Source organism: Gorilla gorilla, chromosome 17 (assembly GCF_029281585.2).
Source record: "Gorilla gorilla gorilla isolate KB3781 chromosome 17, NHGRI_mGorGor1-v2.1_pri, whole genome shotgun sequence".
Taxonomy (NCBI): Eukaryota; Metazoa; Chordata; class Mammalia; order Primates; family Hominidae; genus Gorilla; species Gorilla gorilla.
In genome coordinates this window covers 40,624,991-40,769,169 of record NC_073241.2, presented here as the reverse complement: position 1 = coordinate 40,769,169, position 144,179 = coordinate 40,624,991, and the positions used below count along the sequence as shown (strand labels likewise).

The window sequence follows — 144,179 nt, the reverse complement described above, 5'->3', positions numbered from 1 at the left end:
CCAATTTCTCTACATCTTTGCCAATACTTGCCATTTGCTTTTTTAAATTTTAGCTATCTTGGTGTGAAGTGGTATCATGTTGAGGGTTAGATTTTCATTTCCCTGGTGGCTAAGATGTTGAACATCTTTTCATGTGCTCATTGGCCGTTTGTATATTCTCTTTGTGGAAATATCTACTGAAATCCTTTGTCCATTTTTGAATTGTATTGTTGGTTATTGAAAGAGTTCTTTGTATGTTTGGTTACTAAATGTTTATCAGATACATGATTTACAAATACTTCTGTTTTCTGGGTTGTCTTTTCACTTTCTTGATAATATACTTTTGATGCATTAAAAGTTTAAATTTTACAGTATAATTTATCTGTTTTTTTTGTTTGTTTGTTTCTTACACAGGCTTTTGGTGTCATGTCTACATTGCCAAATCCAAGGAATGAAGATTTATTCCATACTTTCTTCTAAGAGTTCTGTGGTTTTAGTTCTTATATTCAGTTGTTGGTCCACATTTTTATGTGGTGTGAGACAGGGGTCCATGTTTTTTTGTTTTGTTTTGTTTTGTTTTGTTTTTGAGACAGAGTCTCACTCTGTCGCTCAGGCTGGAATGCAGTGGCACAATCTCAGGTTACTGCAATCTCTGCCTCCCAGGTTCAAGCGATTCTCATGCTTTGGCCTCCCGAGTAGCTGGGATTACAGGCGAGCGCTACCACACCCAGCCAATTTTTGTATTTTTACTAGAGATGGGGTTTCACCACATTGGCCAGGCTGGTCTCGAACTCCTGGCCTCAAGTGATCCGCCCACCTTGGCCTCCCAAAGTGCTGGGATTACAGGCGTGAGCCACTGCGCCCTGCCAGAGGGAGTCCACTTTTTTGCATGTGGTAATCTAGTTGTCCCATCCTCATGTGTTGAAGAGACCATTATTTCCTGATTGAGTGGTCCTGATATCCTTGTTGAAAAATCAGTTGACCACAAATGTCTGGGTTTTTTTCGCCTGGACTCTTTGTTTGATTCTCATGGTTGATATAGCTATCCTTATGCCAGGTACCATGTGCTGTTTTGATTACTGTAGCTTTGTAGTACATTTTGAAATTGAGATGTGTGAATTCTTCGACTTTGCTGTTTCCAGTATTTGTTGGCTCTTCAGGGTCCCTTGCAATTCCATATGAAACTGAGGATCCATTTCTGTAAAAAAGGCCATTGGAATTTTAATAGAGATTGCATTGAATTTGTAAAACATTTTGGGTAGTATTTCTGTTTTAAAAATATTAAGTCTTCCAATCCATTAACAATAGGATGTCTTTTCACTTATTTAGTTTGTCTTTAATTTCTTGCACAATATTTGTAGTTATCAGTGTCAAGTCTTTCACTTCCCTGGTTAAATTTATTTCTATTTATTTTTTTAGGTGCTGTTGCAAATGAAATTGTTTTTTAAATTTGTTTTTAAATTTGTTTTTCACAATTGTTTTTCACAATTGCCTAGTGTTTAGATATACAACTTATTTTCTGTCACCTTATATTGTGTGACTTTGCTGAACTGCTTATTAGTTCCCATAGTTTTCTAGTGTATTCTTTTGAGTTTTGTATATAAGATCACGCTGTCTGTAAACAGAGATAGTTTTACCTCTTCTTTTCCTATATGGGTATCTTTTATTTATTTATTTTTCATTCCTAATTGCCCAGGCTAGAACTTCCCATACAATGCTAAATGAAAGTGGCAATAACAGACTTCCCTGTCTTGTTCCTTATCTTAGGAGGAAAGCTTCCAGTCTTTTACCATTTAGTATAATGTTAACTGTGGGTTTTTCTTTCTTTTCTTTTTTTTTTTTTTTCTTTTTTTTTTGAGACATGGTCTCGTTCTGTCACCCAGACTGGAGTGCAGTGGTGCAATCATGGCTCACTGCAGCCTTGACCTCCCAGGCTCATGTGATACTCCCACTTTAGCCTCCTGAGTAGCTGGGTCTACAGGCATGAGCCACTATGCCTGGCTAATTTTTGTATACTTTGTAGAGACAGGGTCTCCCTGTGTTGCCCAGGCTGGTCTGGAGCTCCTGGGCTCAAGCTTCTGCTTCAGCCTCTCAAAATGCTGGGATTATGGGCATGAGCCACCATGCCTGGCAACTGTGGGTTTTTCATTGATACACTGTATCAGTTTAAGGATGTTCCTTATGTTCCCAGTTTGTTGAGTACTTTGTTGAGTGTTTGTCAAGTGTGTTGCTTAATTATCTACATATTTTTGAAGTTTTCAACATTTTGTCTGTTATTCATTTTCAGTTTCATTTCATTGTGATCAGAGAACATACTTTGTATGATTTTAGTCTTTTAAAGTTTATTGAGGCATCTTTTATTGCCTAACATATGATCTGTCCTGAGACTGTTCCATGTGCACTTGAGATGGATTCGTATTACATTGTCTTTGGGTGGGGTGTTCTATAGATGTCTGATAGATCTAGTTGCTTTATAGTGTTGTTCAAGTCTTCTTTTTCATTGTTGATCTTTTCTCTAGTCTATCCATTATTGAAAGGGAAGTATTGGGAGTCTCCGTTTATCATTGAACTGCCTCTTCGCCTGTCACTTCTGTCAGTTTTTGTTTTGTATCTTTTGGAGGCTCTGTTGTTATGTGCAGTGTATGTTTACAATTGTTATATCTTGTTGATGGATTTACCCATTTATCATTATATAATATTTAAGAGATAGTCTTCATTGTTTGATATTAGCATAGACTTTCTTTTATTTTTATTTTTTTTGAGACAGAGTCTCTCTCTGTTGCCCAGGCTGGAGTGCAGTGGCACAATCTCGGCTCACTGCAGCCTCTGTCTCCCAGGTTCAAGCGATCCTCCAGCTTCAGCCCCCGTAGTAGCTGGGACTACAGGCATGCACCACCATGCCCGGCTGATTTTTGTATTTTTAGTAGAGAGAGTTTTGCCGTGTTGGCCAGGCTGGTCTCCAACTCCTGAACTCAGGTGATCCACCCGCCTCAGTCTCCCAAAGTGCTGGGATTACAGACATGAGCCACCGCACCTGGCCTAACATAGACTTTCTAGTTCCCTTTTGGTTACTGTTTGCATGAAATCTCTTTTTCTTTCTTTCTCTTCCTTCCTTCCTTCCTCCCTCCCTCCCTCCCTTCCTCCCTTCCTCCCTTCCTCCCTTCCTCCCTTCCTCGTCTCGCTCTGTCGCCAGGCTGGAGTGCAGTAGTAGCACGATCTTGGCTCACTGCAATCTCCGCCTCCCGGGTGCAAGCAATTTTCCTGCCTCAGTCTCCTGAATAGCTGGGACTACAGGCTCGCGCCACCACGCCTGGCTAATTTTTGTATTTTTAGTAGAGACAGGGTTTCACCATGTTGGCCAGGGTGGTCTCCATCTCTTGACCTTGTAATCCACCCACCTTGGCCTCCCAAAGTGCTGGGATTACAGGTGTGAGCTACTGTGCCCAGCCTGGAATATCTTTTTCTATCTTTTTACTTTCAGCTTATTTCTGTCTTTGAATCTAAAGTGAGTCTCTATAGACAGGCTACAATTGCATCTTGTTGTTTTTTGAATCTGTCTGCCAATAACTATCTTTTAATTGAGGAGTTTGATTTATTTACATATTACTGATAAGAAAGAACTTCTGCCATATTGCTATTTGTTTTTGATACATCTTTTTCGTTCTTCAGTTCTTCCATTGCTGCCTCCTTTTGTGTTAAATACATACTTTTCATTGTACCATTTTAATTCCTTTATGTTTCATTTGTTACATATTTTCGTAGTAGTTGACCTGGGATTACAATTAACATCTTAATTTGTAACAATCTAGTTCAGATTAATATCAACTTAATTTTAATAGTGTAGAAAACTTTACTCCTATGTAGTCCTACCCCCTTTATGCTGTTATTGTCACAATTACATCTTTATACATTGTATGCTCATCAACACTGATTTACAATGATTGCTTTATGCAGTTATTTAACTCAGGTAGGAGAAAGAAGAAATACAAACAAAAATACATTTATACTCTTTTTAATATTTACCTACATACTTTCTTTTTTTTTTTTTTTTGAGACAAGGTCTTGCTCTCTTGCCCACACTGGAATGCAGTGGCATGATCATGGCTCCCAGCAGCCTTGACCTTCTGGGCTCAAGTGATCCACCTTGGCCTCCGAAACTGTTGGGATTATAGGCATGAGCCATCATGCCTGACTGTAATTACCTTTACCAGTGTTCTTTATTCATGTGGATTTGAGTATCGTCTAGTTAGTGTTTTTTCATATCAGCATGATGGACTCCCTTTAGCATATTTTTTTAACAGGATAGGTCTACTAGCAGTGAGTTCTCTTAGTTTTTCTTAATCTAGGAATATCTTAATTTTTCTTTTTCTTTTTTTTTTTTTTTTGAGACAGAGTCTCATCGCTCTGTTGCCCAGGCTGGAGTGCAGTGGCGTGATCTCAGCTCACTGCAACCTCCACTTCATGGGCTTAAGTGATCTTCCCACTTCATCCTTCTGAGTAGCTGGGACCACAGGTGTGCACCACCACACCCAGCTAATTTTTTTTTTCTTTTTTTGTATTTTTTGTAGAGATGGGATTTCGCCATGTTGCTGAGGCTGGTCTCGAACTTCTGGGCTCAAGTGATCTGCCTGCCTCAGCCTCCCATATATCTCTTACGTTCTGTTTTAAGGGATTCTGTATTCTTTCTTTTTTTTCCTGATCCTCAGACTGACCTATTTCAATTAACCTATCTTCATGTTCACTGTTTCTTTGTTCTGCCTGCCCAAATAAGCTGTTGAGCCCTTCTAGTGAACTTTTCATCTAAGTTATTATACTTTTCAATTCTATAATTTCTATTAGATTTTTAAAAAAATTCTCTTTATCAATATTCTCTTTTTGGTGAAACAGAGTTCTCTTGCTTTCCTTCAGTTTTTAAGACATGGTTTCCTTTAGCTTTAGAACATACTTAAAATAGCTGATTTAAAGTTCTTATGTAGTCAGTCCAGTCAGTGTCTGGGCATCCTTAGGGACAGTTTCTTTTTTCTTTTTTTGTGAGGCAGAGTCTTGCTCTGTAGCCCAGGCTGGAATCCAGTGGCGCAATCTTGGCTCACTGCAACCTCCGCCTCCTGGGTTCAAGCAATTTTCTTTCCCATCTTGGCCTCCCAAAGTACTGGGATTACAGGCGTGAGCCACCGTGCCTGGCCTGGAACAGTTTCTGTGATTGCTTTTTTTTTTTTAATGGATCATTCCTTCTTGTTTCTTTGCATATGTGTAACTTTTTGATGAAATTGGACGTTTTGACTCCATCGCTATATTTCCTAGTTTCTTTACAGATGGATAGGCGGCTGGATGAGATATAAATAATAATGATTGTCTTTTTAGTTAAAAACATGTAAAATTTAGTTTATTTTGAAAAAGATAATACCCATGGCACATAAAGGTTAAACTATCTTTCCCCCTTTACCCTTTTCTCAGCCGAGATCTCTTTGAAGAGATAAAAACTTAATATTTCCTTGTATATTCTTCCAGAGATGTTTTATGTACATGCAAGTAGTATGTGTGAACATGTAAATACTCTATTGTAAACAGTCATGAGGAAGTAATATGTACAGGAAGGGAATCAGTATTTGTTGACACCTACTGTGTAACAGGCACTGAGCCTGTTTCTTTATATTTGAGGGAAGTGTTTCAAACTGATCACCTTGAACGTTTATACAATTATTTTATGAAGCTTTTATATAAAATGTTATTGAAAACAAAAATACTGGCAGAAGTCATTTGGAATTGCTTCTAGAGCTGGCACCATGTATTGAAGCATGGCAGTCCCTCAACAAGTGAAGGTTAAGTTAGCTCAGAAGCACTAAAAATTGAGAACCAGGTATTGTGATAGGTTGAAAATAAAACTTTATACCATTGCCGATGTTTAAAAATGAGGTATACTTGTCATTTATAAAACTGTTATTGTGTGACTAGAACTTTCTTTGTAAGCTTTTTTATATGTATTGACTTTTCACAATCTGCCATTGATAGGTGCCATCAGATAAATACATAATAAGGAACTATTATTGAGAAATAAGGAAGATTGAGGGGGAGATGAGAGAAGAAAGATTTTTAAGGAAAATGCAGAAATTGAAGTAGAACATTGGCAATTTTCAATGTTTCCTTCCAAAGTAGAAATATGATTTGTTTTGTTTTTGTTTTTTTGTTTTGTTTTGTTTGAGCTGGAGTCTTGCTCTGTCGTGCAGGCTGGAATGCAGTGGTGTGATCGTGGCTCACTGCAACCTCTGCCTCCTGGATTGAAGCAATTCTCCTGCCTCAGCCTCCCGAGTAGCTGGGACTACAGGCATGCACCACCACACCTGGCTAATTTTTGTATTTTTAGCAGAGACAGGGTTTCACCATGTTAGCCAGGCTGGTCTTGAACTCCTGACCTCAGGCAATCTGCCTGCCTCGGCCTCCCAAAGTGCTGGGATTACAGGCGTGAGCCACTGTGCCTGGCTTCAAAATAGGAATATGAATCAAGAACTTAGACTTTCTGCTTGAGAAAATTATGAGAAAAGAAATTGCAGATATAAAGCTGAAGAGAAGCTTACTTAAGTCCATTTTCTTACCACTACTGAGGTAACAAACAATTGAAAAGCAGTGGGTAAAATTCTAAGTTTTTCAACAAAGCTTAGCATTTTAAGGAAAAAAAAAAACTGTATTACAACATTAGAGTTTGCTTCTTCAGATATTCCTCAGGTTACTTTTCAAATTAATGTCTTAGAAGCGTTATGATTGTATAAAATTTTTTTGTAGTCAACTGAAGCCATAAAAGCATCATTTCCTTCCTTTAGGTCTAAATGATGGAATAGTTTTACATGATGATAACAAGTTATAGAATATAAGTTACAAGACAGGAACAATCTGCTAATGTGTGTGTGTGGTGTGTGTGTGTATGTGTGTGTAACAAGTTTTTTTAAACAAATAATGATTGTTACTTTTAACAACTTAATTTGAACTTTTATTATCATAGTTTAGTAAATAGTGCTTTTACTTTCTGCTTTTCTTTAATCAAAATAATTCACTATGTAGGTAAAGAGTTTAGTTACTATGTAACATTTTAATTCCAAATCTTGACTTTTGGCCTATTTTGCCTGTGTAAGATTAGTATTTTTACTTCTGTCTCCAGATTTTATTTAATTCCAGGAAATAATGCAGCAGCTGTTATTTATTTATTTATTTATTTTTTAGGCAGAGTCTCACTCTGTCACCCAGGCTGGAATGCAGCGGCATGATCTTGGCTTACTGCAACCTCAGCCTCATGGGTTCAAGTGATTCTCATGCCCCAGCCTCTTGAGTCGCTGCAATTACAGGTGTGCACCATCATGCCCAGCAAATTTTTTCTATTTTTAGTAGAGATGGGGTTTCACCATGTTGGCTAGGCTGGTCTCCATCTTCTGGCCTCAAGTGATCCTCCCACCCCGGCCTCCCAAAGTGCTGGGATTACAAATGTGAGCTGCTGTTAATTCTTACGCAGTACCTTTATATCCTAGACAGTAATTTTATTCCTATTTTCCATTTCTTTCCTCTAAAATGTTACCTTGTGATAGGGCTTGGCTGTGTCCCCACCCAAATCTCAACTTGAATTGTGTCTCCCAGAATTCCATGTTTTGGGAGTGACCCAGAGGGAGGTAACTGAATCATGGGAGCCAGTCTTTCCCATGCTATTCTCCTGATAGTGAATAAGTCTCATGAGATCTGATGGGTTTATCAGGGATTTCCACTTTGGCTTCTTCCTCATTTTCTCTTGCCACTACCATGTAAAAAGAGCCTTTAGCCTCCCGCCATAACTCTGAGGCTTCCCCAGCCATGTGGAGCCATAAGTTCAATTAAACCTTTTTTTGTTCCCAACTTCTGGTATGTCTTTATCAGCAGCATAAAAACGAACCAATACACCTTAACTGAAATCTTCATGGGGTGGTGGTTCTTACTTACCCAACCAAGATAATTGACCACTTTATAACTTTTGAGCAGCTCTCTACATTTAAATGTTTACAGATCACCTATTAAGGAAACTTCTACTTAGAATTGTCAGCTGAGGATTTTCTCTAACTATCGTGGGTGATATTAGACCTACTTGTTATTCTATATCAGTAGTTAATAATTTAAGGTAATTTTTCCCTCAATCTCATTTTTAGGAAATTTTTTTGAAGAAAATTATAAAAATTAATATATATATTTGCTTTCAAAAATTTAAGTAGGACCCAAATGGAGCCCTTTGTCTCCCCAAGTCCTCTGGTACCACATCCCATACATTAACCCAGATGTCATATCATTTCATCCAGGTATATTTTAGTGTGTATCTCTAACCACAACACAGTGATCACACTAACAAAAATTAACAATTGTTTCTTAATATAAAATATTGAATTAATATTCAGATTTCTCTGATTTTCATAACTTTTTTTCCTAACAATTTTTTTCACTTCTTTTCTTTTTTGAGACAGAGTTTGTCTCTGTCACCCAGGCTGGAGTGCAGTGGTACGATCTTGGCTCACTGCAGCCTCTGCCTCCTGTGTTCAGGCGATTCTCCTGCCTCAGCCTCCTGAGTAGCTGGGATTACAGGTGCACGCCATCATGCCCAGCTAGTTTTTGTATTTTTAGTAGAGATGAGGTTTTGCTGTGTTGGCCAGGCTGGTCTCAAACTCCTGACCTCAGGTAATCTGCCTGCTTTGGCCTTCCAAAGTGGTGGGATTACAGGTGTGAGCCACCATGACCGGCCCCTAACAATTTTTTCAAATCAAAATCCAAATAAGCTCTATACATGGCAATTGGTTGATGTCTTTTAAGTCTTTCTTTTTTTTCAAGGTAATGTGTCATTTTTTTGTAGTATTTTTGTGTTTCTTAACCTTTTACAAAAATAGACTTTATTTTTTTAGAGCTCCGTTTGTGTTAGAGTTCACTCCTGGTATGCTGTACATTCCGTGTGTTTAGACAAATGAATAATGAACATGTGTCCACCACTAAAGTACCAATACAGAATAGCTTCACTGCCCCAACAATCCTCTGTGTTCCACCTATTCATTTCTTCCTCCTCCCTAAACCCTGGCTACTACTAATCCTTCTACTGTCTCTATAGTTTTGCTTTTTGCAGGATGTCATATGGCCTTTTTAATTAACGTCTTTTTTTTTTGAGACAAGGTCTTGCTTTGTCGTGCAGGTTGGGGTGAAGCGCTGGGATCTCAGCTCACTGCTGAGCCTCTACCTGCTAGGCTCAGGTGATCCTCCCATCTCAGCCTCCCAAGTAGCTGGGACTACAGGTGTGCACCACCACACCCAGCTAATTTTTTCTTTTTTTTTTTTTGGGTAGAGATGAGGTTTTGCCATGTTGCCCAGGCTGTTCTCTGACTGCTGTGCTTAAGCAGTCCGCCCACCTTGGTCTCCAAAAGTGCTGGGATCGCAGTTGTCAGCCACTGTGCTCAACTTCTTTTACTTAGTAATATGCATTTACATTTCCTCTGTATCTTTTCATGACTTGATAGCTCATCTCTTTTTAGCACTAAATAATATTCCATTATCTGGATGTACCACAGTTTATCCATTGCTGCCTTTTTTGGGGGGATTTATAATATACCTCCTATAAACATCTATGTGCAGGTTTTTGCATGTACATAAGTTCTCAGTTCATTTGGGTAAATACCAAGGAGTGCGATTGATGGATCATATAGGAAGAGTATGTTTAGTTTTGTAAGAAACTGCCAAGCTTTCTTCCAAAGTGGCTGTGCCATATTGCATTCCTATCAGCCATGGATAAGAGTTCCTGTTGCTCCATATCCTTGCCAGCATTTTTTGGTGGTGGCATTTTGGATTTTGCCATAATAATGGTATGTGGTAGTATCACATTGTTTTAATTTGTAGTTCTCCAATGATACAGTATGCTGAGCATCTTCTCATGTGCTTATTTTCCATTTACATATCTTTGGTGAGGTGTCTGTTCAGGTCTTTTGCCCATTTAAACAAAATGAATTGTTTTCTTACTGTTTAGTTTAAAGAGTTTTTTTTTGTTGTTTTTTTTTTTGTTTTTTTTTTTGAGACAAAAGTCCCCCAGGCTGGAGTGCAATGGCACTATCTTGGCTCACTGCAACCTCTGCCTCCCAGGTTCAAGCGATTCTCCTGCCTCAGCCTCCCGATTAGCTGGGATTACAGGCGCCTGCCACCATTCTCGGCTAATTTTTGTATTTTTAGTAGAGACGGGATTTTCATGTTGGCCAGGCTGGTCTCGAACTCCTGACTTCAGGTGATCCGCCTGCCTTGGCCTCCCAAAGTACTGGGATTACAGGCATGAGCCACCGCACCTGGCCTAAAGAGTTCTGTGTATATTTTTGGGTAATAGTACTTTATTGGATATATTTTCTATAAGTATTTTATTTCAATGTGGCTTGTCTTTTCATTCTGTCAGTCTTAAGACTCTTAATTTTTATGTTCACCCTCCCTCTCTTTTTTTTTCCAGAGCATTAACTAAAGAAACTAAATTGTATATCCTATAGATTTTGCAGCTTGATCTGTGTGATATGAGGTATATAGATCTGTTTATCTATCTGTCCATATATGTTTTCATCCAGAATTCCTGGCTCATAACTCCCATAGCCCATGTTATTTCTTAAGTGACTTAAACAATAAGCATATCTTTTGTTAAAGTATTTTGCCTTTTGTCTTTGGTTCCTGAAGAAGCTTTGAAACAGCTTCTGAGCAATAAAGGTGAAAGACAGTCTTTTGTTATAATGTTGGAGTACTTTAGATCTCAGAAGTAGGCCTCAGAAGACAGATCTCTCTCTCTCTGGCCTTCTCCTGGTCTTTGTTCACTTGCTCATTTTTCTCCCCAAGGCAGGCCATAGAAACTAAAAACATGCTCTAATCTTCCCCCGGCTTTCTGTCCACAAGCTGGCCATAAAGAAATTCTCTGACTTACATTGCCTGATTTTAGGTCATAAGACCCCCATTTCAAAATGGATCTTGTCCCATGCCATGGAGGAAGCAATGCTTCACAGAGAGGCCAAGAAGAATCTGAACAAAACAGGCCTTACTGGGTTTCCCCACTCAATCTATTAGTATTAGATTATACCCTTTTTGTTCAGTCGCATTTCTGCATGTTTGTCCATACTTCAACATGCCTATCCAATGAAGTCTCCATCAAAAATTTAAGAAGATGGGGTTCCGAGAGCTTTTTGATTGCAGAACAGGTAGAAGTTCCCGGAGGTTAGTGTAGCCAGAGAGGGCACGGAAGCTCTACACTCCTTCCTACATGCCTTGCCCTGTGCATCTCTTCATCTATACCCTTTGTGTATCCTTTATAATAAACTGAACATAAGTGTAAACCTAAGTGTTTCCCCAGGTTCTGTGAGCTGCTCTAGGAAATTAATCAAACCCAAGGCAGGGGTCATGGGAACCGTGATTTATAGCTGGTCCCATCAGGAGTGTTACTGGAAAGATGTCCTGATCAGAACCCAGGATAGGGTTCTTAGACCTTACCCAAGAAGGAATTTGAGGAGAGTCCTTAAAGTGAAAGCATTAGTTTATTAAGAAAGTAAAGAAAGAAATGAATCGCTACTCCATAGGCAGAGCAGCAGCATGGGCTGCTTGACTGAATATACTTATAGTTATTTCCTGATTATGTGCTAAATAAGGGTTAGATTATTCATGAATTTTCCAGAAAAGGGATGGGTAATTCCTGGAACTGAGGGTTCATCCCCTTTTTCGACCATATAGGGTAACTTCCTGATGTTGCCATGGCATTTGTAAACTGTCATGGTGCTGGTGGGAGTGTCTTTTAGCATGCTAATGCATTACAGTTAGCCTATAGTGAGCAGTGAGGATGAGCAGAGGTCACTTTCATAACCATCTTAGTTTCGGTGGGATCTGGCCGGCTTCTTAACCACATCCTGTTTTATCAGCAAGGTCTTTGTGACCCATATCTTGTGTTGACCTCCAATCTCATCCTGTGATTAAGGATGCCTAACCTCCTGAGAATGCAGCCCAGTTAATCTCAGCCTTATTTTACCCAGCCCCTATTCAAGATGGAGTTGCTCTGGTTCAAATATCTCTGAGGGAAGCACAGGTAAAACAGCCTAGGGCTTGCAATTGGCGTCAGAAGTTGGAGGCGGGCAGCCTTGGGGACTGAGCCGTCAACCTGTGGAATCTGATGCTATGGATGGTGTCAGAATTAAATTGGAGAACACCCAGCTGGTGTCCACTGCAAAGTTGATTGCTTGCTTGGTGGAGTAAACCCCTATATATCATGGTATAAGAGCAGAGAAAAAACTGATTTTCTACATAATCAGATTGTTTTGTTTGTTTATTTTTCAGGGATAGTGTGTGCATCCATCAAGGAGCTCTTCTCTTTCTATCTCTTGCTCTCTTTTTTTGGTGTTATTAACAGCCGTTGATGATCATTGCCAGTATCCATTTTTATTTATCTATAAAGTGGTGTAAACAAAAAATAAAATTCTAAGCCCCCCAACTGACTGATGGACCCCCCTCTAGGTTAAGGGAGTTTCAAACTAAACCTGAAAAACTAGTTCAGGCCATGAAGGGAATGGGAGGTTGGGCATGCATCATTATACCTTCCTCCCCTTGGAATTCAGACATAACTGACCAGCATTAACATTAAAACAGAGATCTTAAGACTGACAAAACAGACTTTGTAGCAATAAGATACCAAATTCCAATCTGACTCTAGTATAACATCACATGACAGATGGCAGGCCCTGAAAGAAATCAAGGTATTTCACCTCAAAATATATTTATTGGGCATATTTTGAAATAGCCCTGCAAAGCTGTCTCTTGTGGGGAAAATCTGCATTTTCTAGGGAATCCCCTTCCCTTTCCAGATCTTTTTCCCGATCTAGGAGCAAATTAACTAGAGTCTGGCATCTTTTTATGTCTGATAAGAGCTCTGAAACCGGCTACCTGGAGGTTTCATCTGCATGATAAAAATCTTGGTCTCCACAACCCCTTATCTGAACCCAGATGCTCCTTTCTATTGAGTCTAGATCTTTAGATAATAACAACTCTTTCAACCAGTTGCCAATCAGATAATCTCTGAATCCACCTGTGACCTGGTAACCCTGGCTTCAAGTTGTGCTTTATTTCCAGCCGAACCAGGATACACTTTACATGTATTGATTGATGTCTGCCTTTAACTTCTGTCCCCCTGAAATACATAAACTCAAGCTGTAGAACAACCACCTTGGGCACATTTCTCAGGACCTCCTGGGGCTATGTCATGAGTCAGTGTCAGAGGTGTTTGAACCAGAACGTCTCTGTCTTGAATAGGGGCTAGGTAAAATGAGGCTGAGACCTACTGGATTACATTCCCAGGAGGTTAGGCATTCTAAGTCACAGGATGAGATAGGAGGTCGGCACAAGATACAGGTTATAAAAACTGGTCGTGGTAAAGAAGTCGGCCATATCACACCAAAACCAAGATGGCAACGAAAGTAACCCCTGGTCGTCCTGGCTACTCATATATGCTAATTATGATACATTAGCATGCTAAAAGACACTCCCACCAGTGCTATGACAGTTTACAAATGCCATGCCAATGTCAGGAAGTTACCCCATATGGTCTAAAAGGGGGAGGAATCCTCAGTTCTGGGAAATGGCCACCTCTTTCCTGGAAAACTCATAAATAATCCACCCTTATTTAGCATATAATCAAGAAATAAGTATCCTTAGTACAGCAGTCCAGGCTGCTGCTCTGCCTGTGGAGTAGCCATTCTTTATTCCTTTACTTTCTTTTTTTTGAGACTGAGTTTCGTTCTTGTTGCCCAGGCTGGAGTGCAATGGCGCGATCTCGGCTCACTGCAACCTCAGTCTCCCGGGTTCAAGCGATTCTCCTGCCTCAGCCTCCCAAGTAGCTGAGACCACAGGCATGCGCCACCACGCCTGGCTAATTTTGTATTTTTAGTAGAGACGGGGTTTCTCCATGTTGGTCAGCCTGGTCTCGAACTCCCAACCTCAGGTGATCTGCCCACCTCAGCCTCCCAAAGTGCTGGGATTATAGGCATGAGCCACCGCACCCGGCCTATTCCTTTTCTTTCTTAATAAACTTGCTTTCATTTTGCACTGTGGACTCACCCTGAATTCATTTTTGTGCGAGATCCAAGAACCTTCTCTTGGGATCTGGTTTGGGACCCCTTTCGAGTAGCAGTGGTCCTCACATCTGGCTCAGAATAAATCTCTTAAAGTATTTTATAGAGTTTAACTCCTTGTTGATATTCATAATATTCTTTTTTTTTTTTTCTGAGACAGGGTCTGTCGTGCAGGCTGGAATACAGTGGTATGATCTCAGTTCACTGCAGTCTTGACCTTCTGGGCTCAAGTGATCTGCCCACCTCAGCCTCCGGAGTAGCGGGGATCACAGGTTCACACCACCATGTCCGGTTAATTTTTTGCATTTTTGATCGAGACAGGGCTTTGCCATGTTGCCCAGACTGGTCCCGAACTCCTGGGCTCAAGCAGTCCGCCTGCTTTGACCTCCCAAAGTGTTGGGATTACAGGCGTGAGCCACTGCGCTTGGCCTCCGATATTCTTTCATTTCTTCTTTACTTACTTGCCGTAAGATAAACTTGGCAGCATTAATACGTCACTTAGGAAATTCAGGATAAATGCTCGATTTCTTCCCAACTTTATTAATCAGCTATTCAAAAACTGAGGTGTTCCTCTAGATCCTCCAAAGGTGACCAATGAATTTTTATTTTTTAGTATAATTGTGCACTCATGGATTTAAATATAATTGATGCAATTTAGCTTATTGCAGTTGTTTAATTTTATCGATACTCATATTGTCCCATCTTTGGCCAGTGGGAGTTTATTCAACTTGACTTCTGAGTCCTTTTAATTCCAAGCATCATTCATGACTTACTACTTTCTTTTGTGACTGATGTTTCTGCCTTCTTGTACGTATTCTGCTCTTAGACCTGAAATTTACTTAACAGGAACACTTAAAAGTTCCCTTTATTATGTTGTTAGGTTCACACAGCTTAATATGTATTTACATCTCAACAACTAACAAGGGAAAAAGAGTTTTTCTGTACTCTCTCACAGCACTTTTGACGCCGGAAGTGTGTAGGGATTTCCCATATCAAACAATGATCCAATTCTTGGCAGGCACTAGGTGTTCTACAACTTAATCTAATGCTGGCAGTGCACTAACCTGAAGTTAATGCAGACCCCACAGGTTAAGGGCTCAGTCTTACAAGACTGTCCGCCACTTTAGATACCAATCACAAGTAGTGGGGTCCCCAGGTTACCCACAACCCTATCCCATTTGGCTCCAAATTGGACATTCCCAAGACCCCCTCTTCAGGTTTGAGAACTTGCATGAATGGCTCATAGAACCATGTAAACACTTTACTTACTATTACTGGTTTATTACAAAGCATTTTTCAATTTTTTAATTTTTAAGATTTTTTAAAATAAATAGAGACGCGGTTTTGCTGTGTTGCCCAGGCTGGCCTCAAAACTCCTGGCCTCAAGCAATCCGCCCATACGGGATTACAGGCGTGAGCTAGCGTGCCCGTATTTCTTATTATATCACAGTATCATAAGAAGTTAATAGCTGTTTGAAAAAATAATACACGTAAGTTGAAAGAGGAAATAATATTTTTATTTCACTCTTACATAACTAAAATTACTAATGGTTTGTGTGTGCCTGTAGGGCAGTGTACAGCTTGTAATACCTTGCAGTCAGATTGGACATCACTACCCTCATTTCTTGTTCCATGTTGATTTTTACATGGCACTTTTCTTTTTTTGTCACATGACCCCAGAAAACTCAGCTTGACAATATATATTGTCAAGAGGAATGCAGTGCTATCTAATGTTGAAACTGAACTACTTTTAGCTAGTATTTTGTGCTGTTTCTGAAAGATGTCCAGTATTGCTGTTTCCCTCAAATTTAAGATGTCCCAAAACTCCCCTCTGAGTTTGCTTGCGGTGCCCCTGGGTGCTTCAGTGCACTCTTTGGGAATCTTGACTAAATACTATTATCCAGGTCTTATTATAACCAATGTGTGAATTTTATTTTTATTAAATAAATGTGTTGGTCCCCCCATCACCTCAGTTGAGTTCTAATTTAAGATTTACTTCAGGCCAGGCATGGTGGCTCATGCCTATAATCCCAGCAATTTGGGAGGCTGAGGTGGGCGGATCACCTGAGGTCAGGAGTTTGAGACCAGCCTGGCCAACATGGTGAAACCCCATCTCTACTAAAAATACAACCATTAGCCAGGTATGGTGGTGGGCACCTGTAATCCCAGCTACTCGGGAGGCTGAGGCAGGAGAATCGCTTGAACCTGGGAGGCGGAGATTGCCCTGAGCTGATACCACGCCACTGCTCTCCAGCCTGCTGACATAGTGAGACTCCGTCTCAAAAAATAATAATAATAAAGGCAAGAGTCCAAAGTGGATTTTTCCTTCTGATACTTAATATATGTATAGTTGTGTGTTACATAATGTTTCAGTCAGGGATAGACTGCATATACAGAGGTGGTTGCCTAAGATTATAATACCATAACTGTACTTTTTTCTGTGTGGAGGTATGTTTAGATACCAGTGTGTTACAGTTACTGACAGTATTCAGTACAGTAACATGCTGTACAGGTTTGTAGCCTAGGAGCAATAGGCCATACCATATAGCCTAGGTGTATAGTAGGCTCTACCATCCGGGTGAAAATAATTTGTTAATTTTCCTACTTTCTTGTCATTAATCGTTTTTAAAAACTTTTTTTTTTTTTTTTTTTTTTTTAGACAGGGTCTTGTGCTGTTGCCCAGGCTGGTGCCATCATAACTCACTATGGCCTCGACCTCCTGGGCTCAAGTAATTCTTCTGCCTCAGCCCTCCCGAGTAGCTGGGACTATAGACACATGCCACCACACTCAGCCAATTTTTTTTTTTTTTTTGAAATGGAGTCTCGCTCTGTCACCAGGCTGGATTGCAGTGGCGTGATCTCATCTCCCTGCAACCTCTGCCTCCCAGGTTCAAGTGATTCTCCTGCCTCAGCCTCCCGGGTGTCTGGGACTGCAGGCGCCCACCACCACGCCCGGCTAATTTTTGTATTTTTAGTAGAGATGGGGTTTCACCATGTTGGCCAAGATGGTCTCGATCTCTTGACCTTGTGATCTGCCCGTCTCGGCCTTCCAAAGTGATGGGATTACCACCATGCCTGGCCCACGTTTGGCTAATTTTTTATTTTCTGTAGACAGGGTCTTATGATGTTGCCAAGGCTGATCTTGAATTCCTGGGCTCAAGCAGTTCTTCCACCTTGGCCTCCCAAAGTGTTAGGATTATAGGCACTAGCCACTCCACCCGGTCGATTAATCCTTTAATAGTTGTCGTCAGCATGAAAAGGGCATTCATACATTCATATTCATTATAATGGATTTGAGAATTTCACATTTTCTAAACTGATTATACCGGCATATCTTGTCTGAAGCATGTGAGTAGGGCAGAAGCTAAAATAAAGATTAAGTCTCACGGTATAGAAGAAGGGTACAGAAAATAACCCAAATAAAGAGTAAAATCTTGATTAGAGTACAAGCCTAAACAAAGTTAATAGATATGAAAGGATTAATTATACAGCTACTAAATTGGATAATAATTGCTCTGTGGAATGTATATGAGAAATTATTTTTGAGTCTGTATATGTGAGTAGTTTGCATTTAATGGGTCCTGGTCATAAACCTCAAACATATTATCATGAGAAGAATTTCACTGTTGATATGAAATCTTTTAAACTTTATCTGCTCAGTCTGAAGGATTATTTCTGTCCCATTTCAGCTTATAAATGTAAAAAAAGAGAATGTGCTCCTCATATCTAATGAGCTGCTGGTAGACCACACTTCACACATGTTAACTGTTGATGGAGAGATTGAACCTGTCCAGCTTTACACACTGGGAGAGGACCCTAGGAAGCTGGAGAGGACCTAGGAAGCTGGTGTCTGATTTCCTCTGGACTTCACCCTATGTGCTTCTTCCTTTGCTTTTTTTTGTTTTGTATTCTTTCTCTATGGTAGATCTTAGCTGTGAGTACAAACTATATGCTGAGTTATGTGAATCCTTCTAGCAAATCACCAGTCCTGGGGGGTACAGCCCCCAACACAGTAATAAATGACTTAAAAAGGAAAACACTATTCCCTGCCTCATCCTTGCACCTCTCTCAGTCTTAGGTTTTTTTTTTTCTTTTAGGTGTTTCTTTTGCTATTTGTTTCCTTTTTTCTAATAATAAACTGCTATTTCTTGAGATACCAGTTTTTGACGTTGTCTATTAACTAGGTATTACGATAGATGAAGGTTTAGGTTTCTTATACCCTTGCCCTAGTTTCCTGTGTTCAGTCCTCCAATATGACCATTTCACAGTGTTTAGGTCAGTATTCATGTTATCATTATGATAACTAGATAAATATTGTATAATACTGAACACGGGACTACAGATTCTTTTTCCCATCTAACTTTTCTTTCTCCTAGAGTTGATAGTTGTTTCTTATTTTCATTTGCTTTGTTTACTGTTTTGTTTGTTTGCTTGTTTTCAGATAGGGTCTTGCTCTGTTGCCCAGGATGGAGCATAGTGGTGAGGTCATGGCTCACTGCAGCCTCAATCTCCTGGATTCAAGCAGTCCTCCCACCTCAGCCTCCCAAGTTGCTGGGACCACAGGCAGGTGCCACCATGCCCAGCTAATTAAATTTTTTGTAGAGATAGGGGTCTCGCTATGTTGCTCAGGCTGGTCTCAAACTCCTGGGCTCAAGCAATCCGTTCTCTTCAGCCTCCCAAAGTGCTGGGATTAGCAGTGTGAGCCACCGTCGCAGCCTATATGAAAAATTTATCCCCAAAGCTCCAGTGGCTCTTTAACATGTCTTATTGTTGCTTTCCACGTGGTCAGATGTATCTAATTTCCATCATTCCTTGGAGCTCTTCTTCCTCATGCTTCACTGTGGATTAGTTGGTCACAGATTTGCTTTTATGGGGACTTCCCTTTGCTGCACTCTAGGGTTGAATCTCAATCAAGTCTTCCTACTGTTTGTTTACTGCCTTGTTTTTGTAGGGATTATTGAGAAAGTATATTATTGGGATTGTAAATTATTGGGAAAGTAAATTTCTTGAGACTATTAGTCTGAAAGTGACCTTATTTGTTGCGGGAAGTCAGGGACCCTGAACAGAGGGACCACCTGGAGCCATGGCAGAGGAACATAAATTGTGAAGATTTCATGGACATTTGTTAGTTCCCAAATAATACTTTTATAATTTCTTAATGCCTGTCTTACTTTAATCTCTTAATCCTGTTATCTTTGTAAGCTGAGGATGTACGTCACCTCAGGACCACTGTGATAATTGTGTTAACTGTACAAGTTGATTGTAAAATGTGTGTTTGAACAATATGAAATCAGTGCACCTTGAAAAAGAACAGAATAGGCCAGACACGGTGGCTCACGCCTGTAATCCCAGCACTTTGGAAGGCCGAGGCGGGTGGATCATGAGGTCAGGAGATTGAGACCATCCTGGCCAACATGGTGAAACCCCGTCTCTACTAAAAAAAAATACAAAAAACTAGCCGGGCGTGGTGGCGGGCGCCTGTAGTCCCAGCTACTCAGGAGGCTGAGGCAGGAGAATGGCATGAACCCTGGGGGACGGAGCTTGCAGTGAGCTGAGATCGCGCCACTGCACTCCAGCCTGGGTGACAGAGCGAGACTCTGTCTCAGAAAACAACCAAACAAACCAAAAAAAACAGAGTAACAGTGCTTTTTAGGGAACAAGGGAAGACAACCATAAGGTCTGACTGCCTGTGGGGTTGGGCAAAAGGAGCCATATTTTTCTTCTTGCAGAGAGCCTATAAACGGATGTGCAAGTAGGGAAGATATCACTAAATTCATTTCCTAGCAAGGAATATTGACATTAATACTCTGGGAAAGGAATTCATTCCTGGGGGGAGGTCTATAAACAGCTGCTCTGGGAATGTCTGTCCTGTGTGGTTGAGATAAGGACTGACATACGCCCTGGTATCCTGCAGTACACTCAGGCTTACTAGGATTGGGAAACTCCATCCTGGTAAATTTTTGGTCAGACCGGTTCTCTGCTCTCAAACCCTGTTTTCTGTTAAGATGTTTATCAAGACAATATGTGCACCACTGAACACAGACCCTTATCAGGAGTTCTGATTTTGCCCTTGTCCTGTTTCCTCAGAAGCATGTGATCTTTGTTCTGCCTTTTGCCCTTTGAAGCATGTGATCTTTGTGACCTACTCCCTGTTTGTACACTCCCTCCGCTTTTGAAATCCTTAATAAAAACTTGCTGGTTTGGAGGCTCAGGTGGGTATCACGGTCCTACTGATATGTGATGTCACCCCTGGCGGCCCAGCTGTAAAATTCCTCTCTTTGTACTCTTTATTTTGCGGCCAGCCAACACTTATGGAAAATAGAAAGAACCTACGTTGAAATATTGGGAGCGGGTTCCCCTGATACTTAACTTATACACTTGAATGATTGTTGGAACTAATTTTCTTTCAGCGTTTGAAGATACTTTAATGTCTTTAAGCTTCCAGTGTTTCTGTTGGCATATTGGTCCTGATCCTGTGAATATAAGCTGCTTCCCCAGCTCCCTCACCCACAGGACACTTTTAGGTATCATCTTTTTACCCCCACTGCTCTGAAATTTCATGAGATGCATTGTCACAGTTCTCTTCATTTATCATGAGGGGTGCTCAGTGGTCCTCTCAAAGGACACTCTTGTACTTAAATTCTGGGACAAATTTATTTCCTTATTGTGGGAAGAACAAGAATGTATTGTGCCTGCAAACAATGCTTACAAAATATAACATTTCCAAATAATCTGTTAATACTGGTTAGTGTTCAGTGTATAAGGTATTCATAAGTCAATATTTGGATTCCCTTATACAATTCTAGATTAGAGAATTTTAATTTACAGATTATTTTTTAAAACTATAAAAGTGAGGAAAGGTTGCTTTTAGTGAACTTAAGCCTGATATTTATTGCTAAAGAACGTTTACAAAATATTGAATCTGTTTAACTCGTAAACTAGTTAAGCAAGTTATTGTTTTTCTGGAATAGGCCTTTTTATGTTTAGATAGTATCAAGTTTAATAAACTAGTAGGTTTATTCTTGAAAGCTAATTTCAGGAGACATTAATTTACTTAATTTCTTTCTTCTCTATTTATATTGCTTTGTCCTCTTGCATGCGTAACTGATTCTTACTGTGTGTGCTGATTAATATTGGCATAGGAGCAGAAAATACTACTTTAAGAACAATGTATAACCTAGTCCTTCAGAGAAGTGAATGTTTTTAAACTATTGTTTAGTTAAGTTTGAGTCTAGTTTTGTGAACTTTTTGTCTGTTTCATCTCAGTTGTAACTGTCATAACTGTACTTCTTACTTGAAATATTCATTTTCAAATGTATGAATTGTTTTTGGTTCTAAAGTAAAATTCTGGATATGTGGTTTTTGCTTTATACTTTTAATACTTTTTGCTATTGCAGAAGTAATTTTTTTAATCTTCAGTTCTCTCTAGAGAGATATTGTTCTTTTACACAGGAACCAGCCACATGCTTTCATTTTGGAATGATTGGAAATAGTGATATTGGATGTGAATGTAAGCTGATTCCCCAGCTCCCTCACCCACGGGACACTTTTGGTGTCATCTTTTTATCCCCTGTGCTCTGAAATTTCATGAGGTCAGGTCCATATTTGAAAAGGAAGGTCCTTTTTCTTTTTTGTTTGTTTTTTGAGACAGGGTCTCTCTCTGTCAGCCAGGCTGGAGTGCAGTGGCACCATCTTGGCTTGCTGCAACCTCCGCCTCCCGGGTTCAACTGATTCTTGTGCCTTGGCCTTCCAAGAAGCTGGGATTACAGGCATGCATCACCACGCCTGGCTAATTTTTGTGTTTTTAGTAGAGAAGTGGTTTCACCATGTTGTCCAGGCTGGTCTTGAACTCCTGGCCTCAAGCAGTCCACCTGCCTTTGCTTTCCAAAGCACTAGGATTACAGGCGTGAGCCACTGTGTCTGGCCAACATCCATATTTTTTAATGGCTTATGATCACATCTCTGTAAGGCATTCATGGCCCTTTATTTTCCTTCTCAGAGTTTTTATTGAAATATAATTTATATTTAGTGAAATGTACACTTTGATAAGTCTTAACAAATGTATACATACTTATAGCCTGCATGCCTGTTACAATGTAGATAGGAACATGGCCATCAACACAGAATGTTCTCTCTTACTACTTCATATTCAACCCCTGCCTCTTCTCCACACCCTAGTAACCACAGTTCTAAATTCTTTTGACACCTAGGTGACTACCTGTTCTAGAACTTACTATAAATACAGTCATATATTATGTACTCTATTGTGTTCTTATGCTGTTTTATGAAATTATGTTTTGTTGTATATATGGATTATTTGTTTCTTATTAAAATGCTGAATAGTATTCCCTTATATGAATCCAATCTTCTGTTTGTTGGCAATGTGGGTGCTTCTAGTTTCTAGTTTTAGCTATTACAAATAAAGTTACTCTGATGATAAGTGGGGTTTTTTTTGTGTGAATATTTGTTTTCATTTCTCTTGGGTAAATAACGAGTGGAATTGCTAGGTCATATAGAAGGATATGCTTAAGTGAAGATACTGCCAGTTTTCCAAGTCTCAATGTGTGAGACTTCTGGGTGCTCCATATCCTTGCCAGTGTTAGGGATTGTTGTTGTTTTTAAATTTTAGCCATTCTAGATGATGTCTATTGATAGCTCATTTTAATTTTAATTTGCATTTATTTGATTTTTTTCCTTGGGCTTACTAACCATCAGTATGTCAAAATGAAATAAAATATAGAGATAAATCTCTAAGTTTAAAACATTTTATTTGGGAAGCAAGAATTGCAATTCAGGGCATACTCACACAGACCTGATGGTCTTTGCTGTGTCCCAAGAACAAAGAGAAGGTTAGGGGTTTTATTTTTAAAAAGAGAAATGTTATATATTGCTCTGTGAGAAAGTTCATCGCACTAGTAAGGTTTGGGGGACTGACAGTCTCTGAGTGGTGAGTGACCAGATGGGTAAAGCCAGTCTTAGAGTGGCAGCAGGTTGTTTCGGCAGTGATTAGATAAAACTAGTTTCAGGTTACAGCAGGCAGTTTCAGCGGCCAGGCTGGCAGAAAATTACATTCTTGGAGCAATGGTGTGTGCCCAGAGTGCTTTTTCCTCTTGGCTTCTTGACTCAGTTTTATTTGGGTATGACAAGTGACCCAATTCATATGATCAATTTTCATATTATATTTTCCTTTGTAAACTGTTTGTTCAACTCTGCCCATTTTTTTATGGGTTTTTTATCTTTTTATTATTCTAAATAAAATCCTTTGTCAGATACACACACACACAACATACACACACACACACACACACACACACAAATGTAGTCTTCAAGTCTTTGGCTTGACTGTTCATTTTCTCTTTTTTTCTTTCTCTTTCCCTACAAGACAAGGCCTCCCGCTGTCACCCAGGCTGAAGTGCACTGTGGTCATGGCTCACTGCAGCTTACCTCCCGGGCTCAAGTGATCCTCTTGCGTTGGCCTCCCAAAGTGCTGGCATGAGTGACTGTGGTTGGCCTGTTTATTTTCTTAATAGTGTCTTTTGATGAGCAGAAGTCCAATTTGTCAGTTTTTAATTTTATAGTTAGTGCTTTCTGGTAATGTCTGGGAAGTTTTTACCCTCTCAAAGCCCTCAAAAATATGTTTTTAGAAGTTGTATAGTTTTTAGCTATTAAGTTTTAGGTCTGTAATTTATGATGAATTATATTTTGTACATGATATGACATGGAGAGTTGAGCTTCATTTTTTTTTCATATGCTTATCTAGCACTATTTGTTGAAAAAGATTGTCCCCTCATTGTATTCCTCTGGAACCTTTGTTGAAAATCAATTAACTATACACATGTGCATTTCTTTTTGGAATTTCTATTTGTTCCTCCAATCTATTATCTGTTCTTACTGCAACACCTTACTGTCCTGATTACTGTAGCTGTTTTTCTTCTGTTTTTGTCTATGCTTGTTGGCGTTTCTGGGTTTCCCAGCTTCTATCATTCCAAGTCTATGGTGTGAGATAGAAGAAAACTCTGAGAACTCACCACCATATTCCTCCTATCCTGAGGTACTGAACCGGTCTGCCTCCTTCTGTCTACCTTTCAGAGTCTTTTTTTGTTTCTTCTTCTTCTTCTTTTTTTTTTTTTAATCTGATCTGGGAATTTTAGTTGTACGTACCAGGAAGAATAGGGATAAATAATCTTTATTCAAGTTTTCAATAATTTACACCAGGTATCCTCTTTCCTCAGAAATAAGAATTTCTGATTTTTGTTGTTTGTTTTCTTGCCTTTGAATATTTATACTTAAATTTTATTATGGACCATTTGAAACCTCTCTCTTCTGCCCTTTTCTTCAGTGAAGTTTAGGCTTGCTATAGCTCCCCAGTGGTCAAACAATGTGTCCTAATGCAAACATGTTGTTCTTCCTTTCTTACTAAACCGTCATGCACTCAGACTCTCACTCCTTCATGTCTGCCTTTAGTGGCTCCACTTATCTTCAGCTCTAGATGAATTAACTTCTCTTAGTTTGTTTAGACTTCTATAACAAAATACCATAACATGGGTAGCTTATAAACAACAGAAATTTATTGCTTTTCATTGCAGACTGGAATGTCCAAGATCAAGATGCTGAGAGATTTAGTGTCTGCTTAGGGCCCACTTTCTGGTTCATAGACCTGGCCTTCTTGCTGTGTTCTCACGTGGTGGGTGGAGGTGGTGAATTCGTATGAGGAGGAGGGAGTGTCCTCATAAGAGGACACTAATCCCATTAATGAGAACTCCACCCTCACGACCTAGTCATCTCCCAAAGGCCCCCCCTCCTAATACCATCACCTTGGGGATTAAGTTTCAATATATGAATTTTGAGGGGACACATTCAGTCCATAGCACAAGTCAATAAATATTTCTTTAGAGTAGCTTTTGTGAGATAATCTATTAAATACTTTATGAACAAAACTGTCTAATTGTCTTTATCAGTCTAGTATGGAAACAAAAATAATTGTGTACCAGGAGAACATGGAAACGTAGTATAGTATAACTTACAAATGTTGTAGGGGTGAATGATCAAAAGCCACCTGGCATTTTGCTGCTGGTATTCCTGCCCTTACTCCTCTCTTAGCCCCAGTTTTGTCACTTTCTGGCTTTGGAATTGGTAATGACTCCCACACCAGGTCTGAACTCAACATGGCATTTAGTTGTCTGAGCCCACCTTATCTTTTAATGTCTTTTCCATTACTTCTTAGCAAGAACTGCCCAGGTCAGGCTGGTCTTCACCCCATTCTCATAGTAAGTCCCAAATGTTCCTGTGTGTCTTTAACCACACTGTTCCTCCTGGCATAAATGTATTTATTCCCTTTCTTTGTGTGTATACGTGAAGGGTGGTTCAGTGAAAAAAAAGTGTTTTGAGTCAAACAGATCCCAGTTTTATCTCTTACTTGCTATGTGATTTAGGGAAAGTTATTTAAGCTCTCTGAGCCTTACTTTCTCTGTTTATAAACATGGAAAAATACTGCTTTTCTCACAGGGTTAGCTAAATTAAAGTATGTGAAAGTTCCAGAAGCCATAGGAACTCAAATAAATTGTTGATTCCGTTTATTTCCTGAATTAGAACTTAAGGCTTAGGGCAAGATTCATTTCTTCTAATATTTGTCTCATCAACAGTAAATATGTTGAGAACAGAAAAGATACCAATTAGTTTATTAAATAAACATTTAACTACTTACTGTGTGCCATAGGTAGTGTTAAATTTTGGAGCTCACCATTAGCAAGGTGAACACATGCATATGTAATTGAAATACAGTATGGTAAGTGCTGTGAAGAGGTATGTTCAGGATGTTCTAGGACACAGAAAAGGAGTATTTGTGGCTTATACTGGATGGGGTGGGTCACCAGGGAGGATTCTTGGAGAAGTGTTGCTAGTGCTTGATTTTTTTAAACAGCTTTATTGAGGTAGAACTCATATAAGATCCACTCACTCGAAGTGTATAATTTAATGATTTTTAGCCAGTTTATGGGTTTCTGCAACCATCACCATAATCCAAATTTAGAATGTTTCCATCATCTACAAAATCATGCCCAATTGTAGGCCTAGTGTTAAAGGATGAGTATGAATTAGCCACGCAAAAATATTGAGAGGAAGGCTGGATTCCTGGGAGAGAATGAGCAAAGACAGAGAAGCATACAATAACATGGTATCCGTGTGGGTGATATGTCTATAAGCAATTTTTTTTTTCTGGAGTGTAAACCTGTGTGCCTGCCCCACAAGTTGTGTTTTAGCTTCCATGGACTTGAGCTCAGTTTCCTCATCTCTAATGTATAATTCCTGTTACCTTGTTGAACTCTAGGTCCTTTTAAACTCTCAACTCTTAGATTGTCAAAACTTCAATTAATGGGAAAAGGGAATGCACTTTAAAAAACTATAGCCAAGGCCGGGCCTGGTGGCTCACGCCTGTAATCGTAGCACTTTGGGAGGCCAAGGCGGGTGGATCACAAGGTCAGGAGATCCAGACCATCCTGGCTAACATGGTGAAATCCTGTCTCTACTAAAAATACAAAAAAAAAAAAAATTAGCCTGGTGTGGTGGCGGACGCCTATAGTCCCAGCTAGTCGGGAGGCTGAGGCAGGAGAATGGCTTGAACCCAGGAGATGGAGCTTGCAGTGAGCCGAGATCGCGCCACTGCACTCCAGCCTGGGCGACAGAGTGAGTCTCAAAAAAAAAAACAACAACAACGATAGCCAAGGCCGGGCATGGTGGCTCACACCTGTAAGCCCAGTACTTTGGGAGGCCAAGGCTGGTGGATCACCCGAGGTCAGGAGTTTGAGACCAGTCTGGCCAACATGGTGAAACACCATCTCTACTAAAAATACAAAAATTAGCCAGGTGTGGTGGTGTGCACCTGTAATCCCAGCTACTCGGGAGGCTGAGGCAGGAGAATCACATGAACCCAGGAGGCAGAGGTTTAGTAACCAAGAGCATGCCACTGCACTCCTGCCTGGGCAACAAGAACGAGACTCCATCTCAAAAAAACAAAAACAAAAAACCAAATGATAGCCGAAAGTCAGGGCCCATTAAGAAAAACAGAATTATACTGATGCTTATTGATCCTTCAGTGAAAACTTTTTTGTTTTTAATAATTTTTTTTCTGGTTATGTAAGCAATAGTACATATTGGGTAGAAAATTTATAAAATGAAGAAAAACAAAAAAAGTTTAGATCAGTCATAATCTTAAATCCAGAGATAATTGTTATTAATATCCTGTTATTTTATGCATATATTTATATATTTAAATTGATATGCTGTAAATAAAATTGCTTTTTCCTCACATCATTAAATATTGTCAACATGATTTTTAATGTTGCATAATTTTTACAGGATCAAAAAACAGCTTGTTTTTTTTTTTTTTTTTTTAATTTGAGACAGGGTCTCACTCTGCCACCCAGGCTGGAGTGCAGTGGTGCGATCTCAGCTCACTGTAACCTCCATCTCCTGAACTCAAGTGATCCTCCCACCTCAGCCTCCCAAGTGGCTAGGACTATAGGCATGTATCACTACACCCAGCTAATTTTTTTTTAATTATACTTTAAGTTCTAGGGTACATGTGCATAACGTGCAGGTTTGTTACATATGTATACATGTGCCATGTTGGTGTGCTGCATCCATTAACTCATCATTTACATTAGGTATACTCCTAATGCTATCCCTCCCCCCTTCCCCCACCCCACCACAGGTCCCAGTGTGTGGTGTTCCCCATCCTGTGTCCAAGTGTTCTCATTGTTCAGTTCCCACCTATGAGTGAGAACATGCATGCGCCCAGCTAATTTTTTGTATTGTTTTTTTAGAGACAGAGTTTCGCCGTGTTGCCCAGGCTGGTCTCAAACTCCTAGGCTTGAGTGATCCACCCACCTTGGCCTTCCAGAGCGCTGGGATTAAAGGCATGAGCCACCATGCCAGGCCCCTTTTCATTTTTTTAAGTGTTAGAATAAAGTCTACCCTTCTGTCGCTTCCAAGAGTTAACAGTAATTAACCGTTTCTTACATGTTTTCAGAAACTGTGTGTGTGTGTGTGACTTTATAGCCTATTATTTGGATAAACCATAATTTAATCAGTATTCTATTGATAGCATTTTAGATTATCTTGTTTTTTGTTTTTACAGTACTGCAGTGAATATTTTCTTGCATATATCTTTGCATTTTTGTGAAAGTATATCTGAAGAATAATTTCCTAAAAGCAGAATTCCTGGATCAAAGAGAATAGATTTAAAATTTTAATAGCTACGATAAGATTGCTTTTCAAAAAGGATCATGTTATACTTCTACCATTAGTAGGTGTTCTCGTGAGTCTTGTTTCCTCTATCCTTACCATCATAATGGATCTTATATGTGCCATTTTGTACTTTGCCACTCTTATATTAGAAAAGTGATAGCTCATTGTTTAAAAGATTATAATTGAAGTTGAACATTGTTTCCACTCATTTTTTAGCCACTTTTCTGTGAACTGCCTGTTCACATCCTTTGTCTGGTTCTCTTAATTTGTTGCTATTTTCATTAATTTGTTAATAACTCTTTGCTTTTTAAAGAAATTACCTCTCCCAATTTGCAACTTTTTTTTTTCTTCCACATTTGCTTGTCCTTTGACTTTATTTATGGTCTCAGAATTGTCACTTATGGCTTGTGGATTTTTTAAATTGTAAAGTTAACATTTAAAGTGAGTGCAAAGAGAGGCCGGGCACGATGGCTCACACCTGTAATTCCAGCACTTTGGGAGGCCGAGGCGGGTGACTCACCTGAGGCCAGGAGTTCAAGACCAGCCTAACCAATATGGTGAAACCCTGTCTCTACTGAAAACACAAAAAATTAGCCAGGTGTGGTGGCAGGCACCTGTAATCCCAGCTACTCAGGAGGCTGAGGCGGGAGAATCACTTGAACCTGGGAGGCGGAGGTTGCAGTGAGCCGAGATTGCGCCATTGCATTCCAGCCTGGGCAACAAGAGCGAAATTCCATCTCAAAAAAAATAAAAAAAATAAATGAGCGCAAAGAGAAAAAGTGATTCTGATAGTATTTCAAATGAATATCATAATGACATTAAAGAGGAATAAGAATTAATCCAAGTAACTTTCAAACGCAGTACTTTGACTGTGTACCTGCCATCCTAAAGAAGGGAGAAAATGCAAACAAATTTTGAACTCCTCTTACATTTGTCCTTTGTAGCATCTGTTGTAGTAAAACTATTTTGCATGTATTTTAGGATTGATTAAATGAGGGTTCATTTCTTTTAGCATAACTGCAGTACAAAAATATAGTTATTATCAATACATGAGCTGTATATAAAATTGCATGCATCGTAGAATCAGTGGTCTGTAATTATATGAATCATTAAATATATCATTTTAATTATAAAATTTAATTACGATGTGAACTGTTCATGTGTAGTTATAAAGTCGTCTTTGTAACTTATTTATAGTTGTTTAGTCATAAAGCAAAATAGTAAGATTTTATGTTGGGGAGCAGTCAAATGAAGCACTTTAGAATGATGAGTGGTTTTTTTTTTTTTTTTTAAGGAATTCCATATTCTACTTTGAGAACTCTACCTCTGATTTTCATTTGATTTATTTTTTGAATACTCGAAGATCCCAGTGCTTTCAACCCTGAGAACTGAAATGTGTGATGCATGGAATATATCTTGAGACAATAAAATGAAAGAGTTTTTTACAAGGGGGATTGTGGAGAAAATATTTTTGATTTGTAAATGCTGTGGTTGTTTTTGTTCCTTGGTGTTAGGTGACTCTGCTAATGTTTTTTCTCTTGGTGCAGGTGTAATGGATAGGTAACAGAGAAGACCTCGTCCCTTCCTAGTCAGGGCATCAGCATGACTGAGTGCTTCCTGCCCCCCACCAGCAGCCCCAGTGAACACCGCAGGGTGGAGCATGGCAGCGGGCTTACCCGGACCCCCAGCTCTGAAGAGATCAGCCCTACTAAGTTTCCTGGATTGTACCGCACTGGCGAGCCCTCACCTCCCCATGACATCCTCCATGAGCCTCCTGATATAGTGTCTGATGATGAGAAAGATCATGGGAAGAAAAAAGGGAAATTTAAGAAAAAGGAAAAGAGGAGTAAGTGCCATTTTTTCCTATGCCTGGATATTTTTATTTTATTTTATTTTATTTTACTTTATTTTATTATTATTTTTTTGGGACAGAGTCTTGCTCTGTTGCCCAGGTTGGAGTGCAGTGGCACAATCTCAGCTCACTGCAACCTCCGCCTCGAGGTTCAAGCAATTCTCATGTCTTAGTCTCCCAAATAGCTGGGACTACAGGCGTGCGCCACCATGCCCAGCTAATTTTTGTGTTTTTAGTAGAGACAGGGTTTTGCCATGTTGGCCAGGCTGGTCTTGAACTCCTGACCTTAAGTGATCTACCCACCTCGGCCTCCCACAGTGCTGGGATTACAGGCGTGAGCCACTATGCCTGTCCTAGATATATTTTAAATAAACTTCCACTCTAATTACATGTACCAGCTGTCTTCTGGAAACATGTCAAGGCAGAGACTCTTGTTTGATTTTTCTGTTCTTTATTTTTCAGGGTCTCAGTTTTTGTATATTAGAGTTGTATTTTGGGATCTTAATCTCACAAATAAAAATACTGAGTTTCCAGAAATGGAAAAGTTTTCTAGTGGATATTTCCTGAAGTAATAACTCAAAATGATGTCTAGAAAGATATTAAGCTGGCCACAGTGGCTTACGCCTATAATCCCAGCACTTTGGGAGGCTGAGATGGGAGGATTGCTTGAAGTCAGAAGTTCAAGAGCCTGAGAAACAAAAACTTAAACCATTAGCTGAGCATGGTGATGTGTGCCTGTAGTCACAGCTGCTTAGGAGGCTAGGAGATTGAGGCTGCAGTGAGCTATGCTTGCACCACTGTAGTCCAGCCTGGGTGACAGAGTGAGACTCTGTCCTCTCCTCCGCTGATGCCCCACCCAAAAAAAGGTAGATACTGGAATTTTCCCCTTAAAGCATCTTACTTTTCTTGGGTAGGTCGTGTTCGCTATTTGGGATACACTTTTTTGGAACCTTCAATAAAGTAGCTATTTATCTTAAGCAAATACCATGATACATTCCATTTGAGGTCCTGTTCAGTAGGGAGGATGAATCATTTGAGCGTGGCTTTTTAGTATGTTAAAAGCAAATAAAGCGAGTTATGTTAAGTATTCCTTATTTTGAACTTCATGATATTTTAAATTGATTTGTTTTTGAAGAATTACACAGAGTACACAAATTGTATATGACTTGATGAGTGGGTATGCCTGTGTAACCACTACAAGGATCTGGAAATAGAGCATTATCAGTTTTCTTTTGGTGCCTCTTTAAAGGGAATCACCTACCCCTCCCATAAGTAAACTTCTTTTATTGTCGATTGATGCTGCCTGATTTTAAACTTATGCGTACTTCTATTTGTGTCTAGTTTCTTTTACCCAATATTATATGTTAAAAGTAAAACTTTTAGACAAACTAAATTTAATGGGATTTTTTTTCTTTTATGTTTTTGTTTTGAGACAGAGTCTTGCTCTGTTGCTCAGGCTGTAGTGCAATAGTGCGATCACGGGTCACTGCAACCTCTGCCTCCCAGGTTCAAGTGATTCTCCTGCCTCAGCCTCCCAAGTAGCTGGGATTACAGGCACCCGCCACCATGCCTGGCTAATTTTTGTTTTTTTAGTAGAGACAGGATTTCACCATGTTGGTGAGGCTGGTCTCAAACTCTTGACCTCAAGTGATCCGCCCACCTCAGCCTCCCAAAGTGCTGGGATTACAGGCGTGAGCCACCCTGCCTTGCCAGTTTAACAGAGTTTAATTGAGCAAAGAACGATTAGGGAATCCAGTAGCCCCTAAACCAGAATAGATTTAGAGCGACTCTGGGGCTGCCACATGGTCACATAATATTTATGGACGGAAAATGTAAAGTGACACACAGAAAACAGAAGTGAGGTACATAAACAGCTGGATTGGTTATAGCATGGCATTAGCCTTATTTGAGCAGTTTGAACAGTCGCTCCCCTGTGATTGGCTGAAACTCTGTAATTGGTACAAGAGTAGATTACGGTCTGTGTACACATCCAGTTAGGTTATAGTTCCCTATGTTCAGAGAAACCTTTAGGCCAAACTTAAAATACATGAGGAGGCAGCTTTAACCTAACATGTTTGTTAGATTGATTCATGTTATTCCATGTGACAGTAATTTGTTCATCTTTGCACTAGATATTGTTTCATTGCATTATATGTTAGAGTTTATTAATCTGTTCTACTTTTGTTGCTTGTTTGGGTGGTTTTCAGTTTTTGACTGTTACGAATAGTGCTTCTGTGGTGTACATGTTTTTGTATTTCTGTTATGTTTATGCCTGGGAGTGGAATTGCTCATTTGTAGGCCATGTGTATTTCAGCTTCAGTAGATCCCTGCAAAACAGTCTTCCAGAATGCTTGTACCAGTTTACCTTCTCACCAGCAATGTATGAATATTCCACTTGCTAAAGCATCATGGTATTTTGTCCTTAAGATTCTTGCCATTCTGGTTGGTGTGGGGTACATGGTATTTTAGTTAGAGGGTAACTTAGGAAATAGCTGTTATCTTTTATATAATAGCTTGCAAGGTAGCTAGCTAAGGAAAAGAATTAGGAGAGTTACAGATATTTAAAAAAACAACAACAAAACCAAACTATGACAACTCTGACATGGTTGGTAAAGCAATTGGGCACATTTGTCAGTGTGTGAAAAACCAGAGGTTTCTGATGCAGGGAAGTGGGCCCAGTGGTTTTGGCCACCATCTAAAGATGAGGGAATTTCCCAGTTCAATCCTCTACTTAAAAGAGTCTGCAGTTCCTGCTGCAGTCTCCATAAAGAACTTAGCAGCTGGTGACAGGAGAGTGAAGTGTCATAGGAGAATAACTGAAACACATAAACAGTAGTGCAGTTCGTCATTCTCTGAGATTGCCTAAAGTTATAGGCTAGGCAGCACTTAGCTGGAAAAGCTAGGGTAGGTAAAGTGAACACAGGTTGAGTATCCTTATTCCGAAAATCCAAAATGCTACAAAATCTGAATCTTTTTGAGCACTGGCATGAAACTCGGAGGAAATGCTCATTGGAGCATTTTGGATTTCAGATTTTTTGGGTTGGAGATGTTGAACTGGTATAATGCAAATATCCAGAAAAATCTGAAATTTGAAACACTTCTGGTCTCAAGTATTTCAGATAAGGGATACTCAACCCGTAGTATGTTAGAGGACACGAGTCACATGATGAAAGGATGCTCGGTCTACTTTAGAAAAGGATTCATTCCATTAGCCCTCTATGTAGAGCCTTTCAGGTGTATCTCTAATGTTTGGTTTGCCTGAATTCCACTTACACACATATGTAATATAAACCCTGTTTCCGCTCCTAATATTGTAAGGATGGTAACTGCTATCTATTTGTCCCCCTCTTGTGGTCAAGAGATGTCACTGCAACATCTCTTTTTGAAAAGAAACCCATTTCTTTGCTGGGAGTGCCCAGGAGGAATTGGCCAAGAAGTGAAAAGCTAGATTAGCTGGTGCCAGGCGGCACCGTTTTTTGGTTCTGTTTTTAGAAAGCATATGGACAGTTTGACATTAAACAAACAAATAACTTATACTGTCTCTGTTTCTTTGGCAGCTGAAGGCTATGCAGCCTTTCAGGAAGATAGCTCTGGAGATGAGGCAGAAAGTCCTTCTAAAATGAAGAGGTCCAAGGGAATCCATGTTTTCAAGAAGCCCAGCTTTTCTAAAAAGAAGGAAAAGGATTTTAAAATAAAAGAGAAACCCAAAGAAGAAAAGCATAAAGAAGAAAAGCACAAAGAAGAAAAACATAAAGAGAAGAAGTCAAAAGACTTGACAGCAGCTGATGTTGTTAAACAGTGGAAGGAAAAGAAGAAAAAGAAAAAGCCAATTCAGGAGCCAGAGGTGCCTCAGATTGATGTTCCAAATCTCAAACCCATTTTTGGAATTCCTTTGGCTGATGCAGTAGAGAGGACCATGATGTATGATGGCATTCGGCTGCCAGCCGTTTTCCGTGAATGTATAGATTACGTAGAGAAGTATGGCATGAAGTGTGAAGGCATCTACAGAGTATCAGGTACTGGGAATGTGCACTTCACTTGATGGTTTTTAATAATAACTTCACTTTCATTTTTCGAAGGAAGAAAAAATATTGTGAGGAAAATTTGGCCTGGATCCTAAGCCTTATTCATTTCCTTGATCCTCCCAGTTGCACAAAAACCCACCCCTCTCCCCAGCCTTTCTTTGGTGTTCTGGCATTTGTTTTTTTTATATTTCCTTCCATTAGGAGGATTTCACGTTAGTTGTTCATAGCTTGCAGCAGCCAGGACTAAAACAAAGTGAAGTATACTGGCAGCATTGCTTAACAGGGCTGCATTCAGACCCTGCTTTTTTTTTTCTTTTGTTTGTTTGTTTTTTTGAGACAGAGTCTCGCTCTGTTGCCCAGGCTGGAGTGCAGTGGCGTGATGTTGGCTTACTGCAACCTCTGCCTCCTGGGTTCAAGCGATTCTCCTGCCTCAGGCTTCTGAGTAGCTGGGATTACAGGTGCCTGCCGCCACACCCAGCTAATTTTTGTATTTTTAGTAGAGGCAGGGTTTCACCATGTTGGTCAGGCTAGTCTCGAACCCCTGACCTCAGATGATCTGCCCTCCTCGGCCTCCCAAAGTGCTGGGATTACAGGAGTGAGCCACCACTCCCAGGCGCCTGCTTTTTTTTTTTTTTTTCTTTCCTCTCTAAGCAGAGGCTCAGTGGTATGAGGGCCATCAGCAAGAAAAGAAAGGTTAACTGTGTGAAGGAAGCTTCTTGGCCAAGAGACACGTTTATGGACACAGTCATATAATGCACTTCCTTAGCTCAGCTAAGAGGCATGACATGGTTTTGGTTTTTGTTTTCTTGGTGCACAGTTCTTAGAGTTAGTGCAATACCCGGTCAATACATGGAGTGGTCCAAGCAAGCTTCTGTTCCATCTCCCTGCTCCAGAAATCCTAGAACAGATACTACACCCAACTTTAGCCAAAAGACCAAGAAGCAGTAAATGTTTAGGCCCCACATGTGAATGCTTTGGTCAGCTACATGCAACTATTACATATATTAGCAAAATGGATTTTGTATTTATCTTTATTCCATATGTATACAAATTAAATTTCATACTTGGCAAGAATGTGTTTTGATTGGGTATCTAAATCAAGCAATATGTATATTATTTAAAAGTAAAAAGATTTCTTAGAAAGTGGTATGACTTTTATACCAGGATAGGATGAAAGCCCTGACCTGTAGCAGCATCTGTGTTCCAAATTATTACATTCCCATTATTCAGTGTCTTGGTACCTCATCAGTTTCTGTTTAGAGATTTGTTTTATAAAGTTAATTGTTGGCTGAGGCAGGAGGATCACTTGAACCCAGGAGTTTGAGGCTGCAGTGAGCCATGATCGTACCACTGCACTCCAGCCAGGGCGAGATTGAGACCTTGTCTCAAAAATAATAATAATAATACTTGTTGGTCACAAGTACTTTCATGATGAGTTGTTAAGTCATACACATGTGGAATATATAGAGAGATAGACTTAGTTTTTTCATTTAGTTGGTTCATACGCAATTCTAGAAGGTAGATTTGATACTTAAGTTTTGCTGAGAAAGGGCAGATATTTTTGATAATTGGGAAAACCGTTACATAATCCACTAGATTACATGCCATTATTTAAGAGTATTTTTGCTAAAATGTTACTTTTTTATAGAAAATTAAATAAATTAGGCATTGAATTTGAGTTTATACTCCTTATTATTATATAAATATATTTAAAGAAATATTTGATTTTTATGAATAATTGGCTAGGCATGGTAGCTCACGCCTGTAATCCCGGCACTTTGGGAAGCCGAGGTGGGCAGATCACGAGGTCAGGAGATTGAGACCATCCTGGCCAACATGGCGAAACGCTGTCTGTACTAAAATACAAAAAATTAGCCAGGAGTGGTGGCGCACGCCTGTAGTCCCAGCTGCTTGGGAGGCTGAGGCAGGAGAATAGCTTGAACCCGGGAGGTGGGGGTTGCAGTGAGCAAAGATCGCGCCATTGCACTCCAGCCTGGTAACAGAGCAAGATTCTGTCTCAAAAAATAAATTAAATAAATAATAATAATAATATACTGAATTGATTTTTAAACATTTAAACATTAATAACATAAGTTGCTTCTCTCACATGGTCTTAATAGCCATGAATTAGTTTTGTTTTAGGTAAAAGTTTTTCTGAAAATTTTCCACAGCTTTGTTCAAAGGATTCTTTTTGTCTCTGACCTACTTTTAATGTCTGCATTTTTTTTGGAAATTCAGAGTCATAGAACTCTTCTCTGTGTGTAAAAGCATTCAGACAGAGCTGCTGCCCATTCTTGCAACAGCTAGGGGCTGAGCTCCTGCTCTGCTGAGTTTTGGGTTTATTCTCTAACCTGTGGCAGTGTGCTGTAGTCAGCCCGACTTATGCTACTGTCATGGACAGTGCTAATAATAATACTGCCTTTTGCTGGAGATGTTAGTTCTCACTTATTCATTTTAAGACCTTTTGCTGGAAGTGTTAGTTCTTGCTTATCTAATTTTAAACGAATATGAAAGACAATTTAAGTGATTTTGTACATTTTAATTTACTAATCTACATTTTCTTGTATTTTTTGGATTAAAGTGTACCTGTATGCTCTTTCTCTCTTTCTGTGGAACACTTCATTTGTAGTGTCCAATTTTTAAAAAGAAAACATTTTGATAACAGTTTCAGAGTAATGACAAACCAAACACACATTCTAATTGTCTACTTGTACAATTTGTTGGGTAGATACTGTAGGGGGAAGAATTAAATATACATGAGGAAGAGAAAAAATCTTTGCCAAGAATTTCAGTTATTATCACTTATGGTTTACCCATATTGTCATAAAAGTAAGAAAATGGGAATTATTTTCTAATTTTCTGTCACAAAATAAAGATTATATAAAAATAATAGTGTTATTTTTGTGTTTTGTTATTGATTTTATTTTGTCAATACTGGATAAGTTACAGATTTATCATAATGCCATTAAAAGATTTTCACGAAGGATAAGGAATGCCAAAGTCCAGATGTAAGGAACCACTGTGAAGTGCTGTTCAGCTTAGACTGCATTTACCCGCAGAAATTATCAGCGTTAATTTGTAGCTTGTTTCACATAATTGGCTGAAAGTGTTAAGTATTAAAAACAGCAAAAAACTACTTTGTGTTCTTCTGAGCAATCGTCACTAAATTACGTCACTTAATGCAGATTGTACTAAAGACTTAAAATCTTATGTAATGTTTGCAAATCATTTGCTTTAGTTTCCTTTTGTTCAATAAGCAAAACAATTTGATTTTAGAAACCCATACTTTATTTTTTTTGTTCCAGCTCTGTTCAGATTAAGGTTATACTTAAAAGAATCCAAACTTTAAAATAGAAATTAGATGGGGATGATTTAATGGAGAATAATTTTCAAAGTGTTTGTTTGGGTAGCTAATTCACCCTTTGCAATTACAGTACAATATTTACACATAAAAAAGTAATTTACCCACAACTTTTTGGAACATACTTAGGTACACCAAGCCACATTTTTTTGTGGTCAGTCTTGTGACTTGTTAGAAAAAGCAGCTGGCTGCCTGTGTAGAGCCAGACTTACACTTGGATTGTAGTTTAATTTTTGTCTTTTTACCTTTTTTTTATATTTTTTTGAGACAGAGTCTTACTTTTCACCCAGGCTGGAATACAGTAGTGTGACCTCGGCTCACTGCAACCTCCACCTCCTGGGTTCAAGCGATTCTCCTGCCTCAGCCTCCTGAGTAGCTGGGAGTACAGGCACCCGCCACAATGCCCGGCTAATTTTTGTATTTTTAGTAGAGACAGGGTTTCACCATGTTGGCCAGGCTGGTCTTGAACTCCCTACCTCAGGTGATCCACCTACCTCGGCCTCCCAAAGTTCTGGGATTACAGATGTGCACCACCGTGTAATGTTTTTACATTAAAAACAAATTCCTGAATTAATGGGCATATTTGCTTAATATATTCATGGTTGCTTTGACTTCTGTTCTGACTGTTGAGCTTTTCAATTATCATTTAACTTTTGGTTAAATTCACTTTTGAAGTTAGTTTTTTGGGTTTTGTTTTTTGTTTTGTTTTTTGTTTTTAGATGGAGTCTTGCTCTGTCACCCAAGCTGGAGTGCAGTGGTGTGATCTCGGCTCACTGCAACCTCTGCCTCCCAGGTTCAAGTGATTCTCCTGCCTCCGCCTCCCAAGTAGCTGGGATTACAGGCACACACCACCACGCCTGGCTAATTTTTGTATTTTTAGTAGAGACAGGTTTTCGCCATGTTAGCCAGGCTGGTGTTGGACTCCTGACCTCAAATAATCCTCCTGCCTTGGCCTCCCAAAGTGCTGGGATTACAGGTGTGATCCATGGTGCCTGGCCTGTTTTTAATTATTATTTTTTTTTTTGAGACAGTGTCTTACTCTGTTGCCCAGGCTGGAGTACAGTGGTGCAATTATGGCTCACTGCAGACTCAACCTCCCAGGATCAAGTGATCCTCCCAACTCAGCCTCCCAAAGAACTTGGACCACAGGCGCACGCCACCATGCCCAGCTAATTTTTGTATTTTTTGTAGAGATAGATTTTGACCATGTTGTCCAGCTAGTCTCGAATTCCTGGGCTCAAGCTATCTGCCTGCCTCAGCCTTCCAAAGTGCTGGGATTACGGGTGTGAGCCACTGCGCCCAGCCAAGTGTAGTCTTATATGTTAGTGTTTACAGAGGAACTGTACGACCTTTGTGCAGATAAATATTTCATAACAAGAGGTTTGTTATTGGTCAGGTTGCTGTTCTCATCTCCTTAGCAAGGGTGGGGATAATGGTAAAGAAAACTTGTGTGTTTGATTTTCTTTTCTCAGTATCTTCTCTCTTCTGAATTTGAATGTTTTAAGGAATTAAATCAAAGGTGGATGAGCTAAAAGCAGCCTATGACCGGGAGGAGTCTACAAACTTGGAAGACTATGAGCCTAACACTGTAGCCAGTTTGCTGAAGCAGTATTTGCGAGACCTTCCAGAGAATTTGCTTACCAAAGAGCTTATGCCCAGATTTGAAGAGGCTTGTGGGAGGACCACGGAGACTGAGAAAGTGCAGGAATTCCAGCGTTTACTCAAAGAACTGCCAGAATGTAACTATCTTCTGATTTCTTGGCTCATTGTGCACATGGACCATGTCATTGCAAAGGAACTGGAAACAAAAATGAATATACAGAACATTTCTATAGTGCTCAGCCCAACTGTGCAGGTACATGGTCTTCTCTACACATATACCCTTTGGTACTGACATTGGGGAACTGGGGTAATTTTCTGTTGCTGAATCACATGTAAAGCAGTGAACTTGAGAAGATAGGTAATGGATTAGCTTGAATACGGGTCTTTTCCTTTCATAATTTGGACAGTGTCAATGTATAAGATAACATACTTGCCCTTTAGCTTGTAGTGAGGTAATTTGAATGCGGTACAGTCTTTGATGTGGGTTTATAAACAAGACCTGATGACAAGGATCCTTCATTAGGGGAGGAGGAGCCCATGGCATCTACAGTTACAGAGTTCGTGTGTAGAATTTTAGAGATCCCAGTTATTTAATCAATAGCATTATTGCTTCATTAGATCACAGACACACATCAAACTCAGGCACAAAGGGACCTGTCATTAATTGTTTGGTCAAAGATTTAGCCTGAGGATTTCATTCATAAGGATGGATCCTAGAGAGACATGTTATAGGCTCTGAATCTGAGAAGGAACTTCAGGGAATTGCGTAGTGTGTTAATTGGTATCTTTTTACGACATACATACTTGGCTTTCCTTTATTGCTGCTCAGTTGGTGCTGTCATAGAGTATATGTTTTCTTTTAATTACAGTTAATGATATTTTACTCAGGCCAATAAAAAGGGAGATGATAGGTTATATTTATTATCTTAAGCCCTCTTTTTGGCCAGTATTCTGAGTCACCATAAATCACTGTCACTGTTATTAGAGAGTGTTTTCATTTACTAAAGAGCATTTCAGTCAGGCGCGGTGGCTCACACCTTTAATGCGAGCACTTTAGGAGGCTATGGCAGGAGGATAGCTAGAGGCCAGGAGTTCAGCCTAGGCAACATAGCAAGACCCTGTCTCTACAAAAAAATTAAAAATTAGCTGGGTGTGGTAGCATGTATGTGTAGTCCCAGTTACTTGGGAGGCTGAGGTAGGAGGATTGCTTGAGCCCAGCAGTGAGCTATGATCATGCCACTGTACTCCTCTCTGGGTGACAGAGCAAGATTTTATCTCTAAAAAATAAAGATTCTTCTGTTACTCATTGATTACACTTTGAAAGCAAAATGTTTCTCAGATTTTAGTTTGATCATTAGGATTTCAGGATCTGGTAAATATTACATTGATACTTAATATTCCTTAATATAATAGAGATGGTTGTATCATAGAAGAGTCAAGTGTGTTGTAAGAGTAAGTTTTAGGTAGGAAATAATTTCTTGTAGTAGCTTTTCAGCCAACCTAATGCCCTGGCCTCCTAGCATATGAACATCCATACTTAAATGCTGGCTGTGTCCAGGTATTTGTTTCTGGAGTGAGGGCTTTCAACCTCAACCCAGCTTTACTACTGTGGTGCTCCCATTTCCCTCATGGTCCTCATTCAGTCCATTGCGTCTGTTAAAATATGTCAAAGTAAGTTGAAAATAAAGAATATAAGATGTTTTAGCCGGGCATGGTGGCTCACGCCTGTAATCGCAGCACTTTGGGAGGCTGAGGTGGGTAGATCATTTGAGGTCAGCAGTTTGAGACCAGCCTGGCCAACATGGTGAAACTCCGTCTCTACTGAAAATACAAAAAAATCAGCCAGGCGTGGTGGCACACGCCTGTAATCCCAGCTTACCAGGGAGGCTGAGGCAGGAAAATCGCTTGAACCCGTGAGGTGGAGGTTGCAGTGAGCTGAGATTGTGCCACTGCACTCTAGCCTGGGCTACAGAGCGAGGCTCCATCTCAAAAAACCACCACCACCACCAACAACAACAAAAAACACACAAAAAATAAGATGTTTTAATCAGTTAATATTGTAGTGATAGAAAAAATAAACAAATGGATGGCATCAACTTCTCTATCCTTTTCTTTTTTTCCCTTCAGATCTTTCTGGTGCTTGAATACATGATTTAACTCATATTTTACCATTTTCTTCTTAAATTGGCTATTAACTAGCAAAGACTGTGTTGTCATTACTGGGTAGAATTTTCTTTATGTGTCCAGGATTAAAGGATATATTATGTAATAGACACAAATAAGTGAAATACAATGATAGTTTTAATGGTTTTCTTGTAAATCTTTTTTTCTTAGATCAGCAATCGAGTCCTGTATGTGTTTTTCACACATGTGCAAGAACTCTTTGGAAATGTGGTACTAAAGCAAGTGATGAAACCTCTGCGATGGTCTAACATGGCCACGATGCCCACGCTGCCAGAGACCCAGGCGGGCATCAAGGAGGAGATCAGGAGACAGGTGTGTGCACCCTGCCTGCCACAGCCTGCCTCTGCATTGGCCGTTGTGGAGTCCAGTGGTGATGGGCTCTTGTTTCCTGAACACTTTCTGTGTGTCTGGAGCTATGTTAGGCACACTGAAGTCAGAAATTCCCATCTGGTACTGTTTCATGCCAAATAAGTCGGAATACCATGGTGGAAAGAGCATAGTTTTTGGAATCAAAACACCTGGCTTTAAATTCTTGCTCTGATCTAGTTAACTGATTTCAGGCGAATTCTTAACCACCTTAAGCACTGGTGTTCTTGCTTTAAAATGGATCCTCTTATAGGATTGATGTGAAGATTACCCCAAATGAGATAATACATGAAACATGCCAGGCATGTTGTAAATAGTCTAAAGATGTTTGCTTTTTCTGGACAAGGTTGCTGTCATCAGCCATATTTTATAGATAAGAATATTAAAATTCAGGGAAGTTAAGTAACTTACCCTGTGTGACATGATTACTAATTACAGACCCAAGATTTGAGCCCAAATCCTGGGATTTTTTACTGTGCTATTTTGATGGAAGTAACAATGCCGTGTGTGTGTGTGTGTGTGTGTGTGTGTGTGTGTGTGTGTGTAATAAATTCAAGACTAAATAAGAAAGTTAATTACATTTGATTATTTATTTGCATGCAATTTGTCAAACCCCTGCTTGCTTTTCTTCCCTTGTATCTGCCCTGAGCTCCCAATGCTTACTAGTTAATGATGATGACACTGGAGATGGGGATGTGGATTAAGTATTATTGAACCAATACAAATTAGTGAATAATTAATAGGCAAAACAATAAGAATGATTTTTCAATCATATCTTCAAAAAAATAATTAGTGCCATTATTTTACTCTAATGAAATAAAGGATAATTGAAAAATAGTTGATTCTTCATGTTTAGAAATTGCACGTGTTGTTAGTTTAAGATAAGAGGATATGAAATGCAACTAGGTGTGTGGCATTTGCTTTCTAGGAGTTTCTTTTGAATTGTTTACATCGAGATCTGCAGGGTGGGATAAAGGATTTGTCTAAAGAAGAAAGATTATGGGAAGTACAAAGAATTTTGACAGCCCTCAAAAGAAAACTGAGAGAAGCTAAAAGACAGGTGAGTTATTATTTTGATACCTAATGTTTATAATAGAATGTGTTTGAGTCTTTTATGTACTTTATGTACTCTTTTTCTTTCTTTCTTTCTTTCTTTTTTCTTTTGATGTTGACCAGGGTGGTCTCAAACTCTTGGCCTCAAGTAATCCTCCCACCTCGGCCTCCCCCAGAGTGCTGGGATTACAGACATGAGCCACCACCCCCAGCCCAAGTTCTTTCTGTTAAGAATATTATAATGTCACTTGAAGTGAACTTCTCTGGTGGGACATTTATTCACTAAAATGTTTCTAGTCCTATATTATTGATATTGCAGCCTGGTGTCAGTCACATGTGTCAGTGCAATCTAGAAAGTTTTTTGTTTTTTGTTTTTTTTTTTTGAGACAGGATCTTGCTCTGTCACCCAGGCTGGAGTGCAGTGGCACGATAATGGCTCACTGTAGCCTCGACCTCCTGGGCTCAAGGGATCCTCCTACCTCAGCCTCCTGAGTAGCTGGGACTACAGGTGTGCGCCACCATGCTCGGCTCATTTTTTATTGTTTGTAGAAATAGGGTCTTGTTATGCTGCCCAGACTGGTCTCAAACTTCTGGGCTCAGGCAGTCCTCCCACCTCCCAAAGTACTAGGATTATAGGCATAAGCCACCATGCCTGGCCTAGAAAGTTTTGTTTTAATTAAAAATGATTTTACTAAAAAATTTGTCATTTCCTGCTTGGTTATACCTGTAAACAGGGCTTTCTATGGATGAAAAGCAGGCTGGATGGTGACACACCTTTGGGGACTGCTGGGGAATTTAAGGCATTTAGAATTAGTCAGCTCTTTGGAAATGTAGTGATGAGGGTCACCTGGAAGGCCTTGAAGATCAGGAGAGATTCTATTTATGTAATAATAATAAGAGTGGCCTGCAATACCTGATGAGTTTAGGGTATGCCAGTCAGACTTTTGAGTTCCCTCTTGTTTAGTGTGTGTTGCTTGGTTCTGGGACTGTGAGTGTACCAGCCACAGCAACGGTAAAATCCCAGATCTCTGGATCACCTTAAAATCCACATTGCAGATCAACTGCAGCATCTAAACAGCACATCCAAGGAACATTAGTTAGCCCTTGCCTGAATTGGGGAACATGATAGTAGGTCTCTGTTGTGGTTGTGTTAAAGAGACAAAGACAACCTGAATAATTCTGTTTCTTTGAGGTTAGAGATTTGTATTAATGTGGAGGATAGCTTTGTCACACGGGGCACATTCATGGGACTTTTACACGTGTGCTCCAGGATACGTAATCTAGCAGAAGCCCTCTGCATATTTTTCTTCCTTCTTTCTCCTAGCTCACTAGGTTATCTATCTCTTGCTTCCTTTACGTGTTTTTTGTTGTTGGTGTTGGTGTTGCTGTTAAAATTTTCCCTTCATGTCTCAGCCTAGAATCAGGTATTAGAGATGGACCACTCAGGCTTCAGGGGCAAATTGTAATTGTTAATCATATGGCATTGCCAGTCAGCCTTTAAAGGAAGAGTCCCCTGACTGACCTCGGACAGGGCTGATGGAGGTTTGGCTTTTGTTTCTCTTGCTTCTGCAGCTTGCCTAAATAAAGGAATCATGGTATAGCAGCCAGAACCAATATAAGAAGGGATGGATTAACTTTGCTTTACTGATTTTCCTGATGCTATGTTTTCACGCCAGCTCATTAATTCACAAAATGCACAAAAGATTCTACAAAAGTCTAATGTATTTTTATGTATTAGCAATGCACAATTGGATATTGAACCTAAAAAAAAAAGAGACCTAAGTAAATGGAGAGATAAATCATTCATGTGGTACAGAAGATTCAATATTGTTAAGATGTTAGATTTTCACAAATTTCAACTTTGAGGAATAAATGACTTTTAAAGACAGAAGTAATGTAACTTATCATATTAACAGACTAAAAATAAGAAAAACCCACAACATCGTATCAGTAGATGCAGAAAAAGATTTAGTAGAATTCAATACTTATTCATGATAAAACTCCCAGCAGATAACTTTCTCAGCCTGATAAAGGACATCTACAAAGAATCTACAATTATCATACTTAATAGTGAAAGACTAAATGCTTACCCTAAGATTGGTGTACACTGCAGGGATTTCTGCTGTTACCACCTCTATTCAGCATTGTACTGGACGTTCTAGCCAGTGCAATAAAGCAAGAAAAAAGACACGCATATTGGAGAGAAATAAGTTTTTATTCTTGGATAACATGATTATCTGCTGAGACCAGCTTGGTCGGGGAGACCCTAACCCAGTGGCACTAGAGGAATTAAAAGACACACATACAGAAATATAGAGGTGTGGAGTGGGAAATCAGGGGTCTCACAGCCTTCAGAGCTGAGAGCCACACACAGAAATATAGAGGTGTGGAGTCAGCCTTCAGAGCTGAGAGCCTCTTATTGATAGCAAGCCAGTGATAAGCATTGTTCCCATAGATTATAGATTAACTAAAAGTATTCCTTATGGGAAATAAAGGGATGGGCCGAAGTAAAGGGATGTGTTCTGGCTAGTTATCTGCAGCAGGAGCATGTCCTTAAGGCACAGATCGCTCTTGCTATTGTTTGTGGCTTAGGAACGCCTTTAAGCAGTTTTCCGCCCTGGGTAGGCCACATGTTCCTTGCTTTCATTCCGGTAAACCCACAACCTTCCAGCGTGGGCATCGTGGCCATCACGAACATGTCACAGTGCTGCAGAGATTTTGTTTATGGCCAGTTCTGGGGCCAGTTTATGGCCAGATTCTGGGGGGCCTATTCCCGACAATTATCTACATATAAAATCCTAAGGAATCTACAAAAAAAGAGCTAATCAGTGAGTTTAGCAAGGTTGTAGGATACAAGACCAGATATACAAATGTCTAGTGTATTTCTTTATATTAGCAATGCACAATTGGATATTGAACCTAAAAAAAAAAATAAAAAGAGAGAGACCTAAATAAATGGAGAGAGAAATCATGCATGTGGAACTGAAGATTCAATATTGTTAAGATGTTAGATTTCCCCAGATTGATCTGTGGGTCCAACCCCAATCAAAATCCAGACAGATGGTATTTGTGAAAATGAATAAGCTCTTCTAAAATTTGTGTGGAAATACAAATGACCTAGAATAGGTAAACAGTTTTGAAAAAGAACATAGCCGGAAGATTGGAGGACTCATACTAACCGATTTCAAGACTTACTACAAAGCTGCAGTTCATCAAGACAGTATGTATTGAATAGGGATAACATACAGAATAGAAAGTTCAGAAGTTGACCTACACATATATGGGCAATTACTTTTTTTTTTTTTTTTTTTTGAGACAGAGTCTCGCCCTGTTGCCCAGGCTGGAGTGCAGTGGTGCAATCTCAGCTCACTGCAAGCTCCGCCCGCTGGGTTCACACCATTCTCCTGCCTCAGCCTCCCGAGTAGCTGGGAATACAGGCGTCCTCCACTACGCCCGGCTAATTTTTTGTATATTTAGTAGAGACAGGGTTTCACCATGTTAGCCAGGATGGTCTCGATCTCCTGACCTCATGATCCACCCGCCTCGGCCTCCCAAAGTGCTGGGATTACAGGCGTGAGCCACTGCACCTGGTGGGCAATTACTTTTTAATGAAGATACTAAAATAATTCAGTGGGGAAGGGATATTCTTTTCAACAAATAGCGCTGGAACAGATGCAAAGAAAAAAAACTTTATCTGTACAACATATGCAAAAAATAGCTTGAAATGAATCATAAACTAAGACTAAAAAAGCTTCCAGAAGAAAAAAAAAACAGGAAAATATCTTACTGACCTTGGCTTAGGCAGTAATTTCCTAAATAGGATACAAAACCTATTATAAACTATAAAAGAAAAATTTGATAAATTGAATTTCATCAAAAATTTTAAAATATGCTCTTCAACAGATATTAAGAAAATAAATATCCAAGCCAGAAGCTGCGACAAAATATTTGCAAAAGCTTGTATCTGATAAAGGACTTGATTTTTTTTTTTAAAGTTTACAGTTTAATAAGAAAACAACCAATTTTTAAAAGGCAAAAATTTGAACAAATACTTTACCAAAGATCATATATAGATGGCAAGCACATGCAGAGACTCTCACCATCATTAGTCATTAAGGAAATACAGATTAAAAGTACTCTGAGATAACAGTATACATCAACTAGAATAGGTTGCTCTTGGTAATGCAAAATGGTGTAGCCATTTTGAAAAACAGCTTGGCGGTTTCTTATAAAGCTAAACATGCGGTTACTTACCATAGCACCCAGCCTTCCCACTCCTAGGTGTTTATCTAAGAGAAGAAAGCATTTGCCCTCACAAAGCATGTGCGAAATGTTCCTAACAGCTCTAGTTGTAATAGCTTACAACTAGAAGGAACCCCAATGTCTATCAGTTGGTGAATGGATAAACAAATTGGGGTACATTTATTCCATGGCATGTTGCTCAGCAACTACTGATACAGACAACCAAGTAGATGAATCTTAAAAGCATTGTGCTAAGTGGAAGAAGCCAGATAATCACACTACTTACTGATTGATTCAGTTATGAAACTCAAGGAAAGGAAAAACTGCAGCGATGGAGACCAGGACAGGGGTTGCTAGATGCCGGCAGATGGTGGAGGAGCCCAAGGGCACTTTGTGTGGCAATGGAAACGTTCTAGAGCATGATGGTGGTGCTGGTTACTTGACTTTATGTTTGTGAACACTAAATTCTGTGCTCAAGATTTACACTCCTGACCACACCCTCCCTAAGTATTACAATAGGTAATTTCTGTGGAAGGGTACCAGAAATGGCAAGTACATTCACCAGAACTGAGTATTTTTCACAGTGCAGACACAGACTCAGATCTCCATGTTATATTCCAAGCCCAGTTACCAAATGCCCATCCAGCTAGATGGTTCATCTGACTGTTATTGTTTCAATTCTAGGAAATGAGAAGGAAACGTGTAGATTGGTAGTGGTGTGATTTGTTGAATATGTGTTACATGTAGGCTGACTAGTTCTTTTTTATTTGTCTTATTTGACAGGAGTGTGAAACCAAGATTGCACAAGAGATAGCCAGTCTTTCAAAAGAGGATGTTTCCAAAGAAGAGATGAATGAAAATGAAGAAGTTATAAATATTCTCCTTGCTCAGGTAACCTAAAATCTTTTTCTCTCTTTTGCAAGACTCGTTTTTGTTTTTGAGACAAAGTCTCGCTCTTGTTCCCCAGGCTGGAGTACGTCGAAGCGATCTCTGCTCACTGCAACCTGCAACCTCCGCCTCCCAGGCTAAAGCGATTCTCCTGCCTCGGCCCCCCGAGTAGCTGGGATTACAGGCACCTGCCACCACGCCCAGCTAATTTTTGTGTTTTTAATAGAGACGGGGTTTCACCATGTTGGCCAGGCTGGTCTAGAACTCCTGACCTCAGGTGATCCGCCTGCCTCAGCCTCCCAAAGTGCTGGGATTAACAGGCGTGAGCCACCGCACCCGGCCTGCAAGGCTCTTAATGGTCATTTAAAAATAGTAACTTGAGAAGCTCTACTACAGATGTGAATATTTTAACCAAAATTATAAAGTGATTTTGAGGGCCTGTGTCTGTTTTATTTGTCCCTTCCTTTATGTTGTGTTTGTTAAAATGTTCAGTTATGGCGAAAGAAACTACCTTATATTCAGTAATGACTCTTTACTGGGCGTTGTTCTAGACGTTTAATCTCATTTAGTGTGCACACAGGTCCGAATTATAGGTCTTTTCCCTAATTTACAAATTAGTGGTACTTGTTCCATATTAATGAGATCAGACTTTTAAAAATATTTTAAAAACCATTGTACCTGACATTACAAAGTCTGGAATCCTTGAAATGTAAGATACAGATTTTATCTAATAGTTGTTGCTAATAACACCTTTTAGATATTTTGATTTTATTCTTTACAGGTGAAAGTCAATTGTTGGATGCAAATTGTCTTATTAGTCCTTCATTGATTTAACAGCTATCCCTTTCGTGCCTACTGTATTCCAGGCATAGAGCTGAAGATGAGCTCATTTCTTTCTGAAGTTCTCAAGTCAGCCTCACTTTGTTCTGGAAATTGCCAGAGTTTAACCAGAAAGGAATGAAGTTCTAGGCTCTGACCACAGTGTGTCTAGGGTTCCAGAAACTCGTGTGGTTTCCCTGAAGCCCAATAGGTTTCAGTCCTTCTGTGTCACCTCTGAAACATGCGTTGTTTTGCCTCTCAGGAGCAACATAGTTTTCCTTGAGGAGAGGATGAGTCCCAGATTATATCTTTGTTTCAGGGTTTTTCAGTCTGGTGTTTGTTGGAATGTCAGCTTTAGTAGGTATGCAGAGGTACAGGAAAGACAGCTGTGTTCAAAAATATTTGGGCAGTACTGTGTCCTTCATCTCCTGGAGAGTGGTTCTCAGCGCTGTTGGTGTTTGTGGGTAGTTCATTTTGGCATGTGACCATGGTAAATAATTACCTTCTCAGTACCTTCTCATTTGGAAAGAACGTCTGCACCCAGCTCCTCATCCCCACAGCCACCTTCTGTTACTCTCTTAAGCTTTGTCTGCCTTGCTTCTTTTCTCTAGGTCAGAGGGGCTCTCTAGATCTTGGGCAGATAGGGATTTTTTCCCCATTCTTTTAATAAGACTGATGATCTTATCAATCTTAGAAATGCATATTGTGGTAAAGCAGAATATTGACTATTTAAATACCTTTGGGCCAGGCATGGTGGCTCACGTCTGTAATCCCAGCACTTTGGGAGGCTGAGGCGGGCGGATCACCTGAGGTCAGGAGTTTGAGACCAGCCTGGCCAACATAGTGAAACCCTGTCTCTACTAAAAATACAAAAATTAGCCAGGCGTGATGGCAGGCGCCTGTAATCCCAGCTACTCAGCGGCTGAGGCAGGAGAATCACTTGCACCCAGGAGGCGGAAGTTGGAGTGAGCGAGATTGTGCCACTGCACTCCAGCCTGGGTGACAGAGTGAGACTCTGTCTCAAAAAAAAAAAAAAAACAACCCTGAGGACTTTAAAGAGGACGGTGGCTTATGGAAAGGTGAAAAAATTTCTGTAATGATCTTTCCTTCCCACTGATCTGCCTTAAAGGTGACGCTGACACCAGCCAGACATCTCTTGGATCCTTCTTTTCCTGGTGACCCCATCAAAGGTCACCATGGCCCTATATATGCCTACTTTCCTGAGAGATGGGGAGGCATTAAGAGTGGGAAGCCAAAGCCAGTTTCATCCCCTCAAGTCCTGGCTTTTCCCTGTGGGGGCCTCACAGGGGCCTTTGCAGTAGGAGGATATGGGGTTCCTGTGTGGCATTTTGTTATTGAGAAAAATCTAGTCATTCCCCCAAAATAACTTTACCTTTTCTCAAAGAAGCCTTTTCTTGACCTTAATGAAATAGGATGTTTTTGGTTGTGCAGTACGTAACTCGTGTTCAGCACTCAATGGGGCTCAAGAATTCAGGGCAACATGGGAGACCCCAAACAAGTGACATTTCCTGGACTAAAACTCTCAGAGGTGTTCACCAGTGATCATTATTTCAGGAGAATGAGATCCTGACTGAACAGGAGGAGCTCCTGGCCATGGAGCAGTTTCTGCGCCGGCAGATTGCCTCAGAAAAAGAAGAGATTGAACGCCTCAGAGCTGAGATTGCTGAAATTCAGAGGTAAAGGAAAGCCGAGGGTTTTGAAGCTTCTGAGAATGTTTCTTTAAATATAACCATAATTGTTTTAGCTCTCAGACTTTCCTACAAAAGAATTAGGCATGTGAAATTCATCATCTTTAAGTTTCTTATTTATCAGGTCCTAAGAATGGTGTTGTATTGAGTAGAGTCATGAAAACGTGGTAAATATAAAAGGAGGTCACAGACAAGCACATCCAGTAGCGTCTTCCTTTGTCTCTCATCTTGCAGTCGCCAGCAGCACGGCCGAAGTGAGACTGAGGAGTACTCCTCTGAGAGCGAGAGCGAGAGTGAGGATGAGGAGGAGCTGCAGATCATTCTGGAAGACTTACAGAGACAGAACGAAGAGCTGGAAGTGAGTTTTGGGGGGAAATAGCCAAAATGCATACTAACTTTTAGAAAGTTGTAGAGACCACATATTTCCCCTCAGAATTGTCCTTCTTTTTCTTGGTCACCAGCTGGGAGGCTGAGTAGAGAGGAATTTAGGGGGACATCGCACCGAGAGTCTGTGGGACTTGAGCTAAGTGCCGGCCAAGCAGATGGCACCTGTGTGTCTTCCTCAGGCTGTGAACTGGCATTCTGTGACTTTAGTGTGACACGTAGACCTTTCTCCACCCAATGTAAAGGCAAGCCTCACCTGACTGTGTCAGCTTGAGCAGCTTTGAATGACCTAGTCTCTGTTCCCAGAGAAGGTGAACAGAAAAATCAGCGCTAGTGATGGAAGAACAGTCTCCCAAGTCTCCCTGTGGGTGAAGCAAGAGACGGAGTTTCTCTTGGCCTCAGCCCGAGAAGCAGCAGGTGAGAGGGAATCGGCGCTAAGAAACTAGGAGAGGCTGCACAGTGAAGAGAAGGCGGCAGAGATAAAGGTCTAGATCACAGTTTCCCTTCTTACCCCAAATAAAATATTGTGTCCAGATACTTTGCCTAAGGATTGAGTGAGAGAAGATACCCTCTTCACAGAAAGGAATCTAAGGATAGAGGGACAGCTCTGCATCCCTCATTTGGGTTCGCTCAGTGGCTGGTGCGAACCAGAACTACACCCTGCATAGAAAAGCAGAATTCCACACACAGCCACCCTGCACAGGAGTCCTCTCTGCCGAGCCTGTGGGCAGAGCTCAGAGGCAACCACGAAGGTTCAAGGCAGAGACCCTTGCTGCAGCAGGAATGTGCTGTGGGAGGAAGCCCTGCAGGTGCTGAGACCAGGGTTGCTGGAGCTCCTGTTCAGAAAGGCCTCACGTTGGCACCTGATGTTCTTTTCTTAACATTTTAAGATCGTATTAAAACTCTGAGTAGGAAAACAGAATCCAGAAGTATTGTACTTGGGGTGTAGGCTGAATTGCTGTAATAAAGAGAATAACATAGTGGTTTAAACAAGATGGTGTCTCTTGTGTGGCAGGCGGTCCAGCCCATCATCCTCCACACCACTTTTTCCCATGTAGGGTCCAATGTGGCTGCTCTGTCTTGCCACTCTTAGCAGGACTAAGTTAGCAGGGAAGGGATCAAGGCATGCCCAGTCGCCAAGGGCAGGGTGCATGCGTGGCACTCGGCGCTTGCGCTTACACCTATGCCCCCTTCGCAGAGCCTAGTCCATGCCACACCCACGCAGGGGAGGCTGGCACCTGCCACAGAGTGGAGGCCATGGCAGCAGGGCCGCTGCTATTCCTCAGGACCTAAACTTTGCCGAGTACGTCCAGATGATTTAGAATTGATAGTAATTTTCTGTAGTTTGATTGAGTAGGACATTTCAGAATTACCGTAATACTATTCACAAAAGACAAAGGATATTCACCTTTGAAACAAATCTAGTTTTTAATCTGATCTCTAACTCCCCTTTCTAATTGCTGCTAAAATTACTTTTATTTTCTCCTTGTTTAAGGGCTGTTGAGAAGCCAGTTCAAAGTTATAAGTTGTCTATTTTAAACACTAGGATACTGAATTATTAAAATAACGGTTTTCTGTTGGCACATGGATGTGTTTCTCTCTAGTAACCAGGAGCAGGGTTTCCAGCCTCACATTCTCAGGAGTCACGTGGCTCACTGTGCACTGTGCATTCCTGCTGTGTTTGTCTTCTGTTTCACAACCCATTGACTTAAACAAAACCAGATTCCTCTGTAGGATGCCCTTGCTAACCGCGCTCTGCTCCTGAGAAATTGTCCTCTGACTTCCTTAAGTGATAACTGCCCTTTCTGTCATTCCCCAAGATAAAGAACAATCATTTGAATCAAGCAATTCATGAGGAGCGCGAGGCCATCATCGAGCTGCGCGTGCAGCTGCGGCTGCTCCAGATGCAGCGAGCCAAGGCCGAGCAGCAGGCGCAGGAGGACGAGGAGCCTGAGTGGCGCGGGGGTGCCGTCCAGCCGCCCAGAGACGGTGTCCTTGAGCCAAAAGCAGCTAAAGAGCAGCCAAAGGCAGGCAAGGAGCCGGCAAAGCCATCGCCCAGCAGGGATAGGAAGGAGACGTCCATCTGAGCAGCCTGCGTGGCCGTCTGGAGTCCGTGAGACTGAAAGGACCCGTGCATCTTACTGTAACCCGGGGGCCAGGCCGGCTCTCTCGCTGTACATTCTGTAAAGGTGTCTTCTCTTCTCAGACTCTTCCTCTGTCACACGTCTGACTCCTTCGCGTCAGGCTCAGGTTCCATGGGAGGACGAAGCAGTGGACGCATTGTGGGCTTTAGGGACAGATGAGTTTTCCAGATAGTGTCAGCTTATTTGAAGATTAATTTTCTTTGTTAACTTAAAATAACTATTTTAACCCTTGAGTGGCTTCTTTTTAAACCAAAAATCGTCTTTCTTTGCTTTTTTATCACAGCAGAATCAGGATCTCTTTCTCATTCAAGGGGGGAACCACACCAGGTCAGCGCTGCGCCTGCTGTGGCCGCCGCGAGCCACGCCCTCTGGGATCTCTGGTACCGTCACTCTTGCTTGTGCCTTCCAGACCTTCTCGGTGCAGATCCCTATGGGGGAGCTGCCTCACGTTCTCTGACTGGTCAGAGCAGCGCCTGGTGGGTGTTCCCTGGCCCACTCTCCTCTCTCCTTCTGCAGTTCTAAACCACAGTCCATAAGCCCGAGTCACCAGGACGGCCTATCTGGCCACAGACAGGGGCTGCCCGTGGGGGCTGCCCGTGGAGCCTGCCCACCGGCCCCCGGCAGTGCAGGCCAGCGGGGAGGAGGCTGCCCGTTCCTGCCAGTTCCTCACTGCGGGGACCAGCAAAGGCCTTCTCACTGGGTTGGTCAAAGGTAGTCACCTTGGCCTGGTGCATCCACAGAGGATGTTGTTCAAACCAGAAATCTTTTAAACGACTGACCTTCCTTAAAAACAGAATGACTCCGATTGCTTGCTTGGGCTAGAATGTACACGTCTCCTTGCCTGAATAAGCCATATATATGCTCTTAAACAAAAGTTTGAAATTATCCATATCATCTCAGTGAACCTACTGGTGGACTCCCAATTGACAAGATTGAGCAATAGAAAAAAATTCCTTTCCTTTGAATGATAGCTGTGATTCACCCCACCCCATTTTCTCGTTTCTGGTCCATCTGATGAGATGGATGCTCTGATGCTCTGAGGCTTCTGGGAGGCTGGGCCCTGGAGGCAACGTGCTGCAGGCACACTCTTGTCAGAGTGAACAGCACCGCGAGACAGGCCAGGCTCGTGGCTCGGAAGACAAACCCCACACACACTCAAGGGGTCGAAAACAAACCCCACACGAGGGCTCTCACCTCCTTCTCCTAGGTAGTATTTATTTTCAGCACCTGTTTGATGCAGTTTTTAATCCTCTGCCTATTGCACTGTTGTGACTCGTTGGCCATTATTTGATTTTTGTACGAAAAAAAGCTTTGTTATAGAAATCAGCATACTATTTTTTTAAATCTGGAGAGAAGATATTCTGGTGACTGAAAGTATGGTCGGGTGTCAGATATAAATGTGCAAATGCCTTCTTGCTGTCCTGTCGGTCTCAGTACATTCACTTTATAGCTGCTGGCAATATCGAAGGTTCCTTTTTTGTTTGTGTAAACTCTAATTTCTATCAAGGTGTCATGGATTTTTAAAATTAGTATTTCATTACAAATGTCTCAGCATTGGTTAACTAATTTTTGCCAGGACCATTATTGATCAAGCAAATAAATTCAACAGCCATTTGGGAAAAAGAAAAGCTTCTAGATTTTTTGTACACATTCTTTCTGTGAGGAGATTGAGTACTCTGCAGCTGGCGAGGAGTTGGTTGAGGCACTTCTTCAAGGCCAAGGGGGAACACAGTGTTTTGTTTCCAGCTCACTTTGTACCCCTCACCTCTGCAGACACGGGGAGAACCCCGGACCCCTGACATGCATGCTGGCAGCGGCATGCCTCCCTTCCACAAGCCCATGCTGCTGCAGAGGGAGCCTGTGTTTGCAAATCCAGTGGACTGGGCTGGGTCTGCTGTCTGAGCAGCTCCTGGCTCCGGTGGGAACTGCACACAAGTCCACTGGCCTGGCTTGGCCCCAGGCATTGCAATTTACAGACATTTGCATTTCATACGGTAAATGAGGACTCAGCACAGCCAACCATAATTAGCATGTCTGGGATAGACTGGTCTAGAATAAAAATGAAGTTTCCATTGCTTTTTTTGCTTTAAAAATTCCACAATTAAAATATCTGTCATTGAAAGCTTAGACAAACAGCTGACTTCTCTGTTTTGTGTAGTTAAATCTATGATGTTAAATTTATATAGCTAAATTCTCCTTGATGGAAAGTCTCAGACGCCCTGATGGGGTACATTTAGCATTGGGGATCTGGAGATATTGAGGTGTGAGACCTGAGGTCACCTCCCAAGATGGGCTCTAGTGCTGTGTGATCTTTTTTTTTTTCACTGCAGCTGTTTCTGTGAAGAGCACATTGCTTGTTATGTATTAGGACATCTTAAGAACAAACACACCTTCTGCGTCCAGCCAGGCTGAGCAAGATGCAGCCTGGGCTTTCTGGAGCTCTCCACGGGGACGCGTGCCCAATTCCATGTTTTCAGCCTCAGCCCTGGCCCATGGTTCTCACGAGGGATAGAAGGAAAAGCCGGAGTCAATTAGCAGGCAGAGGCTTCAGCGTAAGATCCCACAGCTTTTAGGGAAGGTGGGCAGTGCCCCTGGAATGTTCTAGACTAGATCCCAGGAGACCCAGGAGACGTGATAGCAAGCCTGGGCAGAGAAGGGGGCAGAAAGCCCTTAAATGCCACATGTAGGGGCTCTTTTGCAGAGCAGGAGGAGTACTGCTGCCCGTCACATGCCGGGTCCTCCGAACCTGCAAAGTGATGGATGCTCATTCTCTGCATTCTGGTGACTTTGCTGTTACTAGACAAGCATGATTAACAGGTGTTCAGTTCAGCCCCAGCAAATCTCGGACATCCGACCTCTGCTCCCACCGCCTAGCTCAAGTGTCTGGAGTGCTGTGACCGGACATCGTGCTGAGCTGTTCCCAGGTCTCGTGCTAGAAACTGGCTTCTAGACAAACAGTGCGGGTACTGGAAGGAACGTGGACTTTAGGCAGGAAAGCTTTTTTTATTTGTTTGTTTTTGGAGACAGTCTCACTCTGTTGCCCAGGTTGGAGTGCAGTGGTGTGATCTCAGCTCACTGCAACCTCTGCCTCCCAGTTCAAGCAATTCTCCTGCCTCAGCCTCCCAAGTAGCTGGGACTACAGGTGCACACCACTACCATGCCTGGCTAATTTTTTGTATTTTAGTAGAGACGGGGTTTTACCGTATTGCTCAGGCTGGTCTTGAACTCCTGAGCTCAGGCAATCCACCCACCTCGGCCTCCCAAAGTGCTGGGATTATAGGCGTGAGCCACCGCACCCAGTGTAGGCAGGAAAGTCTTAAGTCTGGGTTTTCTTCATAACCTTCAAAAGCAGTCTTGTTGAACTTCAGTTTTTTCATTGGCAAAATGGTGGAGATAATCTTGATTTCCAAAGGCTGCTTAGATAAATAATGGCTAGTAAGTACCTGGCATAGGGCTTTTGGCGTCATACTCCAATTCATTTTCCCTACAGGACATGATCTGTGACTTAGTCATCATGTTATTAACATTAAACTTTATAGTGCAGAGATGAGTCGGGAAAGAAAGAACATAGCATTCTTTAAGCTGCAGGTTTCATTTCTCAGCCTCAAGGCTCAGCTACAGAATAAGCTGTGGCCCGACTGCCTGCCTACCATTTTACAGACGGGAGACTGAGGCTCAGAGCAGTGACATGGCCTGCATGGGTCACTATTGCCCCCACTGTCGCGCACATCCCTGAGACTGAGGGAATGAAGCATTTGTGGGGGTACCCTGGGCTCAGAGGTTCCTGCGGGATCAAAATTGCTGCATCTGGGAGGGAAAGCAGGCGTGATCTGTGTCTGATATGGAGGTACCAGCGGGGCCCCTGCCTGTGGGGCCAGAGCCTGGGTACCAGAAGGCGATGCTGAACGCTGCAGCTACAATTAGAACAAGAAGCTCCCCTTTGGAAGGGCAGCTCTAGCCTTCTGAAAAGGGTCACACCAGCAGTTCTTGAGTTTCTCATGTAGGGATAAAAACCCTCCTATCTCATTACTACTGTTAAGACTGTTCCAATGACAGAGAGCAGTCGGAGAGAAGGAATGGGAAGTTCTCTCGAATGAGGAGGGTTGAGTTCTGCCTCACGCATACTGCACCACAGGCTGGCGAGGCCAGGAAGGAACTCCCTGAAGAGGGAGCCATGGTGGAGAGCTCGGCAGGCTCACACCTGCCCACTTAGGCTGACCTTGCTGTAGGGAGGCCATGGAAGGTACAGGACTCTCCCTTACATCAGAATTTCAGATCAATGATGGATGTTTTCTTAGTGTAACTGTAAGTATGTCCCACGCAACTGCAGTTGAATTGAGTGTCCTGTATTTTGACTCGCTAACTCTGTCCACGCTGTGAAAGGTGACTGTGATCTTGAGTGCTGCACAGATAAGGAGTCCTTGTTATTTGAGGGAAACGGAACACCCAAAGCGGGTGAATGTAGGGCAGAATCCAAGAAACTGAAGGGATCGAGTAGGTCCAGCTGGGGAGGGGAAGGAAGGACTCAGCATTGACAAGGTTTGGCTCTTTGCCTCAAATTAAAATTGTGGGGAGATTCACCAAGCAAGTGTATAGCCTGATACTGATCCCTGCAGGCCGCCTACCACTCTCAAAGGGACACAGCTTGCGAGTAAAAGACTGAGCCAAGCGGATGGGTCTGGGGCAGCTGTGCCCTGTCCATGACTGACCCTGGCTGCCCCCAGGGTGGCAGTGATGCCGCAGCAGCCACTACAGCCACAAGCTGTGACCCCCACAAGCCGTGACCACCACAAGCCGTGACCACCACAAGCCATGACGACCACTAGTGGTCATGTGGGCTTTGATATGTAGAGTTTGAAAGTGCTGATTTGCAGCCAAGGAAGTAAAATATAAATATTAAATGTTTAAAATCTCTGATCATTGTGGGTTAAGATATCAAAATTATGCAAAGAGTTTAACGTGGCAAAGATAAAATCCTACACCAACAGATTGCATTATGGCTTCAGTCTCAGGAAGGCCAGGTCTCTTGGCCCCACCCCAGAACTATGGAATCTGAATCTGCATTTGAACAAAGTCCCCAGGTGACTTAGCCGCATGTTAACTTTTGGAAAACAGGCACCAGGCCGGGTGCGGTGGCTCATGCCTGTAATCCCAGCACTTATGGGAGGCTGAGGCGTGTGGATCACGAGGTCCATAGATCAAGACCAACCTGGCCAACATGGTGAAACCCTGTCTCTACTGAAAATACAAAAATTAGCCAGGCGCGGCACCGTGCACCTCTAATCCTAGCTACTCAGGAGGCTGAGGCAGGAGAATTGCTTGAAACCGGGAGGCAGAGGTTGCAGTGAGCCGAGATTGTGCGTCTGCACTCCCACCTGGGCAACAGAGTGAGACTCCATCTCAAAAAAAAAAGAAAAAAAGGAAACTTTCTAAATGTCCAACATTTCACTAGATACTTAAAAGCTACAACAGAAAAACCAGGAAAATCTCAGTAAATGACCATCCAGGAAAGTCGGCCAGCAGTCTTACAGTGTCCATCCCTGTTATCCCTTGGCCTTTTGCCCAGCCAGTGGGACAAGCCCCTATTCTAGCGTGAGCTTGCTAGGGCTCCCCTTTCCTTGTGGATGCCCTCCTGGCTCCCTCTCCCTCCCCTCAGCATCTGCCTGTGGGATGTTCCCTGCGGAACTTCCTCTTGTCCACGCTGAATTCCTCAGGGTGCTGGAGGACCAGCTTGCACTCTCCTGTCCACGGCCGGGCATCTCCTGGGGATCGGGAACATCAGGACAATGTGGGCCCGCACCCAAACGCGGCTCAGGAGCCTCTGGCGAGGTGGTGGCTCTTCCCATGGAACTACTGAAAATACTACTCAGTAGCTGTCTTGTATCCAACTAGCAACAATTATTGGTAATATTAACACCAAAAAGCAGATGGGGTGAAATAATCATGGTAAAATTACTAAAAACTGCAAGTAATCTTGTCAACTCTAAATCAGCAAAATTTGCCCTAAAAGAAAGACATGGTAGAAATTAAACTCATAGCCATGCTGCAAAACATCACATGGACTGAAAGTGGATTATTGATCATTTGTCAAGTTTTCTAGGAAAAGAATTAAAGAATTATTTTTTTGAGACGGAGTCTCGCTCTGTCGCCCAGGCTGGAGTGCAGTGGCGCGATCTCAGCTCACTGCAAGCTCCGCCTCCCGGGTTCACGCCATTCTCCTGCCACAGCCTCCAGCGTAGCTGGGACTACAGGTGCCTGCCACCACGCCCGGCTAATTGTTTTTGTATTTTTTAGTAGAGACGGGGTTTCACCGTGTTAGCCAGGATGATCTCAATCTCCTGACCTCGTGATCCGCCCGCCTCGGCCTCACAAAGTGCTAGGATTACAGGCGTGAGCCACTGCGCACGGCCAGAAAAAGAATTCTTAACGAAAATAATTTCTATAAGATAAAACTAAAACTGTTGGCCGGCTGTGGTGTCTCACCCCTGTAATCCCAGCACTTTGGGACACCAAGGCAGGCGGATCACCTAAGGTCAGAAACCCTGTCTCTACTAAAAAAAAAAAAAAAAAATTATATATATATATATATATATATATATATATATATATATATATATATATACATACACACACACACACACACACACACACACAAATTAGCCAGGCGTAGTGGCAGGCACCTGTAATCCCAGCTACTCAGGAGGCTGAGGCAGGAGTCGCATGAACCCAGGCGGCAGAGGTCGCAATGAGCCGAGATCGCACTACTGCACTCCAGCCTGGGCAACAGAGTGAGACTATATGTCTCAAAACGCACACACACACAGAGTTAGTTATTAAATCCCTATAGAAAATGGATAAAGAATTAAACTGGCTTAGTGGAGCTCACTGCACAAAATACCTTTCATAAAAATTTATGGTTGGAATTTTTGTTTAGTCAAAATATTCTCAAGGTCAAAACTGCCATATTCAGATCACAAAATTACCTCCATTTTGGAATTTCTGGTAGAGGAAAGTGAGAGCTGGGCTTCCCTCCCACCCTCACCTACACCAGGAACTGGTTTTCTAGTGAGAAAAAGACACATTCACTCCCTAGGCCCTGAGCCCTCCAGGTCACTTAAAAACCACCCCCAAACACACACCACACACTCTACACACAGGCACTCCACACATAACACACCACCCCCCCCACACTGCACACGAACACACTCCACACACATACACTCCACACCACGCCCACCATACATGAACACGTGTGCACACTACACACATGCACCCCACATGCACACACGTGCAAAGGCCTGCACCCTCCCTGGACCCTGCCATCCTCCCCTGGGGCCCTGTTTTTGCAGGTCCACATCCAGCTTGGAAAGGCTCGAGGCAGGAATCAGAAAACACAGCAACATACACCACATTGTGCTTTTACACATTTATTTCCAGACTCAGTTTCTTCTATCGTTTGAGTCAGAGGATTAAAGATGCCATTTGCGGCCGGGCACGGTGGCTCACGCCTGTAATCCCAGCACTTTGGGAGGCCGAGGTGGGCGGATCACAAAGTCAGGAGATCGAGACCATCCTGGCTAACACGGTGAAACCCTGTCTCTACTAAAAAAAAATACAGAAAATTAGCCTGGCGTGGTGGCGGGTGCCTGTAGTCCCAGCTACTCGGGAGGCTGAGGCAGGAGAATGGCGTGAACCCGGGACGCGGAGCTTGCAGTGAGCCGAGATCTCGCCACTGCACTCTAGCCTGGGCGACAGAGCGAGACTGTCTCAGAAAAAAAAAAAAAAAAAAAAAAAAAAAGCCATTTGCTTGGCTTTGAGTTGCTGGGACTTTCCCTCTTGCTGGCTCATTGCTTTTCATCTCCTTCTGGAACCCTCCACAGAAACATGTCCCAGTTCCTGAAGGCAGTTTACAGCCTTGCTGCCCTCCCCGAAGCCCCTGCCTGCCCTGTGCTGCCCACCGAGCACCTGCCTGGCCCTTCCTCCCCACACTAAGCACAGCTGGTGTTTTGGCACCAGCTCCCCCAGAAATAAGTCACTCCTATAATAACAAACATGGGACCTGAACAAACCAGGTATGACAGCGAAGGAGTTCAGGAAATGCCACCTCAATCTATGCTGCACTGAACTGAACTGAACTGAGGGGAGTTGTGGAACAGCAAATGCTGGGAGGGGCTTTCTCTGGACATCTTCATATGCCCAAAGACAGATCCTCCAGAAGGACCTCAACTGCCATGAACCCCTCCCCAGGGAACCTCATCCACCAGGGAACCGAAGGCTCACACGTCACACCTGGATACTCTGTTGCAGTGTCACCTGTTCTTCCGAGGGCTAAGTTCATTCACCCTCCCCTAAGTTGCCCCCATCCCCTTCCCTGTCCCCTGTGAGGGAGTACAGAAGCTTCTCCATCTCACTGGGTTTGGAGGTATCGGCTCTTCAGTGTGATGCTCCCATGCACGTGAAAAATTCATGTAAGCTCTTCTGTTAACCTGCCTACTGTCAGTTTATTTCAGACTCAATTACTGAACCCCAGGGGGTGGAGAGAACACCTTCCTTCCCCTCTGAGAAGAACCGATGCCACGCCCACCCCGAGGCTGAAGAATCACCCAGGCAGCTGTATCACAAGAGGGTCTCAGGACGCTGGCATGGCAGCTTTCTCAGTGACTCAACACTTGCCAACTTGGAGTTAAGAGAGTTCTAGAAAGCATCACAGAACTATCTCCAAGACCAAAAATGTAGCTACTCCTCGAGCCAGCCCTCCAACAGCCCAGCAGCAAGTCTGTTCCCTGGAGATTGGGAGAAATCAGGGAAGGATGGAGGAACTCACTACTGAGCTTCCATCTGTCACAAGCTCACAAGCACACTTCTCCCAAGAGGAGAGGGACAGCAGAGCTCATGAGTGCTGTGACCCCAGATCAAGCCAGGCCGGGCAGAAAGTGGGGCCCCATGTCAACTACACCCCCATGTGGAAGGGCCTGCTGGGGAGATTGGGGGCGAGCAGAGAATGAACTTTAGGCAGTGACTAAGAAGCTATTCTACAAAGTAAGGCTTTCCTCTTCATCCTTCGTCACTCAGAAGTCCTATGACATCAAAGAATATCGTCTAAGATTAGCCACCCAATATTAAATACCCTCAAAGACAGCTTACCATCTTACTCATTTTTATATTATGAAAGGAGAAGTTGGGAACACTAGTTGGTTTGCTGTTTCCGCTTTCATCTCGTGGGGGACTGTCCACATGTGCTTGGCTTTATACTGCCTTTGGAATCCCAGCTTCCTCCCTTAGATCCTGTGTAAGTGGAGGCCACACGTGAGACAGGACCCAGGACACCTGTCGCATACAGGTTGGCTCCTGCTGCCAAGAACATGCCCACCTCACCTCGCCTTCTTCAGAGCCGCTACAGAAGGCATCATGGCAACTACTAAGAGTTGAAATGAAATGGGTAACACTCCAATCTTATTCTGAATTCCATTAGAAAGTCTTCACACTAGGAGTGCCTTGATGGTAGGATGTGAAAGCTGTCAATGCAGGTGTCTTTTGTATTCATTGCCATTGAGGTATTTTACAGTGCTGTGTAGTCTTGGTAGGACAGGCTGTGCGAAGGCTGGAGTGGCAATTGGCTTGCGCATTTTTAACTTTACAAGTGCTATAGCACAACTTAAATTCAAGTTCTTTTATTTATTTATTTATTTTTTGAGACGGACTCTCGCTCTGTCGCCCAGGCTGGAGTGCAGTGATGCCATCATCTCGGCTCACTGCAAGCTCCACCTCCCGGGTTCACACCATTCTCCTGCCTCAGCCTCCGAGTAGCTAGGACTACAGGTGCCCGCCACCACGCCTGGCTAATTTCTTTGTATTTTTTCAGTAGAGATGGGGTTTCACCGTGTTAGCCAGGATGGTCTCGATCTCCTGATCTCGTGATCCACCCGCCTCGGCCTCCCAAAGTGCTGGGATTACAGGCGTGAGCCACTGCGCCCAGCCAAATTCAAGTTCTTTACCCCCAAACATACCATGTTAGCATAGCCACTGCTTTAAAAAAATGCTACTAGTGTATGATTCTAATGCAATTTTCAGAACTGAAATACTGGGGGCCAAAAATATATGATAATAGCAGACAATCTGCAGCTCACACACGAGGCTAAATCAGCGGGCCAGGTCCTCCTCCGATCTCTGCTCTGATGCTGCTTTCAGAGGCCTTTGGAGACCACCCCACACCCTCCACGGCTACTCCCCAGCCCTACTCCCATTACCCACTTCACATATTACCTATGCATTTATCTATTCATTTGAACATCGTTCCCAGTGGAATCCGTTTACACTTATATTTGCAGTGTGTAAATATCTGGGTTATAATGTGAGAAGCAGCAGCCAAAGGCTTATTTCTAATAGTGTAGACAGGAAGCAGCCCACATATTCTCAAATCCCACACTGAAGTTCAAAGGAACTTATTTTGACTTACTGAGGAGTCCCTGCTGGCTAACTAAATAAAACCAAAACTCACAGAAGCACCAGGGGACTCAGATAGGCCAAGGTTTTCAAACCAGGCTTACAGGAACATCGAACATTTATACACACAGCACTTTACAAAAGCACCTTCACACAGGAACTCATTTGCCTGCAAAACAACCCTGTGAGAAACAGGGCAGGTTTTACTAATTCCCATTTTACTGACAAAGAAATCGAGGCTCAGAGATGCTTGACTGTGTCTCAGGAGCTTCAAGACAATCCCCCTCTGCTGTCTTCAGTGGGGGGCATCCAAGCTGTGCCAGACACTCGGCACCCACCTGCTCTTAGGGCTGCAGGCAGGAGCACGAGGAGCACCCAAGAGGCACCTGCTGCTGCCAAGAGCAAAACCCAAACCCGCGGACACAGGCAGATTCCAGAGAAACTAATAAACTAGTTAAAAGACAAATATTTTAATCTAGTTTCCCCACTTTAAACTAAATCATTAATACAGGTCACAAATTGCATTTATTGGTAGACATCTAGAAAACAATCAAAAGTGTATATATCTCTCTCTATAGATCTTATTAATAAATTTTATTTGGACAAGAGAACTTGTGCCACAACAGTTTAAACAGCATGATTAAAGACTGCAGCACTCCCAAGAGTGGTCACAGGTATGTACAGTATGTGAAGAAGTTGCACCTCAGAGCTGATCATGATCAAGTTAAAAACACCAGACATACATTATACGTCTAATAAATTTCCTTCAGGTCATGACCAGCATGAAAAAATCAGACACAGACACTCAGCAACCATTCTGTAAATGTGTACAGCAATATGCTGCGCTTAAGAGTTAAAGTCAATCCTACTTGTGTTAGCATCAGGCCCTTTAGGAGATGTAAAAAACCCCTCCTTTCCCATTTGCACACGTCAGAAACGATTCACACACAGGGCTCGGCTGGACAGCTGGCCACAGAGCCCAGCAAGTCCTTCCTGGGAGAGAAGAGTTAGGGCTGATACTGAAGGTCTCTTTCACATCTGGGCACACGTCTGCCTTCAGGCTGTAAGAATTTCATTTGTCGATTGTTAAATAAAACCAGGAGAAAGCAATGCAGGTCTCTGGGAATCTCATCCCTTCCATAAGGAAAATGCTCTGCCAATTCAAGTTTCATTCAGTCAGGAAGACAGAAGGATTTAAGGCTTCGGTGACAATTATAATCCTCTGAGAAATTATTTCCCCTTAAAGTCAAGATAAGATAATAGTGTTTACTGTACTTTCTCTTGACTCTTAAAATCCCTGGTATTGGGTGTAGGCAACTTGCACCTGCAATGAAGTCCGCAGGAGAGGAAGGTCTCTCCCCCCCTGAAAGCTATCCCAGGTCACATGCGTGGGGAATGCCCACTGAACCTCGGCTCTCATGGAAGCAGGAAAGACACCGAGATTCAAGCCTTCTAGTAGGTTGAGGACGCTGTGCTCATGGCATCTTCGGAGATTTTGGTACTAGCAGGGTGGATGCTTGCAAAATACTTGACATCGCTGTCACGGTCCATCTGAAGAGCCATGATGGTCTGCTCCACAGCCTCCTGGTGGCAGCTGGCAGAGGCCAAGAAATAGTCTGGAAATGACACGTGCATAGGACAGATGAAACCAGTCCAACGGAACATTTCAGAGTCCGTCAAGTACGAGTGTAACCAGTTAAACTGGGTATTTCTACAAGTACAAACAAGCCACACTGAAACATAAACAGTAATCCAAACTGATTTGTTATAGGAAGAAAAAGTGCCAGAATAAAAAGAGTTATGAGATTTATCTTGTTTTTATAAGAGTAAATCTCATAATGTTCAATGACAGCTAAGGAATATTAAATTAATAAATAGATGAAAACATCACACTTCTTAGCTATTAAGTAGCAGTGAAAGAAAAACGCTTCCAAACACCAACTACAAAAAAAAAAAAAGGAGAAAAAAAAATTCATTTATCCTTATTCTTTGACATCTACTACAAACTTCTTTCTGTGCTTCATTCATCCGTGCAACTATATTTATGAGGTGTTTTGGGCGGCAGGCGGCGGGGGGTCGATTAAAATAAATAAACCACCTTTAATCTTGAAGAGATTATAATTTCCAACAAAACAAATACTATGGGGCATCTGTCTCTTGCCTAATGAAGAGAAAGCAGGAGGGAGAGCAAACATAGGTACCAGCCCCCATACTGCAGATTGCAAGTGGCACGCTGCCAGGCAATGGTTTGCACATAAAAACAACACCCAAGTTTAAAAACCATGTTTTAGGTCAGGGACGGTGGGTCATGCCTGTAATCCCAGCACTTTGGGAGGCTGAGGCAGGCAGATCACATGAGGTCAGGAGTTCGAGACCGGCCTGGCCAACATGGTGAAACCCCGTCTCTACTAAAAATACAAAAAATTAGCTGGGCGTGGTGGCGGGCACCTGTAATCCCAGCTACTGGGGAGGGTGAGGCAGAAGAATTGCTTGAACCCGGGAGGCAGAGGTTACAGTGAGCTGAGATCGCACCATTGCACTCCAGCCTGGGTGACAGGGCGAGACTCTGTCTCAAAATATCAAGCAAACAAAAAACCTAAGTTTTAAATGATAAAAATGATACATGCTTACGATAAATAAACTCCAACTAGAATAGTAGAGGGCTAATTAAAAAATCCCTTTCATCTTCCATGTCTTCTTGGGAGAATCACCGGAACAACTAAAGTATTTCCTTCCACCAGATTATTTTCTCTGAGCAGACAATACTTCTGCTTTGGTATCTGTTGATCCAGCACAGTCCACAGACCTCCTTCTCTACTCACACGCTTCTTCTAGTAGAGTCACTACCTACCTTTTTCTAGTAGAGTCTGTCTTAATGTCTTTGCAAGCAGCACTCGCACATTAGGAACCCTGTCGTTTGCTAAGGTTAGCAGATGCGGCATCAGATGCACAGCAAACTGGTCCATGGGAAGGCAGTCATCCTCGATGACAGTCTGGGGAAAACAAACAGCTGCTCTAGGCTTCTCTGTCAACAGAGCCAAAAACTCGACTACTGGCTAACAAAATCTCTGAGTGACCACAGGTACAAATTTTAGTTATTGCTTTTTAACCAAAATTCCACGTACTTGGGAATTCAAATCAAAAATTACATAACTAACTGCCCACATGGACAGACACAGTTTTTAAACTGCTCTACGGAGACCTAGAGTGTTCATTCACAGGTGTTTCATTTTCACACCTGCGCTCTGGGTCCCAGACATGAGCACCCTCTAGTGGGAACCGTGGTATGGTATATGTGTGCACAGTATGTGTGTGGTGTGGTACATGTATGTATGCCTGTATAATACGCAGTGAGGAACATGCACAGTGTGCATGTATGTGCACAGTGAAATGTACATATACACACGTCTGAATGTGTGCAGAGCAGAACACGCACATACCAGGCACGTGGTGTGGAACAAGCACATACAGCAGGCACGTGGGGTGTGTGTGGTGCATGCCAGTAGAGGAGGGGCTTGGCTAGCTGGGAGAGAAGGGCCACCAGATGCCCAACAATGGGGGCAGATGATCCTATAAACAGCCAGGCTACTATAAGGTTCTGTTCCTTAAGAATAAGGAAGAGGGTGAGAGAGAGGTAGCAAGTTAAAGAAGACATTCTTCTAGGAGAAAAACTCACAAACAGGTAAGCCCAGGGCCTCGCTTACCTGGCAGACAAAGACAAAGGCTTGCCGACCAGACCACTTGGGACATCTGCCAAAGTTCTCCACAAGCTCATTGATGAGGTCCACTCCGAACGTTGGTGGTGTTGCCGCGTGCAGCTTCTTCACCATCTCGCTGACCTGGGAGGGTGAGCATGGAGAAGTGAGGAACAGCTTCCATTCTAGGATCTTAGAGTTTGCTGATATAAAATTTTAAAAGTTCAATACATACCAACTTGTAGGAAATCCAACGAACAGAAGAAACTTTGTCTGCACACAGATTCAGAGCAATGGGACGTAAATAGTCATAAACATCTCTGGGACTATATAACTCTAGAAGTAAAATCAGCTGTCTACAAAAAGGAATTACAAAAAGACAATGTTTAAAAATCAGCGAGACAAATGAAAATAGGTTACCCATTTAAATCATCTGTAATACTGGATTACTGAGCACCTGTCTCAAACATATGCAAAGAGGAGCGACTAAGCAGACCTCTCCTGTACAGTTACCTCCGGTCTCTGCGTATTTGGAAATGCACTTACATGCTATTCAAGTTCCTTAGAGTGTAAGGAAAACAAAAGCTGTAGAGTTCTGCATCCATGGGGACTGAGACAGAGCAAAGCACTTCCTAGTATGTTCAACTGGAACATGGCCCACACTGATCCATGGTCGTAGTTTGGAATGTGCTGAGAAGCTTCCATCTACAATCAGGTTTCTCAGTAAGAAGTCCTCGCAGAGGGAGGGAGTCCACTGTGTACCTGTCGAGGCTCTGAGGAGCCTTCCTGGAAAGGATTTGCTAGGGATAATGGAGGGTGTCCTCCAGCAACCTTCCCATCACACCTGAGGGGCCCTGAGACTTTCATGACATCTACCAAGCTAACCTGAAAGCTTCAATGATGGCCTTGAAGAAATACCTTGGATGTGAGACTTTTGCCTTTCAGATTTTATGTTCAAGAGGATTTACATTTCTAATAAGCAGGAAGTCAACTGTAACATGAATATAGATTATGCAGCAATGATAAATGCACCTGTGTATACAAATATGCATCCTCAAAGAGACACACTTATTTTCTGACAAAATTCAAAATAAAAATTCCAAATAGGACCAGTTTCTGCTTAGAATACAGAAAACTGCAAAGAACGTCACTGACCCTACAGTAGAAAAAGCTACATAAACTTCAAGATCTTTTCTTGAGCCCATCAGAGAGCTGGGGTTGCAAAGCACACAAATAACTTAACTTCCCAAGATGGGAAAGAGAACTGCCCCTCAGCAGAGCCCGGATGGACAGGACACCTGCTAGCACATAACACGGCAGGGAGAAATCAGCTCGAATTGCAGTCAGCTGCCCAGGGCCAGATGGTGGCTGGCACGAGCATGGGGTGGCTCAAACAAAGCCAGATGTGCCTGACACAGGGAGCTCACATTCCCAGACAACCTTCTGACTTCCACAGGGTACCTGCCTCCCATGGGTGCTTCAAGAAAGATGGTCAGGAAAAACAGGAGAGTCTCCTGTTTCATAGCAGGCAGAAGCAACTGACGGACAGCCATGAATCATCAAGCACTCTGCTGGGCCCTTTTCTGGTGCAAAGCAAAAGGCTTAACCTGCTGGTGGAGGGGCCCCAAAGCCTGTCCACCCTGTGGGCCCAGCAAAAATACTGCAACTGTGGGAGAGGAGAACTAATGCTCCTTATTCCAGGAGGAGCTGTAGGAAGTCCTGCCCGAGACCAAGCACAGATAGGAGGTCCCACCCATTACACAGGGGTGCAGGTACCGCTAAACGCCGGGTGGAATACTCACACTAGAAGACCACTGGTACCCCAGCTCCCACCCTCAGCAAACGGCAATGGTAGTGGCAGCCCACAGAGAGAAAAACTGAAGCCCCAAGTACACTGAAGGTAACCACAGCAATGACAAAACGCAAACCCAGCTTGACCCTGACTAGATGGACTCACACCCCGGCACTACATGGCAGAAGAGGAGGCGTGTATTTTGAGTCAGAAGTGGGCAAGCCAGAACTCAATGGAGTGGCATCTTTAATATACTGAAAGACAAACTGTCAGCCCCGTATTCCATACTCAGCAAAGACATCATTTGAAAATGCAGGTGAGGTCTATAATCCAGAATATATAAAGAACTCTTATAACTCAACAACACAACTTAAGATAAACAACCCAATTTAAAAATGTGCAACAGACTTGGATAGACATTTCTCCACAAAATATATACAAATGGTTGACAGGCTTATGCAAAAGTGTTCAACATCATTAGTCATTAGGGAAATGCAAATCATACCACAATGAAGTGCTGTTCCAAGCCCATCAGAACAGCTGTAAATGATAAGCGAGTGATGGATATGCTAACTGCCCTTATCTGACCACTATCCGATATGTATTGCAACATCATTACATACCTCGTAAATATGCACAATTATTATTTGGCCAATTTAGAAATATTTTTAAAATTTAGTAGAAAAATAGGTGTTAGTGAGGACACAGAGAAACTGGAACTCCCATACATTGCTGATGGGAATGTAAAATGGTATAGCTGTTGTGGAAAAGTTTTGGCAGTTCCTCAAGAAATTAAACACAGAATTACCATATGGCCTTGCAAATTCACCTCAAAAGAACTGAAAACAGATTTCAAATATTAAATCTTGTACATAAACGTTCCTAGCAGCACTATTCACAAAAGACCACACACCCAACCCAAATGTTCCTCAACAGATGAACGCACTAAACGAATGTGGTATATCCATACAATGGAATATAACTCAACCACAAAAAGGCAGGTTCAACTAGAGGATACAATATGGAGGACAACTGAAAACATTGTTAAATGAAGAAACCAAACACAAAAGGCCATGTGTTATATGACTCCACTTGCATGAAATGTCCACAACAGGCAAATCCATAGATAGTAGATGCTTATTGGGCATGGGTTTTTCTTTTCGGGAGGTTAACATTTTAGAACTAGATAGAGGGAATGGTTCCACAACACTGTGAATGTACTAAATGTCATCAACAGCAAATTTGGCTATGTGTATTTCACCATGATAAAAATAATACAAAGATGAACTAAAGACATTTTCAAGAAAAAATAAAAAAGCTGAGGAAATTCACTGACAGTAAGACACGTATTACAGGAAGCGTTAAAGGGCTAGAATACCACATAGAAACTTGGATCTACACAAAGTAATGAAGAAACTGAGAAAATGTAAAAATGAAGTAAATATATACCCCTCCAAAACATAATCTAATAAACTGTTAGAACTTACTCAGCCAGTTCAGCTCGAAACCGCCAATTTCTACTATTATCTGTCACCAAAAACTCCTGAAGTTGATAAAGATATTCTCTTCTTTTGTCAATATGAAGAAGCTAAAGTAACAAAATAAAAATATTTACCAGGACAAGGTACAGACATTATTTCTTTTACTAGAGTGCTTAAAAACAGACTGTAAGCAATATGGTTAATTCTTCTGAAGAGGAAATGTAGTAGCTGTATTTAAGTGTTTTAAAATTTGGTATTAAGTTTATTTTTCCCTGAATAATTCCATTTGCCTTCAGGAATCACCATCTTGTCTGGAAATCTTTGTTCCTTGTGCCTATCAATGAGCCACACTAAACCCCACAGTACCCCGGGCACAGCCTGATTACAGGGCCTGCCCCCTTTATTCATATGACATCCTTGTTGCCACGGCCCCACTTAAGGCAGTAATTATGCTCTTAACCACGTGTGTAAGCCCTGCATGTGGTGCTGTGACAGCACAGAGTAGGCATTCAGTATTTGTTGAGAGAAAAAAAATAAATGTATCCCAATAGCTGCTCTATAAATATTTAAAGGTAAGTTTACAAACGGAAGCAAACCAACCTAACTGTGCATCAGATGGAAAACAATCACACAGGGAAAAAAGCCAAAGTGTGAACTGACTACTTTGACCATACATCTTCAAGGGACGTTCTAAGGACAGAATGTGCTAGGAAGTCCTGAATATTATGTAGTTGATCTGATGTGGGAATTATTATTGGTGGAGTAATTCTGAAACTATTTCATTTATGTTGTGGAACTCAGCATACAACTATTTTTTTTTTTTTTTTTTTTTGAGACAGTGTCTCACTCTGTGGTCCAGGCTGGGGTGCAGTGGCGGGATCTCGGCTCACTGCAACCTCCGCCTCCCAGGTTCAAGCGATTCTCCTGCCTCAGCCTCCCGAGTAGCTAGGACTACAGGCGCATGCCACCACGCCCGCCCATTTTTTTGTATCTTTAGTAGAGACAGGGGTTCACCGTGTTAGCCAGGATGGTCTCGATCTCCTGACCTCAAGTGATCCGCTCGCCTTGGCCTCCCAAAGTGCTGGGATTACACGTGTGAGCCACCGTGCCCAGCCGCAACTAAATATTATACATTAATGTTACTAAGAACAGACTTTTTACCAGGAGTAAAAAGAAAAAAATATATAAAGAGAGAAAACGGTATTGAATTGGAAGTAGTTCATAACAATATGAAGTTAGTAATTTAATTAAAAAAAAAAAGCAACACACCTCCTAGCTACTATCTACACCTCCTAGCTACTATCTCCTGAAAAGACCTAAAAGAAATGACAGGCCAGGAGCAATGAGCACTTCCAGTGCCTGGATCTCAGTTTCTAAGGACCATTCTCCACTAAAAAGGACCACAGTTCCTTGGAGAAATAGCTGACTCCAGGCTGGGACAGGGAAAGGGAAAGTTGAAACTGAAAGTATTGATGCACTTAAAAATCAAAGGACACAAGAGGCAGCTTTAAGGGGTCTCCACTAGTCAAATTTGATGCTCAAAACAAATGACAGAAATGGATTCCATTATGTTGAATTTTTAAAATCCTAGAGTCCACACTAATACTAAAATAACTTTCGAAACTGGGGAAGGAGAGAAGGCACAGGTTATTTTTATATGGGAATGTTACTTAATAAAAACAGAAGGAATGGCCGAGCGTAGTGGCTCCCATCTGTAATCCCAGAACTTTGGGAGGCTAAGGCGGGGCAGATCACTTGAGCCCAGGAGTTCAAGACCACCGTGGGCAACACAGTGAAACCCTATCCCTACAAAAAATACAAAACTCAGTTGGGCGTGGTGGTGCGCCTGTGGCCCCAGCTACTCAGGAGGCAGAGGTGGGAGGATCATCTGAGCTGGGAGAGGTGGAGGCTGCAGTGAGCCATGATTGCATCATTACACTCCAGCCTGGGCAACAGAGTGAGACCCTGTCTCAAAATAAGTAAGTTAATTAATTAAAAAAAAACAGAAAGAATTATGAAAATAGAAAATCACTCTTTCACAACCAACACAGTTAACTGATTCAGGTAAGAACCATGTATAGATGCCTGGATATGAGAGCACTGGTGAAGGACTCTAGAGAAAAAGATATTCAGAGTTCTAAAGTATCACCTCACCAATTCTCTATTAACCACAAAAGGTAAACGGTCATTTTACAATGGAGTTGTCAGCCTTCTCGTCACCAATGATGGGAAGAGCCAACACCACATTAGCCCTGATGTGGCACATTCAGCAAAATACATGACAACCTACACAGGTTAACATGTCTGCAAAAAAACCCCGCTTACCCAGAATCAAATTGTGTAAATTCAAATTGAGGGTAATTCTGTATAACAACTGGTTTAGACTCCTCAAAAATGCCAGTGACACCTAGATTTAAGAGGACTAAAGAAAGATAACATTTAAATTTAATATGCACTTTAAGGGATTCAAAATTGAGCGGAGAAAAACTATAAAGGACAATACTGGGACAATCAGAAAAATTTTAGGCCAGGCATGGTGGCTCACGCCTGTAATCCCAGCACTTTGGGAGGCCAAGGTGGGCGGATCACAAGATCAGGAGATCAAGACCATCCTGGCTAACACGGTGAAACCCCATCTCTACTAAAACAAACAAACAAAAAAACACAAAAAATCAGCCGGGCGTAGTGGCACGCACCTGTAGTCCCAGCTACTCAGGAGGCTGAGGCAGGAGAATTGCTTGAACCTGGGAGGCGGAGGTTGCAGTGAGCCAAGATCGTACCACTGCACTCCAGCCTTGTGACAGAGCGAGACTCCGAATATGATCTACATAAAATATAAAATGGTCTCAATGTTTTTGTTTTTTACTTTTTTGAGATGGAGTCTTGCTCTGTCCCCCAGGCTGGAGTGCAGTGGCATGATCTTGGCTCACTGCAAAGTCCACCTCCTGGGCTCAAGCGATTCTCCTGCCTCAGTCTCCTGAGTGGCTGAGACTACAGGTGCCTACCACCACGCCCAGCTAATTTTTTGTATTTTAGTAAAGACAAGGTTTCACCATGTTGGCCAGGCTGGTCTCGACCTCCTGACCTCAAGTGATCTGCCCGCCTCAGCCTCCCAAAGTGCTGGGATTACAGGCGTGAGCCACTGGGCCCAGCCTCAATGTTTTTTAAAAGGGAGGACTACAATTACTTCTATCACTCAAGCCTTAGAATTATCAGAGTCAATTTCAAGGCTAAAGTCTAAAAACAACAACAGTACTCCAGGAGTAAACAATTTGTAAAAAATCAGGGCTATTCACTTTGGAGACCACAGCTCCTATATCAAAGTAGTGAGGGCTAAACGTAAATTCTCAAGACACCTGAAATACCACACAAAGCCTCCAAACTTAATACACAGTTGACTTTCAACAACAGGGGTTTGAACTGCATGGGTCCACTTATACTTGAATTGTTTGTCCCAACCAAATGAGGATTGAAAATACAGTATTCCTGGATGTGAAACCGGAATACACGGAGGGCAGACTTTTCCTATATGTGAGTTCCACAGGACTGGAGTACTACATGGATTTGGGTGTGCATGGGGGACCTGGAACCAATCCTCCTGCATGTACTGAGGGATGACTGCAGCTAATGATTTTTTTTTAACATACATTTCATTCAATGATTTTGAAAAAGAAAAAGATACAAATGTCTGTAAACTATCATCTAATACTGTTTTAAAAGTGAGAGTATAATTATGGGACCATTTCTTTTTTAAGTCGCATCTTAACATCAACTTATGGCTGTGTTTTCTTACACAGAAACACAAAGAAACCTCTCTTGGTGATAGCAGAAGATAAAGATTTAGATTACAGCAGAATTTTGTTGTGTTTTTATGCAAAAGAATTTAAAAGTTACCTTCAGAAAATCATGCAAGTGTTTAAGGACACCTATCCTGACTTCATCGAGGTCTTTTAAAAATCCATTAAAAATTGGAACCAGATCTGCAGCTGTCAACTGATCTCCAAGAATAACTGCAAGCTCGTGGATGGAGAATGCTAGAGTTCGTCGAACTTTCCACTGCAGAAATGAAAACACATTAGTAAGCTAACCACAAAGTACGCAGTACTTTAACCATTAGGCAATATACAAAGGCTAATTTATATATGAATGTTACTAACCTCAAAAAATTAAATCAGAATAACAGATACTAACTTTAAATGCCTAAATTATGCATCGAAAAGTATAATAGAAAAATTTTAAATCCCTGCCTAGTACGTATTATCTTCCTTTCATTTACGAAGAAAAAATGCTTAGAAATCATTAAGTTTTTGTAGCTCTCTGAACATCGGACCCTGACTCTGACAGTGCAAAAAGAACATGCTCTGTTATTACTCTTAAGCTCTTCCATACATAATTTCCTATAACACTAAGAACATGCTAGAACATGAACAGAAATTCTTTAAGTTACAAAAAGCAAAGCACTGTGCCTTCCACATGCACATTCTGCTAATTCTTTAACTGCTTTACTCACCTGCATGTCTGAGGCCAGAGTCTCATACGTCTCTCTCAGGCAGTGCCAATTCTGTCTTCCGAGTGTCAAGGCCACACCAGGGAGGCTATATGCACAGTGCTTAGCAATTTCAGTGTCAACCGTCTGTGCACGAGAAGGGTCAGTCATAGATAAATACTGATCTAACAACGCCTGAGGTACAACATCCTAATGGAGAAAGAGAAACCACAGTGACTGAGCAGCTGAGATGCATTTTGAGCAGTTTAGACATAAATTGGGCAAAATTATTTTTAAATATATAGATTTTAACATAGCATTTCAAATAGTTGAGAAAAACCAATGTCAAATTTTCAGGTATCTAATAACTAAGAGATACGAAAAACATGCTAAGGGAAACATATATGAACAAATAAAAGCAACTCTAGGAGAACAATGAATAACATCTCAGCTCAAAGGAAAATTAGAATTAATTACTAAATTGAAAAGACATATTAAAATAACACCAGCACCTTTTAAATGTAGGCAGAGATGACAATGTTTGTTATAACCCAGCAAATGCAGAATAACAGGTGCTCTGCGTGATTTGCAACATGTTCATTAAAAAAACAAAAACCAGCCAGGCACAGTGGTTCACACCTGTAGTCCCAGCACTTTGAGAAGCCAAGGAGGACGGATCACTTGAGCCCAGCCTGGGCAACATGGTGAAACCCCGTCTCTACAAAAAATTAAAAAATCAGCCAGGTATGGTGGCTCACACCTGTAGTTCCAGATACTCGGGAGGCTGAGGTGGGATGATCACTTGAGCCCAGGGAGGTGGAAGCTGCAGTGAGCCGGGATAGCACCACTGTACTCCAGCCTGGGCGATAGAGTGAGACTCTGTCTCAAAACAAAAATAAAAACTTGTCTTCTTTAGATGAAAATTTAAGCAATTATTTATACAAAATTGAAGTGCACATGTCTAATTATTTGTATATATGTGAGGAAAAGAAGAACATATTTGCAATCTTGCTTAGGTGTGTATAATATAGCTGTGGAAGGATATAAAAGAAAGGTAAAACTGGTTGTATCTCAGGAAGCAAAATGGATGAGTGGAGAAGAAAAACTGACAAGGGAACGTCACTGAATGCCTTTTAAGTATCTTGAATTTTGAGCTACATAAACGAATTATCCATATACACAAAATGAAAATGGAAATAAACTCATTAAAATGAGATTTGAAATACTGAAAATGTCTGTAAGTGGGGAAAAGCATGTTTCAAAACACTATTGTTTTGAATACTGATTTCATTTTTAATAAATAAAATAAAAATTGGCTAGATGTGGCGGTGCGCATCTGTAGTCCCAGCTACTTGGGGGGCTGAGGCAGAAGGATCGATTGCTGGAGCCCAGGAGTTCGAGGCTGCAGTGAGCTGTGATCTCACCACTGCACTCCAGCCTGGGAGACAGAGCGGAGACCCCATCTCTAACAACAACAACAAAATAAATATACCATTTGATCTGGGAAATCTACTTCTAACAATAATAATACAGTCCTAAGGCTGGGCGCGGTGGCTCATGCCTGTAATCACAGCATTTTGGGAGGCCAAGGTGGGCGGATCACTTGAGGTCAGGAGTTCGTGACCAGCCTGGCCAACACGGCGAAACACTGTCTCTACTAAAAACACAAAAAATTAGCTGGGCATGGTGGCTTGCAACTGTAGTCCCAGCTACTTGGGAGGCTGAGGCAGGAGAACTGCTTGAACCCAGGAGGCAGAGGCTGCAGTAAGCTGAGATGGTGCCACTGCACTCTAGCCTGGGTGACAGAGTGAGACTCCATCTCTAATAATAATAATAATAATAATAATAAAGTCATAGAAGCAAACAACACGTACAGACAGTCATGGTGAATGTAGCACTGCTTACAGCATCAAAGTGAAACTACAACGAGTAGCATCTCCCACAGTGCCTTCTTACGATGGAGACCACGGGTGTGGCATGGACACTGTGCTGTGCTGCTGTGAAGGTGAAGGAGTCCTGATGTGCTCACAGGAGAGGTCACCAGGTCAGATTGTTAGAAGAGAAAACAAAAGAGCAAGGCAAGGCCCAGCTACCACATTTCAATGATTCCGTGAGCACAGTTTCCCTGCAGCTTGTTACTGACGGCACTTTAAAATTTTCGTATTTTTGCATATTTTCATCTCTGAAATTGAGCTGTATTTTATAATTATTGGCAATGTGAACAAGAGGAAATACATAGGTAGGATGGGATGACCACAGCTGTCTTCAATGATAAAAAGAGGCACATGTGTATGTTTATGTGCCCATGAAAATACATGAAGGAAGATAACAAGGTGTGTGATCGTGGTCACTCTGAATGAAGAATGGGATCACAGAGGTAGAAAAGGGAAGATTTGTGCTTCCATGTTCCTGTCTCTACTATTTCGATTTCCTTATGGAAAATATGACACACTAGTCATAATTTTTAGAACGCTCATCATAAAGAAGGGGCAAATTAGGTCAAAATGGGCTCTAAAAGAGGAATTAGGAACACACCCACAAAAGAACACATTTTTTGGTCACTTACTTGTACTTTAGTTCTCCTTTCCTCATCAGGGCTAAAACTGCTATTGTTGCTCAAGTCTGAATCGTTGTGAATATAGTGAAGAGTGGAGTCCATATTCTGTTAGGAAAAAATAACTACTTAAAGAGCTGTCCTGTCCGCACATCTTCATTTAAGCTATCTTACTAAGTTACTTACCTTTCAAGACTGCCAAAAGTAATAAACATATAAATTCCTCATGTTTTTAAAAGCTTATAAACATACCTAAGAACCTTCCCTACTTTAAATCTAACTTGCTGAATAGGTTGTCAAATGTACGAAAACCAATTCCAGAAAAATTAGAGTAATTAAAAACAATATTTGAAAGTAATTTTGAAATGGTCCAAACAGCTCAAATTAGCTTATTTATGAAATAGTACTGAGAGGATTCTTTTGGTCCATTGTTTTAGAGAACATGGAGTGTCATATGCAGTTTTTCTTCTATTTCTATTCTTGGCTGTTAATATCTAATTTCACAAATTATATATATGTTAACAGCCAAAAACAGTAACAACAACAACAACAACATAAACACCTTCTAAAATGCAGATATATTAATACTGTTCAAATCTCCAATAAATAGTCAGGGCTTCAATCCAAAGCAGTGGTATTATACAGATTTCTAACTATACCACATGCCATCTAACAGAAATCAAAACAGAAATGCACTGAAGCTCTAAGAACCCTCTTGCCATCCCCAGTGTGTGCAGGTACTCTTTCCTGAGCTTCTCATTCAAGCCACTATGATCTGTGACCATGCGATTCTGGCAATCGGTGGTGCATTCCTTCTCCCCATTTGTATAAACAATGGCTAAGCAGCACTGATACCAAATAATGCTGGCTTGATGGAGATGCAGCAGGAAATTAGGGAAGGATCATAGAGAACAGCTACAAGTACACAGTGAAGATGATGCTAGGATCAGTACCCACCCTCACACTCCAGAGTCCAGATAATGTCACTGGCCCTCCGCAACATGGCCTCAAGTCCCGATCTTCTGCTCAGAATACTGTGTTGCTTGCTGCAGTGAAATGGTCCGATCAGAAACAAAGCACCTCTCCAAAAAGAAAAGGGAAGAGTTAATTATTCTTGATAAAGGGCTTTGTTTCCAGTAAGACTATTTCACTGCAGTGAGCTACATTAACATTGAGTCTACTAAATGGTCATATAGACAGAAGTGGGATTTACTTTTCCAGGCATTTCATATGACACTAATGTCACGAGGACAGGATGTGATGAAAACAATTACTTTATGCAAAACGAAGAGCTAAAAAATCAGCAACAAACAGAACATACAAACTAAAAGTGATTAGCTACAACTATTCCCCAATGAAAGACTTCTGATTCAAACTACTCTCATTTGGTAAACACTTTACTGAGTTTGTTACCTCAACAGCATCGCTGATTAAAGGCACAGAATCTTCTTGATTTATTTTACAATTTGGTAGCTCATTTATATCCAGTTCATCTTGCAAATCACTTCTCTTTTCTATACTGATGGTCTCTTCATGCGCATCCAGGCTGGAAGCACGTAGTGCAGCGGACAGCACTTCCACTTGTGCTACAGGCAAAATAAGGAAATGGACAAAGTGAGAAACACAATTGCAATATTCTTACAAGGCTGTTCTCCATTTGCACTGTACGTTATCAATGAAATATATACTTTTTTGACACTGCAATCAAAAAGCTGGAAAAAAATTTCTACTGTGGTAAATCATTAGTCCTTCAAGAGAAAAAGTAGAAAACTAATATGCTTTCATGAGATTAAAAATGTTTATCTGCTACTGTACATTATTCTGCGTTAGTATGAAAAGAGAAATGCTATCTAGTTGCTGGAGCTGCCTCCGGCTTATTAAAAGGAGTCAATTTCAGTAAACGTTAACTATGTTTTGGTAGTGCATGAATCAAACTGGCAAGTCTTACTTACTAAGCTATTTTAGCAGAAGAGCAGTCACACAAACCCTGCCAACATAAAACAATGGCAATTACAAAGATTCTTGTCACAGTTACATTTAAACATCTCATATCTTATTACTGCTTATTTTTCTCTAATTCTTTTTGAAAATGAGAATTGCATCTTCTCCCAAACAAAACAATCCCAAATGAGCACTGTATTGCTTGCAGCAAACCAAAAGGACAACTTACCAGGCAGTGGTTCAAAAATCTGGCAACTAGCATTGCCTATGTTTTGGGTTGCACCTTACTTACAAAGGTGATTCAAAATTAAGATAAGGCATTCTTCCTGCTCCCCAAATAAATCAGAAATTTAGCAAAAAATATTGCTTAGCATTTATTCCAAGTAACAATCCACTTGGATGTTCAAAATGTGAACATTTTAAATTCAAACATTTTAAACAAAACAATCAGTAACTATTTTAAGATAATCTATTATGCTGCAGCATTTATAAAATTTCTCATCTAAGTATATTAAGTGCCTGACAACAGACACACAAGCAACATACAGGATGAGGTTCTAGTCTATTAGGTCATTACTTGCTAACTTAAGAAAATTGAACATATTCACTCACAAAAAGTTGTAGTGGAATATTTTCATTACCTTCAGAATTTCGGCTGCAATTTTCACCAACCCTTTTAATCACTTCAGCCACTCCCTTTTGGGATCACTCCCAAGCCAAACCAAAACAGTACTCAAAATAGACTGTACAAGAAAGAGAGGTTAAAATGTTTTGTCCCATATAAAGTGCATGGTGTGTGTGTGTGTGTGTGTGTGTGTGTGTGTGTGTGTATCATCCCCCGTCCATTCTGTTCCCTGGAAAGTGCAGGCATACTTTGTTTTATTGCACTTTGTAGATACTACACTTTGGCTTTTTTTTTTTTTTTTCTTTAAAGAGGTGAGGTCCCACTATTTTGCCCAAGTTGGAGTTACTTGCAGAAAGCTATTCACAAGGCATGATCATAGCTCACTGAAGCACTGAACCCCTGGGCTCAAGCAATCCTTCTGCCTCAGCCTCCTGAGTGGCTGGGACTACAGGCACACACCACCATGCTGGGCGTGATAACTGTACTTTTTCTAAACTAAAGGTCTGTGGCAAGCTTACATTTAGCATGTCTATTGGTGCTATTTTTCCAATAGCATGTCTTTACGCTGTGCCTCTGTATTGCATGTTGGTAATTCTTGTACTAGTTCAATCTTTTTCATTATTGCTATATCCGCTATGGTGATCTGTGATCAGTGATCTTTGATATTACTATTGTAATTGTTTTGGGAGCTGCTAACTAGCCATACAAGACGGCAAACTTAAATGATAAATGTGTGTGTTCTTACAGCTCTACCGACTTTCTTTACCCATCTCTCTCCTGTCTCCCTATTCCTTGAGACTCAACAATATTAAAATTGGGCCAATCAATAACCCAACAGTAGCCCCTAAGAGTTCAAGTGAAAGGAAGAATAACATGTCTCTCACTTTAAATCCAAAGCTAGAAATGATTAAGCTTAGTGGGGAAGGCATGTCAAAAGCCAAGAAAGCCCAAAAGCTAGGACACTTGTGCCAGTTAGCCAAGTTATAAATGCAGATGGAAAAGTTCTTGAAGGACATTCAAAGTGCTACTCCAGTGAACACACAAAGAAGATGAAGGAACAACAACATTATTGCTGATATGCAGAAAGTTTGAGTGGTCTGGACAGAAATCAAACCAGCCACAACGTTCTCTTAAGCCGAAGTCTAACTCAGAGCAAGGCCCTAACTGGCTTCAATTCTGTAAAGGCTGAGAGAGGTTAGGAATCTGAGAAGAAAAGCTGAAAGCTAGCAGAGGTTCGTTCATGAGGTTTAAGGAATGGAGCCATCTCCATAACATAGAAGTGCAAGGTGAAGCAGCCAGTGCTTAGGTAAACCTGCAGCAAGTTATTCAGAAGATCTAGCTAAGATTACTTAAGCCACTAAGGTAGCTACACCAAACAACAGATTTTTTTTTTTTTGAGATGGAGTCTTGCTCTGTCACCCAGGCTGGAATACAGTGGTGCAATCTTGGCTCACTGCAACCCCTGCCTCCCGGGTTCTAGCAATTCTCCTGCCTCAGCCTCCCTAGCAGCTAGAATTACAGGCATGGACCACCATGCCCAGCTAATTTTTGTATTATTAGTAGAGACAGGGTTTCACCATGTTGACCAGGCTGGTCTCAAACTCCTGACCTCAGATGATCCACCCACCTCGGCCTCCCAAAGTTCTGGGATTACAGGCGTGAGCCACCTCGCCCGGCCCAGATTTTCAACATAGATAAAACGGTCTTCTATTGGAAGAAGATGCCATCTAGAACTTTCCTAGCTAAAGAGAAGTCAATGCCTGGCTTCAAAGCTCCGAAGGCCAAGGTGACTCTTGTTAGGGACTAATGTGGCTGGTGACTTTAAGTTAAAACCAGGCCAGGAGTGGTGGCTCACGCCTGTAATCCCAGCACTTTGGGAGGCTGAGGTGGGTGGATTACCTGAGGTGAAGAGTGCGAGACCAGCCTGGCCAGCATGGTGAAATCCCATTAAACAAAAAAAAAAATTAGCCAGGCATGGTGGTGCATGCCTGTAGTCCCAGCTACTCGGGAGGCTGAGGCAGGAGAATCGCTGGAACTTGGGAGACAGAGGTTGCAGCGAGTTGAGACTGCACCACTGCACTCCAGCCTGGGTGACGGAGTGAGGCGCTGTCACACACATACACACACACACACACAAAAGTTAAAACCAATGCTCATTTACTCAAAAATCCTGGGGCCCTTAAGAATTAGGCTAAATCTACTCTGCCTGTGCTCTGTCACTGGAAAAGTAAAGCCTGGATGAGAGCAGATCTATTTACAGCAAGGTTTGCCAAGTACTTTAAGCCCACTGTTGAGACCTATGGCTTAGAAAAATATTCCTTTCAAATTATTACTGCTCACTGACAATACACCTGGTCACCCAAGAGCTCTGATAGAGGCGTATGAGGAGACAATGTTGTTTTCATGCCTGCTAACACAATACCCATTCTGCAGCCCAAGGATCAAGGGGTAATTTCAACTTTCAAGTCTTATTATTTCAGGAATACATTCTGTAAAGTTATAGCTGCCATAAATAGTGATTTCTCTGATGGATCTGGACAAAGTAAACTGACAACCTTCTGGAAAGGATTCACCACTCTAGATGCCATTAGGAGCATTCACGATTCATGGGAGGAGGTCAAAATATCCACATTAAAGGGAGTATGGAAGAAGGTAATTTCAACCCTCATAAATGACTGAAGGATTCAAGACTTCAGTGGAGGAAGTAACTGTAGGTAGAGTAAAAATAGCAGGAGAACTAAAATTAGGAGTGGAGCTTGAAAATGTGAGTGAAATGCTACAATCTCATAATCAAACGTTTTCTGTTGTTTTAATTTTAGAGATGGGGTCTTGTTATGCTGTCCAGGCTGGAGTATAGTGGCTATTTGTAGGCACAATCATAACCACTACAGCCTTGAACTCCTGGTCTCAAGCAATCCTCCTGTCCTCAGCTGGGATTACAGGCACATGGTCACTATATCCAGCTCTCCTGACCAAACTTGAACAAATGCCTCTTAGGATGAGCAAAGAAAGTGGTTTCTCAAGATGGAATCTCCTCCTAGTGATGATGCTGTGAACATTGTTGAAATGACAACAAAAGATCTAGAATATTACATAAACCTATTGATAAAGCAGTGGTGGTGTTTGAGAAGACTGACTCTAATTTTTAAAGATGTCTCCTGCAGGTAATATGCCAACAAACACCATTGCTAGCTATGGATACATCTTTCATGAAAGGAAGAGTCAACTGACACAGCAAGCTTCCACGCTGTTTTATTTTCAGAAATTGCCACAGCCACCCCAGCCTTCAGCAACCACTGCCCTGACCAGTCAGCAGCCACCAACATTGAAGCAAGACCCTCCACCAGCAATGAGACTACAACTTGTGTAAAGCTCAGATGATCATCAGCATTTTTTAGTATTTTTTCAATGAAGGTATGTGCATTTTTTTTTAGACAAAATGCTATCACATGCTTACTACAGTATAGTATAAACACAACTTTTATAAAATTCTGAGACTGGGTCTTACTCTCTCACCCAGGCTGGAGTGTAGTAGTGCAATCATAGCTACTGAAACCTTAAACTCCTAGGCTCAATTCTCCCACCTCAGCCTTTAGAGTGGCTGGGACTACAGGAGTGTGCAATCATGCCCAGCTACTATTCAAAATCTTTTTAGAGATGGGGGTCTTGCTATGTTGCCCAAACTGGTCTCAAACTCTTGGCCTTAAGCTATCCTTCTGCCTCAGCCTCCCAGGTAGCTGGGATTATAGGTGCAAGCCACTGCACCTGTGGTTTTATGCACTGGAAAACCACAAATTTGTGTGACTCTATTGCAATATTTGCTCTTTTGCAGTGGTTTGGAACTGAACCAGCAGTATCTCCAAGGTATGCCTGTTATTTGTATTGAAGTCTCTCAATTGCAGCTAGTAAATTTACAGTACAAAGAGTATTAGATATCTTCTGAAACACAAAGTCACATCAAGAAACTTGTATGTATGTACATGTAAGTCTTTTTAGAAAGCAATCTATGCATATTTCTTGGCATTTATTTGCTGAAAGAAAAACTTAGAGCAGTTCTTTCAATATTTCAATTAATATTTAAGTGACTAGTCTATGTCAGAGAACTAGCAGGTACTATAATACAATGAGAGCTCCCAGAACCGGCTTAAGGACAACTGGTAATCTTTTTTTCATAAAAATATAGTTTAAGAAAAATAAAATAAGCTGAGCGCAGTGGTTCACACCTGTAATCCCAGCATGGTGGGAGGCCAAGGCAGGCGGATCACCTGAGGTCAGGAGTTCAAGATCAGCCTGGCCAATATGGTGAAACCTGTCTCTACTAAAAATACAAAAATTAGCTGGGCATGGTGGCGCACGCCTGTAGTCCCAGGCTACTTGAGAGGTGGAGGCCAAAGAATCGCTTGAACCCAGGAGGCAGTGGTTGCAGTGAGCTGAGATGGCACTACTACACTCCAGCCTGGTGACAGAGTGAGACTGTCTCAAAAAAAAAAAAAAAAAAAAAAAAGTAGCTGGGTGCAGTGGCACATGCCTGTAATCCCAGCTACTCGGGAAGCTGAGGCAGGAGAATTGCTTGAACCAGAGGTTGTTGTGAGCCAAGATTGAGCACCACTGAACTCCAGCCTGGGCAACAAAGCGAGACTCCGTCTCAAAAAAAAAAAAAAAAAAAAAGAAAATCGGAGTCATTGAAGTTGGATAAACTTAATAAACTTAAGTTGGTAAATAATAAAATTTAAACAGAAAGCTGGAAGCTGTAAAGACGTTAAACATTTATCAGAAGTTGACTATGCTTGCTGTGAACATTCTATAGTCTTTTCCTCCCCCACCCCCTAGACAGAGTCTTGCTGTCGCCCAGGCTGCAGTGCAGTAGTGCGATGAACATTCTATAGTCTTTCCATAAAAGAATGACTGCGTGTACTGCTATCTTATAAAAAGGTAATGAGTCTCTGTGCAAAATAGTTAAGGCAGAGCCCAAACTTTAAAACTGTAAAGCATTGTTTGAATGACTGAAACGTTCAAAGAGAGTGATTTGTCAATCAACAAATCTGTATAAATTACAGTAAGGAATGCAACGATGAGCCTATTTTAAATAAAAAATTTCCTGAAAATCAGATTAATTGTATTTATCAAGAGAATTTAGAAATACATGAATGATGGTTATACTACCTTTTTCTTTTTTTAATAGACAGGGTCTTACTCTGTTGCCCAGGCTGGAGAACTATCAGAGCAAGCTGCTGCATGATCCTTTGACACCATTTGAACTTAGGCACAATTACAGCTCAGTGCAGCCTCAACCTCCTAAGCTCAAACGATCTCCCACCTCAGTTTCCCAAGTTGCTAGGACTACAGGCATGTGCCACCATGCCTGGCTAATTTTTTATTTTTTGTAGAGATGGGGTCTTACTATGTTGCCCAGACTGGTCTCAACCTCCTGGTCTCAAGTGATCCTCCTGTCTCAACCTCTCAAAGTGCTGGTATTATAGGTATGAGTCACTGTGCCCAGTCCATAATACATTATTAAATGATAATTTTTTCTGAAATGAAATTTTTTTAAGATAGACACTAATATTTTTAATCAATTTCAGAATAAATAACTTGATTGACTTCCATACCTTTAACATCTGGATCATCAATGTGGGGCTCTAGATTTTCTATCATTTCTTCCAGTTCCTTTCTGGTGGCCATGGTGATGTTTGGAGAACTGGGCACAGGGCCCTCAGATTCTTCCTCTGGTCCCTCTGGGCTGGGTTTTCCCCCAGAGTTCTGTTCAAGCTCTATGTCTAGATCTATTTCAGGAAGAGGAGTCCTCCAGAAATGGAAGGAGTTATACAATTCCTGATCTAAGAGAGCTGAATCTTGTGAAGTGGTGCCAACCTCTGGTCGTAACATAGATTTGTAGTTACCAGGTTTTTTATCATTCTCATTACTAGCTGCTTCCTGGTGAGATTCTGAGGACAAAGTACAAAGTAAAGAGCTGTCCAGTGGAACACTAATTTCACCTAGAGGCTTCCCGGATGCCTCAGCAGCATGGTCTTCCATCGTGTTTTCCAGTATGACACTGCAATTACTAACACTGAGATCTGAAGGAGTATCCTCTGGCCTGACTTGTACATCCTCTGGGGCTTCTTGATCTCTGGTCCTTTTATTGTTTTATTTGGTGGGAAAAAAACAATATGAAAGGATAATTACTTTAAAAAAACTGATGAAAGATATTACATATAGCATTTAGACAAGTTAAACATTAAAAATTACGGATTATCTGTACAAACTGAGTTTATGTATATTATTTATAATGCTTCTTTCTCCATCAGCTGTTCTGTGTTCAAAGATGTAAATACCTGTTAAGTATAAGTCTAGATAGTCAAACAATATATATTAGTTAGAGAAGGTAACATTTAAGAATCCTGGGATTCTATAACACCATGCTAATTTCAATAATAAATAACTAAAGAAAAGTAGTGGAAACAGAAATTCCTACAATCATTTTAAGATACATAACAACATTTAAATTATTTTATTTTTAGGGTTATTTGTATTACCTCTCTACTCCAACGACATATTGCAAAGCTGAGACCTAAAGCCTATTTGCTTACATTACACAAGGAAAATAAAATAAAAACAATTTTAAGATAGTAGTAGGAAAGATACTTATTTGCTATCTCACAAAATATATTAAAATCTGCTTGAGTGTAAATATTACTTCTGTTTCTTCTAAAATATTCATCTCTACTCCCCAAGGTTTTCCTAAAATGAGGACATAATTTAATTGATAAGGACAGATGGTACAAATTCATTAAAGTCCACTGATTACTGCCATCTATTATCTGAAGTACGACTGTAAGTGTTATTATTTGATTCAATTAAATTTAACAGGCATTTATTGAGCACCTACTAAGAGCCAGGAAATGAAATCAGTATTGAGGATTCAAATGTGAATGAGATGCAGCTCTTGATCTTGAGATTACAATTAGAGGCAAACAGAAAAAGTGAAGATATATCAGCAAATTGCTGCTAGACAGGGTGGTAAGCACAGATGCAAGCACACTGAACACAGGAGGAGATGGGAGTGAAGATTAAAAGGCCTTCAAGGAAATGACATGAGTTGTGCTTAGAAGAACCAATACATGTTTATGGGGCTAAGGGGAAGAAAAAAGCATCTAAAGGAGAAACAGGACATGCAAAGGCCGGAGTGGCAGAAAAGGTGTGACGCATTCAGGAATCAGCAATGAGGAAATGATGGATGACAAGGATGAAAGATATCACAGGAACCGCTGTATTCCAGACCAGCAGACCTCCGGAGTTCATCCTGGACTACAGGAAATCATGTAGTAAGGAAATTGTTAATAGATCTGTTGTTTTAGAAAGACCATTCTGGGGGAAGTGTAGAAAATGAGTTGAGAGGTAAGATAGGAGGCAGGAATTACAGACATGCAGGTAAGAAGTGATGATGTTCTGATGGAGGCAGTGTCTCCAGGACTACAGAACAACACATTCAAACAGCAGCAAAAATCAACAGGACTTTTCCACTTATTGCATGCTGCAGGTAACAAAAACAGTTTCACAAGAAAGCTAACAGGTTCAGGTTGAGAGAGGTTGAGTTAGCTATCCACGTTGGGTTCTAGGTGGTGATTATCTATGAGAAAGAGGTAAAGACTGAGACAGAGGTGGAGGTCATCAACTCAGAAAGATGTGTGGGGCGACATATGCGGAGGCAACAAATATTAATAAAGAATAACACAATTGCATAGAATAACAAAGAGTGAAGGCATTTTTCCTGTATAAAAGAATAATGAGCATATTTTTAGGCTGAGGAAAATAGGTTAGAAGAGATGAAAGAACTGGAGACACAGAGATTGATGAAATAACTGATAAAGCAATGTCTTTCTGAGAAGAGGAAAGAATATGGGCTTCAAAAACACAGCAAAACAGATTAAACAGTGAAGAGACTTGCTTCCCAAGAAACATGAAAGGGAAATAAGGATGGCTGAATATGTAGGTAAATTTGTAAGATGAATACAGGAAAAAGCATCTGTGTGCCTTTAAATACACACAATAAAAGATGTTTAACAGGAGACTTAAAAGGATTGTGCAAAAGGAGGGTGATGTTAATGCCTATGTGAGCTCCCACTTAAACAGTCACCATCTACATTCTCATGAAATTACGAAGTTCCCTCTCATCATAATGCTGTTTTCAAAACCATTATTTTCACAAACAGGTGATTATTTTTTAAAATACTGATGAACAAAAACATATGTAAGTCATCTGAAAACATAACACATTGTGACTGCATTTTAAATTCTGGTATTTTTCTTCTTATAACTACAAAATATACAGTATGCATATATAATACAATTGTTTACAAGTGTGAAGAAATCAGACTTTAACGTTCTTACTCTCGCACTGGCACTACGTTAATACAAAATTCTGAACCTTTTAAGGACTTCTAGGATTCCTCACTTATTCCTTATTCATAAAAATGAGGAGTTGACCTAGATAACCTGTAAGATGTTTTCCCACTCCAAAGGAGCTCCTGAAGCTAGTGCTGTTATGCAAAATAAATGTGTCTTCTACATGTTTATGAATTATGTATTTCCCATTTTGTCCATATTAAAAAATACATATTTTTGCCTTTTGTTATAAAGAACATTAGTGGGCCAACTGGTAAAATTCAATAAAGGCTAGATTAGCTAACAGTATTGTATCAATGTTAATTTCCTAATTTTGGTAACTGGACTACAGTTATATATTAACATCTGTGTTTTAAAGAAATACATAGTATTTTAAAAAGGTAAAAAGAATATCATGTCTAAAACTTATTCTCAAAGAGTTCAGAAAAAAAGAATAAAGCAAATATGGTAAAATAGTATTTGGAAAATCTACATGGATATATGAAATTCTTTGTGATATCCTTGCATAATTTCTGAAATCATTCAAACTAAAATTTTAAAATTATAATAAGATATTGTTCAGAAAGGGGGAAGAGAAGAGCAAATGGGTAAAACTTGTAAGACCTCGTATGTACTATCTAATAAATATAATGAACTTCTGTTTTGTTTATTGTTTTTTTAAGAGACAGGGTCTCGCTCTGTAGCCCAGGATGGTGTAAAGTGGTATGATCATAGCTCACTGCAGCCTCAAACTCCTGGGCTGAAGCGATCCTCCTGCCTCAGCCTCCTAAAGTGATGGAATTACAGGGCCTTGAAGTTCCTTGATCACCATCTCACCTTGGTGTTAAAATTAAATTTTAATATTCTCAGCTGCAAAAATGAATGGAGAATGACTGGTCAAATAACTGTTTGTCTGATAAATGTAAACTAGTTTGTCCAAACTTAAAACTCTTAGAATGATTTTTTTAAAAGGAAACTAGAAGACAAGGTTTCCCTAGTACAGTATTAAATTGTGGATAGAACTACAGCATGCATGGCTTCAAAAATGTCGAAAGTATAAATTCTCTAAATTCTAATTTTTCCTGGTAAAGTATAATAGTCCATACAAAATCAAGCTGTTCAATGCTAAAATTCTGATATTCCTAATTGTCAGACTTTGAAATGCTATTGTACAAGACAAATTTTTTTTTGAAAATTGAGGCCCTTTGTGACTCTGTATAATGGGAATTATCCTGTCTCCTAAGAGACGTAGGTATCAAGAGCACCAGAGGACAGTCCGGAAACTACCTACTTAAGGAGGAATCTTAAGTGTCTTTTTGTGCCTATATAAGTTTATAATTAATATCTTCAGAGTTCCTTAGTAGAGACCATGGGCCTAGAAAATTAATTACAGGTATTTCAAGGAGAAAATGACTTGTAGAACATCTGGCTAAAGAGGCATTGTATCCTGAGATAAAAGCAAACACGCTCCAGGATACCTTCCAAGTACTGTGAATTAACTCAATGAAGTTTTAGCATTCATGAAATATTTCCAAATTTGTGCTAATAATTTTTTTTCATATAGTTAGCATTAAGCTAAACTGGAAAAATCCAGCAAAAGTGGTTTAGTTACTTCAGATTTTTGAGGTCAAATCCATATTTCCCTAGAATAATTCATTCAGGATTAATATGTGCACCAACGGGCCAGGCCCAGCGGAGACAAAGGGAGGAGCTGGACGCCACACTGCATGGCCGGGAGGCTACTGGATGATAGATGCCAATATGTAGCCAAAAGGATAGGATTAAAATAGTGCTCTCATTACAGCGCTACTGATGATGAAGACAAAAGCTCTGTACTTCCTGGACAACTCAGTGCATCTAAGACAGCACTTTGTTAAACGAGGGTATGGATGGAACAAGAAGCTTCCCAGAGAGCAGCAAGTACAAAAACAAGGAGAATTAAGAGAATATGGTGCATTCAGAGAACAATGTGATAACGAATGCTTATTTTACATACTTTTAAAATGCAGATTTGAGTATTTCAACTCTGCTTCTGAGAAGTAGGCTTTAGCAGCACTTTCAAAGAAGCATTAACAGCCTGATCCAGGGTGAGTGAAAGATCTGATGTGTAAGTCAGATGTTTGGAATCAATAAATGCTTCAAAGAGTAATAAAGTGATAGTAAATGTTTCTAGGGTCAGATGAAACACTATACAATAAACAGTGGTGGAAATATGTTGCCAAAAACTTGCTTACTTTGTAAGACATTTGTTTGAAAAACCTGAATCTAAGAAACTGAGAGAACTTTGAGAACAGGAACTAAGTTCTATCTTTCCATTTACAGTTTCTGGTTCATAGGAGGTGCTCAGTTAACTTCTGCATAATCAATCAATCAATCTTAATACCACAACAGTTTAAGACAGCTTAAAACAAAAGCCACTGTGCTATTTAAGGGAGGGCAAACAAACTAATGGTTCTGAGATTTAATAATATATAGGACTACTTCTTTACAGTTTGTCAAACTATGCAAAAGCTTTTACAATATTTAACATAACTCCTTCCTTAGCCAGGAATGCTCTCTTTCCCCTACCATATCATTAACATAATTTAATAAGCTCTAATATTACTGAAGATCAGCAATACAAGTAGTATTGCCTGGACATTAAGACATACCTCATTACAATGGAAGAAGAATCAAGGAATTGAACTACCTTTAAATAGCTATTGCAGTAATGCTACACACCGGTAGGCGGCAAACATGGCCTTGATAGGCACACTGTTGAGGTCAGTGAAGTTTTACTGGAACACAGCCAAGCTTGTCCATTTATGTAATGTCTATGGCTGCTTATACACTGCAAAGGCCGAGTGAGTAGTTGTGAAACAGAAGAAAGTTTACCAGCTCGTCCTATACAGTTCTCTGTAAATTTATAGTTTCTTACTAGACCCATTTCAGATTTTAAAACAGAAGTTATGTAACAGTCTTCAGTATAAACAGGTAATTTTTTAAGTATGCTGATTTCAAAAATGAAAAATAGATAACATTCCCCACCCACCATCATCACTTTTGTCAAAGTCCTTGCAGCACCTGTTTTCAAAAAAACTGACAGACTTTGCTTGCTAGGAAGACAGGTTTGAGTGATTTTCTTCCTTTACAAAAAACAGTACCTCAGGTTTGTTTGGCTATTCAGCAGGACAGTAGGAGAACGGGCAAAAAGGTAAAACAAGGCAGCAGAGAAGAAAGAAGAACTGCCAAATCAAAACACCAAGAAAGCAAATAGCACAGTATCAAGACCTACAGAAGAAAATGTCCATTAGCATCATGACAAGGGAGGGAAAAGACACTATGGTAACTCAAGCGTTATAGCAGGGACTGTTTCAAAAATTTGTACTAAAATTACTTCAAGTGCATAACTGTAAAAGTTTGTGTACATTTCCCGCATACTAGTAAGTTAGGCTTGAATTAGTTTTTCCCCTAAATATATATTATAATAAATTTTTAAAATTTAAATTTAATAGAAAATTTTCAATGCAAAAACATTTAAAAATAAAAATCGCAGCCGACTCTTTAAGCTTTATTTAAAACTTTGGTTTCCTTATGAGACTGATATACTTAAAACTGATATACTGGCTAATATACTGGCTTTCTCCTTTAACTGACAGATTACAATCACCATTGACAAAGAATCCAAGATGCGCAACTAAATTATTTGACAGAAAAGGACAATAAAACATATTCCTAAATTAAGTTTTACTCCTTAAAAACAAATTTAAAAAAAACCCAAATACTACATAGTGTGTAACAATTACCCTGTATATTGTAGATATCAATGAATGATTGACTAGATAAATAATGTACTAAATAAACATTTTTTTAAAGTCATAATCTACCATTTAGAGTTTCCTATGTGCGAGGCATCTAGCTGATTGTGTTACATGCATCTACTCATTCAATATGTAACCAACCAAAGAGATACTTAACAAACAAATGCACTTAAAGTAAAGCTCTATAAAAATATTCACCAATTTTTATATTCAAGAGAAATAGCAAACTATCGAAAAATAACATTTGTTGCAGAATAGTGGAAATAATGTTTAAAAGCAGTAAAATTAGAAAACAAGGTTTTAAAATTAGAAAATGGTTTCAAAATTATACCTATTTTTGTTTTCTACTGACATCTCTTCTGCACTTTTGCTTTCTTCTTTAAAATACTGGCCTGAGCTAGATGGATTAGCAAAAGTAGATATGAAAGGTCCCAGAGACTGAAAAGCTGCTTGGCGAACCTAGGAAGATAAAAAGGACAATAATAAAGGAATCATTTTGAAAAAGAATTATATACGCACACATTATGTATATTTAATAATCTACTTTCAAATGCTGAAGTATGTTTAGGATAATAATGAAGCTTTTCTAAAGGAAGCCCAGATTCAGAACTTTAGCTAGGATTGAAAAATTCTTACAAGCTATTTTCTCTGGCTGGGCGCAGTGGCTCATGCCTGTAATCCCAGCACTCTGGGAGGCTGAGCTGGGCAGATCGCTTGAGTCCAGCAGTTTGAGACCAGCCTGGGCAACATGGCGAAATCCAGTCTCTACAAAAAATACCAAAGTTAGCAGGGCGTGGTGGCGCATGCCTGTGGTCCCAGCTACTCGGCAGGGCCTGAGGTGGAAGAAGCACGTGAACCCGTGAGGCTAAGTCTGTAGTGAGCCGTGATCACACCACTGTACTCCAGCCTGGGTGACAGAGCAAGACTGTCTAAAAAAAAAACCCCAAACAACCCCCTATTTGCTCTTTTTTACTTTCAATTGTTTTTATCCTCTCTTCAATGTTTGAACCATGATAATCTAAGTATGAGATACTATGAAACATTTGCATAGAACAAAACTAAAGAAAGTCCTGCTGTGTTCTCAAGAACAAAAAGAATAAGCAAAACCAAGAGTGCCGCAAAGAACATAAAAATCAATAAAGCCAACAAAATGTGATAAATACATTTAATGTTTTCAGGTAGGAAAGGCTTTAATTTGTTCACTAGAAGGAAGCAAGACAGACGTACCAGAAACATAATGTTAACTTAAAATATGTCACAAAGATCTTGAAGCATATACTATTGTTCTTGATGACTGTCTCATGTAGGAGGGGTGATAAAGAAATTACAGAATTCCACTTCATGTTGTATTTCTGTATTATTTTTAAAATCAGGAATTTTTAAAACATTTGAAAATGAGAGGTTTTATGGAAGGATGGATGGACACAATCGGACAAAGGCAACAACAATGGGAAAACTGGTATGTTACTAAAACCTTGACTTTGCCACACACCAATTTCCCTGAAGTTTAGCATTCCTTTTCCTTTTGAGACAGCTCTTGCTCTGTTGTGGAGGCTGGAAAACAGTGGTGCTACCATGGCTCACTGCAGCCTCAAAATCCTTGGCTTAAGTGATCTTCCAACCTCAGCCTCATGAATAGTTGGGGACTATAGGCATGTGCCACCACATCCAGTTAATTTTTCTATTTTTTTTGCAGAGACAAGTCCTTGCTATGTTGCCCAGACTGGTCTTGAACTCCTAGCCTCAAGCAATCCTCCCACCTCCTCCTCCCAAAGTGTTAGGATTATAGGTGTGAGTCACTGCTCCTGGCTAGCATTTCTTTTCTTTAAAAAAAAAAAAAAGCATAATAATACCTTTTTCAAGTTTAAGATAATAATTATATAGTAAGCATGATTTTTACAAAAGCAAATAAATGTAGAGATATCTATTATTAGTATTTACCTACTCTTGGAGAAGCATATATAAAAAATGACTCAATTGATTTTTTAAAAAGGCTAGAATTATATGCATGAGAGGGAAAATAATAGCTTGTATGTGTGCAAAATAAGGGTTTTTCTCCCCTTCGTAAGTCACTTACTTACGAAACATTATGGAAACATTACTTCCATAAAAGGATAAAAGGTCACTTTTAACGCTGTATGCACGAATTTAATCTTCTCTGAATACTGTTAAATCTCTGAGCTTGTTCCCAATAAAGGACATAGAAAACTTAATTTATCTAAATCATTAGTTTAGCTTGTTGTTAGATTAGAATGAAAAAAGTTTAATGTGGAGGAGAGAGATCACAGTGTCTAATAAGTTAATTAAATCCTACTATTAATTTACCTCCTTGATTTCACAAAAACAGAAACTGAAATCCAAATAAAATGACTTCTTCAGTGTTACCCTATAGTTACAATGAAATCAGGACTGAAGTCCAATTTTAACTCTCCAACACATCCCACTGCCTGTAATTGAGTAATTTTCCAACACTATAAAAATATTTCTACTTTGAGCTATTCCTCAAAATAAAGTGATTTTAAGCTATTATTTTTACTAGTTTCAATGACTTTAAGAAATAAACAACTAATGATTTTAAACAAAGGTTCTGGAAACCACTAAAAAACCCACAAGTCACTCAAAGAATAAATATTAAAGAATTTCGGAAATAAAATTAACTTTTAATTCAATTTTAACTTTTGAGAAGGGACAATACAGTAGATTATAACCTTCCCCAAATGGCTTAACATTGTTCGGACAAAAGACTATCTTGTCTTTTTTTTGCACCTAAATAGGCATAGGATTTACGTGTGTGTGTGTGTGTGTGTGTGTGTGTGTGTGTGTGTGTGTGTGTGTGTGTGTATGTAAAACAGGCATAAGATACATATTTTTCTCAGACAGGTGCAGCATATATAGCCTGCCCTCTGTATCCACAGGTTCTGTGGATTCAACCAACTACACATTGAAAACATTGTTAGACCCACGATGGTTGTGTCTGTATTGAACAAGTACAGACTTTTTTCCTTGTCATTATTCCCTAAATAATACAGAGTAACAATTACTTACATAGCATTTACGCTGTATTAGATGTAAGTAATCTAGAGACGATTTACAGTGTACAGGAGGATGTGCATAGGTTATATGCAAATACTATGCCATTTTGTATCAGAGACTTCTGAGTATCCTCAGATTTTGGTATCCACAAGGCGTCCTGGAACCAATCCTCCATGGATACCAAGGAACAGCTGTATATCTCTAAAATGACTGACATATCCATATTCTCAAATTAACAGGAACTAATGCATGTTACCAATCCAAAACAACAACCAAATACATAGCTTCACAAAGAAAATTGAGTAAGCTATGTTAATCTTTTCTAACAAGCCGATACAGGATATAACAAAACATTAATATAATATCAAGGCTTAAGAGTCTTGCCCTCTATGTCAATTTTGTTTTGGGAATGAATATGCAAAGGTCCTGAGATTGATCTCTGCCATGACGGCGTGAGGAGCTCAGCTGACCCACTTCTCAGTGAAGTAAGTGAAAATTATAAAACAATAATTCAAAGCCCCTGGAAATGGCCCTAGGAGCAAGCAGCAATTGAAGGGATAACAATTCAAGAAAACTGACAAAATGTAGTATACATCATAAAAAAGCTGAGAGTCTAATTTTTTTTTTTTTTTTTTTTTTTTTGAGACAGAGTCTCGCTCTGTTGCCCAGGCTGGAGTGCAATGGGGCGATCTCGGCTCACTGCAAGCTCCGCCTCCCGGGTTCACGCCATTCTCCTGCCTCAGCCTCCTGAGTAGCTGGGACTACAGGCGCCCGCCACCACACCCGGCTAATTTTTTGTATTTGTTAGTAGAGACGGGGTTTCACCGTGTTAGCCAGGATGGTCTTGATCTCCTGACCTCGTGATCCACCCGTCTCGGCCTCCCAAAGTGCTGGGATTACAGGTGTGAGCCACCGCGCCCAGCTGACCATTCCCTCCTTGTAACGCCTCCAGTGAGGTGAGGTGGAGACAGCAGTGTGCTGTAGCCAAGCACACTGGGGTCTGCTCTCCCGCAGCTCCAGGGCACAGGCTGCATTGCTCCAGCTACCTGATGCTGAGGTCCAGTCCTGAGTGAGAGCAGCTGAGGGGTGAGGCTCCTTTCTTCCACCCTCCTTTGGGTGTGGCACACTGAAAAGGCTGGGGCCCCAAAAGCCACTGGTCTACCTCACAGGGTGGTGATTCCTCACCAGGAGAAAGAAGCCAAGGGAACCTCAGGCTGCTGCCCTTCCATACCCACCAAGCCCCTGTCATACCAGTGTGGCTGTGGGCAGACCCAAAGCTGTACCTCCTGGAGTGGGGAAATAGTCTTCACTCAAGCATTCCAGCCAGTCACTAAACAAGCAAATAACAGTAACAAGCCCCCATGGGGGAGCGAGGACAACCTGTATCAAACTACACATATTATCTAAAATGTTCAACTCTCAACAAAACATTACAAGGCAGGCAAAAAAAAAAAAAAATCCATACATTAGGGGGATAAAAGAGACAGGCAACAGAAACTGATTGTGAGAGCAATCAGATTTCAGACTTAAAAAAAGACTTCAAAGTAGCTATTATAAACATGTTCACAGAACCAAAGGAAATGATGATTACAGAAGTAATGGGAGTTATGGGGACAGTGCTGCATCAACTAGAGTATAACATCAATAAAGAGAAATTATAAAAAAGAACCAGATGGAAATTCTACAGCTGAAAAGTGCAATGACTAAAATAAAGTCAGTACATGAGCTCAACAGTAGATCTGAACTGGCAGAACAAATAATTGTTCTATTGAAGATAGATCAATAGAGATTACGCAAGCCAAAGAATAGAGAGGGGGAAAAAATGAGGAAAAATGGAAAGGGCCTCAAAGAAATGTGGGCCATCATTAAGCACATTTAACATATACATAATGGGAATATTAGAGGGAGAGAAGAGAGAAGGAAAAATATTTGAAGAAACATTGGCTCAAAACTTTTCAAATGTATTGAAAAACATAACTTACATAACTAGGAAGTTCAATCAACTCAACTCCAAGTAGTATAAACTAAAAGAGGTGCACATACGGATACATCACAGTAAAAATTCTGAAAGTCAAAGGCAAGGAGAAAAATCTAGAAAGCAACAAGAGAAAAATGACACATCACTTACAAAGGAACCCCAATATGATTAACAGCTGACTTCGCAGCAGAAACAGAAGAGGTCCCAGGCAGTGGCATAACACACTCAATCTCACATTAAGTAAAGCTGTCTTTCAAAACTGAAGGTGAAATAAAGACATTCACAGATAAATGAAAACAGAATTTGTTGTTCGCAGAACCACATTAACAAGAAATACTAAATAAAGTTTTTCAGGTTGAAAGCCATTTACCCCAGATGATAATTCAAAGAAGGAAGGAAGACCTCTAATCCACAACCTAACCTTCTGCCTAAAGACACTGGAAAAAGAAGCAAAATAAACTAAAAGCAAGCAGAAGGGAGAATAAAGATTAAAATGGAAATTAATGAATAATAGAAAAATAGAGAAAACCAATGAAACCAAAAGTTGGTTCTGTAAAAAGATCAACGAAGCTGACAAACCTTTAGCAGACTGGCCAAGAAACAGAGACAAGACTCAAATTACTCAAATAGGAAATGAAAGAAGAGGCATTACTACTGACATTACAGAAATTAAAAGATTATAAAGGAATCCTATGTATAATCATATACCAACAAATTAAGTAACTTAGATGAAATGTACAAATTCCTAGAAAGTAGAAAGATACAAACTATGAAAACTGACTCAAGAAAAAAACACACAACAGACCTATAACAAGTGAAAAGAGACTGAATTAGGAATTTTACAACTATCTACAAAGAAAAGCCCAGGCCCAGACGGCTTCACCACTGAACTCAACCAAACATTTAAGAGATAATCAATAACAATTCTTCAAAAACTCTCCCCAAAAATAGTAGAGGAGGGAACATTTCCTAACTCATTTTATGAGGCCATTATTACTCTGACAACAAACCAGACAAAGGCACCATAAGAAAACTACAGACTATTATCTCTCATGATATGGACACAAAAACCCTCAACAAAATACTGACAAACTGAATCCAGCGACATATAAAAAGAATTATACAACTATGACCAAGTGGGACTTATTTCAAAGATGCAAGTGGTTTAACATCTAAAAATTAACATAATACATCATGCCAATTAAATAAAAATCAACAGGACTTAAATGTGTAAAGAAATTTTTGTCCTGTTACAAAAAAACACACAAACTGTTAATATAGTAGTCTTTCTACTGTCTATTCCTAAAAGTATAAAAAATAATATATCTTAAATTATAAGTTATTTCTTATGAGGTCAAAATTATGTTTGCTTTAAAACGGACACAAATGTATTATTTTACAAAAGTGATAATCAAAACCCTACCCAACGTGAAGGATCACTGATCAAATTAATAAAAAGTGCTGATAATTTGGTCCGCCGGATTTCTTGACATGTTGCACATGAAACCGCCATGAAGCATTCAGCACAAGCCTTTCGGACTCCCCATACATTATCAGAACAAAGCTGGAAAAATCTGGGCAGCTATGTGAAAAGGAAAGAGTCTTGTTAGTTGGATAAAGATAGCAGATTTCATCAGTTACTTCGCTTTCATTTTCTGCTTTCACGCTTCTTTTGTTTGTTTGTTTGTTTTGAGACAGAGTCTCACTCTTTTGCCCAGGCTGGAGTGAGGTGGTGCAATCTTGGCTCACTGCAAACTCCACCTCCTGGGTTCCAGCAATTCTCCTGCCTCAGCCTCCCAAGTAGCTGGGATTACAGACGTGTGCCACCACGCCCAGCTAATTTTTGTATTTTTAGTAGAAATGAGGGTTCACCATGTTGGCCAGGCTGGTCTTGAACTCCTGACCTCAGGTGATCCACCTGCCTTGGCCTCCCAAAGTGCTAGGATTACAGGTGTGAGCCACCACGCCCAGCCTCAGTGTTTTAAATGTTGGATTGTCTTAAAAAGTAGGATCTATTAGTATTTATACTCAACAATTTTCAATAAATCACATCTAATTTACTGTCTATTCCTAAAAGTATAAAAAATAATGTATCTTAAATTATAAATATATAACATATAATAATATATCTTAAATTTTAAGTTATTTCTTATGAGTCAAAATTATGTTTGCTTTAAAATGGACACAAATGTATTATTTTACAAAAGTGATAATCAAAACCCTACCCAACATGAAAGATCACTGATAAATTAATAAAAAGTGCTGATAATTTGGTCCGTCGGATTTCTGGCTATGCAAAAGCATACTGGATTGTCTTATGCAATATTTCTGGCTATGCAAAAGCACTCCCAACAATCATAGCTTAAATGTTATACAAGAGCTTGCCCCTGAACTTAATTATTTTGCATAAGAGATGGCTTCAGAAACTCTTTAGGTATGGTGACTTATACATCAAGTATAGGCATCTTGTGTACTATTTAAAACTAACTTGCTATAGATTTAATATGTCATCAACATTCTTGAGGGTTGCAATAAAATTAAAGGTTCAATTGAATAAGTAAGAATTGATTTGCTTAACAGAAATGGAAGAGGTGAAAACAGATCAATGGTTCTGAAACATATCTATATTTTTAATAAATATCAAAAAGATAATTCAAACACCCAGATTACAGATATTTAAACTCCTAAATTCAAAATTATTATCTTTCTGGTTTATATTCATGGAATTGTGTTAATAAAACTTTGGAGTAAATGTGTGCATTTCAAACTTTATGTACTACTTTGTAACACACACTGTTTACTCCTTTATATCTGCAATACTTACCAACATTTCTTCAGTAGCTTGCTGGCCAACTACACTGCAAATATCTCCAAAATTGGCAGCACAGACCTGACAACAAAAGCATCACTGACATTTCAAAATATTACACATAAGGTTCTTCTAAGATAATCTTTTAAATATCATGTATCAGTACATTAACCACTAGAACTATGTTCTTAAACAGAAGAAAAAAAACGACAAAAAAATACCTTTCGAACGTGAAACATTCTGCAATCGCAGCACATCTCACAAAACCTAGGGAGGATAAGACGCTCTGTAATATCCTTCCCAACCATGGGAGCCATTTTGCACATTATCTAAAATAAGTAAGAACAAACACACACTGAAAATATCAAGTAAGCCTCTTTCAGTTAAATTAAATAACTTAATAAAAGTATATAATTTGAGGAAACATAAAATATGATATGGCATCATTATACTATATACATCACAGAAAACATTCATAGCCAATTATTAATTTCATCTTATTTATCTAAGTAGGAAACAAAGACAGATAATAACCACAATCAATAAAAACAATCAATAAATACTGCATGCCCAGTAAACCCACAGAAAATCCTAACAATTTCATTTTTGTCCACAGTTTCCATCTTACTACTACTTCATCATTTTGCCTGGTAATTTTAAAAGCAAAACAAACAAACAAAAACCTACATTTTCCCAATTTAAAAAATTGGTGACTGTTCAAAGAGAAAATTATCCCCAGGAAAGATCTAGATTTAGCATATCTGTATTGCTAAGAAAAAATTCAGTACTCGCCTTGCAAAGCACCCTGTGAACTAAAGCTCATACATATCAGAACCATGTCCTGGTTTTGCAAAGCTTCAGTTCCAGGGAAAGCATGAACACAGTTCTGATATAGGCATGTTTCAGTTAACACAATAGCAGGCAAAGTGAGGATTAACTTTATTTGAAAACTGGCCCTCTATTTAGATACATTGTTCCCACAGTTAATACAGAAAGAAATGGGATAGCCTGTCGTCATTTATCAATTGTATAAATTGCTAGACTGTACATACAGGACAAAATAAAGAAGTAAAAGAGATACAGATTGCAAAGAAAGAAAATTCTCTCTATTCAAATATGACATGGTTGTCTACACAGAAAATCAGAAGGAATCTACAAAGAAGCCACCAGAATAAGTATGTTTAGGAAGGTTGTAGGCTATAAATTAGAATATAAAAATCTATTGTATTTCTACAAATTAGCAATGAACAATGAACTGGAAACATTTAAAAACAGTATCACTCACAGAAGTACTTTTAAAAAATATGAAATCGAACAAAATACAAGAACTTTCTGCTGAAAACTACAAAAGATTAAAGATATAAATCAAAGACCTAAATAAACAGATCTACCATGTTCATAGACTGTGAAACTGGCAATTGTCTCCAAATTTATCTACAGATTCAACACTATCCCCATGAAAATCCCACCATCATCAGAACTAGAGATAACGCCTACATCTCCTAAATCCCAAAACCAGTTTTGTTTTTTGAATAAGCATCTCCATGCTCTAGTTAACAATCCAAAGTTATGCTGTATATCACTGATGTAGCATAACTAAATTTATTTAAAAATGAATTATTTTTATTAAGAAATTAATTTTTATTAAGAAATAATTATTATTTCTCTATCTATTAAGATAGAGAAAATATGGGAGCCATGGAATATAAAACATGACCAAAAAACAAACACAACTGTAAGAGAATCATAAGACTCCTACTAGCACTGGATATAGTTTTTAAATTTTTTATTGTAATGTTTTACTAATTTTACATTGCATCGAGAATTATAATACAGCAAGTTAAATGGCTCAATATAAACCAAAAATTAGGCCAAGACCAAAACTGATTTCCTTCATTGCAAAAATCCTAAAGTGAAAAAAGAAATAATGATGTTTTGGAACTAGGAAGAAGTGGTGGTTATACAACTTTGTGAACATATTAAATGCCACTAACACTAAAATGATTTTATGTCATGTAAGGTTCACTTCAGTAAAAACATTACTGAAAAAGTAAATTTATTATTAACTGGTAACTGAGTATCTAAAAATAATAGATTCAAGAAATTCTTCAAGGGAAAGAGACTAGAGAGATCATCTAATTCATCCCATTACTGATGATCCAGAAGCACTATATATAGTATGATTATTAAAAAATATCAACAAAGACGCAACCGTATTATTTTAGGCTTAAGGAGTGAACTCTTACTATCCAAATAGATATGAATAAATTTCCAGACGAATTTATCACTTTTCTAATTTACCATGAGAATTACTACTATCCGAACTCAGGAACCAGATGTGAATCACAACAGATACTACTCTATTCTAATTCATGCCCTATCATGGCCTTCAAGTAATCAGAATATTTGCAAACCATGTCAAAAAAAACCCAGAAACTTCCTATTACATTTGACTTTATGATGTGCGTAATGACTTAACAATCTGTATATTCTTCTGATAACCATCACTGATGTCATATATCCTGGGAAATGTACTTGCCTGACCATCCTTCCCACAAAGACCATACCTGTCAGAGCAGGAGCAAAGTATTATTTTATTTCCACTGTGCTTACACAGTGCCTAGAAAAGTGTTCAATACCTACGGAAGGGGTTCAAGTGTTTCTTCGTTCAGTACAGGGTTTTTAAAATTTTAACTACACTGATAAAATAACCATTTCAGTTTTCCATTTTGACATAATAATTTACAATTATGTATTTTTTCTTATTGTGTGCAGAACGTACACTTTCCTTTGTAAGCCTTTATGTCCCTTTCTAGCCCTGACTGTATTTCAAATTTAATGATTTGTGGCAACTTTAACAGAAAACAGCCTTTTCTTTCTTTCTTTCTTTCTTTCTTTTTTTTTTTTTTTTTTTTAAGACAGAGTCTTGTTTTGTCAACCAGGCTGGAATGCAGTGGAATGACCTCGGCTCACGGTAACCTCTGTCTCCCAGGTTCAAATGATTCTCGTGCCTCAGCCTCCAGAGTAGCTGGGATTACAGGCATGTGCCACCACACCTGGCTAATTTTTTTGTATTTTTAGTAGAGATGGGGTTTTGCCATGTTGGCCAGGCTGATCTCAAACCCCTGGTCTCAAGTGATCCTCCCACCTTGGCCTCCCAAAGTGCTGGGATTACAGGCATGAGCCACTGCACCCAGCCCAGCCTAATTTTTTTTTTTTTCCTTGAGGCGGAGTCTTGCCCTGTCGCCCAGGCTGGAGTGCAGTGGCCTAATCTTGGCTCACTACAACCTCCACCTCCTCCCAGGTTCAAGTGATTCTCCTGCCTCAGCCTCCCAAGTAACAGGGACTACAGGCGCACACCACCATGCCTGGCTAATTTTTGTATTTTTTTGGCAGAGCCAGGTGTCACCATATTGCCCAGGCTGGTCTCCAACTCCTGACCTCAAGTGATCCACCCACCTAGGCCTCCCAAAGTGCTGGAATTACAGGCACGAGCCACCGTGCCTAACCCCGGCCTGACTTTTAATAAGCACCTCTTATCAGCCACATTTTGCATAAGTGGAAAAATGGCATTTGACTTACAGCCACAGCTTCTGTTTTCACATCATCATTGCTATCTGGGGCTGTCAGCTCTATGAGGACAGGGCACACTTTGGTCTCCACATCAAATCGTTCAATGAGCTCCTGCTCCAACAGAGCCAGCAAAGCTGCCTGACTTGTTTTCCTCACCTAGGAGAAAAATAACAACACAAAGAAAGTACATATGCAACATGACAAAATTCTATCACTTGATTTTTATAAACAAAGATTTCTCATCTCAAAGGGACCCATAACTGGCAAAACTCCGCAAATAAATATTTGTGTTTATTTTCTTCAACTATTACAAAGACTACAGAACTTCGTAGATTGTGTTGTAACAGAGGAAGTGGACAGAGCCATCCTGGTAAAAGATGCCTCACAAAGTAACAAACATTTTAAGGGACCGCTAGGAGGTTACCAAGTGAGAGTGCAGTTACTAGGCATTGTCCATAATGGCATTAAAGGGATCTACTAGATTTGTCAGACTCTAAACACATCTTGTCTAAGATAAATATTCATTTTTGAAAAACAGTAAAACATTCCAAAGAGAACACTTAGGCTAGGCTATTCTCCATATTACACTACGTAAATTTCTTTTAAGAACATATAAATGGTACACTTACCTGATTATTCTGATCTGCAAGGTATCTAACCACAATAGGTAGTAAGAATTTTGAAAAAGCATATGGTATTGAAGGCCGGTTTTCTTGACAAAACAGTGCGATGTGAGGCACCTGTTCCATCAGCTCCGCTCTCACAGTTGGTTCTATTGAAATAACGGCAATGTGAGCAAACATGTTCTCCTGCAGCAACAAAACCTTTATCTGTTCTTGAGGGTACTTAGGAAGGCTATGGACTTTCATCTTCAAAATATAAAGGACTTGAGACAACATCCTTTAATTCTGCATTCCTTTTCAGAATCATACACAGATCAATCCCATGAGTGAAAGGAGGACCTTATCTTCAATCCAAGCTTCTGTTGTTCACAGTATGCACTGAGTATCTAACCATTTCTTAACAATAAATAAATTTATTCATCACCTACACTGTGCCACACTGTGCTAGGGGTTAAATATCCTATCTGATATTTACATCAATACTCTGACACATACATAGTATTATCCATAAATTCCACTATTTAAGAACCTACTAGGACAAGTCATAAAAACTAGTTCCTAATCTCAACTTAGTCAATAAATGAAAGATATATAATTAGACTTAACTAAGACTAAAAACGGGTAAATGAAAATTAAAGATGACAAATATTTTTTAAACACCTGAAAAGACCCAAGTGCATATGGCAAATTTAAATGTGAGAAATATGGCATTTCAAATTTCTGGGCTTCAAAAAGATGAAATGTCTAAGAAGCAACAGTAGGAAAATCAGCTAGTTAGCACGGAACAAAAGTTCCTACTGCACATCATAAAGATCAAAAGTACTAAAAGATAATATTAAATGTCCAATCTTGAGGTGGGAAGACAAAGTCCAAAAATCAACCGTAAGACCAACTAATTATACTTTATAAAAACTTTATTATAGGCTGGGTGTGCCTGTAATCCCAGCACTTTGAGAGGCCAAGGCGGGCAGATCACTTGAGGTCAGGAGTTCCAGACCAGCCTGGCCAACATGGTGAATCCTGTCTCTACTAAAAATACAAAAATGAGCCAGGTGTGGTGGTGCATGCCTGTAATCCCAGCTACTCCAGAGGCTGAGACAGTAGAATCACTTGAACACGGGAGGTGGAGGTTGCAGTGAGCCAAGATCGCGCCATTGCACTCCACCCTGGGCAACAGAGCAAGACTCTGTCTCAAAAACAAACAAACAAAAAAACTTTATTATAGATAACAGATACCAATACTCAGTTAAAAGGGAAAACAGCCTGGGAGCAAATTCATGTATAACAGAGTATTAGGAAGTGAACACACTGTTCAAATAAATAATAAGAAAGAAAATAAGGATACAAGTAGGCAATTCATAGAAGACATGCAAGTGACTGAAATACAGACAGACATGATGGATTATCAGTAACAAGTCATTGTATCGGACCTAACTAGAACTCTGGTACCCATTATTATTATGCATTAATAAAGCTACATTAAAGTAAATATGTATGAATGTGTCTACTAGGATTTCAGATATCAACAGAGAAATTAACATATCTTTAAGTAGATAATACTGTATTTTACAAAGCTCAGAATCTTATCAACAAACCAATATCTGGAATTTCTATTATACTGTTGTACTATGTGAAGTTGGCCAGATATGAACAAAATAGAGTGTTTCTGTTTTGAAGAAAAAGCTAATTTTTAAAAAAGTAAACATACAGGCCTCTGCTTTTCTCATGGATCCTGAATTTTCTAAGTTAACACTGACAATTGCTTATATTTTTGAAGCAAAAGGAGGACACAAGTTACGGTTTCAGTTAAAAATGAAATCAGCAACCTTTCTTTCTTCAAAGCCCCGCTTAGGCAAATAGACTAACGGGGCGGGGCGGGGGAATAAAGCCCAGAAACAGACCATGCATGTACAGACAACCGATTTATTAAAAGGTGAACTGGGAAAGATGGTCTTCCCAGTTGTGTCAACTGGCTACTCACATTAAAAAAAAAAATGAAACTTGTCTTCCACTTTGTATCACGCACATGAATAAATTCCAGGTGGAATACAGATCTGAATGTCAAGGCAAAAAACAATAAGGCTTCTCTGTGTTAGAGAATACAGGAAAAGATATTTATGACTTTGAGATTGGAAAAAATCTCTAAGAAGACACAAACGGCATGACCCATAAAAGAAAAACACTTCTCTTCTTTAAGAAGCATCACGGAGTGCAAAGAGAAGCCACAGAGTGAAAAAGATATCTTTAATACACATAAATGACATACGGCTCATATACAGAATGAATTCCTGTAAATCTGTAAGAAAATGACTACCAGTTTTTTAAAGGGGGAAGAGACTTAGACATTTCAAAAAAGAAGAAGCCAGGCATGGTGGCTCATGTCTGTAATACCAGCACTTTGGGAGGCTGAGTCAGGTGGATCACTTGAGGTCAGAAGTTCAAGACCAGCCTGGCCAACATGGAGAAATCCCATCTCTACTAAAAATACAAAAATTAGGCAGGCATGGTGGTGCATGCCTGTAATCCCAGCCACTCGAGAGGCTGAGGCAGAAGAATCACTTGAACCCAGGAGAAGAAGGTTGTAGTGAGCCAAGGTCATGCCACCACACTCCAGCCTGGGTGACAGAGTGAGACTCCATCTCAAAAAAAAAAAAGATACCCAAATAGCCAGTAAGTGTATAACCAGGTATCAACTTCACTGGTTACTGAGGAAATGCAAATTACAACCACAATGAGATACCACTATACATCCATCCATTCCGGGGGAAAATAAAAGCAGATGGTAAATTTTGGGGAATAAAAAAATCAAGATAAAAGCTAACGAAAGGTAAGGCAGAAGACTGAAAGGTTCTCAGCTGCTTATTTGTCAAAACTAAGGATACATATTTCATTCACTTCAGAGCTATGTTATTATTCAATAGTCTTTATCTTACCCAGCTATCACAATAAGCCCAGTCCTAAAAATTAGAAACCTCAGGGTCAAATCCTGTCTTCCTCACTCTATCCAGAGGTTAGCCTTGGAATCCCTCCTAGTACTTCAATTTCTATCCAACAATTCATCCTTATAACAATTAACTGGCTGGTCACGGTGGCTCATGCCTGTAATCTCAGCACTTTGGGAGGTTGAGGCAGGTGGATCACTTGAGGTCAGAAGTTCCAGACCAGCCTGGCCAACATGGTGAAACCCCTTCTCTACTAAAAATACAAAAATTAACTGGGTGTAGTGGCGCATGCCTGTAATCCCAGTTATTCGGGAGGCTGAGGCAGGAGAATTGCTTGAACCTGGGAGGCAGGGGTGGTTGCAGCGAGTGGATATCACGCCACTCTGCTCTAGCTTGGGCAACAGAGCGAGACTCTGTCTCAAAAACAAAAACACCCAATTAATTGGTATAGTCTTCCAATCAAGTCTTCTTGTCACCCATCTTTTTCACCATATCAGTTCATACTGCTACACTACACTGTTCTAAATCACAAAAAGGTAAAGTCATCAGCATGGTTTATTATAAACCTTTACAATCTAGCCCTCATCTAACTTACTTAACAGCCTAATTTTTCTAACCTGGAAACTCAGCAGGTTAGTCTCATTGTCAGGTTGGCCTCACTGTTGACCAAAGGGGCCACCATCTTGAACTCCTCTCTCTATCTTTTCCCCTCCTGGGTATGCCCTTTTCCCTCTCTATACCTCATCTATCAAATCCAACTTAAATGTCACTAACTTTCTGAAGCCTGCCCCGATCCTTCCCATTATAATTTATTGTTTATATGTTGGCTGCATTCACTAAACTGTTAACTTGATGACACAAATCCTTGTTCACCTTAATAACTGCTCTAGCATTTAATCTAGAACCTGGTATAGAGTATGTACTGTTTGATGTATACTGAATAAATGGAATTATGTCAATAGAGACATTTACTATGAATTTACCAATGTGAGAACATATTTTAAAATACACACACACACTTACAAAAAAAAAAAACTCTGGAGTTGGTAAACAGGTAAAGGAAAACACAAATCTATCCTTAAAGAGTATCTGTCTCTACTAAAGAACATAACCATAATAGGCTATAACAGTGCCATGAATTTATGCTAAATTGTTATTTAACTTAAATCAAATTAAAAAAATAAGTAAAAATTATGCTTGATGAGACCCCTCCTAAAACCATTCTAGAACAAGCATATACGTAAGCAATTATGTACACAAAGGTAGATTATTGCTCAGTTAAGCCTACAAATGTTCTGCCCACCCTGTAAGAATATTAGAAACATTTAAGGCTTATGTAAACATTTAACACATTCCCATTAAAATGAACTGTTCATCAAAAGATGAGCTTGTCTAAAAATTAAAAAATAGGGCTTGCTGAGATGCCAAAAAGTCTGTCAGAGGTAGAAAATATACTTTAATAAAGATAATAGATTTAAGGAAAAAAGTTTTAAGATTTTTGGATGGTTTCTAAAATCAAGTATAAAAATATGTTTAATATTACCTTAAAATAGTTTTATGTGTCAAGTATTAAGTATATTTTACTACAACAAAAGATATATTTATAAAAACTTTAACACCACCATTTTCTAAGCCTTAAATCAAGTTTACCTCTTTCTTAAGCAGACTTTCTTATCTTCACTTTGGAGATAAACCAGCTTTAGTTTTACAAATGGTTAATCAACATTTTTTTGCAAGTGAGAAACCACACAGAAAGCAAGCTTTCTATAGTTGCCTAAAATAATTTACAGCCTCCTCCATCTCTTTTAATGTATTCAAAATTATTCTATATATTTTTATTAACCCTAAAATATTAATATACATGATGCAAAACAATGTTTTTAGATTTGTTTTGATGAGAAATTTCTAAAATTAAACTAAATGAGCCCACTGTAAAATGTCCAGGTCTCAGTAACAAATTTTACTTTTGTTGTCACTGATGGGTTTGATAATTACTTAGGAAATATTTTAAAGCTATCTCATATCACATTAACTTGTTCATTAGTTTTTAGAAACACAAATTTGGTCAAAGAAACCTTTCTAGAACAGAGTAAATTCACTTTCTCCACATATACCTGAATCATCGGCCAATCTGCTAATTCTTTCCAAAACAGCAATACAATCTCTTTCATCATCGCAGACTTCCCTCAAGGTATCGAGCAAACTCCGGGCCACCATTTGTCTACACAGAAAAACAAAATTATGTATGTTCAATGGCATCAATAGCTAATATCCAGAATTTTAATTTTTTGAGATAGGGCCTCATTCCTGTTGCCCAGGCCGGAGTGTAATGGTGTGATCACGGCTAACTGCAGCATTGACTTCCCTGGCTCAGGTAATCCTCCCACCTCAGCCTCCTGACTAGCTGAGACTACAGGCATGCACCACCACACCTGGCTAATTTTTAAATATCTTTAGTAGAGATGCTGTTTCACCATGTTGCCCAGGCTGGTCTCAAACTCCCGGGCTCAAGCAATCCACCTGCCTTGGCCTCCCAAAGTGCTGGGATTACAGGCATGAGTCACTGCACCTGGCCGATATCTAGAATTTTAAAAGACAAAATCTGTATATTTTTTAAGAAAATTTTTTCTTATTACATTATTAAAACATATATTAGGTCTATAATTTCCTAAGTGGCAAATGGCAGTATTTATTTTATTTTAACAAGATGAGATTGAATATTTACAACATTTTTTTTTAATCTTTATCTAACTGATTTGGTAAAAAGTCACCAAAAATTCATTTCAGTTGTCCTTCAATTATCACAATGAAAAAACACACTCTCATTCATTATACAAAATGTTATCCTTACATATTTTTAGTAGTATGAGTTTTGCATAGCTATACCCAAAAAATCTGAACCAAGACTTTTTGATTTCCCAGAAAAGTGTGATATAGGTGGTCTGGGATCATGGCTGGACAAACACAATGCAGTAGGAAGAGTGCTGGCTCTTGGTCACTGCTGTGTGACCCAATGATCTTGAGCATCACCCGTCATACAGCAGGTATACAACATCATGTGTTGAAGGAATAATGTACTTCCCAATAAGCAATTTATATGAATACCAAAATTATGTCCAGTGGCAGAAAAGCAATGGTAATTAATGGTAATTTTTTTTTGCAAAGAAAGCATGTTGTATGCTTACTAGGATCAAAGAATAAACAAGTACAAAACTGCTCATGCTATGATTATGAATAAAACTTGGTGACTCAGATTGTGCCTGTTAATAATACCTCCTTTAAAGTGGATACTTTCATTTTCCCTACTGAAGTTAATAAAACCACCCTTCCACTTCCACTTTAACAAAAAGAATATGCACATACCTGTTAAATATGTTCTCACTTGCAGCATACTTGTCCAATCTCCCCAGGGGCGTCAACATTTCATCTTGTGAGACAAAGTCCAGGGCTGAAGGTATAATAATCACATCAGACTCTGAGCTGTAGTCATCCACACCAACTATCAGAGACATCAGAAATACTCCTTATAACACTTTGAAACTAAAATGTACCCCTTGCCTGTCTGAAGCAGTGAAAATCTGTTTCTGGAATGGTACAAAAAAAATCACAAGAGACTCTCAGAATCAATCCAGAAGCCACAAATAACTAAAAGATACCTCCTCTCCTTTTTCTACAGATATGTTCTACTTGGCTCTATAAGCACAAAGTTCTACTTGGCTCTAAAAGCACAAAGTCAGAGGCTACAGAAACTCAGTATGCAGGAAACAGTGATCAGTCTTGAGAACATGTTCAATCAAGACACTAACAACTTGTGAATAGGCACACAAAAAGTCAAGCACCAATATAGTTAGTCCTGCAATGTGGAAGATAAAGCTAACGAAACTGGTATCTAACTTCACTTAATAGAAGAAAGCTAAAAACATTAATATATTTATATTCATTAAACAAATATTTATTAAATACATTTGTGCCAAGTACTAGGGTAGATGCTGGAGAAACAACAATGAAAATACTAATGTTTCTGACTTCAAAGAGCTAATATTCTACAGAAAACAATCTACTTTAAAATGATCATTGTAATAAAAGTATGTATTAATACAAACTAAAAGGCCAGACACCCATTCAAGCTGCAGGAGAAGGAAGAGAAGACCAAGAAAGAATGGCTAAAAACTAACCAAAAGGTAATTATTTCAAAGGAACCAAGCAATGAGTGAAGGTATGATTAAACAGCATCTACTACCAAAGGAGTCAAGGAAGAACTGAAAGGTGCCTGCTGAATTTGGTACTTTTGTGCCATGCTGTGTGACAAGGGCGATTTTCCATTACATGAAAGCCGAGAAGCCAAACCTGACTGAAGAGGTAAAGGAAAATATAATAAAGTGAAGACAATGAATACAAAATATACTTTCCAGAACTGTGGTTGTGATATAGTAAACTGGATTAGATTACTAGCCAGGGCATTCAAGCAAAATAAAGATTATTTATTTTGTTCTGTTCCTAATGTTTAAAAGAAGACAGATTTGCACATGGTTATATAATGAAAGTAAACAGTCAACAAATAAATATAAATTGAAGTTTTAGCAATAAGAAAATATTACTGATGGAAACACCATGGGGTTGGAAAGGATGCGATCCAGAGCTAAATCAGGGCCTTTCCAAAAGCCCTAAGAGCTTTCCAAGAAATTTTTATTATTATTTCCTGGCACTTCCTATTCTATCCCCTGCATTACTTGATTTACTTTCTCAATAGTGCCTGTCAACATCTGGTACGTATTAGTTGTTTTACTTATAGTCTGTCTCTCTAGAGTAAGTTATTGGCTCCATGAGGACAGAAATTTTTATCCCATACACTGCTTCATCTCCAGGATATTTCCAGGCACAAAGTAAGCATTTAAGTATTTTTGAAACAAATAAATCTGTTCATCACTCACAATGAGATTCTGTCGTTGCTCCTTTAGCTCTTTTCTTAGGAGAGAAAAAGAAAACCACCTAAGAAACTCCTCCCAAATGTTGCTATATGAGACACAGAAAAGATTCATCATTTCCTGATGAACTGTTATTGCTATTAGGGCATTTTAAAATGCTTGTTTTTAAAGTAAATGTGTATATACCGTGGGCCCATCTTACAGAACTGACTACTTTAAACAGATAACATTTTTACTCCCAACAGAACATTATCAAAAAGAGAACACAACAGTTCCTTTTGTTAAAATAAAAATAACTTCTGTACTTAAAGAATACTTAAACATGATCTTCCACTTTTGACAAAGGATGGATTAACAGGAACCAACTTAACCCTCACACCTTAAATGGTAAATAAATAAATAAAATGACAGAGCCAGGCATGCTGATAGTGTCTGTAGTCCCAGCTACTTAGGAGGCTGAAGCAGGAGGACTGCTTGAGCACGGGAGGTCGAGGCTGTACTCTTCTATAACTGCATTTGTGAATAGCCACTGCACTCTAGCCCCTGAGAAACACAGTGAGACCCCCATCTCTTAAAAAAAAGATAAAACATATGAAGCCATGGTTTCAGACACTGGACAAAAGACAGTACTGGACAGTGATTTCTGAGAAAGAGAGGACAAATGAAATGAGCCCTATATTCCTCCAGCTAACTTCCTGGAAATAATTTCCAGAGCACTAGGAGGGTCCAAATATAATCCCAGCAGACTCCTCGAGTTGAGGAGACAGAGTTGAGAATTCAGGGAGGCCAAGGCAGCTAGAATTGGCAGAGGGAGAGTATCAGAGAGGAGGGACCTTCACAGAGAAAGAACTTTAGAAAGCTGCAGAAAGTCCCTTTGAGTCTTTAGGTGAGTATTGAAACAGTTTATGTGTGTGAGGAAACTAGTCAGTATTCTGGGAAAAATAACTACCTGAAACGATCAAGTGAACGAATCCTCGATTATCACAAAGGACAAGGACTAGTTTATGTCTCCAACAACAAAAATTTTAAAAATTCTAAAATAAATGAGGCAAAACGCCTAAGAAGTGGCAAATAATTCTCCTGGTTTTGCCTAACAAAGCTTAACAGGCTTCAAAAGAAACAAACTATCTCCAAGAAACTGTGTCACAGAACAAAACTCGAGTATGTAAATGAATATAAAAATAGCTAGCACTCAACAAGGTAAACTCTACAATGTCTAGCATCCAATAAAAAATTACTAGGCACACAAAAGGCAGGAAAATACAAACCATGAGGCAAAAAATTCTACAACAGAAACAGACCCAGGACAAAAAATATAGAATTAGCAGATAAGAACATTGAAAGTTATTTTAACTATATTCCATACATTTAAGAAGGCAGAAAAAAAGAGCATGTTAACAAGAGAGATGGAAGATGATACGAAAGACCTAAATTGATCTTTTAGAGATGAAAAAAAGATATGAAAAATACACGGGATGGGATCAAGAGCAGATTAAACATTATAGAGGAAAAAATGTGTTACCTTGAAGAAAAAGGGTAAGAAAAATATCCTAAATGAAACAGAAAAAATATGGGGGAGGAAGAGAATTAAGCATCAATCAATTGTAGGAAAACTCCAAGCATCCAAATATATGTGCAAATGGAGTCCCCAAAGAACAATGGGAGATATAAAATATATTTGAAGAAATAATGGACAAAATTTTCCCAAATTTGGTAAAAACTATCAATCTACAGACAGATTCAAGGGGTTCAATGAAACCCATGAGCAAGAAACATGAAGAAAAGTATACCAAGGCACAATATAATCAAATTGCCTAAAGCTAGTGATAAAAACTTTCAGGCAGCTGGAGAAAAACTCATGTTACATACAGAAAAACAAAAGAATGATAGGAGACTTTTCCATCTAAAATACAAGCCAGAAGACATTAACGTCTTTCAAGTACATAAAGAAAAATACCTACAACTCCATACCTAAGAAACAAGAAATCTTTCAAATATGAAGCTGAAATAAAGATTTTTTCAGCCACACAAAAACTGACATCATCAACAGCAGACATGCACTATAGGAAACAATAAAGCAAACCATTCAAGCAAAAGGAATATTACACCAGATGAGAATCTGGATCTGGATCTATACAAAAGAATAAAGGACATCAGAAACAACTAATATGGGGCCGGGCACAGTGGCTCACGCCTGTAATCTCATCACTTTGAGAGGCCGAGGCAGATGGATCACTTGAGTTCAGGAGTTCAAGATCAGCCTGGGCAATATGGTAAAACCTTGCCTCTAAAAAAAATACAAAAATTAGCTGGGCATGGTGGCATGCACCTGCAGTCCCAGCTACTTAAGGGGCTGAGGCAGGAAGACTGCTTGAACCTGGGAGGTCAAAGCTGCAGTGACCTGAGATGGCACCACTGCACCCCAGTCTGGAGGACAAAGCAAGACCCTGTCTCCAGAAAAAAAAAGAAAGGAAAAAAAAAGGTTAATATGGGATAAATAAAAAATTTCTTATTTTTCAAATCTTTAAGATAACTGCTTAAATAAAAATATGTACTAAAAAATAAATGGATAAATATATATTGTGGGGTTCACAACATATGTAGAAGTATAATGTATGACTATAATAGCACAAAGGCAGGAAAAGGGTAAAGTATACTGTTATAAAGCTCTTATGCTGTGTGTGAAGAGATACATATTACTTGAAGTTAGACTGTGGAAAGGTAAAAATGCATATTAATTATAAACTCTAAAGCAATCATTATTTAAAAAGAAACACACATACACCAAAGACATATAACTACTAAGCCAGTACACCACCTAAGTAATCTAAAAGAAGGCAGAAAAAGAGAATAAAGGGAACAAGGAAGAGATGGGACAACAAATGAGAAACAACAAGATAAAGAGATTTAAACACAACCATATCAGTAACTACACATTAACTGCAAATGGTCTAAATAGCCCAACTAAAGGCAGAGACTGTCAAATTGGATTACAAACAACACCTAACCATGAACATAATTATACACTGCAGCTTATTCCGTCTATAATTCATAGCAAAATACCTTATTAATTATAAATCAGAGCCGTAAAAGCCACTCAGCCACTCTCATCTGGCCTCAGTTTTCTCCTTTATAAGACTGTTAAGCTAGCATAACCTTGAAGCACCTTTATAAAGGCTCTAGAATTCTATGACTATGACCAAACTGTTTCATCAGTCTCATACTTGTTAATCTTAAAGATAAACAATAAAATTGATTCTGGCCCATAAAAAGCAAAGGGCAGTGGGAAAAAACTCCTACAGCTGTGACTGTCAAACATAATTATGTTCAAGACAAGCTTGCGGCACTTACCTAAAATGCAGATACCTAGATCCCACACTCAGATACTGATTATGTTAGTCTGGAGTAAGGCTCAGGAGCATTTATTTTTAAATGAATAACCCCACTAATTTAAATGCAGACTGTTAAACAACCATACTTAAGAAGCCTACTCCTAGAAGGTAACAAAATCATATTCTGCTTCAAATGTTTTGCTATCACTCTATCATGATTGATAATCACTTCCATACAAAGGGAGTGTTCCACTCTGGTACAGACACTGGTGACAAACGTTCACTTCTATTTCCCAAAAAAAAAAAAAAAAATTACAATCCTAGGAGTAATCTCTGAAACACACTAGAAGGTATAGCTAGAAAGATAATGGAGAAACTAAAATTGAGTACTAAAAAATATTCAGCTAACCCAAAATAAAGTCTGGAAAGGAGTAACAGAGGAAAAAACCATAAGTCAAACAGAAAATAAATAGAATCACAGACCTAAATGCAACTAGATCAATAATTACATTAAATATAAATGGACTAAAATATTTCATTTAAAAGGCAAAGAATATCAGACTATCAGAAATACAGTCTGACTACCAGAGATACATTTTTAAAGACAAAATTTCAACCATTAGGTTGAAAATAGTTTTTTAAAAAGATATAACACAAAATAGTAAGCATAAGAAAGCTGGAGGCCGGGTGTGGTGGCTCACGCCAATAATCCCAGCACTTTGGGAGGCTGAGGTAGGTGGATTGCTGGAGCTCAGGAGTTTGAGACGAGACCAGCCTGGGCAATATGGTGAAACCCCATCTCTATAAAAGATACAAAAATATTAGCTGGGGGTGGTGGTGCACACCTGTGATCCCTGCTACTTGGGAGCCTGAGGTGGGGGGATCACTTGAATATGGGAGGCAGACGTTTCAGTAAGCTGATATAGCTCCACTGCACTCCAGCCTGGGTGACAGAGTGAGACTGTCTCAAAAAAAGAAAAAAGAAAAAAAGCTGGAGTGGCTATATTATTATGAGACAAAATAGATCAAAGACAAGGAGTATTACTAGAAATGGAGACATTAGTACTTCAAGACTCTTGAATTCTTATGTAGCTCTGCATAACTAAAGTTTACAGATTCTTGAACACTGTAATAGCAGCAATAGCCCTATACTGTTCCATGGCTTTTAAAATCCAGCCTTTCACTGATGAAGTAAAAAAACCATAAATCATCTTTTAATGTTATCTGAATTTTTTAAATGACCAAAAAGCATGTAATACAGTGTTCAAACCAGGTTGTTATTGTTACTGTTGTTTTTTTTTTTTTGGAAAAAAAAAAAAGCGTATACTGGCCGGGCACGGTGGCTCATGCCTGTAATCCCAGCACTGTGGGAGGCTGAGGCAGGTAGATCACTTAGAGGTTAGGAGTTCGAGACCAGCCTGGCCAACATGGTAAAACCCCTTCTCTACTAAAAATACAAAGAAATTAGTCACGCATGGTGGTACGTGCCTGAAATTCCAGCTACTTGGGAGGCTGAATCACAAGAATCACTTGAACCTGGGAAGTAGAGGTTGCAGTGAGCCAAGATGGCACTGCTGCACTCCAGCCTGGGTGACAGAGTGAGACTCTGTCTCCAAAATAAATAAATAATTTTTTTAAAAAGTGATCTCAGCTCACGGCAACCTCCGCCTCCCAGGTTCAAGCAATTCTCATGCCTCAGCCTCTTGAGCAGCTGGAATTACAGGCAGGCGCCACAATACCTGGCTAATTTTTGTATTTTTAGAAGAGATGGGGTTTCACCATGTTGCCCAGATTGGCCTTGAACTCCTGGCCTCAAGTGATCTGCCCGCCTTGGCCTCCCAAAGTGCTGGGATTACCGGCGTGAGCCACCGTGCCTGGCCAAAAGAACAGAATTCTTAATAGGAAGAGAAAACCTAGGATATAAACTAAGGCCCTATACTTAAAGCTTTAGTTCATCTTATCTCTAAGACCCTTTGAAAACTGCTGCTAAACATAAACTAGGCTCAATATAACCTTCTAGTTCCAAATTATGAAAGGAATCAAATATGTTACAATACAAATAAAGAGAACATCAGGAAGGAAGATGACAAAGGAAAGAAACAACAAAACAATGACATTAATCCTTGTTACCTATAGAACTGAACGACTTTTTGTATAGACGGGAGATTATGTAACAGCACAAAACAAGTGTCATAGCTCCAGAAGTATCCTCTCTCTATACTACTTGCAGTTCCCTGAATCTAACATAGAAATCCAAAGTAGCAGAAGAGAAATTCCAATTTTTCGCTTTTTTAAATTTAAGAAAAAGTGCCTAAAATGTAATAGTTTAAAAGTTGTGGCCAGGCGCGGTGGCTCACGCCTATAATCCCAACACTTTGGGAGGCCAAGGCGGGCGGATCATGAGGTCAGGAGATTGAGACCATCCTGGTTAACATGGTGAAACCCCATCTCTACTAAAAAAAAAAAAAAAAAAAAAAATTAGCCGGGCGTGGTGGCGGGCGCCTGTAGTCCCAGCTACTTGGGAGGCTGAGGCAGGAGAATGGCATGAACCCGGGAGGCGGAGCTTGCAGTGAGCCGAGATTGCGCCACTGCATTCCAGCCTGGGCAACAGAGCAAGACTCTGTCTCAAAAAAAAAAAAAAAAAGTTGCACCTTTCCTTTAGCCATGCGCGGTGACTCACACCTTTAATCCCAGCACTTTGGGAGGCCAAGGTGGGCTGATCATCTGAGGTCAGAAGTTTGACACCATCCTGGCCAACATGGTGAAATCCCATCTCTACTAAAAATACAAAAATTAGCTGGGCTAAAACAGGAGAATCGCTTCAAACCAGGAGAAGGAAGTTGCAGCGAGCTGAAATCGCGCCACTGCACTCCAACCTGGGCGACGTACCGAGACATTGTCTCAAAAAAAAAAAAAAAAAAAGTTGGGCCCACCATAAAATTGTACATAGTCATAGCAAAACTGCGTGAAAAGAACAGAAGATTTTTAAGGTAAGAGAGATCTGGATTCAAATCCCATTTTGTCACTTATTATATTCATCTATAAAATAATGGTTAAGACTTTTAAGACACAGTGATAATGTCTGCAAATGTCTGCAACAGTGTTAGGCAAATAAGCAAATGTTCCCTCCCACTTTGCATTTCAGTTTGTTTCTAGATACAGAATATCTGTGTGTGGTTTCCAACTGTTTTTGTTTTCATTCATTTCATTCAACCAGTAAGTAGGGAAACCATGTGTTTTTAATAGTTTTCATTCAACCAATTAGTAGTCTTAACATAAATAGGACAGCATATACACTATCTAATGTCAGGCACCGAACAAGGAATATACTATAAAAACTAGAAAAAAGAATGTGCATGTATGTACGTATATGGGTATACATTGTATGTATGTGTGTGCATAGACATACATACTCTACTAAGAAAAGATACATGGTATACGAGTGTATACAAACAAAATATGCTGTTAACTATTATACTTCTAAGTCTACCCTGATACGTAAGAGAAGGCTTCGAAGTCAAGCCAATTCTTGGAAAACACACTGGAATTTGCCAAGCAGGACAGAGGAGGAGGGCATTCTAAGCAGAAAATTCCAAAGGTAGGGAGTCAAAGAAAACTATTTCATGTCTCCAAAATTACAAGTAATTTGGTATAGCTGGGGCATAAGGTTGATACAGAAGCAAGGCAAAAGGAGTAGGGAAATACGACCAACCAAAATCGACTCTGCCTTCTAATTTTTAAAGAGTAACATTAATACATTTTGCAAAATCATCTTACCTGGCTAGAGAAATCACATTACTACTCTGTAATTCAGAATGACATTTGAGATTTTTCCAAGCAACAACTTGACTCATTTCAACAGTTATCTCGGAACAACAGACAACTCCAGGCAACGTGTATACTTACTCAACTATGCTACAATAAAATCTGACTAAAATTATGAATTATTAAGATTTTTTTTTAATTAAGAAGCAAAGATCATGTTATCACTTCCAAGCAAGATGACCTCTGTTTTTACACAGCATTCTAACGGAACTTCAGACTTCATTTCCTAGCACTCCTCTTCCAATGATCCTACCACTCTTAGTTGTCAAAGAGCAAGAGGGGGAAGGAAGGAATACACAGAAGCCCTAACTTTCTCAAGAGTACAATACAGTCATCTCTCGGTATTTGCAGGGAATTGGTTCCAGGACCAACCCCCAGTGAATACCAAAATCCAGGGATGCTCAAGCCCTGATATAAGATGGTGTAGTATTTGCTTATAATCTATACACAGGTTCCTCTGTACCTTAAACCATCTCTAGATTACTTAACAATGTAAATGCTATGTAAATAGTTGGTTATACAGTATTTTATTTGTATTTTTTAAATTGTTCTGCTGTTTTCTATTTTTAAAAATGTTTCAGTTCACAGTTGGTTGAATCCCCAGATGTGGAATCTTGAATGTGGAAGACCAACTGTATTCTCCACCTGCATCAATACTGTAAGTATGCCTCTTTTCTATTCCTTGTTAAACATGCTCAAATATACTACAAATTCAAGCTAATTTCACGGTCATTCAATAAGAATTTTGAATCTATAATTCTTATCAAATCTTACAATCCTTGGAAGATGCCCCAAATCTCTATTTATTAAAAGTCCCTGAAACCATCTTCAAAAAACCCAACTTCCATTCCTACCTTATTATCATCACACGTGCATTTACTCTATTCTGCCAAGTTGGGGCGGGGGTGGAGGGGGAGGGGGGAGAAGTGCCAGCAACCAAGAGAACAAAAGCAAGAAATAGTCTGAATAGTGCACTTGACCACCATACATCCAATTCAGTGAGCATACACACACTTCAGAGTGTGAGAGAGAGATGGAGAAGTGCTATTCCCTCAGCTTGTCTCACTCCCTACAGGATTCTCAAAAAGTCATGCTGCTATGGTCTGAAGACACATATTTTTCCAACAACATGGCTCTTAAACTCCAACCACCTCACCCAGGACTCAGCCATAGAAACAATAATGTTACAATGGTGAAAGTGAATGTCGCCATGGAAACTGTACTTTATGATCCATAGAAAGGTATTTAAGGATCAGTCTCACTACGTGGGGTTTTTCCTTTCACGGTGAATCTAGAACCTAAGCTTGCTATTCCCTAAAATGGCTTTTTCTCATCAAACTTCTTAAAGGTACAGTTCCCCCTTGGCAGCCTTCACCAAGACAAACAAAATGTCTTCTCTTTCACTCTGTGACTCTTCTCAAAGATCAGCAATCCTTCTCAGACCAATTGGTTTTACTTCTCTACAGCTTTTCATAATGCTGACACCTGCCATCCCAACGCCGTCTTCTTAAAATTCTCTTACGTCTCTGGAAGTGCACAGTCCTGAGTATTTTTCTACTCTTCTGGCCTATTCTTGCTTACTTCTCTTTTACGCAGCAGTTTTCCCTATACTTTTGTCCTCATACATATACGTTACACATATACCCTCTTCCCCTCCTTGGTAAACCCAGTCATTTGCAGCTATCACATATTGAGCAGATGACCCATGAAGTCATCTTGTCCTGATCCCCAGAGCCATATTTGCAAGCACATTGTAAAATCTCCACCTCCATGTCATATTTATTCTGAAAACTAAACTGTCCAAACTACTCTTATAAAATCAGCTCATCCTCATGACTTTCCAATCACCATCATTTTCCCCACTCAACTTCAGATACCAAACATGAGGTCTTCATTTATTGTTTAAAACACTATCTTTCTTGCCCCCATATCTAATCAGTTCCTAAGAGCCATAAATTCTACTTTTATAAAGTATTCTGTATCTATTCCCTCCTTTTAAGTTCCCAACACTCTAACTCAGAGGCTCTGATATATTTTGCCTAGAGCAAACTGGGGTATTCAAACCCCATGAAGGTACATGAACATTTATAACTTAATAATTACAACTTTATCAGATTGGATAACTCTAAGGGATTTTCCAGACCCCAGCTTCCAGGGGTTTCTATCCCAAAAATGTGCCTGAGGGTTTTGGATCCAAGCCTTTTCCCTTCACGTTCTTGAATCTGAGAAAGGCATTATCTCTAAGCTAACTATCTCAAAGCTACTAGGATGCACTGCTCCAAGATAGAAAAAAACCTTCCACACTAAACAATGGAACCTTTTGAAATATTGATGAAAATGTTAAGTGATCAATTCTCTAAATTCTGTAATGAATACTTTTACAAGTCAGATGGTTTTCAACCCTTTGTCGAAATATTTCAACAAATTTCAACAAAATTTCAAAAATATTGAAAGACTGAAAGCGCATTAAAAATAATTTTTGTAATTTTTTTGCACGAGTTGGAAGCAGTTCAAGAAAATGAGTGGCACTGCCAACAAAACCATTTCCATTCCCATTGACTTACTTATGCAACAAAACTTCTCAGCGCTTATAGCTCTTAAAATGAAAAGTAGAAATGATGTTAAGTATTATCTCATTCTAAGCAATAAATTCTATTTATCCATGAATACACAATTATTTTGTAAAATTCCCATCCATTTCATTAAGAGATGCCTTTTTGATAAAATGTTATTTACTAGGTGTTTTCAATCTGTAATATATTCTGGTTGATCAACCAAGTATTAATAATGGAAACTCAATAAAACTTTAAGTTTTATATTAACGGGAAATTCAAATTTTTAATTTCTTTTTATTTTTTAATTTTTGAGAAAGAGTCTCATGTGATCATGGATCACTGCAGCCTTGACCTCCCAGGATCACACAGTCCTCCCAACTCAGCCTCCCTAGTTGGGACTACAAGTGCATGTGCCACTTGTAGCATGCCCAGGTAATTTTCTTTATTTTTTGTAGAGCTGGTGGTCTATGTTGCCAGGGCTGGTCTCAAACTCCTAGGCTCAAGTGATCCTCCTGCCTCAACCTCCCAAAGTGCTGGGATTACAGGTGTGAGCCACCTTGCCTGACATAAAATTTAAATTTCTCTTTACCTATTTTTGGTGCAAAGAAATGTGACTGGGCAATCAACTCTCAAGCATGAAAATATGAAAATACATCAAGGTAAATTTCTGTGTGGAAAATGAAAAGAGATAAAGAAAAAAATGCAAGAGTCTCAATTTAAAGAATTTATTCACAATTTTTTTGTTTTATTTGTCTCTCACGGTCTTGCCTGAATATTTGTGAGTTTTAAAAAATGAATAGTGGGTATCCAAGTGCTATAGTATTTAGTTCATTTTAAAAAGTGATACAACTCTATGTTTAAAACACTGATATTTATAATACATTAGAAATATACCCTTTGCAAATATGGAAATTTTATGGAGAAAATTTTGAATGTCGACTTTAAAATACATGATACAGAGTTTTCAAAATTATTTTAGTAGGTATGCAGTAATAAAGTTTAAAGACCACAGTCCTAGACTGTTATTAACATAATTGCCTGGATCCATCTACTCCCAGCCTCCCCTCATTCGAATCCAGTTTATATATCAGCACCACTTCAATCTTCCCACTCTGTTCAATAGATGCCCTTGCACGCCCTCCCTCCCAATCCCTACCATTCCACCCCGATAAACCTCCCAGGCAGTCTGAATTAAGGTACAACTTTCTTTCTCATGCTGTAATTCAAGGGTGTTCAGGATCTGGCCCCAACCTAGTTTCCTCCTCTGTACACAGCCCATGTGGAGTCAATTTGCTGCAACATGCCCCACCACTTTTCTGTCTTATGTGGTTTCATCTGCTCCATTTCTGTCCTCTCTAACCTCATCTCAGCTTAAATTTACCTATTACTAACACCATCCAAGAGGCATTTTCTATTTTCTAATTAAGAGTTCTTCCTTTTAATTCCCTGCCGTCTTGGGTGCCCTTGCTTTTACTCCACCAATAATTGCAAAGTTTTTTTCCTTTTTTTCATATTCTCCTACCTTCCCTTCTCCTCTCCCTCCCCAACATATATAAATTCCCTAAAGATTGTCTTGCTAAACTTTTCATTATCTAAAAAACAGAGTCCAATGCTTCTCATGGAGGCACATTCATTAATATTTGTTAATGAAAATGTAGTCCATAGGGATAATTGATAAGTCAAGAGTTTACTATACTTTATCCTTCTCTAAGATATTCACAAGCACATTAGCATATTAATACCTTGAGAAGTATCACACCAAAGAGAACTTTTTAATTCGTACAAACTTTTATCAAATTTGATCAAAACACCCTTCTATTCTCTACATAATCTCTAATAATCCTACGTAAAACATAAAAAAGCTCATAGTCTATCCTTCCCTTCAGTTTTTCCCTAGATACTGCTCAGGCCACAATAAATCGGCCAAATTTTGTTTCCCATCTTTACATTTTAGAAAATGAAAGACAATGAGATACACTACAGAATGAGTTACCTTATAAAGATTTGGGGCTTTAAAATTATATTTTAACAAATAAATATACCAACAAATGAATAGGGAGGAAGATCAGGCTCTTCTATAAAGCAGAATGTCAGCTAGTAAATGCAATTAATTCAGGCAAGAATCATCAACACATTCTAACACTAAACGGGTAAATGTTTGGAAACAGAGTATTTCCCTATTGTCAAATTATTTCCTTACTAATTACAATAGGAAAAACAGAATCTTTACAGCGGAGCAATTTGATAGACATCACCTCCACACTACCAGTAATGGACACTGCTATCAGGTGCTCCTTAATCTGAAGCACTGAGAAAACTACACTGTCACTTATGTAGCGGTCCTGTCAAAAAAAAAAAAAAAAAAAAAAAAGGAAAGAATAACCTGAATCAAATCATGAGGAAACAGATAAAACCAAATGGACTCTTCAAAAATGTCAATTTCATGAACGGTAAAGGCTGAGAAATTGTTCCAAACTAGTAAGTTTGTAAGTAATGTCCTTACAGCAAAAGATAGTTGCCATAAGGACATTACTGGGGATATTTCAATATGTACTACATACTATATAACAGAATTGTAGCAATGTTAAATTTCCCAAATTTCATTACTATGATTGTAAAAGTGCCCTTGTTCTTAGGAGACACAGGCTAAAGGTCCCAATGACCACAACCTATTTTCAAAGGTACACCAAAAAATTACATTACATTGTGTGTGTGTACATAACTGTATAGAGAAGTAACGAGCAAACTGGCAAAATGTTAACAGCTTAATTCAGGTGAAGAGTTGGGAATTCATTACAATATCTGTGCAGCTTTTGTATAGGTCTGAAAGTTTTCAAAATAACAAGTTTAAAAATAATTTCATTATTTGACCCCAAATTAGGTTTACGGTCTTATTTAGCTTGGTGTGAAACATCAAGATTCATTCAATACTTATTCTACATTAAGCACTGATGAGATGTATTGCTGAACACTCTGTGATGAGTCAAGAATAAAAATGTTACAGACCTTAGATTTTATAGCACAGTGAAGGGGTTGGCCAACTACAGCCAGCGAGCCAAACTGGCCCACCTTCTGTTTTCGTAAATAAAATTTTATTGGATGACACTTACTTTCATTCATTTCTGTATTGTCATGGCTGCTTTTACCTTACAACAGCAGATCTGAGTAGCTGCAACAAAGATCATATGGTCCACAAAACCTAAACTATTTAATATTTGGCCTTTTACAGGGACCATACAACATAAATCTTTATAGTCTCCAGCAACAGGTATGTCAAGCTTTAATTTTGTACTTTGCAATAATATAAATAATGTTTATCAGAGACCCTTCCTTCAAATATCAATACTAAAAGCTTACTAAATCCTTAGAAATGCAAAATTGTCCTACAGCACAACTGAATTTAAGGCAAGAATAATTTGCTGAAGTATACTATATGTATATTCATATATGTATTTATATTTATATATATACACCATATGTATAATGTATTTCTATTTATATAATACAGTAGTGGCATGTTTATCTAGTTTCAAGTTAGTTACCAAGATTATGTATACAAACAGTATTTAACAGAAAGGTAGTATAACAAAGCACTTGCTCTGACATACACTTGTGGATCTCCCAAATATTATAGATATTTGTTCCCTTCAGTGAGTAAAAATTTTCTTTGCACTCTTAACGCAATTACTTTGGTAGTAACCTTTTTTTCCACAGGTAATCCAAATACAAAATTTGAACTAACTCAGGTCCAAATTGCCACCAATTTAAATAAATGAAGTATTGAATAAATGAGTTATTTCTATCAAAAATGAATTTCATAGATTTAAATATAAAAGTGATCTACATCAGGCTGGGTGCAGTGGCTCACACCTGTAATTCCAGCACTTTGGGAGGCCAAGACAGGTGGATTGCTTGAGCTCAGGAGCTCAAGGCCAGCCTAGACAACATGGCAAAACCCCATCTCTACCAAAAATACAAAAAAATTAGCCAGGTGTGGTGGTGCAGGCCTGTGGTCCCAGCTACTTGGTAAGTTGAGGTGGGAGGATTACTTGAGTCCGGGAAGCAGACGTTGCAGTGAGCCAAGATAGTGCCATTACACTCCAGCCTGGGCAACAGAGCCAGACCCTGTCTCAAAAAAAAAAAACAAAAACAGAAACGATAAATGAAAGTCAAAACTGAGTAGTAGAGACATGATGGTCCATCTGCCTTTGTATATGTCTTAAGTATCTGTAATATATAACGAACTCTCAAAATTTAATAAGAAAATGTCCCAATGAAAAGATGAGCAAAAGATGTGAAAAGGCACTTCACCAAAGGAGATAAGTTAGATGGCAAATGAGCGCATAAAAAGAGTAACATAATTAGCCATTAATGCAAATTCAAGCCACAAATTAATACTATTATACATTTAATAGAGTGGCTAAAATTAAGACTGCTCACACTAAGTGTTGACAATGATGACGAGGACCTGGAACTCTCATACACTTTTGGTGGGAATGGAAAATGATATAACCACTTTGGAAAACAGTTTGGCAGTTTTTCTTTCTTTTTTTTTTGGATGGAGTTTCGCTCGTTGCCCAGGCTGGAGTGCAATGATGCAATCTCGGCTCACTGCAACCTCTGCCTCCCAGGTTCAAGTGATTCTCCTGCCTCAGCCTCCCAAGTAGCTGGGATTACAGGCGTGCACCACCACGCTCGGCTAATTCTTTGTATTTTTAATAGAGATGGGGTTTCACCATGTTGGCCAGGCTGGTCTTGAACTCCTGATCTCGGGTGATCCACCCCCCTCGTTCTCCCAAAGTGCTGTGATTACAGGCATAAGCCACCGCGCCGGGCTGGCAGTTTCTTAAAAAGTTAAACAGCCATTCTACTTCTAGATGTATACCCAAGAGAAAGAACGTATATATTCACACAGACTTGTGTGTGAATGTTCATAGCAGCTTTATTTGTAACAGCAAAAAACTGCAGATGATCCAAAAATCCATCAACATTTTAAAGGTAGAAAGCTGAGAAAAAGTTAACTTGCTCAGATTATAAAGAGAATAAATGGCAGGGCCAGAATATTAACTCAGGTCTAAAGGCTTACCAAGCCCAGTGTTCTTTCCCCTACACAAAACTATACTGAGGTATCTTCCAGAATGACTGCATGATAGATGCTCAAATACCAACCACATTCATATCAATAAGGCCAGAAAGTAAGTTAAGTTTGCTCCTTAGTCTAGGGAGATAAGAAGCTAAGACGACTTAAAAGTTAGGAGAGTTAAGAAATGAATGTGGAGGAAGAAGCATTGGTGATGTCACCAGCTCAAAGATCTGTGCTAAAAGCAGAGCAAGTTCCAGACCCTCTTATAGAAATTAGAGGGAATACCTCCTCAGCCAAAATTCCATAGGTGTGCCATCCAGACTTCTGCCCAAAACACTAAGTTAGGTTTATTCTCAGCTCCAATTTAAAAACAACAACAAAACTCTAATTCAAATTTAGGAACTTTCAAATTCTTTTACTCCAAAATATAAAAAAAAGATGTAATACAAACATAGGAGCAAGGTAACAATAGTTTAATAAACATACATTCATTGTTTTGAGGAGACTGAGGGAAAAGGACCAGAAATAATAAACCAGAGATCAAACAAATGTGGCAGCAGACTTCTGAACTTTACCTCCTGAGGTCTATTTATCTTTCACAGGCAGGAACAAACAAAAAGTATGCATTTAGGTGGCTTGGTTTTTTATTTTTTTGGAGGGAGGAGGGCAGTGGATCGTGTAGCTACAGGCCCAAGCATATTTACAAAGGGGTTTTTCTCTCTGTCTCTCTCGCTCTCTCTTTCAATTTTATGTGGGAACTTGTTAGCAGAGGTATCATTAATTGATCCTACACACATGTGGGTACCACTGAAACCATTTTAAAAGCACTCTTTTCTAAGATATCAATGATATTATCTCTAAATAAAGATTTCTCCATCCAGGCTTGTTGGCAGCAGTCAAAACAGGCTACCAGGTCTCACGACTCACCCTCCCAAATCCCTATTTAACAATACTCCTAAATATGATTCATGTTCAAGGGCACCTTCCAAAGGTTTCTGAATGATTCCCTGGCCACTACCAGATACAGCCCCAATATTTTGCTCCTCACCTCCCCCAGCAGCAAGGACTCTACGCTTATCAGAACTGGTTTTGAAACATGGTAGGAAGGCCTGGAGATTCTGCACAGAGTGCGGTCTAGGCGGTTACCCTCAGTTAGTTCTGGACCCATCCTTCACTCTACTTCAACACCACCCTTAAACCCGAAAAACAGCATAATGTAAAAGGATTCCAAAACTTCAATATGAAAAAAGTTTGTTGTATGGCAAACTCAATAACATAGCTTCAAAAACTTTTCAACGTCATATACTTAGTTACAGCTGAGATAAAAGTTAACGACTAAATAAGCTGTCTTATACCCAAGCTCCATCCTCTCTATCATTCTCCAGGTGTAAACTAAACCACATGCAGCATCCCAGATTAATTTTCAAGGGTACTTTAAGAACGAGTTCAAAGAAATTGCCTGTACAAGTTTGGGTTGATCAATATTTTAAACTGGGCCATTTAAGAAAATATTCAAAATATGATATTTAGAATCAGAAGGCCTAGCTTAAAATTCCGTCTAAACTTAGGAGTTTTGTTTCTTTAGTCCCTTTGGGCATTAGTCAACTTACTTATTAGTATTAGAATACCATAGCCTACACATCACAGGACTGCTGTGAAGAATAACCTGTGCATGAAAGACACTGTAAACTAAGCGTTACATAGCCATTCTTTAAAAATAACATTCTTCAACATATTACTTTGATAAAAGCTTAAGTTCTAATGAAACTCCTTCAATGAAATTATTTTTACAAGCATTGGCTCAACAAATCTTAACCGTATCTTAGTCTCATTTCATTTTAGGAATCTACCAACTTAAATGTGAATCAAAATTGCATCTTTGGAAACTAAAACAGAAATCTGAAATAATTTTTTCTAAACATCTACAATTTTGTATTGTCTCCCATTATTTAAGGAACATAATTAAATATAAAAAGTTAAAAAGGGTTTACCCAACTCTGAAATCTGCTGAGATAACCTATATTCAAATGGAGTCACTGGTTTGCTTTCAATTTGAAATTCAAAGTATTTCATGATACAGTACTGAAAGTTTCACTTTTAAACTTAAATACATATGGTTTTTATTGCATTATTCTCCTAAACTTTTTTTTTTTGAGACGGAGTCTTGCTCTGTCGCCAGGCTGGAGTGCAGTAGCACAATCTTGGCTCACTGCAACCTCTACCTCCTGGGTTCAAGCAACTCCCCTGCCTCAGCCTCCTGAGCAGCTGCGACTACAGGTGCACGCCACCACGCCCAGTTAATTTTTTTTTGTATTTTAGCAGACATTTCACCATGTTGGCCAGGATGGTCTCGATCTCCTGACCTCGTGATCCGCCCACCTCGGCCTCCCAAAGTGCTGGGATTACAGGCATGAGCCACTGCACCCAGCCTATTCTCCTAAATTTAAGAGTACCTGATAATGATTTCATTTACTTACCTTTATAAGTTACTTGATAAAAGTTTAAGTTCTAATGAAACTCCTTCAATGAAATTATGTGTATACACACACACACACACACACACACACACACACACACACAAATACCATCCATTTTTCCCTCATTAGGATTTTTTTTCCTCCAAAGGTTATCAGTCAAGTCAGTCTTTGACCAACCTTTTCCCCGACTCTGTGCCTCTGTACAGAGATGGGATTAAAACAAATCAAATCGAAAGACCTGAGACTCTTAGCAATGTCTGGCAATGCCCCTCTTTCAAGTCCTAGACTCCAGCTAGGTCCTTTCCTAGATCATCTGCACAACAGAACTTACTGTCTCTTCCCTCATAGTCCAGGTTCTGCATTTAGGAAGGTCAACCAAGATTCTAGAGTTTGACCAGAAAATAATTTCTTCCCATCCCAAGGGCCAACTTACACCTAGCTTGGCTGAAGTAGTAGGACTTGTTTACAACTACTCTGGAGGTTGGGCTCCATACTCTGGAGTTTTGCCATAGACATAGAAACTCAGGCTCACGAGATAACAACCGTGTTATAAGGGCAGCCCAAGCTCCGTTCCTCTACCTTTGGGTCCTCTACCTTCTCCAGCTTCTCCAGGATGTGACAGCTTTCTCAGTCCTTTACCAACTATCTTGCTCTCTAAGGAGGCACCATGGCCCAGTGTTCCCCCTCATTCTTTCTCCCGTCACAAGAGATGGGAAGTGGTCCTTCAACTGGCCATATGTCCAAAAGTCCTTTGTTCCTGAATATTCTGTGTAAAGGTATCACCTGTAAAAACTTCAGTAACTGAGAAAAATAAGCAATTACTCTAACAAAGCCTTCAACCAAATTATGAATATGCAAATAACTATTGTGCCTTCAATGTCTGTTTTATCCTAAATTAAAATGCACAGGAAACAGAATCTTTAAAAAGTTAGTTGCAGCCGGGCGCAGTGGCTCACGCCTGTGATCCCAGCACTTTGGGAGGCCAAGGCAGGTGGATCACCTGAGGTCGGGAGTTCGAGACCAGCCTGATCAACATGGAGAAACCCCGTCTCTACTAAAAGTACAAAATTAGCCAGGCGTGGTGGCACATGCCTGTAATCCCAGTTACTCGGGAGGCTGAGGCAGGAGAATCACTTGAACCCGGGAGGCAGAGGTTGCGGTGAGCCGAGATCGCGCCATTGCACTCCAGCCTGGGCAACAAGAGTGAAACTCCATCTCAAAAAAAAAAAAATATATAGTTGCGAGCATTGGCAGCATCTTTAAGTACCTTCATTCTGTAAGGTTCAACATCAGTGTTTCCTTCTCTGCTCTTCTTTTAAGCTTCCCTTGCTCTTTTCTCATAACAGCAAACATAATCATAATCATCGCTGTTTACCAGGAATTGTTCCAAGTGCTTCAGAGGCACTAACTCATGTACAGCCTTGAACAACTCTACGAAGTAGGTAATATTTCTTATGCCTACTTACAAATGACAAAACTGAGGCATAGGGAGGTTAAGTGAGTTGCCCAAGTCTGCCCAAAAAGACACTGCTAAGACGAACAGAGCAGCCTGGCTCCAGTGGTAACTGTAATACTGTACTGTACACCTAGATTCAAAACTGCTTGTAAACCACTAGAGGGCATGGGTTGTGCCCATCTTTCTCAAAGCTCCATCCCCAGTACCTGGCAGAGTGTTGAAACTCATGGTTGAATTTTTCACAGGTATGCCTTCCCCTCTACACTGTGCTTCTTGAGGGCTAAGGAAGAAACTGACACTGCATTTCATCCTTCAGGAGTGAGAAGTTTTTGCTCCAGTCATAAATACTTGCTGAATAAATGAATCTTCTATTTACGAAGTCGAACATAAATATAAAAAGCCCTCCTCGAGGTAACATAATCAGGGCCACTTCTCCAGTCCTAACCTGGCAAGAGATCTGAAATCAACAGCTGCCTTAAATAATATCTCAAACTTACTATTAGGCAGATAAGTGGCTTAAGGTAAACATTAAATAAAATGTTAAAGCTGCCCTTCACTACATGAGTACTGCTCCCTTTAAGAGAGCTGTTTTGAGCCACCTCACTAAAAACACAGACTTAGCAAAAGTTTGGATGTGGTTCATTTACTTTAAAGATAAATTACTCGTTTGAGATAATCCATCTAAATAGTAAATCCCCCTTACTTTACTCAAACCAACCAGGAATCTAAAAATTAAGTTTACTCTGAGTAAGGGAACCACATTAGACAATGCGAAGGATTAACTACAGAGTATTTAAAAGAGTAATTTCAAACTGCAGCCATCTCTGAAATTACTTATACAGGTATCAGACAGTCAATCTCAGCATCCAGTAGGCTTTCCACTGAACAGACCACAATCCTACTATGGTTATCATCTCAACTCAGAACAATTTCTTGGTCCCTTATGTATCCCATGATCTTCGCTTATATATTTTGCACACTCTTCATTTTTAAAATGCATCTCAAAACCTATTGATTTTTTGATGGGTCGCTATTTTGGAAGATTAGCATGAATAGAAACTATTTTAAGTTAACTGCAATTTGTCACTTCTTTCAATACAAACCTGCTTAACTCTTTTGTCTTTTCTATCGTGACCCAAATTATTTTCTGAGGCTTAGAAAAGTACATGTAAGACGAAAAATTCCTTTCTAAATATCAATTCCGTCGCCATCAGGAAATGTCAGAAACTTTGTCTTTTTAAAAATAAAAGCGTCAACTCTTTAAAACTTCAGTACCTCAAAGGAAAGCTGCACTGTTAACACTGAAGGAGGGCTGGGTGATTTCTGAACATCCGCATTAAAGAAATATGCTCTCCAAACCTAGTAATTCCTGAGGAGGCCACACCTTCTAACCTTCTCATAATCCACTAATCAAATCGGGAGCAATCTAAAAACTGCTACCAGCCAAAGTAAAATGACAGGTATGTCATCCTCAAACAATCCAAAACCGGGTCGGGGAGCCCAGACGGCTAGCCGGGGCCCAGGCTGCCCCCCGGGCGCTCCTGGAAGAGCGACTCTAAGGAAACACACCTCCCGCGCGAGCCTCTTCCTTCCTAGAGTGACGGGGGAAGGGGACACCAGGGGCAGAAACACACCCAAACCCCACTTCAAATCCTGCCCCACCGCTTCTCCTTCCAAAACAGCCGCGCCACTGCTGAGCCCGCAGGCGATTCGGGGGCGCCGGGAGAAGAGAGCGAAGGGCGGAAAGCGAACTTGGGCGTTACTCCGGGCGTCTCCCTCCCCCAGCGGAACCTGGGCGCGCCGTTTCCTCACGGACGCGAGATTTTCCCCCCAGATCGCCACCCCAGCCCGCCTGGGGCCGCCCTCGCCCACCGTCCCCTCAGCCAGCCAGGGCCCGGCCCAGGCCTCGCCGCCGCCCGCCCTCCCCGGCCGCTCCCCGCGGACTGCCAGGCCACCGCGAGGCCGGGCCACTCACATCCGTCTGCGTCCTCCTGCAGGTCCTCCTGGAGCAGCGAGAGGTCTGCGCCGAGGGGAGAGAAGAAAGGCCCGGTCAGCGCCCCGGGGCCCGGCGCGACGCCCCCCCCGCCCGCCCCCCCCGCCCCGGGGGCGCCTTCCCGCGCCGGGACCCCACGCCGGCCCCGGCCCGGCAGCCACTCAGGGCTGCGGCGGAGGGCGGGTGGGCGCGAGGAGCCGCCGCCGCCCGGAGAACAGGGGGCCACGTACCCGCCATCTTGTGGTCGCCCCCTCCTCCGCGGCCGCCCGGGGATCCGGGGCTACATGGAGCGGCGCGAGCCGGGGAGCCGGTGGACGCGCGCGGGAGGGGCGGCGGGGAGGAGGAGGGCCGGGCTGGCGGGGGCGCGCGCGCGGGGCGGGCCGAGGGCCCGGGCCTGCCGCGGGCAGCGCGGCTCCCAGCCGCCCGGGCCCCCGGCCGCGCCCCGCCCCGCCCCGCCTGCCCCTCCGCGCGGCTCCCGGGCGACCGGCGCTCCCGCCTTCCGCCTTTCCCGCTCCTTGCCGGCCCCGGCCCGGCGACGCGCGCTCACACCCTCCTCCCGAGCCGCCCTCACGCCGAGTGCTGCGGACGGGGGCGCGCAACCTGCCGCCGGCCGGGACCCTGCGGCGAGTGCCGGAACCCGGCCGGGCGGGGCCTCCCGCGGCCCGGCGGCTTTATTGGGTCACCGGCCTCGCCCACCGCCCTGCCAGCCGCAGCCATCTCGGCGGGCGCGCGGCTCGCAGCCAGCGCCCCATCCCCAGGCCTGCACGTACGTCGTCGGCGATCCGGGGCTGGGGGCGGCTCCGAGGTCGTCGGGGCCGGGGTCCCACCTCCTCTTGGAGGAAGCGCCGCCTCCCCACCCGCCCGGGGCCCTCGCCAAGTGGCTGCTAACAAAGCCCAGGGCCCGGCTGCGGGGTGGTTGACTGACAAAGTCATGCCTGCCTAGCCAGCTTCCTCGTGCAGCACGGTGAAGGCTGGGCGCCGGGTTTTTACTCCCACGTCCTGCCAACTCGAGCTGACAAGGCGGGCAATCCACCAGCGGGAGCGTTGGCAGGCCCGGGGTCAGATCCTGATTCAGCCAGTTAATTGGTAGGAGTGGGGCCCATTTGTAGAATGAAGGTGATACCTGCCTCGTGGGGTTATTGGCATTAAATGAAGAATGTAGGGAACCTAGCATGGTTCTTGATGTCTAGGAGGTGCTCGGTGAAGGGTGCCTATGATTCGCTTTGTCTTCTAAATACTTTTGGCAGTACTTGAGGTGTTAAAGTCTGTATCCCAGACTTCATTAGTCTTGTTGTTTTACGTGACTTAAGCGATTAGCTCAAACGCCCAAGTACAAAATGGGGCTAAACCCAGGTTTTCCGACACGGTTCTACCTCCATGGCTCTATCTCCAGCTCCACCCAAGGCCTCCAAAATGGTGGTCTCCTAAAGTGACCAACAAAACACCAAGCTGTGTCATGGTGCCACTTTGGCGATGTGGTCTCTTAGGAGAGGGAATTCTAAGTAGTTAATTAGCTTGTTCCTTTCTACGTTGTAGTCTTGACCAAGGACAATGTGTTGGCATTTAATGCCACTGAAGATTTAAGAGACTAAGGAATCAGATCCTCTGAGATTCCTAAATCTGTGTAATAAAATGGGTTCTACACATAGCTATTCCAAAAAATTCAGTCAGATATTACTAACAAGATAGACAGATTATAATCTGTATGAAATTTCTAGGAGTAATAAAAATCAGAATAGACCCCGTAACCCCGAGTATGTGTCTAATTTTCTCAACTATAAAATAATTAAAACTAAAGGCCTTTCTCTTCCTCTCTTGGTGAATGCCCTTATGTGAATTCAGCTGACACACTCAGAATGACAAAGGAGTTAGAAATTCACATCAACAGCAATTGGTCCCAACTGACTCAAACCATGAGACTTCTGCCCTGCTAAGATACCTTGTCAGTATCTACCACTTTAGCAATTCTGGGTAAATGGGGGAAGAAAGAGCCAAATCAGCTCTTTTTTTTTTTTCATTAAAAAGCAAATTTTTTTTAGAGCCAGAGTCTTGCCTTACGTAGCCCAGGCTGGAGTGCAGTGGCACAATCATGACTCACTGTAACCTCGAACTCCTGGCCTCCAGAGATCCTCCCATCTCAGCCTCCCAAGTAACTGGAACTAAAGGCACAGGCCACTCCACCTGGCCAATTTATTTTTAAAATTTTTTAGGGACATGGTTCTACTGTGTTGCCCAGGTGGGTCTTGAACTCCTGGCCTCAAGCAATCCTCTGGCCTTGGTCTCCCAAAGCGCCAGGATTACAGGTGTGAGCCACCAAACCCGGCCCAAATCAGCTCTTTATTCTAACTGGTGGTCTCACCACAACAACACAAAATCTACAGCGTGCCAACTGTGCTTCAGCCGCTGGATGCACTAAGACAAAACTGTCTTGATCTACACAGTTGAGTTAGACTTAACAGTTCTCAGTGATCATGATAAAATAGGGGCTATGTACCAAATGCTAGCCTAGGATATGGAACAACTAATTCTGCCTTTGGTAGCTAGGCCTCAGTAAGTTTTATCTCAGTATTCTGTGGGAAGGGCAGCAAAGGAGGAGGATCTGTATCATTTTTCTGTATTCAAGAGCTATGCATTTGATTATCATCTTAGCTGAATTACACATTGCAAGAAGTGCCTTTAAGCAGTATGGTTTTTAGATATTTCAGTGATGGTATCATTCATGGTTCAGCACAAGTATGTGTTTTTTACATTTCACTTTCTCTCACTCTCCTTTCTAAAAGAAAGGAGTTTTTAAACCAGTGTTTACAAACTGCACTCTGTCCCCTTCTTCTAAGAAATAGTATTTAAACAAATAATAGCAATCATTATTCTACATACCTTTAACCCAGCTTCACTTATAATGCAGCTCGTGGATGGCAGAGCTGTGTGTTGTCCGTGGTCAGACACACAGGAAGTCTGAATTGTTATCCTGCTCTGCCACTGAAATGTGTAAAATATAGGGGGAGTGTCCCAAGTCATTTTTCTAAAAGCATCATCCAACTATGTAAGTACTAAGGCCTGCATTTTTAAGAATAAGTCCTCTGCCAAATGATAATGAAAGGGTTTTTGTTTGTTTGGTTTTGAGACAGGCTCTTGCTCTGTCACCCAGGCTGGAGTGCAGTGGTGCAGTCTCAGCTCACTGCAACCTCCACCTCCTAGGCTCTGGCAGTCCTCCCACCTTAGCCCCCTGAGTAGTTGGGACTACAGGTGGGTGCCACCACACCCAGCTAATTTTGGTATTTTTTCGTAGAGATGGGGTTTTGCCATGTTGCCCAGGCTGATCTCAAACTCCTGGGCTCAGGTGATCTGCCCGCCTTGGCCTCCCAAAGTGCTGGGGTTATAGGCATGAGCCACTGTGCCTGGCCACAGTGACAATTTTTCTTAGCTCACTGGTTAGTGAGCCTTGGAAATTAATGTGTCTGGCTTTTCAACCACAAACAAACATAAAAAAAAACATGGTGAAAACATTGCTAATAAACAAAACCCACCTGATGTTGCTTGCCACTATCATGTTTGTTAATTTTTGTATCGGTGATTGAACCATTCACTTTTTTCTTCAGAATTATTGTTCCTGAAACTGAAAGTATATAAAGACAGCCCTATTATTTATTGTTTTAAATGATGAAAAGAGAAACAGCCTGAAAAATGGAGAAATACTTACATGATTAAAAATGATTTTTAAACAAATATTTATTTGCTTTTTTAAAATGAAATTTGCGTGTCCTCTTTGCGCAGGGGCCATGCTAATCTTCTCTGTATCAGTCTAATTTTAGTGTATGTGCTGCTGAAACGAGCACATTAAACAAATTTTTACCATTCATTTCATTCATCTTTTTTGAAGCCAGATTGACAAAATGTCCCTCATAGACTCATTTTCAAATAAGAAGAACAATTTTTAGGCCATGTGTGGTGGCTCATGCCTGTAATCCCAGCACTTTGGGTGGCTGAGGTGGGCAGATCACCTGGGGTTGGGAGTTCGAGACCAGCCTGGCTAACATGACGAAACCCTGTCTCTACTAAAAATACAAAAAATTAGCTGGGCATGGTGGCACATGCCTGTAATCCCAGCTACTAGGGAGGCTGAGGCAGGAGAATCACTTGAACCAGGGAGGCAGAGGTTGCAGTGAGCCGAGATCACGCCACTGCACTCCAGTCCGGGACACAGAGTGAGACTCTGTCTCAAAAAAAAAAAAAAAAAAAAGGAACAATTTAAAAAAACTAATTGCCAGTCTCTTGCCTAAAGCCTCCTATACATTTCTATACATTGTATAAAGGTAAGGACAGACGCAGTGGCTCACGCCTGTAATCCCACCACTTTGGGAGGCTGAGGCGGGCAGATCACAAGGTCAGGGGATCGAGACTATCCTGGCTAACAGTGAAACCCAGTCTCTACTAAAAATACAAAAAAATTAGCCAGGCATGGTGGCGGGCACCTGTAGTCCCAGCTACTCAGGAGGCTGAGCCAGGAGAATGGCGTAAACCCAGGAGGCAGAGCTTGCAGTGAGCCGAGATCGCGCCACTGCACTCCAGCCTGGGTGACAGAGCAAGACTGTCTCAAAAAAAAAAAAATTGTATACTTGTGAAATTTTACTTATCCTCCTCTCTATGCTTCTTCTATCTCCCTTTAAAGCTCCCTGTCAAGGTGACATTCTGAATGTGAAGCCTTAGCCTTTCCTAGAGCTTTCATAGTTTTTCAAAGATATTTGATCTCTTTACTCACATCAGCTAAAGAGACATTTTCTCACACTGTGCTTAAGAAAGAAGAGAGAAAGAAAGAAGGGGGGGAGGGAGGAAGGGAAGGAGGGAGGGAAAGAAAGGAAAAGAAAAGAAAAGAGAAGAAAAGAAAAGAAAAAAAGAGAAGAAAAATACCTACAGAACTGAGCTCTATACAGAGTTACCCTGATTCAGGCTGTTCTTTCTACATTTACAGGAGCTGAACACTGCCCCGAGAATGCAACAGAACTTCAGCTCTGTCCCAAGGTCGTCAGCCACAGCTCCAAGTTTCTTAGCATCAGCTTTTTCTGAACAAAATAGTGCATCCTGCTGGAATCACTACTGTAAACTGAGTATAAAGGAAAATAAACCCTCTTTTTCTTATCCACTATGTTCCCTACTCCCGTGCTTTTCCCAGTGCTCCAGGTTAGTAGAGGCAAAAGAATTCCCCACTGATGAGGTACTACATCCTACACAATTTGTTCCACACATTTTAATTTCATTAAGAGAAAACAAAGATGTTTAAACAGTGAGCACTAAATGGATTAGAGTGGCAGTAGTAAATTTCCTTTGTGCCTTTCTCTTAGAATTTAGAAAGCTTTAGTTGCAATCCCATTCAAAGCAATATGGGAGAGGCTTCCACAATGCCTGGCACAGAGTACGTGTGGAGGAAATGCTTATCATTTTAGATGCTTATTATTTTAAATGTTTAAATGTTGATTATTCTGAATCTGAATGGATGAGTCAAGTTGAACCAGGAAATAAACCATAGCAAACCACATATTCAAACCCAGATAAGTTCAGTGGTTAACTGCCCTGACTCTAAGCTCCCTTCACACTAAGGCTGCTCTATGGTAATATGATTCAGAAGAAATTACTTCCATTCTCATTTCACTTCTCTGTAACTGTTTGTAACAAATTGCTTGTGTCTGTGGTCCTTGGTTCCTTCCTTTGGTGGGAAAAATATTAGCACAATGACACAATACAATTCCCAGACTAGATAGCTAATACATTTTCTAACTTTTTATTTGGAAACAATTATAGATTTACATGAAGTTTCAAATGATGTGCCAGGATGTCCTATGTCCCTTTCACATCAGTTCCCCCAATGGTAATGTTACCGTATATATGAAACATTTTTCAGAGCGTGTGCCAGGCATTATGTTAAGCGCTTTTTCTTTTCTTTTCTTTTTTTCTTTTTTTTTTTTTTCTGAGATGGAATCTCGCTCCATCACCCAGGCTGGAGTGCAGTTGCACAATCTCAGCTTGCTGCAATCTCAGCTTGCTGCAACCTCCGCCTCCTGGGTACAAGCGATTCTCCTGTCTCAGCCTCCTGAGTAGCTGGGACTACAGGCGCCCACCACCATACTCAGCTAATTTTTATATATATATATATATTTTTTTTGGACAGACAGGGTTTCACCATGTTGGCCAGGCTGGTCTCAAACTCCTGACCTCAAGTGATCCACCTGCCTTGGCCCCCCAAAGTGGTGGGATTACAGGTGTGAGCCACCGCGCCCAGCCTGTTAAGCGCTTTTATGTGCTTTCTGATTTATTTAAAACAGCCCTGTGAAGTAGAAATTGATATTACCATTTTAAAAATAAAGGAAATCGAAGCTCAGAAAGGTTGGGTATTTTGACAAAGATCAAAAAGCAAATGGGGGCTTGGCACAGTGGCTCACACCTGTAATCCCAGCACTTTGGGAGGCCGAGGTGGGTGGATCATTTGAGGCCAGGAGTTCGAGACCAGCCTGGCCAACATGGTGAAACCCTCTCTCTACTAAAAATACAAAAGTTAGCTGGGTGTGGTGGCACATGCCTGTAATCCCAGCTACTCGGGAGGCTGAGGCACTAGAATCTCTTGAACCCAGGAGGTGGAGTTTGCAGTGAACCGAGATCACGCCGCTGCACTCTGGCCTGGGTGACAGAGTGAGACTGTCTCAAAAAAAAAAAAAAAAAAAAAGCAAGCAAGCAAGCAAGCAAATAGGGGAATTAGGATTCAAACACTGGAATCCTGATACTAAATAATGGCAATAGCGTTTGCATATCCTCACATTCATTGCTTTTCTGTCAAAATGGTCCTTCGTCAACTTCTTTCGCGTTAAGAGAACTTCTAGTCTTTCAACATGTATGGTCTTGGTATAATCTCTAATTCCATCTAAGTTATCACTGTTCCCTGAGGATTTTGTCATTGAAACATTTTAGGAGTCACCTCTTCACTCCGTTTCTCACTCAATATCCTGACCAATATATTAACCACTTCAAAACCATATTAATAACTTTTTAACTAGCCTGTTTCAATTATTCTGGCCAAGGATAACAAAAATTATCTTTCTAATATAATATTTTGTTCATCACAATTCTGTGAAATTCCCAAGCAAGTGCCTTAACAGTGTCCTCTCACCAGCTGCCCTTGGCTTGAATGGCTGCAGTTTACCACCATTTCATTATTCGGACAAGTCATCCAGGTAGACAATCTTGAACTCAGGTGCCAACTCACTTCTCCCTCAAATGATGTTCTTGGTTTTTTAGGAGGTTTTGTTGTTGCTGCTGCTTGTAGGTATGTGGCAGGTGTTGGGAGGGGTGGAATTCTACATTTTTTTTTTTTTTTGAGATGGGGTCTCACTTTGTTGCCCAGGCTAGTCTTGAACTGCTGGGTTCAAGCAATCCTCCCACTTTGGCCTCCCAAAGAACTGGGATTACAGGTGTGGAACCACCATGGCCGGCCGGAATTCTACATCTTTGTAACATTTATTCTTTTCTGAATTTTCCAATTACAAAAATACATGTTCTTGGAGTGCCCAGAAAAGTATAAGGAAAAAATTAAAATCTCCAAAAATTTAGAGATAATACCCCCAAACAGTGTATGTTTACCTATTTTTTAAAGCTTTCAAAGTCCTATATTTAAAAAAGTTTAGCCTAGGCCGGGCGCGGTGGCTCATGCCCGTAATCCCAGCACTTTGGGAGGCCGAGGTGGGCGGATCACGAGGTCAGGAGATTGAAACCACCCTGGCTAACACGGTGAAACCCCGTCTCTACTAAAAATGCAAAAAATTAGCCGGGCGTGGTGGCAGGCGCCCGTAGTCCCAGCTACTCGGGAGGCTGAGGCATGAGAATGGCATTAATCTGGGAGGCGAAGCTTGCAGTGAGCCAAGATCGTGCCACTGCACTCCAGCCTGGGCGACAGTGGGAGACTCCGTCTTGGGGGGAAAAAAGAAAAAAAAGTTTAGCCGGGCGTGGTGGCTCATGCCTGTAATCCCAGGGCTTTGGGAGGCTGAGGAGGGTGGATCACCTAAGGTCAGGAGCTTGAGACCATCCTGACCAACATGGTGAAACCCTGTCTCTACTAAATAATAATAAAAAATTAGCCAGGTGTGGTGGCACATGCCTGTAATCTCAGCTACTTGGGAGGCTGAGGCAGGAGAATCTCTTGAACCTGGGAGGCAGAGGTTGCAGTGAGCCGAGATTGTGCCATTGCACTCCAGCCTGGGCAAAAAGAGCAAAACTCCATTTAAAACAACAACAACAACAAAAAACAAAAAAACCCAAAACTTTAAATAGCTTTATTGAGATATAAATTATAGACTATAAAATTTACCCATTTAGCTGGGCGAGGTGGCCAATGCCTGTAATCCCAACACTTTGGGAGACCAAGGCAGGCGGATTGCTTGAGCCCAAGAGTTCAAGACCAGCCTAGGCAACATGGTGAGGACCCATCTCTGCAAAAAATACAAAAATTAGCTGGGTGTGGTGATGCACGCCTGTAGTCCCAGCTGCTCAGGAGGCTGAGGTGGGAGGATGGATTGAATCCAGGAGGCGAAGGCTGTAGTGAGTTGTGCTCATGCCACTGCACTCCAGCGTGGGTGGCAGAATAAGATCCTGCCTCAAAAAATAATAATAATAAATAAAATAAAATGTACCTATTTAAAATGTACAATTCTTTAGTTTTTAGAATATTCAGTTATGTGACCATCACATCTAATTTGAGAACATTTTCATAACCCCAGAAAGAAACATGTATCATTAACAGTCACTCCTGATTGCCACTACAACAACCCCGGTTCTGCGTAACCAGTAATGTATTTTCTGTCCCTATGGATTTCTCTATTCTGGACATTTCACATAAATGGATTTGTATAATACGTGGTCTTTTGTGACTGGCTTCTTTCACTTAGCTGAATGTGTTTAATATTCATCTATGTTTTAGCATGTATCAGTATTTCATTCTTTTTTTAAAAAATTCTTTTTATTAATGTCTATTGTCCATTGTATGGATATATCACATTTTATTTATCCCTTCACCAGCTGATGGACATTTGGATTGTTTCCTTGTTTTAGTTATTATGAATAAGGCTGCTATAAACATTCATCTACAAGTTTTTGTGTGGATATATGCTTTCAATTCTCTTGGGTATATCCCGAGAAGTGGAATTGCTGGGTTGTGTGTTTTCTTTCATTTGTTTGTTGTGTTTTGTTTGAAACAGGGTCTCACTCTGTTGCCTAAGTTGAAGCGCAGTGGCACAGTCAAGGCTTACTGCAGCCTTGGCTGGGTTATCTGTTAACTCCATCTTTTTTTTTTTTTTTTTTTGAGATGGAGTCTTGCACTGTCGCCCAGGCTGGAGTGCAGTGGAGTGATCTTGGCTCACTGCAACCTCCACCTCCCAGGTTCACGTCATTCTCCTGCCTCAGCCTCCCGAGTAGCTGGGACTACAGGCGCCCGCCACCACGCCCAGCTAATTTTTTGTAGTTTTAGTAGAGATGGGGTTTCACCGTGTTAGCCAGGATGGTCTCGATCTCCTGACCTCGTGATCCGCCCGCCTCGGCCTCCCAAAGTGCTAGGATTACAGATGTGAGCCACCGCGCCTGGCTGTTAACTCCGTCTTTACTACTTTGAGGAACTGGCAATTGTTGTCCAATGCATCCACGCTATTTTGCATTTTCATTAGCAATGTATGAGGGTTCTAATTTCTCCACATCTTCCTACGTAAAATGTGTCTCATCCAAAGTTAAGCTGTCAGTATTCACAAATGACATGATTATATATGTGGAAGATACAAGAATCTACAAATAAACTACAAAAAGTGAAAATAGGTATCCTAGCACTTTGGGAGGACGAGGCGGGCGGATCACGAGGTCAGGAGATTGAGACCATCCTGGCTAACACAGTGAAACCCCATCTCTACTAAAAATACAAAAAATTAGCCGGGCATGGTGGCGGGTGCCTGTGGTTCCAGCTATTCAGGAGGCTGAGGCAGGAGAATGGCGTGAACCCGGGAGGCGGAGCTTGCAGTGAGTCGAGATCGCGCCACTGCACTCCAGCCTGGGCGACAGAGTGAGACTCTGTCTCCAAAAAAAAAAAAAAAAAAAAGTGAAAATAGGCTGAGTGTGGTGGCTCACGCCTATAATCCCAGCACTTTGGGAGGCCAAGGCAGTAGAACCACTTGAGGCCAGGAGTTCAAGACCAGCCTAAACAATATAGCAAGACCCATTTCTAAAAAAATGTAAAAAATAGCCATGCGTGGCAGCGCATGCCTGTAGTACTAGCTACTCAGGAAACTGAGGTGGGAGGATTACTTGAAGCCCAGGAGTTCGACACTGCAGTGAGCTATGATCATGCCACTGAACTCCAGCCTGAGTGACAGAGCAAGATTTTATCTCAAAATAATAATAATAATAAACTTAAAGTTTAAAAGTAAATTTAGCAGTCATTAGACACAAGATCAATTCTATATCTATTATATAACTACTCAATAATTATAAATAGAATTAAAAATTTTAATGTTACTTGCAATAGCATTAAGAAGGTTGAATCCTCAAAATGAATCCTAATGAAAGATGTGCAGGACCATTACATAGAAAACTATAAAACATTATCAAAGAAATTAACTTGATGAATTCTTAAGAAAATGATAGCCTGGCTGGTCGTGGTGGCTCACACATGTAATCCCAGCACTTTGGGAGGCCGAGGTGGGCAGATCACCTGAGGTCAGGAGTTCGAGACCAGCCTGGCCAACATGGTGAAACCCCTGTCTCTACTAAAAATACAAAAATTAGCTGGGCGTGGTGGTGGGTGCCTGTAATCCCAGCTACTCTGGAGGCTGAAACAGGAGAATCTCTTGAACCCAGGAGGCGGAGGTTGCAGTGAGCCGAGATTGCACCACTGCACTCCAGCCTGAGCGACAGAGCGAGACTCCATTTAAAAAACAAAAAATGAAAATGATAGGCTACGTCAAGACCACAGATTAGAAAGCTCAATTTTATGAAAGGTCAATTGTCTTTCAAACTGATTTATAGATTCAATTCATTCCTGATTAAAATCTGAGCCAATTTTGTTGTTGTTGTTATTGTTGTTGTTGTTATTGTTGTTGTTGTTTTGAGATGGAGTCTTGCTCTGTCTCCTAGGCTGGAATGCAGTGGTGCGATCTTGGCTCACTGCAACCCCCGCCTCCCAGCTTCAAGCAATTCTCCTACCCCAGCCTCCCGAGTGGCTGGGATTATAGGCTTGTGCCACCATACTTATCTAATATTTGTATTTTTAGTAGAGATGGGGTTTCACAATGTTGGCCAGGCTGGTCTTGAACTCCCGATCTCAGGTGATCCACCACCTTGGCCTCCCAAAGTGCTGGGATTACAGGTGTGAGCCACTGTGCCCGGCCTA

General features: G+C 40.5%; 2 protein-coding genes and 2 pseudogenes across 15 annotated transcripts in view; 1 reads left to right on the top strand and 3 right to left on the bottom strand.

The window, feature by feature from the left end:
• Nucleotides 1–54,591, top strand: part of RALBP1 (ralA binding protein 1) — a 62,808-nt gene extending 8,217 nt beyond the window's left edge. For all 5 annotated transcript variants that reach the window (XM_055368640.2, XM_004059177.5, XM_055368639.2 and 2 more), the window contains 9 exons: nt 29,882–30,180; nt 33,744–34,202; nt 39,078–39,427; nt 41,509–41,670; nt 42,653–42,784; nt 47,803–47,910; nt 50,302–50,423; nt 50,670–50,793; nt 52,640–54,591. In XM_055368640.2, the coding sequence (XP_055224615.1) occupies nt 29,937–30,180; nt 33,744–34,202; nt 39,078–39,427; nt 41,509–41,670; nt 42,653–42,784; nt 47,803–47,910; nt 50,302–50,423; nt 50,670–50,793; nt 52,640–52,906 (1,968 nt within the window). In that variant the 5' untranslated portion in view covers nt 29,882–29,936 and the 3' untranslated portion in view covers nt 52,907–54,591. The remainder of the gene's footprint in view (nt 1–29,881; nt 30,181–33,743; nt 34,203–39,077; nt 39,428–41,508; nt 41,671–42,652; nt 42,785–47,802; nt 47,911–50,301; nt 50,424–50,669; nt 50,794–52,639) is intronic.
• Nucleotides 35,016–35,157, bottom strand: LOC115931504 (uncharacterized; annotated as a pseudogene).
• A 9,321-nt stretch (nt 54,592–63,912) lies between the features above and the next one.
• On the bottom strand, nt 63,913–133,791 carry PPP4R1 (protein phosphatase 4 regulatory subunit 1). Of its 10 annotated transcripts, none has more exons than XM_055368630.2 (20): nt 133,540–133,791; nt 132,752–132,796; nt 110,487–110,622; nt 109,238–109,344; nt 104,188–104,330; nt 103,568–103,714; nt 100,207–100,314; nt 100,001–100,066; nt 98,600–98,758; nt 92,497–92,624; nt 85,590–86,116; nt 78,828–79,000; nt 77,427–77,522; nt 74,885–75,070; nt 74,269–74,430; nt 70,381–70,481; nt 67,337–67,457; nt 67,111–67,245; nt 66,258–66,399; nt 63,913–65,022 (listed from the first exon to the last, which is right to left on the bottom strand). In XM_055368630.2, exons 1-20 carry the CDS (start codon nt 133,700–133,702, stop codon nt 64,859–64,861), a joined length of 3,009 nt encoding a protein of 1,002 aa, XP_055224605.1. In that variant the 5' UTR covers nt 133,703–133,791; the 3' UTR covers nt 63,913–64,858. The 10 variants fall into 10 exon arrangements, with proteins under 10 accessions (XP_055224605.1, XP_055224607.1, XP_055224608.1 ...); XM_055368632.2 differs by having other exon boundaries at nt 110,487–110,571; nt 133,540–133,732; XM_055368633.2 differs by having other exon boundaries at nt 63,913–65,117; nt 133,540–133,712.
• Nucleotides 133,792–136,492: 2,701 nt separating this feature from the next.
• LOC115931535 (uncharacterized) lies at nt 136,493–136,605 on the bottom strand (annotated as a pseudogene).
• Nucleotides 136,606–144,179: the final 7,574 nt, after the last annotated feature.

Bases quoted from the DNA above. Each gene is read 5' to 3' on its own strand.
- PPP4R1 (XM_055368630.2), bottom strand. From the start codon at position 133,702: ATGACTTTGTCAGTCAACCACCCCGCAGCCGGGCCCTGGGCTTTGTTA. The intron at 132,797-133,539 runs GTACGTGCAGGC...CCCTCGGCGCAG, and splicing joins AGCCCCGGATCGCCGACGAC to ACCTCTCGCTGCTCCAGGAG. The intron at 77,523-78,827 runs GTAACAAACTCA...TTTTCCTAACAG, and splicing joins TAATCAGCGATGCTGTTGAG to AATATGGACTCCACTCTTCA.